At 49.7% G+C, this 137,192-nt stretch overlaps 6 protein-coding genes across 15 annotated transcripts in view; 2 read left to right on the top strand and 4 right to left on the bottom strand.

The window, feature by feature from the left end:
• St6galnac1 (ST6 N-acetylgalactosaminide alpha-2,6-sialyltransferase 1) overlaps positions 1 to 18,636 on the bottom strand; it is a 47,610-nt gene extending 28,974 nt beyond the window's left edge. Inside the window, exons 1-9 of the mRNA XM_055592466.1 lie at positions 18,435 to 18,636; positions 2,655 to 3,219; positions 1,725 to 1,893; positions 1,458 to 1,629; positions 1,177 to 1,315; positions 825 to 928; positions 540 to 629; positions 354 to 453; positions 4 to 183 (exon numbers count right to left, since the gene is read on the bottom strand). Coding sequence (XP_055448441.1) covers positions 4 to 183; positions 354 to 453; positions 540 to 629; positions 825 to 928; positions 1,177 to 1,315; positions 1,458 to 1,629; positions 1,725 to 1,893; positions 2,655 to 3,219; positions 18,435 to 18,553 — 1,638 coding nt within the window. The 5' untranslated portion in view covers positions 18,554 to 18,636. The remainder of the gene's footprint in view (positions 1 to 3; positions 184 to 353; positions 454 to 539; positions 630 to 824; positions 929 to 1,176; positions 1,316 to 1,457; positions 1,630 to 1,724; positions 1,894 to 2,654; positions 3,220 to 18,434) is intronic.
• Positions 18,637 to 39,955: 21,319 nt separating this feature from the next.
• On the bottom strand, positions 39,956 to 63,568 carry Mxra7 (matrix remodeling associated 7). 3 transcript variants are annotated; one of them, XM_055592497.1, is made up of 5 exons: positions 63,265 to 63,568; positions 53,228 to 53,291; positions 49,385 to 49,478; positions 48,244 to 48,323; positions 44,043 to 45,310 (listed from the first exon to the last, which is right to left on the bottom strand). In XM_055592497.1, exons 1-4 carry the CDS (start codon positions 63,526 to 63,528, stop codon positions 48,290 to 48,292), a joined length of 456 nt encoding a protein of 151 aa, XP_055448472.1. In that variant the 5' UTR covers positions 63,529 to 63,568; the 3' UTR covers positions 44,043 to 45,310; positions 48,244 to 48,289. The 3 variants fall into 3 exon arrangements, with proteins under 3 accessions (XP_055448471.1, XP_055448472.1, XP_055448474.1); XM_055592496.1 differs by lacking the exons at positions 44,043 to 45,310; positions 48,244 to 48,323 and adding an exon at positions 39,956 to 41,925; XM_055592499.1 differs by lacking the exon at positions 48,244 to 48,323.
• A 7,492-nt stretch (positions 63,569 to 71,060) lies between these two features.
• Positions 71,061 to 76,908, bottom strand: Jmjd6 (jumonji domain containing 6, arginine demethylase and lysine hydroxylase). Of its 4 annotated transcripts, XM_055592329.1 has the most exons (7): positions 76,511 to 76,906; positions 75,737 to 76,125; positions 74,415 to 74,701; positions 73,778 to 73,875; positions 73,185 to 73,273; positions 72,314 to 72,452; positions 71,061 to 71,400 (listed from the first exon to the last, which is right to left on the bottom strand). In XM_055592329.1, the coding sequence occupies exons 1-7, from the start codon at positions 76,826 to 76,828 to the stop codon at positions 71,269 to 71,271; spliced, it is 1,452 nt and encodes a 483-aa protein (XP_055448304.1). In that variant the 5' UTR covers positions 76,829 to 76,906; the 3' UTR covers positions 71,061 to 71,268. The 4 variants fall into 4 exon arrangements, with proteins under 4 accessions (XP_055448304.1, XP_055448305.1, XP_055448306.1 ...); XM_055592330.1 differs by lacking the exon at positions 73,185 to 73,273 and having other exon boundaries at positions 73,740 to 73,875; positions 76,511 to 76,902; XM_055592331.1 differs by lacking the exon at positions 71,061 to 71,400 and having other exon boundaries at positions 72,349 to 72,452; positions 73,185 to 73,278; positions 73,740 to 73,875; positions 76,511 to 76,908.
• Positions 76,909 to 76,994: 86 nt separating this feature from the next.
• On the top strand, positions 76,995 to 83,818 carry Mettl23 (methyltransferase 23, arginine). The gene is made up of 5 exons (XM_055592334.1): positions 76,995 to 77,226; positions 82,363 to 82,467; positions 83,013 to 83,250; positions 83,328 to 83,412; positions 83,493 to 83,818. The coding sequence occupies exons 1-5, from the start codon at positions 77,143 to 77,145 to the stop codon at positions 83,656 to 83,658; spliced, it is 678 nt and encodes a 225-aa protein (XP_055448309.1). The 5' UTR covers positions 76,995 to 77,142; the 3' UTR covers positions 83,659 to 83,818.
• Positions 83,819 to 84,018: 200 nt separating this feature from the next.
• Positions 84,019 to 87,219, bottom strand: Srsf2 (serine and arginine rich splicing factor 2). Of its 3 annotated transcripts, none has more exons than XR_008718391.1 (4): positions 86,612 to 87,217; positions 86,063 to 86,373; positions 85,686 to 85,789; positions 84,019 to 85,060 (listed from the first exon to the last, which is right to left on the bottom strand). XR_008718391.1 is itself a non-coding variant. In XM_055592337.1 (2 exons), the coding sequence occupies exons 1-2, from the start codon at positions 86,971 to 86,973 to the stop codon at positions 86,070 to 86,072; spliced, it is 666 nt and encodes a 221-aa protein (XP_055448312.1). In that variant the 5' UTR covers positions 86,974 to 87,219; the 3' UTR covers positions 84,019 to 86,069. The 3 variants fall into 3 exon arrangements, 1 of the variants encoding a protein (XP_055448312.1); XR_008718390.1 differs by lacking the exon at positions 85,686 to 85,789 and having other exon boundaries at positions 84,019 to 84,451; positions 84,957 to 85,060; positions 86,612 to 87,204; XM_055592337.1 differs by having other exon boundaries at positions 84,019 to 86,373; positions 86,612 to 87,219.
• Positions 87,220 to 87,364: 145 nt separating this feature from the next.
• On the top strand, positions 87,365 to 110,886 carry Mfsd11 (major facilitator superfamily domain containing 11). 3 transcript variants are annotated; one of them, XM_055592336.1, is made up of 14 exons: positions 87,365 to 87,864; positions 88,100 to 88,276; positions 88,766 to 88,821; positions 92,608 to 92,715; positions 93,409 to 93,488; positions 93,597 to 93,693; positions 95,208 to 95,266; positions 95,762 to 95,906; positions 98,798 to 98,838; positions 100,497 to 100,562; positions 104,129 to 104,254; positions 107,340 to 107,514; positions 109,137 to 109,272; positions 109,643 to 110,886. In XM_055592336.1, the coding sequence occupies exons 2-14, from the start codon at positions 88,181 to 88,183 to the stop codon at positions 109,805 to 109,807; spliced, it is 1,350 nt and encodes a 449-aa protein (XP_055448311.1). In that variant the 5' UTR covers positions 87,365 to 87,864; positions 88,100 to 88,180; the 3' UTR covers positions 109,808 to 110,886. The 3 variants fall into 3 exon arrangements, 2 of the variants coding, with proteins under 2 accessions (XP_055448311.1, XP_055448310.1); XR_008718389.1 differs by lacking the exon at positions 87,365 to 87,864 and having other exon boundaries at positions 87,880 to 88,276; positions 109,643 to 109,934; positions 110,637 to 110,886; XM_055592335.1 differs by lacking the exon at positions 87,365 to 87,864 and having other exon boundaries at positions 87,880 to 88,276.
• Positions 110,887 to 137,192: the final 26,306 nt, after the last annotated feature.

A 137,192-nucleotide genomic window follows, 5' to 3' on the forward strand; every position in this document is an offset into this window, starting at 1 on the left:
TGCTTTGGGACTTTGTGGGCGCTGGTACAGCCAGATGATACCTTCGTCATGCAGCTGCTTCCAGACCGTTCTCTCTAACTTGAAGTCATGGTTTATGTAAAAGATGAGCTTTTTCCACGTTTTGTCATAGTAGTGATCAGAGAAGCGCTCGTGGCCCTGGGTGATGAAGCCATAGGCACTCACCTGCATAAAGATTGGAGCAGGAACTGGGCTGTAGTGGCTGTCTCCTGGGGCTTCCTCTCCTGGGCAGTCTGTCCCTCCCTTTATCCTGGTCCTGTCCCTTGGAGTCTGGATGCAGGTCCCTTGGGAGCACACGCCCAGTTCCTGTCCCCAGCGGAGGTTTGCAGCCTTACCTTGTCACAGAGATGAAGGGCCGTAAGCAGCAGGAGGGCGCCAGTGGTGGGGCGGTATATTCTCCAGTGCACAGTGTCCAGCGTCTTTGACCTCAGAAACCTGCCCAGAATACCCAGATCCCCCAACTGTCAGGAGCCAGGGAGGAGAAGAGGGCCCCGGCCCCTCTGTGGACTCTCTACCCTCACCTGTTCTTCATGTAGCGGAGAAAGTCTGGGTGGAGCAGCAAGTATCTATTCAAGTCCAGGGCGTCCCGAAAGGCTTCCTGGGGCCTGTGCCTGTGGCCAGAGATGGATCCCTCAGGCCCCGTTTTCTTACGGGGCCTTCTGGGGGCCACGTCAGGGTCATGGCATGACCGCTGTCCCTACTCCAGGCGGCACAGAGGCAGTCCCACCTTTCTAACCCTCTTGAAATCAGCCACTCACTGCTCAGTCTGGCCTGGGCTTCGGGGGCAGGAGGAGGGAAGTGGGTACCTGAACCAGGAGAGTTTGGTTTTTGCCATGGTCTGATTCAGAAACATCGCTTCCAGCCACTCATAGTCCCGCGTGCCTTCCAGGAAGTGCAGGTATCGGACGTCCTGAAGACAAGAACAGCAAGTGGTCCAGGAGTTTTGCCTCGAGGAGGCCGGGCTGGACGGGCCGGCTCTGACTCCTGACTGCCCACTGGCGCTCCCTCAGCCTGAGGGGCTGTCCCTGCTGCTCTTGCCTCCAAATGGACAGAGCTGGTGATGACCCAGGTTCCATCCCCACAGACGGCGCTCACATCTCTCCCCTGTGACTCCTGCGTCCAGAGGCTATGTGGCCAGGCCTGGTCCTCTGGTCTCACCTTCCCCAGAGGCACGTGCTGGAAACCTTGATGACCCAATGTGAGGATAGACTGGACCAGGGAGAAGGCCGTGAAGCCGTAGAAGGATGTCCGGGTCCCCACATCCCGTTCGTATCCTTTAGTAACCGCTCCGCTCAGTCTGTGTAGAAAGATCAAACTAGCTGTGGATGGAGGAAAATGTGTGGAAGCGGGTAGGAGAGGACAAAGCGGGAGACGCAGGAGCTGTCTACACACCCCTTTATCCACGCTTACGGGCGAGGGGCTGGAGAGGAAGAGCATACCGAAAAACGTAGTCGTGGCTGTCGATGTCCTGGCCCACGTGTGAGTCGTTCAGGATGCCCCCGTTGCCCACCACGGCACAGGTTATGCACCTGGGCTTCCCGGGGTTAAGGCTGGCCAGGAGCAGCTGCTGATGGGGTACCCTCGGGAATCGGCTCACGACCTTCTGGACCACTGGAACAAAGCAGGGCTCCAGTCAGAGCGCCGGGAGGAGGCAGACTCAAGGCAGGCAGCCGGCTTGCCACCCTCTGCCCCAAGGGAGGACTCACAGGACTGGTTGAGCTCCATGAAGCCGAAGGGCGGCCCGAAGTGCTCTAGGCGGTCCCACTCACTCTGGCTGAAGTGTTCCGAGTCCAGGAAGAGAGTGATGTTGGGCAGAAAGATATTCTGTAGCCATGGTGACTTGGAGGCCCTGACCTTCAAAGAGTCAGGGCAGGTCTGTGTGCAGGACATGGGAAGTCAGGCAAGGGAATGGCCCAGCAGAGCCACCAGCCAGGGGCTGGGCTGGGCATTGCATTTTGAAAGCTCCTGCCCCTAATCTGTCTTTCACCCTGGGCCCAGGGTCTAACTCTCCACTGCCCACCTCTGTCCCAGGAAACGGGCCCCCTCAGCATCCTAGGCACAGGTGGTGTGTCCGCTGGACTGTTGGGACTAGGATCCTGTTTGTGTATACACACAAACAGGTTTTTAATACTGCCCTCCCGGCAGGGGTGAGAAAGATTAGGAGGCAGCATGGGGTTGAGTACTTGCAGATTTGCCTGAGCCTGGAAGAGAGTGAAGGTTCTAGTGTGGGCTTCCCAAGGACGGCAGTGTCCCTGGGAGTCGGGTAGCTGAGCACAAGGTTGCGTCTTCTTGCCCGTTAGTCCCACAACCACAGAATAAAGATTCATGTCCCACACCCCAGAGCCAGCCACTCTTCTCTCTCTCCACTGATTGCCGATCCTCTCACCCCCAGGATGTCTTCAGGGTTCCCAGGCAAACCCCTTCCCACCCACACCCTTCTGACTTGTCCAGACCTTGATTCTGGACCTGTTTTCTCCTCCCCGACTCTGCTGTCATAGGAAGGAAGAATGGGCCAATAGCAGCGTCAGGCTGAGCACAGAGTGGAGCAAGGTAGAGACTGAAAGCCGAGCCTGGCGGGAGGGGCTGCTTGGGGCTCGGGTGGGGTGCGGAATCATGAGGAAGTGAGGTCCACTCACCGTCTGCAGGTCTCCCCCATCCAAGCTATATTCTTCCTCAAAATCCCACCGAGGCTCAGACTTGAAGTCAGAGGCCTTCAGCCTTTGGCTTCTTTTTGTGGTGGGGTGTGGGAAAGAAGCAGGGGAACGGGGGGCCTGGGCCGCCTTCTCCCTGGCTGGGACAGCTCCTGTGGCCGGTAAAGAAGCTCGGGAAGGGGGGGCCTGGGCCGCCTTCTCCTTGGCTGGGACAGCTCCTGTGGCCGGTGGTCTCTTTCTCAGCCCTGTTGGCAGCGCTCCTGTAACTGTCGCTCTTTTGCTGCTCCCTTCTGGAGCAAGCATCTTTGCTGTAGGCTCCGACTTGCTCTGATGCTCCCTTGATGCTGTCCTCACGGTCTTCAACTCCCTCTTTGCCTCTCCCGCTCTGGCTGCCTCTCTGTCCTGACTCTGCAGGCCCAGCCCCTCTCTCCTGACCGAGGTAGTCCCCTTCTCTTGAATGCCGGGTGGCAGTGCCACGATGGGTTGGTGGTGTGCGGCCTCTGGTACCATCTCCTGGGAACGTTCTTCGTTGATCTTTATAGACTGATACCTGAAGACAGAGAACTCTTGATGGTTTACAAACCGGCCAGATTTGTCACCAGTGGGCTGGGGAGACGGCTCCGTGGATGATAGTGCTTACTCTGCAAACGTGAGCACCTCGGTTTGACTCCTAAGCATGCATGTTAGAGAAACAAAAACACGGCAACACATACAGACAGACGCGCACCTGCGGCCCCACCGCTGCCGACTTTTAGCTTCTTTTTCGTTCTCTGCCTCACTTTTTGAGACAGAGTTTCTTACTGAAGCTGAGGCTCACTGACTCGGCGAGACTATGTGGCCAACCGAGCCCCAGGGATCCTCTGCCTCTCAGCTTTGGGTTACAGGCTGGTGCCTGTGGGTGCTGGGACCCGAACTCACGTCCTCACGTTTGCGCAGCAGTCACTTTACCACCTGAGCCGTCTCCCCAGCCTGTTTTTCTACTTTTATGTGAGTCTGTTGAAGGCATCTATGATGGTTTGAATGAGAATGGCCCTTCTAGGCTCGGTCCCTATTTGGTGGAACTGTTTGGGAAGGATTAGGAGGTGTGGCCTTGTAGGAGGTTTGTCCCTGGAGGTGGGTCTTGAGATTTCAAAAGCCCAAGGCTGTCTCTCTGCTTGTAGATGAGGTTCTCCCCGCCACATCTGCCTGCCTGCCACCACGCTCCCCGCCATGATGGTAAGTGACTAGCCCTCTGAAGCTGTAAGCAAGCCCCAATTCAATGTTTGCTTCTATAACTGACCTGGGTCATGGTGTCTCTTCACAGCAATAGAAGAAAAATCAAAATTGCACCCTTCCATTATGTAGCTGCTATCGGGCATCTTGTGAGACCTGTTCCCTGACTAGGCTTCTTTAGCCCTGTCTGTTCCTTCCGTTGTTTCCCTCAGCTATGTTCAAGAGACTTGCCGAGGCTGCGTGAAGGAAAAAAGGAAGGACATGAAGTGGACAGACAGAGCTGGACGTCTGAGCACTTCCCCTCATCTGCTCATGGGATCGGAGGATCCTTAACCTGTCTGACTCCTGGTTTATCTTATTTATGAGGTGGACTGCTGCTTTCAATGTCTCAGCAAAGGCCCCCTGGAATTATTCCCCAACGCTGTGCAGAGCATGGGTGCAGGCCACAAGCTTGGGCTGGCAAGAGAGGGGTTCAGGAGGTGAAGGCACTGACTGTCAAGCCGACGATCTGAGTTGACTCTCCAGGACCCCCGGGTGGGAGAAGAGAACCAACCAAGCTGCACTCTGACCTCCACACACGCCATTACATTTGTGCCCTTTCTCCCAAAAGAAATCAGTAAACTGGCCAAGAGTGGGGATGCACAACGTTAACCCCAGTACTCAGGAGGCACAGTTGGATCTCCATGACTTCTAGCCTATCCTGGTCCACAGAGTGAGTTCCAGGACATAACAAGGCTACGCAGAGAAGCCCTGCCTCAGAGTCAATACATAAAAGCTAGATTGCTCTCCCAGCAGTTGAAAGCATGTTGCTGCTCTTGCAGAGAACCGGGCTCCGTTCCAGCTCTCATATAACCAGCCACAAACAGCAACTGTTCCAGGGCATCCAACACCCTTTTCTGGCTTCAACAGGCAGTAGGCACACACGTGGTACACTTATCTACCGGCAGGCAATACAGTCATACTCATAAAAATCAAATATATGTAAGTAAGAAATAAATAAGTAAAATAAATGTAATAAAATTTTGGAATTAATTTTTAACAAGTCTTAGTTCTCTTCCCTCTCGCACTCACGCTGTTTTGTTTTGTTTGAGACAGGGAGCCAGGCAACCCAGGCTGGCCTCTAACTCCCTCTGTGGCAGAGGGGTCTCCTTCAGGTCCTCATTTTCCTGCCTCCACCTCTCGAGTTCTGGGATTACAGGCCATGCCACTAGATCCAGCCAGGAAGCGGACTTGACCAAAAGTGATTGAGCTATGTACAGAAGACGCAGTCAGCTGGAAGGCATCAATGGGTACACTCCCGGGGTCACCTGCAATGCTGGGTCCCACCTGGGGAAGAACTCAGAGCACATTGTCTTCCTGGTGGAACTTAACCAAGCTTTGCATTCTCTGCTCCACTCTCCCTGTGTCTTCTGTCCTCTGTCTCCTGGACTGTCCTGTGAGTGACTGCGTGTGCCCGTCCCTAACAAAGGGTTTCGTCTGTCTGTATTGAACAGCACAGAAAGTGTCACACAGGGAAGGAACGGGATACCTTACAGAAACCTTTAACAGAGTCTTACAAGGGACATCTATAACTCTAGTTCCAGGAGATGCAATTCCCACCTCCAGCCTCCAATCAAGTAAAGAACTGTCTTTTGTTCCTGTAAAAGATGACTCAATACAATAAATCTGTCTGTCTCCCCCCCACACACACACTAATTTACATGCAGAGTATAAGTCTAGTAAAAACAGTGAAATAGGTTTTTTTTTCCTAAATTGCAAATTGTCACTAAATTGACCATAGGTGAATAAACAGGCAATAACAGCCAGGAATCTGAAAAAAGAAAACTATCAGATAAATCCAAATCTGCCAACTACTAAGACATACCGTAAAGGATTTCTAATTTAAACAGTACGGTCCTGAGCCATGAAGTGACAGAAAGACAGGAAACAGAAAGTCCAGAGAGAGGTAGCCAGGTAATCCCAGGTAGCCAGGGAAATCACCGTGCTTACTTGGTGCTGAGGCAGAGGCAGGCATCTGTAAGTTTGAGGCTAGCCTGGTCTACATAACAAGTTACAGGCCAGCAGAGCTACATAGTGAGACCTTGTCTCAAACAACCAAGTTAAACGGAGAAAGTGTGAACATAAGGAATAATGTGGCATGTCTGTAATCCCAACAGTTGGGAGGCTGAGACAGGAGTTTGTGAGTTTGAGGCCAGCCTGAGCTACAGAGCAAAACTGTAAATAGATAGATGGATAGACCGACGACAGACAGACAGATTCATGTAGTGAAGCACTGGACAGCTGGACTATTTAGGACCTAAAATGCTACACACGGGGTTGGAGAGCTGGCTCTTCCGTTAAGAGCTCTTGCAGCTTTTGCAGAGGCCCTAGCACCATGCTGGGTGTTCACACCTGCCTGTAGCTGCAGCTCCTGGGGCTCCAACGGCCTCTTTTGCCCTTTGAGAGTGCAGAACACACATGCTGCATATACAAGCAGGCACACAAATATACACACAAATAAAAGTAAATAATTTTTAAATTTAAAAGCTATCCATTTAAAAATAAACTAAAATACCATATAAAAGGGAAGAAAGTGGGGAGAGCAGGACTTAAACCCTAATAAGTAAAATGTACCTCCACTTTCCTTCTGAATCCAGTTTTTAATCCTTTGTTTGCTGCCTTGAGACAGAGTCTTTCTGCATATCTCTGGATCTCCTGAAACTCACTCTGTAGCCCAGGCTGGCCTCAAAGTCACAGATGCACCTGCCTCTGCCTCTGGAGTGCTGGGTTAAGGGTGTGTGCCACCACAGATGGCTGTTTTTAAGTTCTTTTACCTCTGAGACTAAGAACCTGCAAAAGAGACCCTATCTGCATCAGACCCAACCTCCAGTATTACAAGTGTCATTCTTTTTTTTTTTTTCAGATTTATTTATTATGTATATAGTGTTCTGCCTGCATGTACACCTGCACGCCAGAAGAGGGCACTAGACCTCACTATAGATGGTTGTGAGCCACCGTGTGGTTGCTGGGAATTGAACTCAGGACCTCTGGAAAGAGCAGTCAGTGCTCTTAACCGCTGAGCCATCTCTCCAGCCCACAAGTGTCATTCTTTATCAAGCAATATACAAGTGTTGTGTTCAACATTTATGACACACATTCATTTTGTAAGATTGCTTCCAACCTCTGCTTTTATTGCTTTCAGCCAATGATGCATATGTGTTGTTCCCTGGGCCGGGAGGCTCCAATGAAGCACATCATTTAGGATTAGAGTTACACAGTAACTCAGGTTGTAAAAATTGGTTGTATGGGAAATTCGAGGCAATTGAGGGCAACTGTCACAGTGCTCTAGTAACGGCAGGCTAAACAGGCTGGGTGTGCAGCAGGATAACAGTTTGAAGTCTCACCTGATCTCAAGGCGTATGGTTAACTCCGGCTCTGAGTTCTGGGGGAAGTTCCAGTCTTAGATGTAAGAGACATTTCCGTAATATTGCCACAAGAGAAAGGTGTCGCTCGTTCAGCGTTCACTAAATGGTTCCATGTGGCGTGTGTGTTCTAAGCACTGCCATTTTGTTTTCACTTAATCATGGGGGAAAATAATCCTGGGGTCCTAGGCCCCAGGGTTGCCAGGGTCTCCCCAACAGCTGAACAGTTTCTGTTGTAATGAGAGGGTTGTCTGGGTCCAGACACCTCAGGGACAATTTCTCCACCTTGCTGGCGGGATTAAACTAAGTTCACATTCCCAGGCCCAGGAACCAGCTCCTATCCTGATTGGTGGAAAGTAACTTGGCACAGATGTTTACGGTTTCATCCTTTAAATGGACTGTACAACGTCCCTTTAGGATCGCAGGTCAGCTCCCAAGTCTGCTCTTTCGACCTGATGGATCATCTGCATTGATCTGGGGTTTGAGTTATGCCAGATCCAAGCGGAGCCCTAACATGCGCTGTGGGTGTCAAGAATCCAGATTTGAATAAGGTCAGAAACTGGACCTGCACAGTTGGGGGTCTTCGCTGTTAGAGGCAGAAGAAATGCAGGCTGTGAAGCGGGCAGAGAATCTCTGTTAACCTTTCCTCCGGGTCCCGCCTTCCCCAGAGCGGGAGGGAGGCCAGCTTTTTGGTTACATTGTATGTCCTGCTTCCTAAACTAGGGTTTGGGGAGGCGATTTGTTCTGGTTTTCCAGGGAGGGCATTGTTTGTTCTGACCTTGAAACTGAATAAAGACCTAACTTGTCTTAAGGTTTCTAAGCAGATGGCCTGATAGGAGTGGGGACCCTCGCTGCTTTTCCTGGGTCCTTCTTAATGCATTTGTGTGTGTGTGTATGTATGACTGTTTGTTTTAGATTTATTTTTAAATTATGTAATGTCAGTGTGTGTATATATGCACATGAATTCAGGTTCTCACAGAGGTTAAAGCCCCACGTGAGCACCAGAAATCAAACCCAGATCCTCTGCGAGACCAATATTCGCTCTTAACTGATGAGTCATCTCCCTAGTACGCATATTCATAAGGAGACATACATATGTATATATTTGTAGATATACATATGCACGCAGATATTTTTTAAAAAATGAGGACAGGCTGGCCTCAGACTCACTGTGTAGCCCAGGATGACTCTGAACTCTGATCATCCCGCCTGCACCTCCCAAATGCTGGGGTGACGCGCCTGAACCACTAGGCACAATTTGTAGGGTGCTGGGAATCAGACCCGGGGCTTCACAAATGCTAGGCAAGCACCCTGCCAACTGAGTGACATTGCCCAGACAGAGGGAGTGGAGTGTGGACATAAGGAGCCCCTCTCTGGAACCTGCCTGCAGACAAGGGCGGCTCAGTGACGCTGGGGGACTTTCTGTCTGCAGGCGCTCAGGTACTCGGTGACTCCTTTAAACGTTGTAGGAAGCAGTGACCCAGGCTCTGATAAAGTTATTCCCTCTAAGTAAATATACCTATAATTACTAGCTGTGTGTATGTGGGTGTATATATGGGTGTTTCCTTATTCTCACGCACAGAATTCAAAGAAGGTTTATTTTAGCAAGTCTTCAGATGCTGGCTGCTCTGTGTTTAGAGTCCAAGGGGCACTGGCCTTGCAGGGCTGGCCTTGAGCAGAGGGTTTTTCTATAAAGCGAGGGTTTTTCTATAAAGCTTCTAGTTCAGAGTGACAGAGCAATGTCCGTACAGAGAATCCCCTGGCAAAAGCCACAATTTAATTACATGATTTTGGTCCATATGGGGGATGAAGATCCAAGATATTGCGCTCTAAAATAAATGTTAGGAGTGGGAAGATGGCTCAGTTGGTAATGCTTGCTGCTTAAGCATGAGGACGTGGGTTCAAGCCTCAGCAACCGCAAGAAAGCTTGTTATCCTGAGAGGCAGAGGCTGCAGGATCCTGGCATCCCTGGTGCCTCCTGGTTCCTTCCTTGGGACACACACCCACTGACTGGCCTTATATAGAAAATGCTCACACGGGTAGGGGTGGGGAATCCTCATTAACATGGACTCCATGTTCTTTTTAATAAAAGTAATGATTAGAGTTGGAGAGATGGCTCAGCAGGTAAGAACACTGGCTGCTCCTCTCGAAGTCCAGAGTTCAAGTCCCAGCACTCACATGGCTGTTCACAACTGTCTGTAACAGCAATTCCAGGGAACCTGGTACCCTCACACAGACATACATGCAGGCAAAACACCAATGCACATAAAATAAGTAAACCTTTGAAAAAATAAAAGTAGAGTCAGGCATGGTGGAGCACACCTGTAGTCCCAGCCCTCAGGAGGCAGAGGCAGGGGGATCTCTAGGAGTTCTAGGCCAGCCTGGTCTACAAAGTGAGTCCAGGACAGCCAGGGCTACACAGAGAAACCCTGTCTCATATAACAACAAATAAATAAATAAATAAATAAATAAATAAATAAATAAATAAATAAAAGTAATAATTATGTCACAACTACCCCCTCTTTATTCCTAACCACACATCACCAAGTAGAACCTGGAGGCAAAGAAAGGATTAAAAAATAAAAAGAGTAAATAGAAAGGATAAAAAATAGATCCAATGCCACTCACCAACAAAGCCACTGGGAGAGATGGTTGTTCTGTTAAAGGTAAGAACTCAGGGCTCCCTTGGTTCCTGCACAGAGTATAAAGGCCCATGGGAACGTCACCTTCTGTGTGCGCAGTGAGCGGCCAGCGGCACAGCCGAGCCTCTCCTGGAGCCCTGACTGTCCTCACCATCACCCCGGCCTCTCCACCCGCCCAAGGTCTGTGTGTCGTGACCCAGCTGGACATCCCAGTTGTCTTGTGCACTGTTGCGACCCCTCCTCGCCTTCAGCGCTCCTCATCCTTGGCCCCTCTTGTGTCTTTCCTCATCTTCCTGACTTATCCTTGACCTTGAGTATCTCTTGCCTCCAGCACCTACGTCATCAGCCTGTAGCATCCAAATCCCTTGTGACCTGCTTGTCCAGAGTCCCTGGCTGTTCAGTGGGTTCCCTCAGACTTCCTCAGGATCGGATGTTCAGGCTCCAGCGCTGTTTTCCTTGGGAGATCCTGGCAGTGTTTGGGTGACTTTATCTGTGTTCAATGACTTAACTAACTCTGTCTGTTTGTCTATCTATCTATCTGGGTTTTTTCTTTCTTTTCTTTTTTTAAGATTTATTTATTATGTATACAGTGTTCTGCCTGCATGTACACCTGCACACCAGCAGAGGCTACCAGATCCCAGTATAGATGGTTGTGAGCCACCATGTGGTTGCTGGGAATTGAACTCAGGACCAGTGCTCTTAACCCCTTGAGCCATCTCTCCAGCCCTCATCTGTTTATTTCTTTATTCACTTATCTATTTCACAAGCTGTTCAACAAATGGTGCTAAAGGCAGGGGAAGGGTGCTAAACCCAGCCCTCCACAGGCTAAGGTAAGAGGACTGGGAGTCTGAGGCTAGTCTGGGCGACAGAGTGGAACTCTATCTCAAACAAGTCACTAGTGCTGAGAGAACTGGACATCCGTACGCAGAAGAATAAAACTTGGTCCCCTATCTCTCCCCATCTACAAAAGTCAACCCCAAATGGAACAAAGATCCAACAGCAAAACTTGAAACCATGAGCAACTGGAGAAAACCCAGGAAAACATCCCGGGACCCCGGGGTGAGAGGCGATTTTTTGCATTAGATGCCAAGACCGAGCAGCCCAAAGCAAAATAAAAACCAGGTCCAGCAGCGGAGCTGCTGTGATCTGAGAGTGAAGGGACATTGTTGGGACCCTGCAACACATCACTCAACTCTCCATCCAACGAGGAGTTGTTACCCTGGGCATACAAGGAGCTCAGACAGCTTCACAGCAGTAAACCAAACAATCATGTTTTAAAGTGGCCTGTGTGATCTTGCCACACAAGCTTGACAATCTGAATCCTTTCCTCAGACGCCAGACGGTGAAAGACAGAGAGCCTGTCCCTGCAAGATGTCCCCTGATGTCCACAGATTTCCCCGCTCTTTCATGCCAAATAAATAAAAAATTATATATATATTTATATATATATATATATATTTAAATTTTATGTGTATGAGTGTTTACACTGCATGTGTGTGCACCGTTGTGAGCCTGATGCTCACGGAGGTCAGAAGAGGGCACCAGATCTGTTCACACTGGAGTGAGAGATGGTTGTGAGCCAGCATGTGGGTGCTGGGACCCCCACAAGGGTCCTCTAGAAGAACAAGTGCTCTTAACCACTGACCCAGCCCTCTGGCCCCAGGAAAAAACACAGGCACAGGCAGAGAGGATGGTTTAAAGTAAAATCGAGAGTCAGGACTGGCCACATTGATTGAATCTTTTTCTGCTTTTCACTGTCACTTTTTTGTTTTATTTCCTTTTGGTTTGATTTGGTTTTTGTTTGTTTGTTTTGAGACATGGTCTCACTCTGTTGCTCTGGCTCTCCTGGCGCTCACTCTGTGGACCAGGCTGGCCTAAACTCAGAGACCCATGGGCTGGAATTTCAAGCGTGCACCACCTCACCGGGCTCACTATTGTTTTTTAATTGGTCTGTTGAGAACAGGTGGGTGGTGGCTTGTTAGGGCAGCCAGGCCCGGCTCTGTCCCTACCTCTGGTCCCATTGTCTCCTACTCATGGCTATTTTCAACTTGTTTGACTGGTTGATCTCGAATCTGAGAAAACTCTGGGTAAGTAGACCTTGGAGCTCCCTGGGATAGAAAGCTCTATGGAGCCTGGCTCAACCCCCGACCGGGTCTCATGTCAGTGTCAGTCCCAGCCGTTGGAAGCTCCAGCTCGTAAGTGTGTTAATGCCGGCCTCACCCATTCCAGACCTCAGCACTGAGGAAGCTAAGTCAGGAAAATCAGGAGTTCCAGGCCATCCTGGGCTATGCTCAGATCTGATTTCAAACAAACAGCACATTGAAGCCATTCCACCTTAATGTACTAATTTGGGCTGGCTCAGCAGGTAAAGGCGCTGCCCACCCAAACTGACAAGCTGAGTTTGCTCCCTGGAACCCACAGCATAGGAGAGAACCAAGCCCTTCAAGATGTCCCCTGACCTCTGACCTCTGACCTCCCCATGTGCACCACGTGTGCACACAGCACACTTGAACCCTACACAAATAGATACTAAAAAGGATGCCTCACAACACTATCAACCAGGGCTTTACATGGCAGTAAATAAAAGGCATTCCGTTAACTTGTCTTTGTAGTGCCTGCCTGTGTGTGCGCGCAGATATGTACACGTGTGTTGTGTGTGAGGGCCACAGGTTGACACAAGGGTCTTCCCCAGCTGTTTCCACCTCATATGTTGGCAGTCTCTGGATTCAACCCACACAACTGGTCTCACTCTGGGGTTCCTGGCCTCCCTTAATCTGGGACTACGAGTGGGCTCCATGGGCCTGAGAAGACCCATGGGGGAAACAGCTACTTGCTGCTCGGAGGAAGGCGGGACTACAGACAGCGGCAGGGGATCCACCATCCAAGCGAGGTGGGTCTGAAAAGGCCATGGCACAGGCACAACGGTAGTCTCTATAGAACCTTCAAAATCAGTGGCTTAACACCAGCTGCCCCTCCCTTGATGCGGCACGCCTCAGCCATGGAGCCCTTGATGACATCCCAGGGCGGAGCAGAGGTAGGAGGCTCTCCGGGATTAAATTCTGCAGCCTGCTGGATCAGCAGCCCAAGCTCTGAAATCAGGGTTAGAGAAAATCTGCTGGAGTCTTGGCTGGAGAAAAGGCTCAACAGTGAAGAGCACATGCTGGGAAAGCAGAAGATTGGCACCAGCTACCCGGGAAGCCGATTGAATCAGAGGTGGTTGTCAGCCACCGTGTGGGCACTGGGAATTGAACCTGGGTCCTCTGGAAGAGCGGCCAGTGCTCTTAAACGCAGACCCATCCCTCCAGCCCCAAAGATCTTGGTCCAGGTTCACTCAGTCTCCCAAGGGTCTCTGAGAGGACACTGGCTTGTTGCTTCCTTAGACTGCAATGTCCCCAGACAACACGCAAACCCTGTTGTCCCCGTGATGTCCCAGCACTTCTCCTACTCACTGGAACTACCCCACTTTCTTCTGCGACGACCAACCAGCTTGACCTTATCACTAATAACAGCAAATTACTAATAAATACACGAATATTTCCCATTTTTTTTAGCTCTCTTCTGTTAGACTCTATAGCTCTTGAGCGCTCACCGAAGGAGGGAGACTAAGAACGGCACCCGAGGCCCAAATCCCGTTTGTCTAGCTGCGTCCAGGTTGGGCAGGACCAGCTTTGACCTTTACAGATATCACATTCATCTTCATTGGAAAAGGTGTGCAAACATCAGTCTTGCACTGTTGTAAAGGTCAAAGTCGCACACAGTTCTGAGTGATGTGTCATCAAAGAGGGCATCGCCACCTTCCCGGTGACCTCCTAAAGCAACGTAAACCCTTCGCAGCTCTCTTTCATCGTTTTACGATTTGTTAAACTATTTGTGTGTGTGTCAGGTAGGTGCATGCGTGGAGACCAGAGGTCAGCCTCTGGCATCTTGCTTAGAAACCTTCTTCTTTGCTTTTTGAGACAGGGTCTCTCATTGGCTTACAGCTTCCTAAGTGGGCTTGGCTGGCCGTTGGCCTGCAGGCATCCCCCTGCCTCCGCCTCCCCAGCACTGGGATGGTGAGCTCTTACCACCGCACCTGGGTCTCACAGCCTGGGAATCACACTCAGCTCCTCACGCATGCAAGGCATGACCGAGCCTTCTCCCCGGGCCCTTACTCGGTTTTTTGAGACAGGCTACAATGTGGTGGCAGCTGGCCTTGAACCTCCCCGGTGCTTACAGTTTGTTTACTTTGTATCCCAGCTGTAGTCCCCTCCCTCATTCCCTCCCAATTCCACCCTCCCTCCCTCATCTCCTCCCTGACCCTCTCTAAGTCCACTGATAGGGAGGTCCTCCTCCCCTTCCATCTGGCCTTAGCTTATCAGGTCTCTTCAGGACTGGTTGCCATGTCCTCCTCTGTGGCCTAGCCAGGCTGCACCTCCCTTGGCAGGGGTTGGGGGGAGGAGGTCAAAGAGCCAGCCACTGAGTTCATGTCAGAGACAGTCCCTATTTTACTGATTTTTGCTGCTGCCCTTCTTCTGCCCCTCAGCCTCTTCGGTGAGGAAACCCTCAGGGAATCCTCCTCAAGTTCCTGCCTCCCACTGCTTCTGGCAACATCAGTGTCCACAGTCACTTTCCTGGGACTGTGTGTTCCTCTGCTTGACCCTGATGAGGGAGGTGGGAAATTCCTGTTCCACAGCTGCCTGGGCCATGAAGACCTGGGACAGGACAGAGTGGCCCTGTCTTCCCAGTGTGCTACACAATGAGCGGCCGTTGGCATGAGTCTCTAGACCAGCAATGGGCACCAGGCTAGTCACCACTCTCAGGAGCATGTGGCTTGGGCTGGGTATGGTGGCCTGGAGCCATTCTCCAGCAGGCCCCGCCTACAGAGCTCCTCCAGCAGCCCTGGAGCCCTCCCTCCTCCTCATGTTCTGGGGATGACTCTCACACTGTGACAGCCATTGTGTCTACAGGATGCATACTTGAGAACTGATCAATCAAATGACATAATAAATAAATCAATTAATTAATCAATCACAAAGGGCTAAAAAATAGCTGTATGAGACTCTAAGCTCTACTCCTGGTTCTTTGGAAGCAGAGGCAGGCAGTTCTCTGTGAGTCTGAGGCTAGCCTGATCTACATAGCAAGTTCCAGGACAGCCAGGGTTACACAGACAGACTTTGTCTCAAACAAAGAGTCCCAACAGCCACAGACACATCTTCATACTTTAAGAAGGAACCCCATTTAGAGTAGGAGTTAAATAAGGGTTAAGTTCCCAAGACTTCCCTAGGTAACATCCTGCTTGGCAAGGTGAGACATGAAGCCCAGGCCAGTCACCCCACCACAGTTACATAACCAGGATAAGTGTACCAGACTTATCCTTAAGACTGGTCTCTGTCATATTTGTTTTCATTGACACATAGGCCATTTAGATTATAATTTATCCTTCTCAGGTCTCTGATCACATTGACAGCTAAGCTAACTATAGCTCTATCAGTTAGGCAACGGCAGGCCTTATTATCTCATTAATTAGTTTATTAATTAATTAATGCTACTGGGTCTCTTGTTAAGAAAAGGCAAACAGGTTTACCTTTCTCACAGGCTTCATGTTAAAGGATAAGCTGGTTTCAGATGTAACTTTACTAAAAGAACATACTTTATGAGGACCATTCTCATTAATAACCACTTATGCCTCTGATAACCAATTTTAAAAAATGGTTCAAAGTCCATGCAAGGTCTAAGGATATAAAAACCTAACTAAGTTCTAAGAATCTAAAAAATAAGTTAAAATCTATAGGAATAGGAATATTTCAGAGTTCTTTCCCCTTCTGTGCTGTTATTTCCCTGAGATTTTGGGAGTTCAAGATCTGATGAAAAACTGACAGCTAATTATTAGTCACAAGCCCAGGATGTTGGGTTTTCTTTGGTTGTCTTCTAAATGTGACTTGAAGATGCATTTCATCAGGCTTTTCATCTCTGTCCAATCTATATACCTTGCTCTCTGAAAAAAAAAATTATGCCTTTTTATAGCTTTTGTTTGGGACTGGAAGGCATGAATTTATTCCTGTTGCTTTACAGACACCTGTTAACTCCTTTTCTACAATATGAATTTCAATACAATGGTAATGCTTAATTATATAGCTCCTGTGTAAACTAAAAGTTTATTTAAGCTTTAGGGCATCAAAGAGGTCATAAGACTTGGATCCACCTGTCACAGATCAAATATTATAGATCAGATAAGCACAACTGAAAATAGACTTTCCCCCTGTTTTTGGGATTCATCCCTTTTCTCCAGTTACCAAGAAATTTAAACTTCTGTCCCTAGTCTACATTTGTCTCAGTAGCACTTGGCTGGCAAACATCACTCAGGGAACACTGTGGACTGCAACCTGCTGAAAGCTGACAGAGACCAGTTCAGCAGATGTGATTGATCTCTATCCCTTCAGCTGGTTCAGCCGATCAGATGCTTCTGGAAAAAAAAAAAAAAGCCCCATCGCCCAGCCTGTGGCTAATGTTTTCAGCTTCCTGGGACCCCTGACAGCCAATGTCCCAGTTTTATTTAGAAGTAGTTAGAGGAATACGTCATCCCTGCCCCCTTGACAGGCTGAAATGCTAAGTCAAAAGTAAATTCCCTTTGGATAAAACTTGTTTTTATGCTTCTGAGACAGTCTGAGACATCTTAGCAAAAATAAAAACAAACCCTATTAGATAGAAAGGAAGGAAGGAGGCAGGCCAGAATCTCTTCGCTTGGTCCGCTGCGAACCATCTTGCTCACGGCTTTAGCGGCGCCACTGGCCCTCCTTTGCCTCCTGCTCCTTGTAGGGCCTTGCATTCCCAATGCTTTAGTTAAATGTCTTCAATCAAGAGTTAACCCCGTTGAGCTCATGGTCCTAAGAACCCAGTACAATACCCTTTCCTCGGAAACAGATAATCAAGGATTTGAAAAATGTACAAAGACAAGTGGGGAACATAAGAAGGAACCAAACTGAAGCCATTTTGAACCAAACACAATTTTGAATAGGAGTCAAATGAAGTTTAAGTAGCTGACATCCTGGTTGGCAGAAAGAGACATGCAAGTCTCACCCCACCCCACCACCACACACAGCTGAATAACCCAACCAATGGAAACAGGATAAGTGTACCACAAAGACGTGCTTCTAAGGAAGCCTCCTATCCCTAAATCATGATTGGTGGGATAACTTGGTACAGATGTTTATGAAATTGGAGCTTAAAAACTCTAAAATTCTAGCTTACGGGTCACAGTTCAGCTCTAGAGCCTGTTCTGCAGCCCTGAACATCAGTAGCGGCCTGAGCACAATGGATTTTTATCATCTGCTTAAATACTTACAAGATGAGTGTCTGAAGATGCAGTCAGCTCGTGAGTCTGTGTTGTCCCTGACTGCTCAGATTTCACTGCCTAATTCTAATAAAGATCTTGCTTTGCTGGACTCCTGTGGCTACTTGGGCTGTTTTGGATTTTCAGATCCTACCAACACCACAAGCAAAAATAAATACCTTCTAAATGAACTCTTGAAGCTTAGTGAACAAGAAGATGGCGACATGCAGAAGATGTTTTGCATATTTGGGGGGAATGTTGAACCAACTTTTCTTTCCCCCAAGACACAATCTAATGACCACAAAGGAAAGGCAGACAGCTAAAATGTGTTCCTAAGCCAACATGTGGACCATACTTGTAACCCCAGCACTTGGGAGGTAGAGGCAGGAGGATCAGAAATTCAAAGTCCTCCTCATCTACATAACCTACAGGCACCCAGCTCTGGTTTCGGGATGGAAATGCCTGGGTTTGAACCCCAGTCCTGTGACAGTGCATTGAGTCACTCAGTTTAGCCATCTGTCTTCCTCATGCTGAGCAGTGAGAAACTGACCTGAAGCATCAGAATGGAGCCTGACGCATAGAGACACTGCAGAAGGGCCAGCTGCTGTGCCAGTGTGAATGCTGTGCATGCCCAAGTAGTCACTTCTCTGTCCTTTTCCCCATCTCTCTGAGAGAATGAGTGTGTGTATTGTTTTCAAATACTAAGAGTAGTGTGAAACAAACAAAAACAAAAAGCTTTTTCATCAGTCTGGAGAGAGGGTCTCACTGCTGGAAATGTGCTAAGTATTCTGGGAGGACTCACTTGGGGTGCAGATTTCCCAGTTCTCCCCGTTCAGGTCGAGAATGTCTCTGAGGTGCAGGAAACACACAGGCTAAGTCTTTGCTTTGGGTCAGTGAGAATACATGTCAGAGCAAGCCACTGCAGCTGCCCTGTCAGCACCAGCCCGTGGGGCTAACTGTGCTGTGTCCGCCCTCTGCAGACTCAGGCCACGAATTCCCAGCTCCTGCCTGCCTTTCCTCACAAGACTCCTAGTAACCCAGGCACCTTGAATCACATCTGCAGAGTTCTGCCACTGGCCTTCCTTCTGGGGGTGGGGATACTCTGTAGGACTCCTGGCCTGAGCATCCCATGGGAACTCAGAGGTGGCTCGGAGCTCCCGGGGCCTCCACTCTTCGAGTGACAGACTTGGCATCTTCTTACCTGGAGGGTTTTGTGCTTGGCTCCTTAATAAAAGAGGACAGAAGGAAGAGCATGGTCAACACAGTCAGAAACAGCACAATTTGATACCGGGGATGCAACGGGCCACAGCAGATCTTCATGGTGGCTGGCTGGTCTCTAAAAGCATGTATGATAAGAGCAAGTCTCTTCGTGCAGCAGACACATAGCTTCCTCAGCCAGGTATGAGACCAGGGAGCGCTGCCCTGTAGCACTGCACTTAAGGAAGGGTGGAGCTGGCATGAATTGAAGGAAGAGAAACTCCTGTTCAAACAAGGTTTTTTTTTTTTTTTTTTTTTTTCCTTCAAGTCTGTGAAGCTGTATTCTAAAGAAGTGTATGAGAACATTGTTCGTCATAAACAGCCTAGGTTTTATCTGGCCACTCCTCCCAGCCTCATCCATGGGAGAAGCGGAGGCATCCACCACACTTGGTGCTCACAGGAGGGACCACACACACAGAAACCATCGCTCATCAACTTCCTCAGCTCCCCTGAAGTTGTGATGGGAACCTCACCAGCAAACAGCACACCCGAGACTTGCTGTCATCCAGGGACCATCGAAGGAGTCACAAAAAAGTGCCCTATAGAGGGTCGGGGAGAAGGCTCAGGGGTTGAGAGCACACGCTAGCAGAGGACCCAGGTTCAGCTTCCAGCAGCCATATAGTGGCTCACAACCGTCCGTAACTCCAGCTCCAGGGGATCTGCTGCCCTCTTATGACCTCCATGCCATCCTGCACGCTCTCAAGCAGACATACTCTCAGGCAGACATACTCTCAGGCGCACACGCATAACATAAGCATATTACATATAATGTGTGTAGACACATATGTGTATACACATATTTAAAGGTGCTTATGGAACCTGCCCCCACAGGATCTGTAAACAATGGAGGAAACAGCCTCTGTGTCCCTGACTGCTGATGAGGGGTCCAAATCAGTCTGGCCCAGAGGTTGTATTCTCAGCCTCTGCACAGAACACTCCCAAAAACCATTCATTCTGTTTGATTTTAACGAAAGAGAGAAAAGAGGCAGGAGGGCTAGGGAGATGGCTCAGTGAGCAAAACACTTTCCACACAACTGTGAGGACCTGTTTTTGGGATTCCCAGTACCTGTGCAAAGCCAGTCATGGTAGACCTGTCTGCAAACCCAGGGACTCTGTGGCAAGATGGGAGGTGGAGACAGAAGCCCAGAACCTCACAGGCCAGTCAGCCTGGAATGCACAGCGGAGAACCAGTGGCCTGTCACAGACAAGGTGGGAGGTGCTAACCAATATAGGAGTGTCTTCAATCTCTCTCTCTCTTTCTTTCTCTCTCACACAAACAAACATACACACAGCACATACATACACAGCATAGCACACACACACATACACACACACACACACACACAGACACACACGAAATGTAACTTTTGGGTAAAACAGATATGACACAGAGTGATAAAATCAGATTTTCAGAAAACAGGAGTATTGTGGGTTGTTGATTAAACAATCTTGCCAACCAGTACAAGCACTTGAGATGCCAAAGCTGTCACTTGGAGGGCAGGTTCTGAGGTTTGAAGGGCTCATCGCTCACATCTCACAGCGTCTGTTTCTGCCCTAAAGCCCTTGGTCACGGCACGCACCAATGTGTGCCTCAGTGGCCCTCCGCCCTCCCCAGGATGAGAGAGTGCGAGCAGGCGCCTGAGAGGCTGGGCCTTGTAAGACAGCTGCTAGGTTCAAATCCTCAGCTCCTGGCAGCAGAACGGGGAAACCCATCCCTTCCCGGAACTCTCATGTTGTCTTTCTGCCTGTCTCGGTGTGAGCACTTTTGGAAGTGCTCTCTCGCCTCCGGTGACTGCACTTGGAGCTGGGGTAATGCAAGGTTGTAAAGTGTTTGTTCTGCAAGGGCGAAGACCGAGTTAGCTCAATCCTCAAAAGTCACAAGAGGAAAAAAAAAGAAGGGGGGGAGTGCCGGGTGCTGGCAAGATGGCTCAGTACTTGCTGTTCAGCCCTGGTGGCCTGAATTTGATCCCCAGGATCCATGTAAAGCTGTCCTCTGCCATGAGCGTCACAGCCCCAATCATAATAGAGTAAATTTAAAGCCAACAAGCAGGGCATGGGGGCACGTGCTTATAATTCTAGCAAAAGGGAGTCAGAGACAGGCAGCTCTCCCGGTACACTGGCCAGCATAGGCCTACTTGGTGGTGTGAGAGCAAAATAGGAATATACCTTGCAAGTTAATGGGAGATCAAAGCAGGAAAAATATAGCTTTCGGGTTAAGGGTTCTGTTTTCCGTTAAGACGGTTAAAAAGTTCCCGGTTGTCCTTATGTTAAGCCCTTGCAAGTTAAGGCTCCTATTTGTAACTAAGAGGACGTTTCTGCTCTTAGATCTGATTTGTAAAAACTGCCTGTGACCCCATTTACATGGTGTAATCCCTGCCCTGTTCCACTTTACCTTTCTAACAGGTAACAGCTGATTCCCCCATCGAACACCTTATCTCTCCTATAAAAAGAAACTTCAAGAGGCCAGCAGGAGCTGCTCCCACAAATCCTGACTTAGGGTGAGACAGTTGGTGGCCAGTCCTGGGTGTACCCCAAAATACAGCCTGCTTTAATTGGACAATCGTGGATTTGGTCTTTCCTCTGAGAGGACAACATAAACTCCATTTTGTCTCCATTTTAGGACCAGGCCTGACTTAAAAAAATAAAAATAAAAAGGAAAGAAAAGAAACTAGGCCATTAGTCACCAACTCCAGAAACAAGACCATAAAATCCCCTATCCAAGCAACAGCCTGGAGATTACCACAAGAATAGGAAGATTCCTTATCTCCGGATGAGGCATCCGTCCCAAGCAGCCTTATCTTAGCTTGTAAACACTCGTGGCACAGGAATGCAGTCCACTGACCACCTGGACACAGCCAGTCAGAAATTGACCCTTGTAACTTCCCTAGCACCCATCAAGGAGGTTTTAGATTACTTCCCCTAGTTTCCTACAAAAAGGTCTGAGAGCCTTTGTCTGGGTCACCACTTTTTTTTTTTTTTTTTTTTTTTAAATAAGTGGCTGACTCCTGCATGCAGGCTTCTTGCTTTCTTGAAATAAAAAACATTCTTGCCAATTGCATAAATGAGTGGTGGTGTCCGTGCAGAGCTTTCGGACTTAACACAACAAGAAAATGTGCTTGAAGGTGTGTCACTCTTGGGACTGGTTAGCTGGCTCAGCACTTCAGAGCACTTGTTACTTTTGCAGAGGACCAAGGTTTGGGTTTCAGCAGCCATATGCTGGCTCACAACAGTCTGTAACTCCAATTCCAGGGGACCCGGCACCATTTTCTGGCCGGTGAGGGCACCGGGTACATAGTGGCACACACACATACAGGCAAAACACTCATACGCATAAAATAATTTAAATGGTGTGTCACACTTATGTTGTGAGACATGAAAGTAAGAGTTCATTCTGCTCCAGACCACGAACAGAAAGCAGCCAGTTCAAGAGAGGTGAGCAGAAACTCAAAATAATTCAGAATGGAGAGGCAAAACTTTCTCTTTTTTTCCAAAGAAGAAGGGAAATCAGAGAAGGGAGAATTTTTGTTTTGTCTGTATACACTACCTACTATTTTGATTATAAAATTCCACTCAGGGTAAGGTAAAACCAGCCAACCAGGAGGGCTGTCCTCTACCAGCCTGCCTTTCCACATAGCTATCTAGAGTAAGCAAGCTCAAACTCACCCTGAGATTGGAATTTGTGTGTGTGTGGATGCACTTGAGCATAGGCCGGAGGTCAGCTAATATCAGGTGTCTCCCTTGATTGTTCTCTACCTTTTAAAATGTTGTTGGTAAACCAGGAGCGAGGACACATACCTTTAATCCCAGCCCTCAGGAGGCAGAGGCAGGCGGATCTCTGAGTTCAAGGCCAGTCTGGTCTACAGAGTGAGTTTCAAGACAGGGAAGGCTACACAGAGAAACCCTGTTTCCAAAAACAAACAAACAAATAAAAAACATACTGGTGTGTGATATGTGAATGCGTGTGTTGGTGTGTCCACGTGGGTGTTGGTATGGGCATGCATGTGAATGTCACAGGACATTCCTTGGGCGTCAGTCTTTGCCTTCTCCTGCTCTGGGTCAGGGTCTCTTCGCCACTGGGTGAGCCAGACTTGCTGGCCCACTGGATCTGGAGACTCCCCTGCCTCTCTCTCCTGTGTCCTGGAATACCCTGTCCAATGTTTACATGGGTCCTACGGTCCAAAGTCAGGTTGGCGGGTTTGCATGACAAGCACGTTACCCTCTAAGCCATCTCCCCAGCTCACCTCCTTCCTTTTTGAGACAGGCTCTCCCGCTGCACCTGGAGCTCACAGGTCAGGCTAGGCTGGCTGGCCAGAGAGCCGCAGGCATCCCCACACACGCACTGGATTTACAAGCTTGCACTATTAGGCCCACCAGACGAGAATAAGTCCACTATCACAATTTTTGAGCCAAATTTGAAGCAAGCCTTATTAAATACTGACCAGTACGACGGACATTGGTGCCAGGTCTGTACCCGGGATTCCCAGAGTATGGCACCAAATCACATTACCCGGAGGCAAACCCCACAAGGCTGTGTACTTTCTGCCTTCACCCAGTCTAAGCAGGCATATATTCCGACCTACTTCCTGCCTGCGTATCCCACCTGTGTGAGATCAAGCTCATCCTGAGCAGTGGGGCAATCAGCCTTCTGTACAGAAGGGAAAACACATGGCTTGTTTATCGTGCATGAACAGTCCTAGCATTCCAGGAGATGATCTGTCCTCGGGCAAGAGAACTTACACGTTAGTGTTGTGGATGTAAGTATGTTTCTGTTCTGGTCCCAGGTGTGGGATGTGGGGCTGACTCGGATGGTCCACAGCAGCAGGCTGTTTGCCTCGTGCGGGCTCTGAGAGGGGCTCTTTGCCAGCTGCAGATAGTTTAAAGCTGAGGGCTCTGGAGAGAAGACAAATGACAGGGCCCACAGAAGATCACTTCCATTCTGTTTCCCAAAATAAACAGTTCAAATTTATCTTTATGTCAAGATCTTGGGCAGTGGGGTCTTCCGGTCCGCTAGATAGGGAGGCTGTGTTCTGTGGCAGGGCCGGCCTCAAACTCACAGAGACCCACCAGCCTCTGCCTCCTAAGCGTTGGAACTAAAGGTGTGCGCCATGTGCTCAGGGTTGTACACCACAGTTAGCTCGGATTGGTTAATAAAGAAGCTGAAGAGGCAATGACTGAGCAGAAGAGACCAGTAGGTGGGACTTCCGTTCCTAGTCTTGGGACCCTCAGGTAAAGAGGGGGAGGAGAGAGAGAGGAAGAGGGAAGGTACCGTGAGTTCGCCGTGAGGACAGAGATAGTGCAGAAGGCTGAGGCAAGATTCAAATGGCAAATAAAAGGGCACGTGGCTGGGAGGTAGCCAGACCAGCATAATGGGTTAGACTAGAATATCTGTCCAGTCATAGTGCTTTAAAGCTTATTGACTAAACCTGATATTTCTCTGTGCCAATTATTTGGGGGATAGGGCGGGTACTAGAAAGGCCCCTATTAACACCATATTTCAACGCTGGATATCAAGGCCAGGACCTCGAGCACGCCAGGCAAGTGCTGTGCCCCAGAACTGCCGCCCGCACTCCCCTCCCCCGTCCTCTGTGATTCTGTTCTGCGGACAGCCATTCCTGACGTTACTGTAACACGCTGTTTGAGATGCCATCTTTTGAACTCTACAGTTTGCTCAATTGAAGATTTCAACCCAGTGAATTTTTAGCGAGCTTACACAGTTGTATAATCTTCATCACGTCTACATTTAAAACCCTTTCCAGAAAGACCGTTGCGCAGGTGCCGCCTGACTTCCAATGGGGTTATAGCCCAATAAACTGACGGCAAGTTGAAAATACCAGTTCAGAATGCATTTGAAGGGTTGGCGGTGTGGCTCGGTAAAGCGGTTAATGAGCACACAGAGCTCTTCAGCCTCAGCACTGAATAAACTGTGTGTGAGGGTCCACACCTGTAGTCCCGGTGCTGGGAAAGTTTGAGGTGGCCAGCCTGGGCTACATGAGGCTCATGAGACCCTGTCTCACACAACAACAATTTAACAAACCACTCCTGTGTGATATATATAGCATCCATTACAATAAAGCAGAATATTCTAAGCCCAGTCATTTTAAGTCGGAGATGGTCTGGGCCTGTTTGTAGATACCGCCTCACAACTGCTTGTAGCTCCAGCTCTGGGGGATCTGGTGGCTTCTTAGGTAAGGTATCCCAGGAAAGGGCTCTTCTCCTTCAAGTGTCAAGGAGACACTGTCCGCTGTACTTTTGAGCCTGACTTAGTCTCTTTTCCTATTGCTCTGAGAGAACACCAAAGCAATTTAAGTGAGAAAGGTTTCATTACGGCAGGGTCAAGATGGCAGGGCCTTGAAGCAACTGGTAGGGTTCCCTCCAGAGTCAAGAGCCGAGAGCCATGAGCGAATTGATGCAGACAGTGCTCAGCTTGCTCTCTTTTTCCTTTGATCCAGAGTCCAACCCACGAAACACATTCAGCACGGGTCTTCTCAGCTCGGTTGCTGCGATGGTGTAGGTTTATTATAATCTCGAAAAGAAAAAAGAGAAAGAAACAATGTCAAGAAAAAAGGAAAAAAGATTCACTTATTTTATGTGTGTAAATGTTTTGTTGTGTATCTGTCTGGGCTCCAAGCGAGGCAGACAGGAGAGGGGAGGGCATTGTAACTCAGAGTCTCATCCTGACCCAGAAAGCCTCACCACAGAGAAAGAAGGGAAAGAACAACAATTTGCTTAGTGAACCAGCATGTGCCTCTCGGGAGATGGCAGAGATGGAAGAAAATCTCGCCCTTCCAGACAGCCAGGGAGGCACGGCTCATCACAGAGTCCTCACAGAGTGAGCGGCCAGGCCTTTGCCCTAGCAGGATGGACGTCTCTGGAACGGAGGAGATGAGATCTGGCATGGTGGCTTCTGCCTGTAATCCTGGCACTCAGGTGACAGAGGGATGGACCAGCCAGGCTCCATTCTAGGATTTAAAGCTACCTTGTTGCAAGGTCAAAGGAAGTTCATTCCTGTTTTCTGTAAAATTTTCATTTCACCAGGTCTTGACCCATTTTCTGGGATCTGATATGTTCTACACCCCATACCCTGATCTCCACCCTGATAATATGGTCTGACAAATAATTTTGAAATATTCTACCAAAAACATAACCAAAAACCCTTGGGAACCCCTTAGCCTTGCAATTTTGGGGGCTGTATAAGCCCCACTTTTTTATTTTCTAAGTTCAAGGCTACTTTCTCAAACCCTGCTTTTGGGAGAGAGCCCTGTCTGGCAGAAAATAAAGCCTTCTTAATTTGACCAGAGAATCTGGGTAATGGTCTGGTTTGGTGGGATTGACAAGACATGGGAGGATTATCAAGAGTTCAAGACCAAGGGTCTTAAGAGATGGCTCTGCCTGTGATGATGCTTGTTGCTCTCAGAGAGGACCTGAGATCAGTTTCCTGAGCTCACAGCCATCTGCAACTCAAGTGCCAGGAGATCTGATGCCCTCTTCTTTGTGGCACCAGACATGCACAGCACACATGTGTCAAGTGGAGGGAAAAAAAAAACCCTCATACACCAAATAAATAAGTCTAAATAGTAAGGATGCTAATAAGACAAGCCAAGGGATATGGATGTCTCCTGTGTTCTCGCCATCCATAGGCATGGCAAGCAGAGGTCTAAGAGGGCATTCCCTATGGCTCAGTGGCAGTTCGTGGTGCCCCATTATCTTCTCTGTGTGAGCACAAAGTTCTACTCTGAAGTCTTTGCTGTGAGACTCATGAATACACACACACACACACACACACACACTCATACAGAGACGCACATTCACACAAAGAGACACATACACAGAGACATACATGCACAGTCATACACACACATTCCCACACTTTCCCACTCACAGGCATACACACACACACACTCTCACGGAAGAGACTACATGCACGCAGCGCCACGGCCGGCTCACTCTATGAACTTCTGCAGTGCCTTGCCTGTGATGGGTCTTCTCACCCAGAGTGTCTGGGGGGACTGCTTAGTGAGATACAGAAAACCAAATTCTGTGGCTTTGTGGGAGGTGCTGCCTTTTTGGTATTCTCTCCCTAGTCCTGGGAAGTAACTTTACTGATTTTATTCATTTTAAGGAAAACATTACTTTAAATTCAATTTTTTTTTCATTGTTTTGGTTTTTCAAGACAGGGTTTGTCTGTGTAGCCTTGACGTCCTGGGCTTACTTTGTAGACCAGGCTGGCCTTGAACTCAGAGATCTGCCTGCCTCTGCCTCCTGAGTGCTGAAATTAAAGGCTTGTGCCATCACACTTGGCTTTTTATTGTTTTTGTTTGTTTGTTTTTGAGACAAGGTTTCCCTGTGTAGCTATGGCAGTTCTGGAACTCACTTTGTAGACCAGGCTGGCCTGGAACACACAAAGGTGTGCCTGCCTCAGCCTCCCAAGTGCTGGGATAAAGCATGTGGCCATCACCGCCCAGGTCAATTTACCTTTTTCAACATTATTTTTTAGAACCCAGACTAGAGGCATAGGCTTATAATCCCAGCACAGGTGACCCAGGAAGATCCGAAGTTCAAGCCAGCCTGGGCTACCTAGTGAGATCCTGTCTCTACACTATTAGGGGTATGGGGCGGGGGACAGAGGGAGCTAGTGGAAAGAGGAGGAGAAGGGAGGAGGAGGAGAAACAATAATCTGGCCTCTAATATGGCCTGTGTTCTATATTCGACAGAGGCACACAGTCCTCTGCTGGACAGTTCTCACATCAACCTGCGGAGGGCTGGGGAACGGGCTCAGCTGGTGGGATGCTTGCATGTGAGTGTGAGAGCCAGTACTCATGTGAAGAGTGGGGGACATGGCGGGTGAAGACAGAAGGATCTCTGCGGTTTGCCAGCCAGCCCAGCCTTATCAAGAAACTCTGGGTCCCAGTGAGGGACTTTGCCTCAAAAAACAAGCTTGAGGTTGACCATTGACCTCTATACAGGGGAGTGTGTACTGGTATACACACATGTACACACACACTCAAAGGATCTCACTAGGATCCAAGGAGACTCAGAAAAGGGGTAGCCATCTCCCAGTGAGACCTCCTTTCTTCTCTGGCTGCTGCAGACAGGAGGATGCTCTGTATGCCTTTGTGACTGAACAGGAGAGCAAGGCGGGACAGCAAAGTGAAAGCAGGGAAGCTGCCTGTCCCACGGTGGTTAGTTTGGTGAGTTGGTTAGCATGATAGATTTGGAAACTTGTTGATGCTCACCTCTGCCTCCCCAGTGTTGAGACTTAAGGCCACAGTCATCCAGTGCAAAGGAATTGTTTATACCCAAATCAGAATGACAGGCAGGGCGCAGTGGCTCATGCCTTAATCCCAGCCCTCGGGAGGCAGAGGCAGATGTATCTCTGTGAGTTCCAGGCCAACCTGGTCTACAAAAAGGGAGTCCAGGACAGCCAGGACTGTTACACAGAGAAACCCTGTCTTGAAAAAAAAAATCAGAACAACAAAAAGTTTTGTTCTGCTTTGTGTTGGCTTCTGTTTCAGGTTTTTCAGCTGGACACTGTGTGCCATGTATCCTACTTTCATTTCTGCTGCTCTTGTAAAACTCCCTGAGGAAAAGCTCCTTAGAGGAGGCTAGAGAGGCAGCTCAGAGGTTAAGAGCACCATTGCTCTTGCAGAGGACCTAGACTTGGTTCCCAGAACCCACATGGTGGTTCACAACCACGCATAACTCACATTCCAGAGGACCTGACGCCCTCTTTGACTGCCAAGAGTATCAGCTATGCATGTGGTGTACATATTCTCAGGCAAACACTCCTACACATAAAATAAGACAAACGGATCTAAAACAAAACCAAAAAAAAATGTTTATTTTAGTTCAAACTTCTAGGTTTCAGTACATCGTGGCAGAAAATTCAAGGCAGGATCCTGAGGTCGTGTCTACAATCAAGAGCAGGGAGAGGATGAATGCATGCTTACTTGCGTTAAGCCTTCTCTCATACTTACACAGCCCAGGACCCCTGGCTAGGGAATGGTGCCGCCCACAGTGGGTGGCATTCAGCGGTCATAGACCGTCCTTCATTGAGACTCTCTAGGTGATTTGAGGCTGGGTCACATCGACAGTTAACATTACTTTCTCTCTTTTGCCACTATAGAAAACCCCATTTGAGTAAACAGGTCTAGGAAAGAAGCAAAGAGACCACACAGTTCCTTTTAGGCTTATTATTTGGAACCATAAACAGTGTGACAGTCAGCCGCTCAGACTAACAGGGTTTGAAAACAGTGGGAATCAGCACTGCCCTCTGCCGTCTTCCATGATCCGTGGGGTGTGGTGGCAGAGTTGGGGAAGCCTGGAAATGCCCTGAGATTGCATAGGGAGAAACACAAAGGGCAGGTCCTGCAGGCTAACTCAGTGGCTCTGGGCCCTAGTGACAAGGTCTCCTCTCCAGTGATTGGGAGGTGGACTGTCAGTGGGATCAGGGAAGACAAGGCTGTCCTCTCTGAGTGGGGTTCACAGCCAAGAGGACACCATATATCTTGGACAGCAGCCACCCTACGATCGGGAAACTTAAACAATCGACAGCCCTTCCTGATGTTACAGAAGCAGCAAGCAATTGCTGAGATGAGACTATGGTAGAGAAGCCTGAGTCACCAGTGTTCCTGTGAGTACAACCCCAACCCATGACCTATGACCAACCATCATCTATGCCCCTGTAAGTCACTCAATCAATTCACTGGGATGCTTCCCAGGTCTGTCATCAGTGAATGCACCCTCACTTGCATCTCTCGTCTCTTTGGGCAAAGATGCACAACAGAGACCAACAGACAGAACTTAACCCAGGCCTTGCAAGAGAAAGGAAAGTGCCTTAGATCTAGACCATGCCACCCTACTGTCACCCCTTTACTTAGCAGCCAGAGTGCGTGCCAGCGTGAGCTCTGGGAAGGAGGTAAAGGTGACCAATTCAGATACGGTAGTGGGTTTAAAGCCAAGGTGGACCTGACGCTTCCCAGCCTGAAGGAAGGAGTTTGCCTAAGATACTGTCAAGGGAATGAGGGAATGAGGGGATTGCTTTGGAAAGATATGAAGCAGCAGCTTGAGAACAGGAGGTGCTCCACAATCTCCCAGCTGTAAGGGGGAAGGGGCCCAGGAGCACAGACACACCCAGACACCAAGTTGTTGGGGGTTAGTTGCTATGTATCCTGAATACTAATCATTGGCCCCAAGATCTGGTTGCTGCTCAAACAAGAAGACACCTACCCCAAAATGATATTTGCAACTTTGCCTTAAAACATATTTTTTTTTGACCAATAAAAAGCCAACACACCTGGACAAAGCAAATGGGGTAGGCATGGCTAAGGTTCAAGGGATTTGGGGTTCAAGGAGGTTCTTGGAAAGAGAGAGAGAGGAAGAGAAGGAGGAAAGAGGAAGACATGATGGGTTAGTCAGAAAGAAACAGTGTGGGCTGGGAGAAAGAGTTCCAAGTGAAAGGGTTAGACTAACTTTGTAACCTGTATTTCTTCTAAAGCCTATAGTTTTGAGTTTTAGGTTCAGGTTAAGCTAAAGCCTCTTAGTACCTTTCCAGAAAATGGAGAAATGTGACCCTATCTGTGAGGACAGATTAAAAAAAAAAGCGAGCAAGCAATGACCTTCACTCAGCAAAAAGAAGGACCAGACCCTTGTCTTTGAGATAGTGTTTCTTAGCAACCAACCCAGATGGCCTCAATCCTTCTTCTGAGTAGCTCCTGACCTCCAGCCAAAAGTCCACAGCCCCAATCTTCAAGGATGAACTAACCACCCCCACCTTCAATTGCAGCTGCATCCACACTTGGCAGGACTGGCCAAGCTTAAGCACCTAAGATTAACCAGTTATCTTACTTTATAGCTTCCTCATCCAATCCTAAATTGCCAAAACTGCAACTTCAAATCTCCCGCAATTTTTCTTTTAAAAACCTAAAGCCTTTGTCTCCCAGTGCCACTCTTTGCTGACCAGCAGGGGTGACCCCATTGCGCAATGGTTAATAAACCTCTTGCAACGAGTCCGTGGTCTGTGGGAATTTCTGGGAAGGGCGCAATCTTCAACTCCTGAGCTGTGAAACCCCAGGTCTTGTACAAGAATGTCATGGAAAGGGTTGACCCGGATGAAGAACATTAGCAAGTTCTGGGGTTTATGAATGGGAGGCAGCCCAATTAGGAATGATTAAGGCAGGTGGAATGAGATGGGGGCTGGGAGATAAAAGATGGCATAGGTGGAATTATGTGCCCAGCCCAAGGTGATATAAGGCAGTTATAAAATCTAACAGGTGCCTGTGTCTTTATTGAATATGAAAGCAGGTTAGATAATACTGCCCAGATAGGTATAGGCTCATAATAAACATTATTATACCTTACCATTAACAGCTACACCAAGTTCTCAGCACGAAGGAGATCTATTACCCCAGACGGACACAATGCCAGATGGGTCTGCCTCTGGATAGGATAAAGGCAGGTGTTTCTGCAGGAGTGCGTTTTTAAGGAGAAAAAAGGCGAATCTGTATTAGAATGGGCTGGTAAGTCCTGATTGGACTTGGTAGCCACTGTAGTCAAAATAGGAGTTTTGATTGCTGGACCTTGGAAGTTCAGTCAGGCCTAACCAAGTGGCCAAATAAGGGAATAGACCTTGGGGATAGCTTTAGAAATGTAATCTAACTGTTTAGCAAAGGAGAGGTCAAAGGGAAGGGCAAAAACTGCCCATGCCTTATTAGCCATGTTTGGGCTCCTTCCCCAGTGAGCTGAGCCATCTCAAAGAAAACACTTCAGGCCTGGAGAGATGGCTCACCAGTAAAGACACCTTTTGCCAAGCTTGAACACTCGAATTTGATCCCCAGGACCTTCATGGTAGAGAACTGACTCCTGAAAGGTTGTTTTGTTTTGTTTTTCTGACTTTCACACACACAAATGATAAAATTAATTAAAACAACTGGAGTGACAGAAAAAAACCCAAACCCCCACAGTAACACAAAGCCAACAGAAACAACAAAATAACTACAGTTAGATTCTTGTTGACTCGATTCTATTGCTCTCCTTCCTTGTTCCTTGTCCCCAGTCATCTTCCTCTCTCACTGGCTTTATTCTGTAACCTTTGCCTCAGGCAGCCCCGCAGCTTACCCCACTACCCACCTGCTGGGAAACAGAAGCCGAGGTGAGGATTGCAGTCAGTCAGTCAGTAGGGTACTTGCCCAGCACACATTTGAGGGTTGTTTCCTTTCACCATGTAAATCAAGCATGGCCGTAGCAGCCGGTATGCAGTGCTTCAGAGCTGGAAGCACGAAGATCAGAAGTTCAAGGCCACCAGCAGCTATATAGTGAGTTCGAGGTCATTGTAGACTTAATGAAACTCTATCTTTTTTAATTTTAACTAAAAAAAGCTGGGCAGTGATGGCACACTCCTTTAATCCCAGCACTTGGGAAAGAGAGGCAGGAGGATCTCTGAGTTAGAGGCCAGCCTGGTCTACAGAGTGAGTTCCAGGACAGCCAGGGTTGCACAGAGAAACCCTGTCTCAACAACCAAAAGAAAAGAAAACTCAGAAGGCAAGTGTCCCTGAACACCACATAGGGGGAACACTTCTTTATCTCTGTCCCAGGCCCTCGGGAGCTGTGGACCTCAGAGATGGTACAATGGCAGGGATACAACTCCCGAGTGCTCATCTCTAAGGACCTTGGTTCTATTAAAAATTCACAGAAATAAGAGGAAGGGTCACAAATAGAGAAAGCCACCATTCCTGCGGGCCACTGACCCTCTGATCATCCTTCATCCATGCAGAAAGCATGTGTCAGAGAACCGTGACTTCCAGAGCTGAGCAGGCTGGCTGGGCTGCCTGCACAGAAGGAGGCTTTGTGGTTATGTATTTATTGCATAATTATAAATCAGGTGTTTGCCCAGTCACCTCCTGCTTATAGACACACTTAATACTTCCTGGACATCTTCCTGATGCCATAACTCTATGCCAGAATTGCCAGTGTTGACAGTAAGTCAAGATGTTAATAAGAAAAAACAAATAGATTTAACACCTAAAGTAAAAGAGAAGTTGTGATTTTAAAGCATGGGTTTGGGCTGGGGAGATGGCTCCGTCAGTAAAGTGCTCCTGGAACGAACAAGAGGTCATGAGTTTGATTTCCGGCACTGAGGCAAAAAACAAAAACAAAAACAAAAACAAAACAGAAAAGAACAGTGTATGCTGTGTGCTGTATGTCTGTGATTACATACTGGGGCGCTGAGATGGGGGTATGCCCAAGCTTGCTGCCCAGCTAGCCTAGCCATACAGACAAGCTCCAGGGTTAGCAAGAGGCCCTGCCTCAAATGATGATGGTGATGATGATGATGACGATGTGAATGTTAATGGGGGCCAAAGAGAGGGCTCAGTGATTAAGGATGTTTTCTGTTCTTCCACAGGACATGAGTGTCATTCTTAGCACCCACATTGGGGAGCTCACAACCATCTCTAACTCTGGCTCCAGGGGCTGATGTCTTCGTCTTCTTCTGGCCTCTGAGGGCATGTGTTTGTGTTCGCGCATGGGCACACACACAAACACACCACACATATACATAAAAACATGGGTAAAAAAGAAAATTATGTTATATTATTGAGTGAGCCACGTCCAGACACATTCAAGTGTATTGGACCCACAGGCTCCCTGGGTTTGCCTTTGTGTTAACATTATAAAGACTGACCCACAAGGAGCAACCTGTACTGGGCCCAGGGCATCAGTGGCCAGCAGCATGGTTTCGAGGAGTCAGCTTTCACCTCTGAGCATCTTGTCCAGCATTTTCAATGTTAGGAGTCAGGAAAGCCGAGCCCTTTGGAGAACTGGCTCCTGGGAATCTAAAATGGAACACACAGCTTACCACAGGACACTGTTACACCAGTAACAAAAAGAAAACTTTTAAAGATGACACAATTCCACAGTCTCACCTCAGCCAGTCTGCTACTCCTTAGGAATGTCATGGTTTCAAAGACAGAGATACTCAATCACTCTAGATTGATATTTTTGTACAAGATTTCTCTGTGCAGCCCTGGCTGTCCTGGAACTAGCTCTGTAGACCAGGCTGGCCTCAAACTGAAAGATCCACCTTCCTGAGTGCTGGGATTAAACAGATAATTCAGTGTTTAATACTGAATTCAGACCCTAAAACAGATTTTGTTTTGTTTTTGTTTTTTCAAGACAGGGTTTCTCTGTTTAACCTTGGCTGTCCTGGACTTGCTTTGTAGAGTAGGCTGGCCTCGAGTTCACAGAGATCCACCTGCCTTTGCCTCCCTGAGTGCTGGATGACAGGTGTGTACCACTATGCCAAGTTTAAACATTGTTTTTAAATAAAGGATAGAACTGTGTTGTGGAATGACTATTAGTCTCTAGAGAGCTTCTGTACCTCACTACTAATAATAATCAAGGCAGAGACCTCTTGGATTTACAAAAGCTTTAAAGCACAGTAACTGGGTAGGTATCAGCCCTCTAAGCTGCTTTGCTATTTCCCAGCTATATACCACATGTCACTTGCCTTAACTGTTCTTGTCTGGGCTGCTTTTGTTCTGTCAGAGCAGCCCTCATGACCACGTGCTCATGGTCCCTATTGCCCCATGGCAACTTCCGTCTCTCCTCCTGCTAAATCTTCTCCTCCCACCCCCCATGGTCCCCCTGAAACCCCAAGCCCAGGAACCTAAGCTCCACCTACCTCTCTTCTGTCCAGTCACAGGCTTCAGCAACTTTATTAACCAATCAACTTTAAATCAGGTAAAGCAAGGTCTGCACAACAAAGACTGGTGTACATGAGGATGTAGTGGCGGTAACCAGATCTTGGGGTCCAGTAATTAGCAGTGTACATAGCACCATACCAAACCCCAGTAGAACTGTGTGATATCGGGGGCCCAGTGTCTGTTTCCGTGTATTTCGCCATACGTTGGAGCTCCAAGCATAATATTTATCCTTTTAAGTTATTCAATATTAGCTGGGTGTGGTGGTGCATGCCTTTAATCTCAGCGGAGGCAGAGGCAGACAGATCTTCATAAATTCGAGGCCAGCCTCATCTACAAAGCCAGGGCTATTACACAGAGAAATCCTGTCTTGAAAAGCTAAGATAATAATAATAATAATAATAATAACAATAGTATTTATAGCAATAAAGACATAAGAGGCATAGACTAAGGTTTAAAAAATCTGCTAGCAAACTTTATTTTCTGTTTCATGTGAGAGGGTGTCCTTTATTGTTATCATTGGGTTTTCCCCCCCTGAGACAGGCTTTCTCTGTGTAGTCCTGGCTGTCCTGGACTCACTCTGTAGACCAGGCTGGCCTCAAACTCACAGAGATCCACCTGCCTCTGCCTCCTGAGTGCTGGGATTACAGTTCTTCACTGACAATTATTTCAGAGTATTTGTTCTGTCCTGGTGACCCACACAACAAACTACTCACTGGTAAAGTTCTATGTTTGTACCTTCAATCTCTTTGGTGTTGCTATAACAAAGCACCCAGACTGGAGAGTTTATACAATAGAAGTTTGTTTGGAAGTTCAAGTGTGAGTGCAGATCACTTTGCTGTGTCGTTAATATGGCCAAACACTTAGATGCATGGACAGGAGAGAGAACGGGACCCGCCTTGTCAGGAGTCAGCTCTGGTGATGGCTAACCTATGACCATCGTGTTAACCCGTTATGGAAGCCAAGCCCTATGACATGAACACCTCTCACTGGTTCCACCTCTCAGCCTGTGGCATTGACATTAAGTGGGGTTTTTTTCCTTTCTTCTTCTTCTTTCCCTTCCTTTTTTCTCCTTCTATTTCCCACCTTCTTCATCCTCTTCTTCTGCCTCCCTTCCTCTCTCTTTCTGAGACAGGTCTCATGTAGTCCATGAGGGACTGTATTCCAGGCTGCACTCAGGATGTGGTGAAGGGTGCCCTACTTCCTGATCCTCCTCCTACCCCTCAGGAGTGCTGGGCTTGGTGCATGCTGGGAAGCATTCTACCAACTGAGCTACAGCCCAGCACTGTCAAATATTCATAAAGTGTGTGTGTGTGTGTGTGTGTGTGTGTGTGTGTGTGTGAAAAAGAGAGAAAGGGGAGAGAGAAAATAAATATGATACAATGCCGAGTACTGAGGTTCTTGGGAATCCTGGGTACTGTTTTTGTAACTTTAGTCTAACATTATTTCCAATTTTTGAAACGCTATCAAAGCTATGAGAAATCTACAGGAGCCAGTATAGAAGTAAAAGATCTTTCTTATACAAACCATGGCTTTTGCAAAACCACATAGATAATAAGAGAAAATTATTTACAGAACTTTGGTTAAGATCCCAGCATGGCAACACAGGAAGTTGGAGAGGCAGACAGACCTCTGTGAGTTTGAGGATAGCCTGGTCTACGTAGTGAGTTCCAGGTCAGTCAGAGATACACAGTGAGTTTGTCTCAAAACAAACAAAAAGAATTCTGGCTAAGAGCACACTTGGGTAAATCTACTCTTTAGTCCTAAGTGTGCAAAAAATATAGAGAATAGAAGAAGAGGAAGAAAAAGGCAAGTCATCAGCCAGATCTCGTTTCTTGGGAGTGGAAAGATGGCTGAGCAGTTAAGAGCACTGGCGGCTCTTAAGAGGACCAGGGTCTATTCCCAGCATCCAGCTGCCTGTAACTTCAGCCTCAGGAAATCTGACACCTTCTTCTGGCCTCTGAGGACACTTGCTTGGGCTCTGCCTTTAGCACAGACTCCAAACTTAGGGGACCCTTGATTCACCTTGCCGAGAGGGTCCAAACCTAGTCTAGAGGTTCTGCGTTACATCGCCAGTGTGCATGCAGACAGTATCAATTTACGTCTGAAAGCGTGATTTGTACTCCCGAGTATTCAAAGTTGAGTCCTCTGTGCCCAGCCCGCTTCAATTTCTCTCATCACAGCTCTTCTTCCTAGAACAATTTTCTTAATGCTGCCCCTCCTTGTCAGCGGCTTCCTCTCCTGAAACAGAACTGAGAGAGCCGGCAGCCGTCTTGCAGGTGACTAGGATCAGTTATTAAAGGGGCCTGAAAGCCTGACACACCCGAGGCACCGTTTCGGAGAGCTCAGCACAAAGCCATGAAAGAACTTAAACGGATCGAGAAAAACTACTTTTCAAAATCCTTGATTGCCGACCCTGGATGTACTCAGCGCTGCTTTGATAAACCAGGGCGGAAGGGCCAGGGCATAGTGCCAGAGGGCAGGCACAGATGCCGATGAAAAGGTGGGGCATCTGGCCTGGCACCTTGTGAGGACATGGCTATGCACAGCACTAGCTGGATTTTACAGGCTGGGGGTAATGGGAATGTATGTTGCATTTGGCTGCAGGATCAAGGTCCATGCCCCGAGCTCTAGTGTTTACTTTGAGGGATAGTGACGGATAGGCTGTGTAGAAAATGGCTCCAATATCCTGGCATTGGTGTGCTTTAAGGCAGTGTGGTTTTAAGGGTTTAGAAACTGGTCTTGTGGACACTCCATGGGGTGTGGGGGTGTCGGACTCTGTCCACCCCAGAGCCACTGGGCGCCACCCCAACCTTCAATGCTTCCCCAGTCTCAGTGAATGGATGGGGAAAGCTCCGGCCTCCTGTAGGCAGGAGGGGCAGGCTAGAGAGGATGCTGTCAATCAGTGAGGACACTTGACCTTGGGCATGGCAGATTCGGGACTCTCCACTAAGCACACAGAACTGGGACGGTGATGGAGGGCTCAAAGATTGGTGGAAAGCAAGTGGCAGGGTGCGTTTCTCCTGATGTACAAAATGGAGATCAAAGCATAACTGAGATGCATAAATGTCTTTCTTTCTTCTTTTTTTTCCTTTGGTGGAGGTGCTCACTATATTGCTCTGGCTAGCCTAGAACTAGTTATGTAGATCAGGCTGGCCTCGAACACACAGAGATCCTCCTCCTTCTGCCTCTTGGATGTTGGGATTACAGGTGTGAACTACTAAACGAGTTAAAAATAATATTTAAGGGGCTGGAGAGATGGCTCAGTAGTTAAGAGCACTGTCTGCTCTTCCAAGGGACCCGGGTTCAATTCCCAGCACCCACAAGGCAGCTCACAATTGGCATCTGTAACACCAATTCCAAGAGATCTGACACCTTCACAATAATGTACATAAAATAAAATTTAAAAAATAATGTTTTATGTGTATTTATTTCATACCTGTGTTTGTGAGGACAAAGTGCAGGAGTCAGTTCTCTCTCTTCACTGTGTGGCTGGCGGGGGTCGAACGCTAGCCATGAGGCTTGGTAGCAGGTGCCTCTCTTTACCACAGAGCCTTGTCGGTAGCCTGGGTTAAGATCGTTTTAAACCCGTGCTCCTTGATAAGCGAATGCTAGCTACATCAAATGCACAGTAACTTCCCACAGTAGTTAGTGGGAAGCAGGAGTTGAGCAGGTTGGGTAGGGACTAGAAAAGCCTCTAAGTTTTGAGAGCATTCAGCCGTTTTCACAGCAGAAACAATGCTAGTGAAAACGTCACTGGAGCTGAGTGAGTTCAGGGCACCTGTTGAAGAGTTCGGGTTCTGGCAAGGAATTGGATTGGGTGGGTGCTTAAAACTAGACACAGTTTATTAAGGAAGGACTCAGAGAAAGGGATGGCCAGTGAGCCTAGGAAAAGCATCTGCTTACAAGCAATGTGCTAGGGCTGGAGAGATGGCTCAGCAGATAGGAGAAGGGGGCCTGGGTTTGGTTTCCAGCCCTCACATGGGGGCTCACAGTTCCAGGGAATCTGAGGCCCATGCCCAGTCTCTGTGTACCAGGCAAACACAGGACACACACACACAGGCAAAGCACTCACACACATGAAAGTAAGAGTGAAAAAAGTTCTTTTTGAAAGATCACATGGAGGGCCACGCGGTGGTGACACACACCTTTAATCTCAGCACTCAGGACACAAAGGCAGGTGTATCTCTGAGTTTGAGGACCCTAGTGCTCGTCTCCACACCTGCACTGGCTGTCACACAGTTGCCCATAACTTTAAGGGATCTGAAGCCTTCAGGCCTCCATAGCCTCCTGCACTCATGTAAACATACATAATTTAAAACAATAATAGTATTTTTATTTATAATTACATTGGGGGGAAAAGCCCAAAGTAATTCATCCTTAATGAAAGTTCGGAGGCTAGGTCTGGTGTGACACATCTTTCCTCCCAGCACAGGGGCCTGTACTCTCAGTACAGGAAGCCTGGAGCCAGCTAATTCTGTCCAGATGTGAAGGTACACAGCGACTTTAAGGAAAGAAGAGCCTGAAACCGTCCTTACAAACGAGGGCTTGACAACCAGACGTCGGTGCCTTGGACGTGGAATTGAACCAATACAAACGTGTCAGTCGTGACAAGCCACTGCTGTTTGTGTGTGGGGGCGCCCAGCCAGGAGCAGGGTTCCAGAGCAAAGAGGCAGACCAGTTCAGTGTGAGTGGCCAAAGGCGTTGAGGCTGCTTCCCATGGTTGGACGGAAGCCCAGAGTCCCAGGAGGTTCTCTCCATCGGAAGGACATTCCACGGGGGTTGTTTCCTTCAACCTCTGTGGCTCTGGCCCAGGAACTAGAATTCCTGATGAGAGTTCCGTGTGGCCCGCCACGCAAGCGTCCTCTTTGTTTGCCATCTCCTTCCTGTCCTGGGTTTCTTCATCTTTTTCTGTGTGCGCCACGTGTGCAGGTGCCCACAGAGAACAGACAAAGGCTCCAGACTCCATGCAGGAGGGGTGATAGGCGGTTTTGAGCCACCCAACACGCGTGCTGGCAAGCCAGTTTGGGTCCACCGGGCCGGCAGTGTATGCTCTCAACTACTGAGTCAGCTCTCCTGCCTCATTTTATAAAAAAATTGCATTTACTTTGTGTGTGTGTGTGTGTGTGTGTGTGTGTGTGTGTGTGTGTGTGTGCATTTGGGGAAGGCACACTCAGCAGCCACGCAAGGGTCAGAGGACAATAGAAAACCATCAGTTCTCTCCTTCCAACGTGTAGGCCCCAGAGGCTGAGCTCAGGTCACCAAGTTTGGAGGCTCATCATCATCATCATCATCATCATCATCATCATCATCATCATTACTATTTTGGTTTTTTGAGACAAGGTTTCTTTGTGTAGCTCTGGCTGTCCTGGAACTCACTATGTAGACCAGGCTGGCCTTCATCTCTGCCTCCCACATGCTGGAATTAAAGGTGTATGCCACCATGAATGGCCTCCTTTCTCTTTTTTTCTTTTTAAAAAAATATTGTTTTCTTTTTCTGTGTGTGCATGCGTAAGAGTGTGTGTGCATGCCTTCCTGCTCAAATGGAGTCCCAAAGGGAGCATCCAGTGTCACCTTGTCATTTTCCCTTATTCCTTTGAGGCAAGGTCTCTCTCTCTGAACCAAGACCCTGCACCTTCTCAGGCAAGCGGAAAGACAGCAAGCCCCAGCAAGCCTGCTGCCTCCACCCCCGTCAGAACTGAGGTTACAGTCACAGGCATTTGTAGGACACCCAGCTTGTGACACAGACACCGGGATCCAGAGTTCTAGCCTCACAATTGTGAAGCAAGTTGCTCTGTCTGTTACCCTTGTTCCTCTGATGTGTCAGTTATATTCCTCACCCATGTGACCAAACAGATGACAAGATGGAAGTCAAGGGAGGAAGGTTTATTCCACCCACAGTTCAGGGGATCTGTTGGTTACGGTGAGGTCACAGCCCATGGACAGTTTCTCTCTGGAAACAGCCCCCCAGAGGCACCAGGGGTGTGTCTCCTGGGTGACTCCGGGTCTTCCTAAGTTGACACTCAGTGTGAACCATCACACCTGCCTTATTGCTTGTCAGGGGCCCGATGGTAATGGTTTATCTTCCTCTCAACATTGGTGAGAAGACAGGCCTTTCCTCGTGGTTTGAGCTCCCGGGGTGGAGTGAAGGTTCAGTGTTAAAGCTTGCCAGTGACGCCAGGAATGGCTTCATTTCCTACCTCACCCAAGAATGGCTTCCGAGGCTGCAGATACACTTCTATGAAAGTGGTGCTCACGGAGGCACGTGAGGCACGTGGAGAAGGGCCCTGTGCAGCAGCTGGAGTGCCAGGGGGCTGTGAGCGGCCTGACACGGGTGCTGGGAACTGAATGAAGCCCCCGTGGAAGAGCAGCAAGCGCTCCTAACTGCTGAGCCATCTCTCCAGGCGCCTGCACTCACACACACAATCCAAACACACACAACTAAAAATGACTAAGAAGTTAACTCTGCTCCCCAGTTTGAGGTGTGTCTCTATGTCAATGTAGTCTTTATTTTAACAAATAAAAAATAGGTCTTAGGAACTTTCCTACTAGCCAGGTGGTGGCAGCGGCACGTGCCTGGGGTCCCTGGAGGTAGAGGCAGGCAGATCTCTGTCAGTTGGAGGCCAGCCTGGTCTACAGAGTGAGCTCTAGGACAGCCGGGGCTGCACAGAGAAACCCTGTCTGGAAAACCAAACCAAACAAAAACAACAGCAAAAAGCACTTCCTGGCAAGTGGGGTGACACTAAGTAGGACTGGGGGCACGAAGGAGCTGCTGTGGTCCCCACCCCCGTCATCGCTGACCTGCCCACCCTGGAACCCCAGGCATTATGCCAGAGGACCTGGGCATTTTCTCGAATGCTTTCTGGTAGTTCTCCTTCTCTAAGGGGGGCTAGCCTCACCAAAGGTATAGATCACATTTTTTTTTTGGGTGGGGCCGGGGAGGGGAGGGTGTCTGATGCTGGGGATGGACCTCAGGGACCTTGAACTTAGGACACACATGGCTCCACCCCAGGATCCTGCTGTGCGTTTTATTTCTTCTGTCTACAGTGCCCAGCATTGTTCTCCGTGTGCAAACATGCTCACGGCACGGCTGCAGTGAGGGTAGGTGTCAGCAATGGCAGCAACTCTACTAACTGAGCCCACTGCTCCGCCCTCGGGTGAGCCCTTCAGTCGGGCTTTGGCTAAACTATTGCTCCCCTACTGCTTGCTTCAGCTGCCGCCCTGTGCTTGCAGAAATACCCCTTGGGCATAATGAAGATCTCAGTGTTACTCAGTAATGTCTTATCTCCCCATGTCCTGTTTACACGGTGTGCTTAGGGTGCAAGCACCACACGCCCTCATAGGCTATCCTGGACAGCCCGCCCTGGCTCTATAGCTGGACCATCGCCAGCAAGCTGAAGCCAGAGGGGTCAGGGCTTTCTTCCTCTGAAGAAAACAAGGCAGCTCCTCTGACCTGATATATACATTGCAGGGACCAAGCCAATCCTTACACAGCACACATTTTGTTTGTTTGTTTGTTTTGTTTCTTTTCAGAGCCCCTCAGAAGTCCGGGAATCACAACCGCCTGCAGCAGGCCTCTCAGGGTTGTCTGGGCGTCCTGGGTCACATCTTGCTGGGCAGCAGGCCTACATGTCATAGAGCCGGAGCTGCTCCTGCATGTCGCCGTCGGAGATCTCACCAAACGTCTCCTTGTTGTCCTTCATGAGCTTGAAGATGGCGGCCAGCTGTTCTTTCTGGACTCTGTCGAGAGAGAGGGTGAGAGGAAGAGGGTGCTTCCGGCCCAGGTGGGGGGAAATGGGACCTGTGCAGCCCCCCAGGTGGAGACTCTCCTCTTTGCTAACTGCTTTTGCCTTTCAGCACAAGACTCAGTTACAATTCGGATGGTGGTTTGCACTAACCCAGGTCTCGGGGTTACTGTGCCTCGCTTTCCTCATGGGCCTACAGCTTCCTCATGGGCCTGTAGTTGATCTGCAACTCACTGTGAGGTGAGGAGGAAGAGAGCCCTGTTTCATTAAGTGGTTTGAGGTACTGAGAGGAAAAAACAAAACAAAACAACAACAACAACAAAAAAAACGGTTAGGAGCAACCTTGGTTTAAAAGGATGAGCCAGAAGCGAAGGAAATGGGGGCACACAGATGTGCAGGCGAGAGTGATGGAACAGGCAGGCTGAAATCAAGCCCCTTGGGTTCTGCCGCCTAGAGGATGGGGCCTCTCTTCCTCATGTGCACAGGGCGGGTGCGGCCGCAGACGGGCCTCAGTGTTGACACGGTTTCTGCGGCAGCCCTGTGGTTTATGAGGCTCCGGCACACCATCTGACCAAACACAGGGTGACTCCCATAGCAAACATCAAGGGCGGGCTGAACAGCTGAGGCCAGAACAGTGTGTGTGGTCCTGTTTGTTCCGCTGCAGCGGCCGTGTCAGCATGGCTGGCCGCTGGATCCGCCCTTGTCAGCGTGGCTGGCCGCTGGGTCCTGGCTCCGTTCTTGACTCTGAGTTGCTGTCCTTCCATGACACACTACTGCTTTGGGCCTGGAGAGAACTAGAGCCACAGTGCAGACTCAGATCTCAGCCAGCCCCGCCCCACCTCACCCCAGGTCATGTCTGCTACAGCTATGCTGTAGGTCCATCGTAACTGCACAGCCTTCAGCAAAGCTGCTGGCCACTAGATTGCCTGGAGGATGGTACTGGTGTGCCAGGATCTTAGCCACAGTTTTCATTTTGTAGCCCTGCACTGCCTGGAACTCACTCTGTAGAGCAGGCTGGCTTCGAATTCAGATACACCTACCGCTGCTTCCCAAGTGCTGGGGTTAACAGGCGTGCGCCACCACCCCAGGTTAGGTCTTCTGCCTTTAAAGGTTTGTTTATGTCTGACTTATACAGCATTCTGCCTGCATTTATGCCAGATCTCATTAGAGATGGTTATGAGCCACCATGCGGTTGCTGGGACTGAACTCAGGACCTCAGGAAGAGCAGCCAGTGTTCTTAACCTCTGAGCCATCTCTCCAGCCCAGGTCTTGTGCCTTTGACATTCCTTCTAACAGTCTGTAAGTTCTATGCTTCCAACCAGCCCCACATCCTCCATTCAACAAATGGTTTTCTGTCTCCAGTGGCATCCAGAAGTTGGAGTACTGATGTCCTAATTCCTACCCTCCTTGGTCTGGACAAACTAGATCTACAGTCAGCTCTGTAAGGGGACTAGGGGGCATATAGGGGTGCACTCCATACCCTGCTGTGTAGAAGGGGTGCGGCAAACAGAGAGGGTGCAGAGAGCTGTGGATGAAATCGCTGTACGATGCATGTTAAACACTGTTCCTTAGTGAACTGTCCATTAAGGTGGCCGTGATGGCTGTGTATTTATTATTATTATTCTGGGGTTTTTCTTTTAGGGGAGGTGCTGAGACAGGGTCTCACTTTGTAGACTCTGCCAGGCTGAAGTTCAGTATGTAAAACCTGCTTCTATGTACTGGGCTCACGGCTGTGTGCTGCCACCACCACCCCTACCCACGGGGCCGTGGCATTTGTTTGTTTATTTCATTATTTATTTATATTTACATAAATATAAATAAATTCTATGGGAGTTTCACCCGCATGTATGTATGTGTACCATATGTTTGCCTGGTGTCCTCAGAGGTCAGAAGAGGGAACTGGACCCCCGGAACTAGAGTTATGGGTGGTTGGGAACCACCATTTGGGTGTCAAGACTTGTCCTCCATAAGAGTAAATATTCTTAGCTAAAGAGCCTTCTCTCCAGCCCCAGGCTGTGTATTTTTTAATCAGGTGTACACAGGTACTCTGCTGGCACATTAAAGGCGTCAAAATGGGAGTAGGCTTAACAAAGCAAACGGAAGACACACACAGTAACCAAGGTCCTCGACCCAACGTTTATTGGCTTGAACACAGAAAGCCAAGCCGCCAGCAGTGTGAGGGGCTTGCTGCCCACAAGCCATGCTCAAGCCTCCACACGAGCCTAGCTAGTGATAGCCAGGGGAAGTCACAACTCTCCTCGGAGGAAATCCCAGCTAGACAGGGACTTCAATATTGCTACTTAGGAACAAGTGAGTGTGACTGTTGGTCACGTGGCTCTGCACCAAAGGCATTGAGTGCTTGCAGGCTGCTGCTTTGCCGCCTGGTCAGCCCTGAACCTGGACCCAAATCATTAGGCAGGAGAGAAGGCTGCCAGGAACACACGGTTGAGGAGTCGATGCTGGACATTGTCCAGTTTTCTATTAAATGGAAAGTCTTCTAAAAACTTAGTGCTTTACAAAAAGAAAAAAAAAATTGTTTTTGCCAACAAGTCTAGGACTTCAGAGTTGTTTGGTAGAAATACTGTCAAATATAAAATTCTGAAAAACTAGCCAGGGACTGGTAGGTGATTATCTGGTGAGGTCCTAAGTCATCTAGAAAAAAACCCTACAAAATGCTCAATCCAGTAGTCTACCGGAAGCTATTATTGTTATTGCTTCTGCAAGCAGAAGTGGGGACTAGGCAGAGCTGGTAAGAACACTAGTGAAAAGGCCTCTTAGTACCAAGACAGCTGGACCCGAGACTCCTGGGGTGTGGGTATAGGCAAAAAGGGAGGCCATATTAAAGCTAGTACCTGGCATGGGTGATTCCTGCCAGAGAGAAAGTGCCCCGCCCCCGTGTGTTGATGGGGGGGGGGGGGTGGCCCTCTGGAGGGATCATCCCTGACCGCACCAATGGGCTTCACTTCATTTGTCTGTTACTTCTCAAATCTGGAGGTCTGGCTTCAGTGAGAACAAGAGCACAGAGGGATTGTGGGAACGGGCTGGGCATGAAGGAGGGGTGGGGAGCAATCATGACTGGTAAGAAAACCTCAGGGCCTGAGCGGTGCTCTTGGCAGGCTCCCATCCTAGCATAAACACCTCCAAGCGAGACAGAGACAAAGCCAGCCTAGGGGGGCCCCGGGGGGGGGGTCAACAGGTCAGCAGATTTGCAGCCAACTCTCCCCAGTCCCAAACTTGCATGGGCTCCTCTGGGGAGGGGGGTCCTTTTTTCTTTTTTTCTTTCTTTCTTTTTTTTTTTTAAATCTCTCAAGCTTTTAGGATGTCAAAAGGAAAGAAAGCCTTCATGAGGAGGCTAAGGACACCTTCATTAGTCTTCAGTTCTGTAAAGAGAAATAGGGAGAAAACGGTCATGTATCTCGCTCAGTTTACTTTAGAAGCAGCACAAGACAGGAGGGCGGGCACGGGGACGCGAAGGGGGATGTTTGGAGTTGCAGAGCCCGCGCTAGACCCTGCTGCTTTCTCAGACCAGCAGTTTGCTCCTCCTGCTTTGTTGTGACAGCCCTCCTGAGTCCCCCAACACACACACAGCCAGGTGGCTGCCTGCCCCGTCCAGCTCCTGAGAAACAGAGCCAACGGCAGTGAGTGTGTCGATTCTTGGCTGTGTGGATACACTGAGGACATTCCTACTGCCTAAATAATTTTTGCTCCCTTCTGCCTGGGTCTTTGCCTTCCATGAGGGCTCTGCACCTCACCCTGCAAGGTTCCCCAGAAGGGCCGAAAGCCTGGACACCCTCAGGCAAACGATCTGATTTTGTGACTTTGGCGCCCTCTCCTGGAAGCTGGAGTCAATGCCTACTTTCAGCCATTATTCATTCAGGAAGATCCTAACTGCCCTAACACGCCCTAAGAAACCCTCCTCTTGGGTCCTGTTCATTTCCGTGAGTTAAAGGTTGACAGTCCTTCAGCCGGCCAGCCACAGCACTGAGGGGCCTGGCCTGACTGTCAGCAGAAGCTGGGTTCCACCTTTCCTCTTAGACCAGCAGGTGGAATGTCCTGCCAAGCTGCCAAGCCAGCCAGGTCTTGCCCAGGGGGAACTGTCAAAAGTCTGCTAGCCAGTGATCCCAGCCACACTGAGAGATGGCACCCCCAAGAGCTTCAGAGAGGCAGGGACAGAGCCAATGTGGGGAGCAGGGGGGAGGCGTGCCTCCTAGAGGGAACTCAAGAAGGTTAGCGTGGCAGCTGGAACTTAAGCTTCCTTCCCACTTCCCAGGCCCAGGACAGGAGTTTTGTGTGAGCCGATCCAGGAGCAGGAATTCTCAATCGAGATCAGACAACCCACTGGGACATCCAGCTTCCTAACCCCCACTCCCTACGGACCTGTGATCAAGGCTGGGAGAACAGAATGGGGAGCCCCTGCAGAACTGGGTCCTGGGTGCAGCTCTGGTATCCCAGCTAATCATTCAAGGTGAGGAGGCCACAGCACAACATTTGCTGGTGAGCAAGGTACAGCAAGAGGCAGTCTGGTAGAGACAGAGCCGACAGGCACCCTGAGAGCAGTTTCGTTAGTTTGATGGTAACGTGAATGGGTTTATTATTATTATTATTACTATTATTACATTTTTATTTGTTTTGCATAGACGTGGGGATGTGTGCATGAGGAAGTCAGTGGACCGTTCACATTGGTTGGTTCTCCCCTTTCCTCACGTTGGTCTCAGGGCTCAAACTTTAGGCCGTCAGGCTTGGCACCAGACACCTGCACTCACCGGCCCTCCATTGGTGTTACTTTTTTAGAGGACAGTTCTAGGGCCATTCCCCAAATTCTGTTGGGTCCAGATCTGTCCTGCAGCTATCTTCTCTCCAAAACCCAGAGACAGACGGGTGAAGCCAAACTGAGCAGCCTCTGCAACCCCAAGCACTGCAGGAGGCGTGGTCGGGGGCGCCCCACAGGCAGCTCTGGCTGGGGCCACATGCAGGGACCGGGAGGGAGCAAGCAGGCATCAGGCGGGGCAGGCACGTGAGAGCCACGGGGAGCATGCTGGGTAGGGAGATGGAATGAACGTGAACTCAGGCCCTGCTGGGACCTCCACGGGCCCTCCCTGCACACAGCGAGGACCTCCCTGAACAGGAGAGAAGTCAGGGACTCCCCCTGCCTCACCCCGGGAGCAGTTCCTCAGCACAATCTCCAGCAAGCCAAGGGTCAACAAATGATCGGCCTGGAGACCCCCAGAGACTTGGAAGAGAAGGCCCTCAGGCAGTGAGGAGTCTTTGAAAATGACACAGAAGCAACTTTGCCTTTCCCTTTGCTGGCCTCAGCTCTGAACACATGGGACAGTGACAGACCCCAAACTTGATGCCTAACTGCTCAAGTATGGCAGCTCTTCAAGGCCACAATGCATCGACCTAAGTGGATGGAATGAGGTCCCATCGCCAGAGATGTGCCGCCTTCTCCCTCTCCAGCTAGTGCTGTGGCAGGAGCTGTGGTAACATCTTAGCTCTGGAGATGAAGTTCTAAGACAGCCTTGGTCTGCAGGGCCAGCTCTGAAGACCAGCATCCCGCCTGCCTGGAGGGCATACAGACGCCCTCAGGGTTTCTGTCCTGCGCTGTACAAGCAGCTGCCTCTCCTTGGGGTGAGACAAAGCCACATCAGCCACCTCAGAAGATGTATGTACATTCCAGTAGCACTCCAGGGCTCAGAGATAATGGTCCCTGCTTAAGTACACTAGCACCTGGGATGGAGAGATGTTTCAGAGGTTAAGAGCACTGGCTGCTCTTCCAGAGGTCCTGAGTTCAATTTCCAGCAACCACCTATAATGGCTCATAACCATCTACAATGAGATCTGGTGCCCCCTTCTGGCGCACAAGCATACATGCAGGCAGAACACTGTCCATAATAAGTAAATAAAACTTAAAAAAAAAAAAAAAGCCTGGCGTGGTGGCGCACGCCTGTGATCCCAGCACTCAGGGAAGCAGAGGCAGGCATAGCTCTGTGAGTTCGAGGCCAGCCTGGTCTACAAAGCGAGCCTAAGTTAGCCAGGGTTACACAGAGAAACCCTGGGGGCCGGGAAGGTTTAACAGCACCCAAACCAGTTGGCCCCTTAGGTCCTCCAGGGACTCAACTGGCCTCTGGGAACCTTTCCCCTGGGGAAATTCTTTTTGTGGCTGGAAGTCCTCGTGCACGGGAAGGACAAGGCAGGTTCAGATGGGACGAAATGCATTAATTGGTTATGGAGGCGGTGGGGTGGGGGGTTGAGACCACTTCACTGGCGCTGGGGACACATTAGCACTGCTAGTCTACGAAACCAACCTCCTTACCACAAGGGTTTGCGAGAACATTTGTGGCCCAGGACTAGGGGGCTTGCTACAGGGAGGTGAGGTCAGAGGTCAGCTCAATCCTGAAATATAAAGGCGGCGAATGTGGTCACCTCGAGGGGCAGTGTCCTCATCCAGGGAGTCGGGGACTTCCTCCTGCCTGTGCCAACATCGGCATCCCCCTGCCCCCAGGGTGAGGAGGCGGCAGCAGCAGCAGCGTCCCAGCAGGAAGACAGGATGTTGCAAGCAGGGCGGCTGTGATACTAGAGGAATTCGGGTGTCCCTCGAGCAGCCTGGTGAGGTTGGGTGAGCTGTACCTCCCACATCAGCCATCCACTCCTTGCTTACACTGGCGAATTGGGGCTACCCCCCTGCCCCGCCAACAGCACCTCTGGATGCCAGGACTGGGAAAATGGTGCCGTTCTCCATGAGACTTCACTATAATAATGCAAAGGCTCCGCTTATACACTGCTGGGGGCTGGGGTCTCAGGGGCCCACAGTGGGGGCACAGCTGGGCTGGTGCAAACCTCCCCCACCCCTGCCTCGCTGTGACCACCTTGGCCATTCCACTGCTTCCAAGCACCCCCCACCCACCGGATAAAATGTTGAGGAGAGCCTGGTGACCCGCTGGGGGCTCCGGTGGGTGAGGGAAGAGCGGCCTGATTCCAGGAACCAGAAGCCATCCACCTGCCTCAAGCTGTGCGGGGCAGAGCAGACAGAGAATGACACGCACGGAGGGTGGGGGCCTGGCGAGGGAGGCTAAGCCAGATGGATGAGCACCAAGAATCCTGCTCTGTCCTCAAGTGACAAATTGGTTCTGTCGGGGGCACGCTACGCATAAGTGAACAGTGAGGCTGCTCCAGGCCATTTTCTAGCGCCTCATTCTTTTTTTTTTTTTTTTCCTCCCTCCCTTTTCTCCCCACGTTGGGGAGGCTCCAGGCAGAATACAAGAAATACACTCCCTCGGATGCCCTCTCCTCTGTGCCGCCTGTCCCAGGGGATCTTCTTCCTTTGATTGATGCTGACTGGATACTACCCAGAAAAAGAAAGAAACCCCCCCCCAACAATAAACCAAGGGAAGAGGGTGCGGCCCGCCTGCAGGAGGCTCGCTCCGCTTGGTCCTTATGCTGGGGTTCCAGCGTACCTCTGTTCTTCCTCCAGCTCTTCTTTGGTCATCATCTTCTTGTACTGGCTTCCCCTCAGCTGCCCAGGGCTGTACTTAAAGGAAAAGGCAGCTCCTGTGGGGACAGTGGATAAGTTGACTGATGACACAGGAGCCTCAGCAGTATCCCTTTTCCTTGCTTAGTTTTCGTTTGTATGCGAGTGCGCAGCGTGTGTGTGTGTGTGTGTGGCAGATCTCTGAGTTTGAGGCCAGCCTGGTCTACAAAGAGAGTTCCAGGACAGCCAGGACTACACAAAAAGAAAGGAATAGAAAGAGAGGCCAACAAGCCACATGCATAGTCCTTGTAACAGCCTGGGTGCAGCCCCAGCTTCAGAGGGGCCACATACACAGTGACACCATCTTGTCACCCCAGACCCACCCTATACTTTCTGTGACCTCCGATGGCTTCTTACACCTTGGTCTTTTATGGGAGACACAGATGGAACAGACATCCAGAGAGAAACCAGGGCCTGTGCTGCTCCATCTTCCAAATGGCATTCTCTCCTCAGGCCAGGCTCAGCCAGCCAAGAGCTGCCTGTGGGTCTAGGCGTCAACAGCACCAGCTGTTTGCCTGCAAGGCTTCCTCCAGCCACCAAGGCCTCCTCCAACCCCACCTACGCTGATCAGACCTATAGCAAATACCATTCACATCTCAGGAAGCACATGCCTGCCCACACTGGGCCCCAGGGACTCAGACCCTCCTTTTCTCTGCTTGGGACAGACGGGCCCAGTCTATGCATTCCCCTCCCCCAGTTTATCAGCAGTTGAAGGCATACAGCAGGCCCATGGCGGGATGCACAAATGAACAGGCTTGGCGGATTGCCAGTACCCAAGAGCAGCCTTCCAGTGCCCGCTGACTAGGGGGAGGGCAGATCTGCAGGTCTGACGGGGGAGGGGGAACAGAGGAGGGCCAGGACATGTGACCCACTGCCCTGGCAGAGGGAGGCAAGAGCTGCAGAGCAACATGGAAAAGCCAAGTATCCCTTAATCCAGCCAGCCTCCTGGGAGACCAAGGATGTCGGGCTGGCTTCTTTCTAGCGCCTGTTAAGATACAAAGGCTGCAGTGGCGACAGCCAACCCTGGGATCTCCTCTTCCAGCTGCTGTTCTGGAACTTCCTACTGCCTCTCCGAGAGTCTGAGATACCACCACATCCTCCCACAGCTGGGCAGGCTCCCCACTCACGTGTCATCAGATACACGGATGCTACCAAGAAGAAAGAAAAGGCTGCTGGGATTAGGATCCTCTCCTGGCTGGAGGAGGAAGGCTCCAGAGATGAACTCAGAACCCAAATATTCTGCACAGGCCATGCAGCCCCCTCCTCAGTTCTCACTAAGGACTGGGATCCTCACCTAGCCAGCTGTCCAAGGCCCCAGGCCTTCCTCGGGAAGCAATCTCTACTCTCTACAAGGACTGCCTTGCTCCCCAATCGTCCCACAAGCTTTTAGAGAGCGCAGTTGTAGGTGCTATAGTGACCAGAGGACAAACGCACAGTAGTGAGAACCCAAGTCAGCAGCTGGTCCTACACAAGGCTGGCTGAGGTGGGAGGGGACTGCCTAGAGGGCCGAGAAGTGCTGATGGAGGCAGGTGTGATGTCGTACATCCACAGTCCGGCACCTGGGAGTTGGGAGGAGGCAGGTCTCTGTGAGTTCCAGGCCAGCCTGGTCCACATCAAATTCCAGGCCAACTGTACTGAGGGGACAGGATGGCAAGGTGACTCTGAGTGAAGGTACAGGGGCTTTTGGGTCAGCTGGGGTTCACTCTTGAGGTAGTGGTCCTGGGGGGTCTGAAGTAGAGCTGGGCTGTCCTCTGCCTTCTCAGAAACTCTCCGCTCTCCTCTGCAGCCTTCTCCCTACCCCATGACCCCAACCAGGCTAAGCTCTGCCCAGCTCAGCTCAAGCACAGGAAACTCCACTCTGTCTGGTTTGGGTCATAGGAACTGAGAGTTTTACATGTCCAGGGTGTGGACCGATGAGGCCAGAGATGGAGGAGCTTCCCTGAGCGGCTCCAGTGTGATGCCCAGAGCTGCAGCACTCATGCTGAGGAGGCTTTTGTTCATCCCAAATCCCTGACTATCCTGCATGCCAGGGACCACAGCTGCAGCTCGAGCTTGCAAGATACCCTCAGGACGGAGCCAAAGAAGAAATGACAAAACCAATGAACCTCAACATCTGGGTCGCTGTGCTACTGGTTTAGAAAAATAAACGTAAAAAGCTCTGCCAGCCTGGTGCACGTCTGGGTTCTGATTAGCCTGATGCTTTTCCAACCCTCCAGGACAGCTGACTGATGCAGGCTTTAACTTAATCACACACGGTGGGCCCAATCCAATTTTGTCAGAGCACGAGGGCTGGGTGTGAGAGCCCCCGGGGAGTGTGTACAGGGTGGGGGTTCCTGTTCCAGGCATCACGAACCTTGGGGCAGTCATTTTAGCGACACTAATCAATTAGCCTGGGAGGCTGGACTGCTTATGCAGAAAGGCTGGCGGGGGTGGGGAGGGTGGGGGGATGGGGGTAGTCTTGCTTCCAGCTGAGACCATTGGCCTTTCTCCCTCTGCCTGGTTATGGGTGGCAGGCCATCAGAGTTGCAGGCTGTCCAGGGACAGTGGCTCAGAAAAGAAGGGGGAACTCAGGAACAGGCATGGGGTTGGGTGCAAGGCTTGGAATGATGGCCGATGGGTGCTCTCACTTTGTTTGCACCCAGTTTCGACCTCCCTTCTGCACGCTCAAGTCACCAATAGGACCTTGGTATCCATGGCCCAGACTGACTCCCGGGCCACAGTTACTGTTAACCCCTTTCTTGGCGATCTAGGAGTGGACAGCATGGGCCTGAGCAGCCAGGGGTTGACATCCCCACCTGCCACCCCCTGCGCCTGGGCAGCTTCAGACGCTGCACTTTACAGAAACCATAGCTCTGCTCACTCTCTGGAGGGCCTAGGGACTTCTATGGGCTCCATCACTGCAGGTATCCACAGGAGCCTCAGTTACCCCATTCCTGAACCCCTTGCTTCCCATCACTCCTGCAGTTGGTTTAAAGCTCCAGCTGGTCTTGCTTTAAAAAGAAAGAAAGAGGGCTGGAGAGATGGCTCAGAGGTTAAGAGCACTGGCTGCTCTTCCAAAGGTCCTGAGTTCAATTCCTAGCAACCACATGGTGGCTCACAGCCATCTAGAATGAGATCTGTATACATAGTAAATAAATAAATCTTTAAAAAAAAAAAAAAGGAAGGAAGGAAGGAAGGAGGAAGGAAGGAAGAAGGAAAGGAAAAAAAGGAAATATCTTTGTGCACTCACTGTACTGATCTAACAAACATTAACATTTTCCTGCTTTTTCTTTGTTTTTGTTTTTTGCTCCAGTTTCTTTTTTGAAGGACATAAAATGTAACAGATCAGCCATCCAGCCAGCCAGCCAGCCAGTCTGTCTGTCTGTCTAGAACACACGGGGCCTCTTGGTTTCATGGGCTCCTGTGGCTCCTTCTCTCCTATCTGAGCCACCCAGGGCTAAGGAGAGGCAGCCTCCCTCTCCTGCAAGGGCCCCCAACAAAATGTAGCAGAGAGAGCCAACAGAAAGACAGGCATGGCCGGGAGAGGGGAGAAGAGAGAGACCCAGCAGCCAGGGAAAGCCAGGGAGCTTTTACCCCTAAGGGGGGGGCCCTTTCCATCCAAAGATACTGATTTTGCAGACAGAAAATGGAGGACAAAGGTGTGCAGGAAGGTGAGGGTGAGCACAGCCTTAGTGTGCTTGATCATCCCATGGCCCCTCTCACCTGCTTGGTCCCCCCAATTCTCAGATTCCGTCTCCCCTACAGTAGCTGGGGTGGGGGTTCCGCTTACCATCTTCTTCCTCAGGTTCTTCGGTGGGAGGGCCCGTCTCACTGTCTGAGTCTTGCTCTTCATCCTGCGAGACAATGGCAGGGGGCAGGGGTCAGTGTGGCTTAGCTAGCCGAAACATCTCTGAGGTCCAATGTGAGCATGCCTGGCAACCATGGTGGAACCTGGACTCAGGGGTGAGGAGGAGGTGATGGAGGACTCTGCGTACCACAAACCCTCAAGTTTGGCCATTTCCAGGTAATGCCTGTCCAGGCATTTGGGTACCATTTAAAAAAATGATTTATTTATTTTTATTTTCTATGCCTTGGTGTTTTGCCTGCATATGTGTCTGTGGGGGAGGGGGGTGTCAGATTCCCCTGGAACAGGGGTTACGGACAGTTGGGGGCCACCATGTGGGTGCTGGGAATTGAACCTGGGTCCTCTGGAAGAGCAGCCAGTGCTCTTAACCGCTGCGCCATCTCTCCAGCCCCTGGCTACCCTTTTGATAAGTGGTGGAATTCCCACCCTCACCTTAGTAGGCAAAGCCAGGTCCTGAGAAAGCTGGCTGCACTGTGCAGGGCCATGGCCAGCTCAACGCCTAGCTATTCCGAGTTAGCGGCCTTCCTCGCTCCTTCCAGTGTCATTTTCTGTCTCCAGTCAGCTCAGTGACCATTTACCCAAAACTGGAACTCCATCCCCTTATCCTGGTCTCTCCCACACATGGATTCAATAAACAGATGGCTGGGGAGAGACATCCCGTCCTGGGATGGCCTTGGTGGAAGGAAGGAGTGACTTCAACCTCAGGAATGTTTGAGGATGAGCGAGACATGTGACCAGCCAGCTATGCTGGACTGGAGGGTGTGGGCAGGGGCCGAGAGGCCCAAGGAAGCCTAGGAGGCCAGTGTGGAAACTTCAGGTTGGAGGGGGAGGGTGTGGTCAGAAATTCACAGCAGGGGGTGGAGGCAAAGGCTGACGCAGGTGTGGGGAGCCCCAAATACCCCAAGAAGCATCCGGCCTCTGCAAGATGAGGCCCCACAACAGAGCAGCACCCACCACTGAGCAGCTTGTAAACTTGGTGCAGGCTGTGTAGAGGCCACATTTCCGAGCCCTGGCAAGGCTGTGTGCTAGGGACCAGACACCTCCCCAGTTTTGCACAGCAAAGTATCTGTGCAGTGAAGGGAGGTGAGTGGGTCAAAAAAGGAGACGTCCCTTTTGACAGGGGACTCACTCCAAAGGTTCTGTTGTTTAGACTTGGGGACATCCATCTATCTGGAACTTTTATACAACAGCACTGGAAACTGGGAGAGAGTATGTCTTTGCTAAATTCAGTTGGCTAACACAACCTCCAGAATGTCCACCAGTCCCAAGTCGCCATGCATGGATACCACACCGGGAATGCAGAGCTGCCTGCACACTCCGACTGTGAAAAGCGTCAGGAGAAATTAAAAGGGAGCTGGGGAGATGGGCAAAGCACACAGACCCGAAGAAAGAACTGCATTTGGATCCCCAGCAGCCATGAAGAAGAAGGGCTTGCTGGTAGTGCTGGTGTTGGGGTGGGGAAGGACAGAGCCTTCGACCAGCTAGCCAGCCTGGCAACTCGTGAACTCTGGATTCAGTGAGAGGGCCCCGTCTCAAGAGAGACAGCGGGAGGGAGCTGGGCATGGTGTCACGGCCTTGAGTGCCAGCATTCGACAATCAGAAGCAGGAGGATCTCTGTGAGTTCTTGGCCAGCCTGATCTATATAGTGAGTTCCAGGTCAGCCAGAGCTACACAGCAAAACTCCGTGTTAAAATAAAATAATATAGAATAAAATAGAATAAAATAGCCTTCAGGATAGAGCCCTGTGTGTGCGTGTGTGCACATGTGTGTTTCTCTGCTCATGTCGGATGTTGTGCTGTCTCACTCTCTGCCTTGTTCCCTTCAGGTAGGGATCTCACCAAACCTGGGTCTAGGTTGGCAGACAAAACGCACCACTGATCCTCCTGTCTCTGACCCCGTCAGGTTGGAGTTATAGGTGCATGCACGCATGTTGCTTTTAAATGGGTGCTGGGGATTCAAACTCACGTCCTCACGCATGCACAGCAAGGGTTCTTATCCACCGAGCCACCTCCCCAGTTCCTAGAATGGGTCACAGTCCAAGGTCTGGTATCCTTATCAGAGAAAACCCAGACTCACACAAGAGGTCACACGCATGCCAAGGAGAGACGCTCCAGGAAAAATGCGCCCTGCCAACACTTTGGTCTTGGACTTCTGACCTCAGAGCTACAAGAAAATAAACTGCTGTCATTTCGGCCCCGGCGCATAGCATTTTACTACAGTGGCCCTGGCAAGCCCATACGTCAGGCTTCTGGCAACAGAAAACCAACCTGGTGAAAACAAAACACTATAACACAGGCTGATGTCATCCTGGCTGGTCCCCCAGCAGGCCTGGCTGCATCTCCAAGCCAATCACCTCACAGGCAGTTCCTCTGTTGCTGCCCTCTGCAGTGTACTAAATAAATCTGCTTGCTTTCTAAACAAAACAAAGCTACAGCTAATCACCCCCATTGAGTCTCGGCTCGGGATAACTGAACAGACACTGTGTTTTAACTGCCTGTATTCGGAGATAATCTTCCATGGGTAGTTTCTCCCAGGGACAGTCTCCAACTAGCAACTGCACGGGCCCAGGCAGACAGCACTGCAGAGGCAGGGTCAGGCAGGCTTCTGGATGATTAGAGCAACGCACAGTGTGTGTGTGTGTGTGTGTGTGTGTGTGTGTGTGTGTGTGTGTGTGATCCATCTGCCACCCCAGGAGATGGATCCTACCCATCTACGGACAAGATCACAAGATCAGCAGGAACCCCGTGGCTAGCCACCAGAGCTAACCCAGGGTGTTCCGGCTTTACATGGTGACAGCCCCACCAGGCAGGTGGAGCTTAGTCTGGTTCCAACTCCTTTTGTTTTGGTTTGGTTTTTTGAGACAGGGTCTCTCTGTGTAGCCTTGGCTGTCCTGGAACTCTCTCTGTAGACCAGGCTGGCCTGGAACTCAAAGAGATCCTTCTGCCTCTGCCTCTCAAGTGCTGGCATTAAAGGTGTGTATCATCATGCCTGGCTGTCTGGTCCGACCTCTTCAGAGGGTATCCCCTGGAGAAAAAGGCAGATCAGGTAGGGATGGAGGAGGCTGCCCGCAGGTCTCTCCCCGCTACCAGAATGCTTAGTTTTCATCTTTGCATGATAGGGGGATTGACAGTATGGTTGGAAAGCAGAGCTTGCTTGTGCCAGCCAGTTCAAACCTGGAGCCCTTCTCCCCAGAAGGTCCTGTAGCCCAGGCTAGCCTCCAACTTGGTATGCAGCTGAGGGTGACATTAAACTTCCAATCCTGCTTTCACCTCCCAAGTGTTTGGATTACAGGCGTGTGGCACCAGTTAGGTATAGCAGTCTTTACAGCCACTCATGGGTCCCTTGACTTCCTCTGTCTGGCCAGAGGACCCCCAGATTACAGGGTCTGACAGCTCTGAGCCATTTTGGACCCTGTATCTGTAGGACAGTAAGAGAGCCAAGGCTTCCCTATAAGGAGCAGCTCTCTTTGGCTTCATGCACTGAGCTCCCTGTCAGGCCAAAAGAACTTAGCACTTTGGCAGACACCAGAGCCCACAGTTTAGATGGACAGAACCCAGTGTAAAACATCTGCCAGTTTTGCCAGGTGTGGTGGTGCACACCTTTAATCTTAGCGCTCAGGAGGCAGAGGCAGGTGGATCACTGTGAGGCCAGCCTGGTCTACAAAGTGAGATCCAGGACAGCCAGGGCTCTTGTTACACAGAGAAACCCTGTCTGGAAAAACCAAAAAGGTGCCAGTTTCTGCTTGAACACTTGTCACACTAGGAAGCTCACTCCCTTACAGAGCAGTCTTGCTCCAGGGGTGGGGCTGGGGCTGGGGCTGGGGCTGGGGCTGGGGCTGGGGCTGCCGGCTAGACCAGGAGCAGGGAGAGAAGATTGCTACCTCCCACTGAGGTTAGAGACAAGGAGATTGAACCTGCCTTTGGGGAAGAACTAGCAGCAAGTTTTTATTCTGATTTTTGGGGGTTTTGCACGTTCTTTATTGAAAAAGGCCTCGCAGGTGCCTGCTGTATGATGGACCCATCATAGGAATGGGGAAGGGGTGGTGAGCCTTGTGGGCAAAGGCCTTTTTTCATTCTTGTGTGCAGACATTCCTCTGCACAGACAATGTGCTCAAAAATAAAAGGTGACCTCATGCTGGTTAAGTGCTCTGAGGGGAGCCAAATAGGATGATGCCTGGGAAGGGAGGGAGGGAGGGAGGGAGGGAGGGAGGGAGGGAGGGAGGGAGGGAGGGATTGACATCTGCTAACGTGGTCAAGGGCACGGAGGCAGGGCCTGTATAGATGCAGGGGCTGGGCACTCCATGCCACTCAGTCAACACCTAGTCTAGATAAGAGCTTGAGCACCGGGAGGACGCCAGTGGCTTCAGTGGGGCAGGAAGAACTGTGATCAAGGCCCATTAGCCTTAAGAGGCTGGAGTCTACCCTGCTGCAGCAGGCTTCAAGCAGGAAAGCTGGGATGTGGCTTCCGGATTGTAAAAGTGAAAGGCAGCCTGGGAGGAGCTGGGCAGCCTAGGGCAGCAGGAGCCTGGGAAAAGGTTTATCAGGCAGCCTGCAAGAGCACAGCATGGAAGAGCAGCCAGCAAGACTACAGAGAGCTGCTCCCTCGGGAGTAGGCCCTGGGAGACAGGCAAGAAAACTTGGGGGACAGAGAGAAGAGGGGAGCAAGACAGGCCCGGATTTCAGTAGGGAGCAGTGAGGAGAGGAAAAGTATGGGGAACAGGGAAAACAATGACAGATGACAGACACCTGAGGAAAATGGGTGCCCACAGGAGAGAGCAGAGGGCTTCATGAATGCATTTGGGTGCCCTTCACTCTCATCAGGGCAATGGAGGCTGCAGTGCTCTGGAAGACAGCAGTGGTGGAGAAGGCCCTAAAGCCTTTCCAAAAGGGAGAGGGACGGGGGAAGGAGAGACCCCAAGCCTGAGAGCATGCTTATCCACATGGCTTGTATGCATTGGGTAAAGGGTTAGCTTATAGTGCAGGGAAGGTGGGGTATGGAGATGAAGAGAGATGTGTGTATGTGGGGAGCAGACTGAGACAGAGAGATGGATCAACTCATTGTTCTTCTGGCTTGCACCCACAGCTCTGACCTTTACCCCATTCAGACATCTAGTCCAAAAAAACACCATCCCAGGCCCTAAGCACACAGCCCAGTCAAGGGCACATGTACCAGCTTTGAGCAAACTCACTCACATGAGAACAGGCAGGACAGGCTCAATCTCACAGTTTTGGGCAAAATAAAAATTAAATAATAACAGTTTTGGGCAATGCTCCCACAAGAGGGTTTAAAGGCTATCAAGAGCTTCATAAAGCCAGAATGAAACAAACATACAAAAGGCTGTAAATGTTAGGCTGAAGTCCAGCCGTCTTACTTCAGAATGAACAGAGTTGAGACAGACAAAAATCAAGAAGGGATTGATGAAGTCAGACGTGAGAGAGTTGGAGAATGCAGTCATTCATTCGGGAAGACCAGGCGGATGGCTTTGATAAACTGAATGTGACAGAAGGTTGGGCTGTCACTCAGTGGCACAGCGCACTTGCCAACCATGTTCTAAGCCCCATCCCTAACACACACCAACAACAGGTGGGCTGCTTCTAAAACCTCTTGAAGGCTTTGACCAGAGGATAGGCCAGTTTTGGAATTCCTCAGAGTGGGAGGTGTGAGTGGTTTAGCCCAGAGAGGAGGCCTGCTGGAGGGGAGGTACTCTCATATTTTGAGATTTAGCTCCAGACTCTGAGTACTCAAAAAATAAGAATCTTCCCAGGAAGAAAAACTATTCCAGGAATTCCCCCCTTATCCATGGTTTGGACTGTTCTGCAGTCTCTGGCTTTTTTTTTTTTTTTTTTTTTTTTTAATCAATTAAGAAATCTTTAGAGGCTGGAGAGATGACTCAGAGGTTAAGAGCACTGGCTGCTCTTAGGGACCAGGGTTCAGTTTTCAGCACCTACATGGTGTCTCATAACCTATCCTTAACTCTAGTTCTCGGGATCCAATGCCCTCTTCTGACCTCCGAGGGCACTCGGTACACAGATGTGCCCAGACATACTTGCAGGCAAAAACATACATTTAAAATAAAAATTTCAAATGTAAAAAGTGCCTTTAATTATTATTGTTTGTCAGGGCTGGGCACCAGGGTCAGAGGATAACTTGTGAGAATTGGTTTTCTCTTCCCACCTTATAAACCCTAGGTTGTCAGGCCTGATGGCACACACCTTATAAACCCTAGGTTATCAGGCCTGGTGGCACACACCTTTGCCCACTGAGCGATGCTGCTGGCTCACTTCTGCAGTCTCTGTTACCCAGTGCCAACCAAAGGGTGAGTGTTTAGACGAGGGCATGCTGACACATGCCTGTAATTTCTATGGGAGCTGGAGAGATGGTTTAGCGGTTAAGAGCATTGACTTCCAGAGGACCCAGGTTCAATTCTCAGTACGCATGTGGCAGCTCAAAACCCTCTGTAACTCCAGCTCCCCTCTTTTGACCTCTGTAGGCCCCTTTCATGCATATGGCCCACAGACATACATTCAGGCGCATACACACACACACACACACACACACACACACACACACACACACACAAAATCACCTTTAGGAAATGAATCTCTAGGGCTGAAGAGACAGGTCAGTGGTGAAAAGCACTGGCTACTTTGTAGAGAATCCAGGTTTTTCCTGTGCCCACATGGTGGCTCACAACCCTCAGAAACTCCCATTCTAGGGGTGAGGGGTATCTTCTTCTGGCTTCTGTGCTGTGCATACATACAGCCAAAACACTCACACATATAAAATATTTTCTAAAAATACACTATTTGGTATAGCCTGTAATCTCAACACGTGGGAGGGAGAAGCAGAAGGATGAAGAGTTCAAGGCCACATGCCAGGCTGTGGCCGCACATGCCTTTAATCCCAGGACTCAGAAGGCAGAGGCAGGTGGATCTTTGTGAGACCAGCCTGGTTTATAGATTGCCAAGGGCTACATGGAGAAGCCCTGTTTAAAAATAAAATAAAATAAAATAAATAAAATAAATTCTGCTCCCTGGCTTTAAGGAACAGCTTTTGTCTGGATATTGTTGCCTCACAGCAATCTGTGGGAGCGAGGTGTGTGCGCCGTGCTTCCTACTGCCGGCCCTGAGTACTCTCCACGGGAGAATGTTATTATTCTAAAATATTGCTTTGCCCTCTCAGAGTCCCTGGCCAGGCTGGAAACTTCTGGGGAGTGGGGAGGAAGATTGGCCTTGTTTGATCTCAGGTTGCTCCATTTCACCCCCATTCCCCCGGCCTGCACCCTCATTCCCCCAGTCTGCACCCAGGGCCTCAGTCTATAACTGCCTCTTCCCACCACCTGGTCTCCAGCCTTGAGGGCACCCAGCCTGCAAGAGGGAATGCTGTCCAAATGATCTACAGCAGCAGCTGAAGGCCGCCTCCCTCCCTGGGCTCCAGAGACTTTTCAATAATCAGCTTTGTGAGTCAGAGGCTGCAGCTGCCCCAAGCTGCCCAGGCCTTGCTGGGAAAGAAGCAGACTGGATTAGGAAGGAAGTAGTTAATGGAAAATGAAGAGGGGATTGGGATGGGGGGGGGGAGCTGAGTTAAGCCTCCCAAGGGCAGTGACTTCCATGCTAACAGCAGGTAGGGGGGTGGTCCCTGAGCCCTGGCTGCAGCCTTTCACTTAGAGACCATGAAAGAGGCCTCCACGGAGGGACCATCCAGCTGTAGCTTCCCATCCCAACCTGAGCTATCTTCCCTGGGGGCATTCTTCCAGCCCCTCCCCAGGCAGCACGCAGTACAGGTCACCAGAGGAAAGCGCTGGGAACACTTGGAAAAGCCCGAGTCTGTTTCTAGACAGTTTCTAAGAAGCTATTTCTAGCACTAAAGCTCACACACTACTGGGAGGGGGGGAAGGGACACAAAGATACCTGTATCTCCCAGAGGGCTCTGCCCACTTGGCTTTCAGGGCAGGAGTAGGGGGAACTGGTTAGTGCCACCCATACTCACGGGAGATGCGCCTGACCTCCGAATGATGAAACTGCCTTCCTGTGGGGTGGATTCTCTCAGGAAAGCTCAGCTGCCATCTTGAACTCCCTGCATGGTACCTTGTCCTGCAAAGCCTCCTGTAATCCTAGGAACCCCCCCCCACCCTCTTTTGGGGATGGTGTCTCATTCTGTAGACCAGCTTGAACTCACAGAAATCTGCCTCCCCTCACTCCCCCTCCCGTCTCCCAAGTGCTTAGAACAAAGACTCAGTTACCAGGCTACTCAGCTTAAACCACTGGTTTGGGGAAGCTGAGGGGGGAGGATTGTGAGTTTGACTTGACTACACAGACTTGGGCTCCAGGTCAGCCCAAGCTACATGTCAAGAATCTGTCTCAATTAATCAAACCAGCCAACCCAGAACCGGAAAAAAAAAAATCCAGAGTGCCTACCTGGCTAAATTATGTGAAGGGCCCAGTTTCAATACTACCTCTGACCCCATGACAGGATGAGTGCCAAGAAAAGCCTTCTTAAGAAATTGCCCAGCCGGGTGTAATCCCAGCTCTAGGGAGGCAGAGGCAGGAGGATTGTTGTCAGTTCAAGGCCAGCCTGGTCTACAAAGAAAGTCCAGGACAGCCAAGGGTCAAGGCTACACAGAGAAACCCTGTCTTGAAAAACCAAAAAGAAATTGCCCTACTCCAAAGGATCAAGATATCACCCCCCCCACACACACACACACACACGCAAAAGAAATCTTGGAGTTTTGCATAGAATCTGCCACTGGGCAATAGAAGAACAACCTGAAACAGGGCCGATAGAGACAGCCAGTGGCGGCCTGAGAGGAATCCCAAACCCACTTGCCACTCACCCGAGGTCTGAGAGCCTCCCGAAGACCTCCACTCTCCCTGGCTCGAACACAATAGTTCTCCTACAGCCTTGTTGAGGGCTAGTTAGAAGCCATTCTAATGACACAATTAGTCACCCACTTGTCAAGCAAAGAGCCTGCTAGTAGGGGGTCTGGCAGAGTCAGCACAGAGAAAGGCTGAACCCAGGCTCACTGCGGCCTCTCCTGTCCCAGGAGCTGCACTCCTGTGTAAACCACTGTACCCAGCAAGGGACAGAGGAGGCACCCGGAGAAAAGCTGACCAGGCAGCAGAGCAGCGAGCCCACGGCCTCCACCGTGCTGTCCATCCTGCCCTCCCAGCAACGCTAAGGAGAAGAACAAAGTGTGAAAAGCTGACCAGAGCGGGTGGCCTGGCCTGGCGCTGTGAAATCCCAGTCTGCAGAGACGCATCTGAGAGAGAGAGAGAGAGAGAGAGAGAGAGAGAGAGAGAGAGCGAGCAAGAGCGGTGCCCGGAAGACTGGTCAGTTAATGGCTGGCTCCCAGGGGGTACGGAAGGTGGTTTTGGGGTATCAGCTGCGATGCAAGAGGGCCACTTCTTGCACCTTTTGTTCCATACAGGCCAGGCTCCTCGGCAACCCAGGGGGTGAGGATTGGGGGTGTCAACGCCTAGGAGCAGTTTGGAAACGACAATAACAAGGTCTCAGTAAGTGCCTTTCCTTTCAGTCCGGTCCTCCCAGCCTCACACAACGCCCACACTGACTCTGGAATCTGGACTTCAAGTTGACCTAAAACAGGCAACTTCTCTTCTTCTTCTTGTACACCCCACCCCAAAGTACTGTGTTGTCAAGAGTAAGCTAACTCCAGTCCAGACCCTGGAGTAGGCGTGTGTCCGTGGATAATAAGCTCGGGTGGGCAAAAGCGGAGCAAGACGAGGGTGAAGAGCAGAGTGTTAAGGACCGTGGGAGGCCCGGGAGGGCCAGGACGGGGAAAGAGGGAGCCAGCTCCAGAGCACAGTGCTCGGAGGCACTGTGGGGGAGGATGGAGCGTCCCAGCCGCAGGAACCTTCCTTTCCTGCCGGCCGCTGGCTCGGCCCTTCCTGGGGAGGTCCGGCCAGCAAGATTCTCGGGGACCCCACGGCGACCTTGGTGCATACCTGCCTCCCCTCGGCCGCTGGCTCCTCGGCCTCGGGCTCCCCTGGCTCCGCCACGCGCTCGGGCTGGCACGGCTCTGCGGGTGCGGGCTCCGGGGCGCAGGGCTCGGGAGGCTCAGGCGGCGCGGGAGCCCCGGGGGCCTCAGCCGGGGACGCTCTCTCCTGGGCCGGGGCCGCCCCACGCCGCAGCAGCAGCCAGGCGAGCAGCAGTGCCAGCGCCGTGGCCAGCGCGGGCAGCGCGGCCAGCAGTTCGGCCGGCGCCTCCATCGCGCCGCGGCCGCCGAGTGCCCGCCCGCCGGGACCCAGAGGGAGCCCGCCGCGCCCCGCCACCACACCACGCCCAGGGGCGGAGTCCCGTTCAAGCCACGCCCCCCACCCTTAGGGTGACTTGGAGTCAGGATCTTGGGAGGCGCTGAAAAGCCCACCCCTCGCTGGCTGACGCTACGGGGCACCATCTCCGCTCAGGCTTGCGGGGTGCGGTAAAGGCTCATTGTTCAGTGTCTTCAGGTTGGCTCTATTTCAGCAGAAGTTCATCTTGGAGAGGGTGGTGCAAACCTGTCAATCCAGCACTTGAAAGGCGGATGGGTGCAGGACAACACCACATACAAAATTGATCATCTTGGAGTATTGACGATCCGGGCACTACGGGGTCGTGTGGCAAGTTTTAGGAGGTTCATGGAAATTGAATACTAATTCCCTCAAAAGAAAATTGAGGAGCCTGGCGTGGTGGCGCACGCCTGTAATCCCAGCACTCAGGGAGGCAGAGGCAGGCCGATCTCCGTGAGTTTGAGGCCAGTCTGGTCTACAAAGTGAGTTCAAGACAGCGAAAGCTACACAGAGAAAGCCTGTCTCAAGAAAAAAAACCAAAAAAGAAAAAAAAAAAGAAAGAGAGAAAGAAAAAATGAAAAAAGAAAGAGAAAGAAAGAAAGAAAGAAAGAAAGAAAGAAAGAAAGAAAGAAAGGAAAAAGAAAGAAAGAAAGAAAGGAAAATTAAAGTGGGACATAATGGTCTCGCCTTTGACCCCAGATCCCGGCACTCCAGAGGCAGACAGGTCTCTGTGAGTGCATATACAGCCTGGTTTACATAGCAGATTCCAGGCAGTGAAGGCTGCATAGGAGATCATCTCCAAAAGAGACAAGAAAAATCTCTGGTTAAGTGGACTATTGGCAGCTGTGGCCCATAGCTGTGGCTTCACCAGTTTTTGCCAGGTTTTTCATCCTGGCTTCAGCAAGAGGATGGAATGAGGTGAAAAGAAGGGTGTTTTTGTTTTTCCGTATCTTTTCCAGGGCTCTGTTGACTAAAGTGTAAAGCACACTGTGATTAACTGTGTATTTTCCCTAACACTCCCTACCCACCTTTCAGTTACTTTGAATAAACACAGGGCAAAGGGTCAGAAACAAAGGACAAAAAAGAAAAAAGAAAAAAAAGTCAGCTGGACTCATTATAACCCCAGCATTCAGAAGATGGAGGCAGAATTAGTTCAAAGCCAGCCTGGGTCACACAATGAGTTTGGGTCCAGCCTGAGCCTCATGATAGCCTGTCTCAAACAGAAGGAGTTGAGCTTTCCAGCCTGGTGCACACCTGTACCGCCATCTCTTTGGAGAGCTCAAGGCCAACCTGAGCAATGTCAGCTCACGCAACAATAAGGTGCGGTTCCTACTTTGGCTAGACGCTAGAGCAGAGTTCTTTTGTTGCTCCTCTGTGGTGCCGGGGAAGGGATACAAGCACCCTAGCATATCTACATATGCTACTGGACAGAGCTGTTATTTCGCTTGGAAGACACAGCACCATCACAGCTTGTGGGCTCCAGCTGCGACAGGAGGCTCCCTGGCGACAGGAAGGGCTCAGCCCCACAAACACAGTCTCTGGGTTTTAAGAGGGATGTAGATCCTCTTAATGGTAGTCGATGAAAAAAGCTTAACTACAAACAAAGGATTTGTCTGTAGGCTCCTGGCTTTCCTACAGGATGTGTGCAGCCAAATATATATGAGCCTTAATTTAGCCTAACCACTCCTCATACACACACACACACACACACACACACACACACACACACACACTCCCATCACACCACTACAGCCCTGTTTTTACTAACAAGGTTTCATTCAATAGCCCAGGCTGGCTTTGAACTTGTATTGATCCTGTCCAGCGCTGGGACTACAGGTGTGAGCTACAAAACCCTCCGAACCCCAATTTCTGTTTCTTAAATTTATTTGAGTGTTTTGCTTTCATGTATGTCTATGCACCACATGCAATCCTGGTGCCTGTGGAGGCCAGAAGAGGGTGCTAGATTCCCTAGAACTGGAGTTGAGGTTCTAGTTGTGAGCCACCATATGGGCACTGGGACCCAAACCCCAGTCCTCTGCAAGAGCAGCAAGTGCTCTTAACCAATGAGCCATGTCTCCAGTTCCCTAGCCCCATTTATTTTTAGCCCAGCAAAATTCTAGCATCCAGGAGGCAGAGGTCCAAAGTTGAAGGCCATCCTGTCTCAAACAAATAAAAAGTATAAAATGTATTTTAAAGTTTTTTTGAGATAGGGTCTCTGTAGTCCTGGCTGTCAACAGGGGTTGGCCATAAATTGTATTTTGAAGAGGTCTGTTCTGGAGTCCTGCATGGCGCCACAGGTTTTTAATCCCAGCACTTGGGCGGCAGAAAAACAGGTAGATCTCTGTGGGTTCAAAGTCAGCCATGGTCTACCTAGCAGGTTTTAGGACTGTCCACAGCTACACAAAAAGACCTTGTGTCAAACAAAACAAAATGTCCATCCTGCTAACTGAGCACATCCTAATGACCTTGATCTTTAAATAAGAAAGGATGAGAAGACACAAGCAGAAAACACTGCAAATCTCAAATCCACTTGCTTTATTCAAAACGATGAACAAGGTTCTTGCAAGAGTTAAAATATCAGGGGCAGAGCCACAAACACTTCATGGCAGGACACAGACCCCCAGGTTTCTTGGTATTCTGATAACAAGAGACTATGGTGCTCAGGGCAGCCTGGTTGCTCTGAGACATCCAGTTACCATGGTGACAGCAGGTTTGGGCAGGTTCTCCCTGGGGAGATTCCTGGGGGATAAGTGGTTCAAGTTCTTAAACTAAACAATGAGACACAGTTGAGAGTCCCCAAAGAGAGACCCCACATTTGTGATGGAGACAGTGTGAAATTAAATTGGCATAAGGTCTTTCCAAGGGCACCGGGGTATTAAGAGAAGCCAGGCCCTACCTTGAATTCATCAGAATGCACACGCCCCAGCCCAAACATTTCTGTGGCAATGTCATGCACACAAGCTAAGGGATCCCCAGCTGCCCCTCACGCCTGCCTCCTTCACAGCACCCGTCTACGCTGCTACATTCCCTTTCCACCCCGTCTCCTGCCTAAGGCTCAAGGCCTCTACGTATGTGATGCATGGGCTCAGGCAACTGCTTCAGCGATTCTCCACACACCCCTGGGCCACTCGCTGCTCATGCTGTCTTTAGGTGTAATGCATCTGGTGGGAGCCAAACTTGATCTCGTCCAAGCTTCCTACCCCACTAGCTTCTTGTGAACAGCAGCAGCCACTGCCCACTGAGCCCCACAGGCAGGCCCCAGGGCTGTCCCTGAGGTGCCTGCAGGCACTAGACATTCTGCTCAGGGCCTGAGTGACTAGAAACCGGGGATCTGCAATCACAGCCAGATAGACGGGTGCTCCCGCTTGCTGGCTTTCTCTGCCAGGGTGAGACCCTAAGCCCACAGGACTGAGACTGCAGAGGCACCTGTGCAGGAGACTGACGGGAAACTGTGAGCGAAAGAGTTGGGGTTTTCCACTATGCTCTTTCTCAACGCCTTTGCCCAGAACCCAGCTCTGGCTTAGGAAGACCAACTTGGCTCAGCAAACGGTTCAGTGTTGCTGAACTCTCCGCTGTTACCATTTAGCTCATGTCCAGAGAGAGGGGACATAGTGGGGTGGGAGGAGAGGGCACTTGGCCACTCCTCTGCTCCTCAGCCCCTCTGCCTTACCTTTTTTGTGTTTGATGTGCCCATAGGACAGTAGCAGGGACAGGGGTGCAGAGGCTCTGGCCGGCTAGTCTAAACCATGCACTTATTTGTAGGGTGGCCAGCTTCCCCTCTGGCAGCTAGGGGAGAACTAGGGGAGCTGATTTTTCCATCTGAGATTTCTGTACCTCCCAGGCCACTGTCATTTTACTTCATCCCGACCCCTGGTGGCAAAGAGATCTTCTTTGGTTGCTTGTTTTATTTTATTTCAATTTTTTGAAATTGATCTCATTCAGCCCAGGCTGGGCCTGAACTCCTAATCCCCTTGCCGAACATCCCTTGCTCTGTGGTCCAGGCCACTCTTGAACTGAGCCTCCCATTTCAGTTTGGCAATGGCTGCTGTACAGCTGGAACCTTACTCAGTTTTCTGTGTAGCCTTGGCTGTTCTGGACTCGCTTTGTAGACCAGGCCAACCTCAAACCCACAGACATCCACCTGCCTCTGTCCCCCGAATGCTAGGATTACAGGCCTGAGCCACCACACTGGGCTTCAGCTACTCTAAGATTTATTTTTGCTGGGCAGTGGAGACAAAGGTCTTTAATCCCGCACTTGGGAGACAGAGGAAGAGGTAGGCAGTTCTCTGCAAGTTTGAGGCTAGCCTAGTCTATGAGTGAGTTCCAGGACAGCAAGGGCTGGAGAAACTCCAGTCTTGTGTGTGACTGCTTTACCTGCATGTGCATGTGCACAATGTGTAAGCTTGGTGCTTGCAGAGGTCAGAGGCGGGTACTGGATCTTTTAGAGGGTTATGAGCCACCACCTGGATGCTAGGAACCAGACTCCAGTCCTCTGTAAGAGCAAGAGCTCCTAACTGCCAAGTGACCCCTCCAGCGCCCGTGTGTGTGTCAGAAGACAACTTAAGGAAATGGGCTCTCTCATTCTACCAGGTTATTCGTCTTGGCGACACCTGTTCTCTCCTGCAGAGACGTCTCACTGGCCACTTCTTGCTTTAAACAGGCTGGGAGAGGAGCAGCTGTAAAGGCTGAATGAGGCGTTCCAGTAACAACACAAGGAGAGGCTTCCTGAGGATGCTGAGAGTGCTTTGCAACACGCAACACAACTGCACATCATGAGAGATTTAGATTCAGGGTCTCCTCAACCCTCTGGACCAGGAGGCAAGGCTGTTCTAGGACAGTACTCAGCCAAGCCAGACGCCACCTCTGCAGCCTTGTAGCTGCATCAAGGTCAATATACAGAAGCCTGAGCTAGAAAACCAAGGCTGGCCTCCTGGAGGAAGGCCACACCCTAACTGAACCCTTGGCAAAGACCTGGAGTCCCTTTGTGACCCACGTCTTGCAGTCTTCTGACAGGCCCTGCCACAGTTCCACAAGTGCATCATCCACAAGTGCTCCCTAGGCCACAGACCCTGAACACTGCCAGTTCCATTGCAGAGTTTCTTTCCTGCATATATGAGCTATCCTTGATACATACTGGCCAGATGCATGGAGGACACCGGTCATCAAGTTCCCTACTGATTTATCATATGTAGGAACTGACCTATTAGAACCCGGTCTATTTGCAACTCAAGTTCTGAGATGAAAACACCAGGAACACCTTCCCTGAGGCCCAATCCTATCTTCTACTGTTCCCCCAAAATTCACCCACAGAATTCACAGCCTTCCCTGTGCAGAATGATCCTACCGTGGCACCAAGTCATCAGCAACCGGACAGGGCATGCAGCTCAGACAGGAAAACAGAGCCAGCTTACCCATCATTAGTGCCCGTCTGGGCCAGAGAAGGAAAACCCACCATAGTCAAAGCCAGAGGGTAAGGTAGGAGCAGAAGACTGAGCTGAGGTGGGTGGCAAGCATCAGGTTACACAGGAACCACCCTGGGAGTCTATTTGCTCAGGGATGAGCACAGCCTCCACAGGGTTCCTAATCTGGCCAAGGAAAGCACTAGAATAGTGAGAATTCTAGAATTTTGGTTTCTTAAAAGAACATTAGAAATATTCTGTGAGCTCATGGCCAGCCTGCTCCACAAAGCAAGTCCAGGACAGCCAAGGCTACACAGAGAAACCCTATCTCAAAAAACCTAAAAAATAACAGAAATATTATGAATGTGTTTTCATTTTAATCCCAGGTGTGGGGATATGGGGCTGCTTCACAGCACCTGACTGTGATTTGCCTCGTGCTCTGGTGGAGTAAACTGTCTGGTGCAGAAAGTTTCTGCAGTTGTGTGACATCTAGAATTCTGGGGACTTTTCAGAAGGTATATAAATGCTAGGGACCCAAGAGGTGGGGTGGGTTGTTGATTATTTGTTGTTGGTCACAGTTTGTTAAGTAGCTGTGCAGAGGAAAAAAAACAAGAAAAAATTAGATGTCCTGACATCAAAGGTCAAACTTGCCCCAAGAAACTTGATGTCCCTAATCAGCAGGAAGTAGTCTAAGGATAATTTCATCCCTGTTCTGACCTGACTTTACTCAGGGATCTCTTTCCTTTCCTCTCTTAGCATGGTGGCAGAGGCCTTTAGTCCAGCACTTGGGAGGCAGGCAGATCTATGTGAGCTCAGGTCAGCCTGGTCTACAAAGGAGTTCTAGGACATCCAGTGCTTTTTACATAGAGAGACCCTGTGTGAAAACAAAACAGCAAACAATACCCTGTCTCGAAAAAAACAAACAAAACAGGACAGGGTGCTCAGTGGTGCATGATCTAGTACTTAGGAGGTTGAAGTAGGAAGATCCTGAGTTCAAAGCCAGCATGACTACTTAGTCAGATACTGTCCCAACTGTCCCTACCCCAAACAGGCAACTTCAGACCTTACATTACAGCTTACTGTCACTTCCCAAGGATGAATGGGAGGGCACGAAATGACTCACAGAGAGCACATCAAAATGCAGCTGTGAAAAAGGACAACCAGGGTAGAGAAATGCATACTAGGCCCACAGATCCAACTGAGGAAGACAATGTGATTCTCCCCACTGAATTCCAGTCACACCAAAGAGGATGTAGAAAAGGAAAAGCTAGAATCCTGGGCTTTTATTATGCAGTCAATGCATAACTATCATCGTGGTGAGATCAGTGATAAGGGACAAAGGAAGGCAATAGAACTGTCATCTGCACCAGTCAAGCACACCAGAATGTCACTCACCATCTCCTACATCCTAAGTTAGCGCACTTCCCAGGTACATACAAGAAAGGTAAACACTGGGCCTGTCACTCCACACAGGGCAGGTAGGTGCCAGCAGATTTCTTTTTATTTTGGGGTTTAACTTACTGAGATCCAATTATCTGTCTTTTTGTCTTTGTCCCTCTCTCTTTGAGACAGAGTGTCTCTATATAGCCCTGGCTGTCCCAGAACTCTGTGTGCCAGACTGGCCTTGAACTCCCAAGTATTGGGATTAAAGGTGTGCACCACCTTATTTGACTTACTTAGATTCAATCTAGTTTAAGAAGAGAAACAAGGCCAGAATGGTGGCACATGCCTTTAATCCCAGCACTCAGGAGACAGAGGCAGCTGGTTCTCTTGTGAGTTCAAGGTCTACAGAGAGAATTCCAGGACAGCCAGAGCTGTTACAGAGAAACCCCTGCTCAAAAAACAAAAATGAAATAAAAATGAGAAACAGAAAAACAAGTGTGGACAGATGAGTAAGATATTATACAGGAAGTCTGTTCAGCCTTCAGAGTAATTCAGTAATTCCCCTACTGCTCTCTTCACCTCCCAACAGGAGACGCACTAGTGAGGCAGCCCCCCCCCCCCCCCCCCGCATACCACACGAAAGGAACACAGGGCAACTCTAGTGTGCCCGAAGGAAAACTGTCCAGGATATAAAATGGAGTCATTTTATTAAATAGGTAAAGGGCTTCATTGGCACCATCCACACAACTTTGCCCTTACAATAAAAGACATGACCATGGAGAAAAAGCCACTGTACCAAATGCTACCAATTCCCGTCCTGAATGTCCTTGTTCTGCAGGTTCCGTCGGACTGGCCCCAGGGCTGCGAGCACATCCTGACACGCAGCTGCCACCCGCGGTCACCTGGAGGAGCTGCGCTCTTTGCTCACGCAGTCGTCCTGTGAGGTAGTGTCCCCGTTCCCCACCACGCTGCACGTTCTCCTCTTCTTCCTGCGGTGTGTTGTCCCATCACCTTCAGACCCGGATTCACACTGGACAGAGAGGAGAGACACTTCAGGCTGGTGAGACGGCACACTGGCTGGTAAGGGCATCAGGGCTCTTGACACTAAGCTTCATGACCTGGCCTCAATCCCTGGGGCTCACATGGAAAAAGAGAAACGACTCCCTCAAGTCTTTCTCAGCCGTCCACATGTGCTACGGTTAATGCTGTGTTAACCGTAGTGAACACATAGTAAGCCAAGGCAAGAGCAGACACTGTGGGCGCTGGAGAGACAGCACAACTGGCCAAGGGGATTTTTCTGCTCTTCTAAAGGACAAAATTTACTGTGAAGTTTGTCTACAGAACAATGTTCTTTATAGAGAGATATTTCAGGCCAGAATATTAAAATAGAAAAGACTAAGAACGGTGTGATGGTGCATGCCTCGATTCGGGAGCTAAGGCAGGTGGATTTCTGTGGATGCAAGGCTGAACAGGCTTCCTGTATAACTACAGACCGAGTTCCAGGGAAGCCACAGTCAGAGTGAGACACTCAAAAATACAAAACAACAAGAAACTTTTAATCCCAGCTCTAGGGAGGCAGAGGCAGGCAGATCTCTGTGAGTCTGAGGCCAGCTTGTCACCTTTGAACTAGTGTGAATTAAAGCAGGCCACTGGGTCCATGTTGCCATTCAGGGGGAAATTTTCTAACAAGGGTTGTGGTCAGAACAAAGACTCTAAACCCTGACACCGCTGTGTGCTGGCTATGATCACAAGGCCATTGTGATCACCCCACTCCAGACACCCCAGGCGCGTCTGCAACAGGCCAGCTTATACAGATGTGTGCAGCTGTGAAATGGGTGCAGTTATGGAAACAAGCAAACCTGTGGCCCTTGGAGAACGTGAGCGAGGCACCTGCGCTGCACTCCCCGTGGACTGACGGGGCCCCGGGCAGGCGCACGCCTCACCTCTGAGTCTGTGTCTGAGGAGCTTGAGCTGGAGGAGCTGGAAGAGTCACTGGAGCTGTCAGAAGCGATGCCGGTAGACTCCTGGAGGTCAACAGCATCAGCCAGGACAGCCAGCTCAGGGTGCTCCTGCTTCAGGATCCTGAAGGGCAAGAGGAACTGTTCTCAGGGAGGTAACAGCTGGTGGCAACACCCAGTCAGAACGACAGACTCAACGTGGAAGCCTCCATTGCTTACGGCACCTGGATGTGCCCAAAGTCTTGGCTGGAGGGGCTCCAGGAGACACAACTGGGCAAGGACAGACCACACAGGCCGCCCACGTTCGCTGAAGAAAAACAACATCCTAGTGCCACAGGCCTGCATGAGCACCAGCCACACATCTCTGCAGGGGGTGGTCCTTGAATTTTTCCCTTGGGAGAAACAGCTTCTTTTCCTACTTTTCTCCCTAAACCTTTTCTGACTGACTTTTTTTTCCTTTTCCTTTTATTTTTTTTTAAAGCCTTTCCTTCCCTCAGCACAGAGCTAGTGAAGGGGGTGGGAGCTGGTTAGATTATACTAGAAAGAGCAGAAATAATTAGGTTTATAAGAAATAAGATGTCACACGAGAGACCACCCCCTCACCTGGAGAGAGAAACCAAGCTGACTAAAAGCAGCAGCCCTCCCCTGCAGCAACCTAACCTGATGTCCACTGTGACCAGCGACAAAGGACCTGCTGTATGCAAAGGCCTCAGAGTGGCCTCTCTGCAGCACACAGCAGCCTATAGGGCAGAGTGAGTAGGCCTCTTGCCCTTGAGTCCAGGGGAACAGAAGCCACCACCCTTGTTGGCCTCTCAGCAGAGGCAGAGCACTGAGCAAGCCAGAATCCCTCTCTTACCCCGAGAGCTGGTCCCTCCAGGTCAGGGTTGGGACACAGTGGCACGGGGTGGCTGGGGGTGGCTTGCACTGCCGCTGCCCGTGCTGTATCTGTTCTGTGGATAAACAGAGGAGCTAAGTCTCCAGGGCAGTTGCCTCACAAGAACTGAAGGTAGTAAGTGCAAATGAATGTTTCCGGGTAAAATAAAAACCTCAATGATGGTTTTTGTTGTTGTTGTTTTTTGCTAGTACTATTTTTTATTCTTAAAAAATAACAAACCAAAAAAAAAAAAAAAATTAAAAAAGTAAGGAAAAGGGAGAAAACAGCGTGAAAACAAAATGAGAAACGATCCGAACTGTGACCATGTATTGACTGCTTTTGACCAACATGCAGAGCTGAACCCTGCCACCTGGAGGCTAGCAGACACCCTGACAACTAGCCCTGACCTTGAGCCCTCTCTATCCAGGTTTACAGGCCCCAGCCGGCGCCAAGCACATTACTGCAGCAGAGAGCTCTCCCCTGTTCATCTCTGGGGAAGGAACTGGAACAGAGCAGAAGAGAAAAAAAGCTTCTCACCTATACCACTTCCTTGATAACTTTGGTCTCCCTCTTACCGTCTTGTGCCACACAACAGGGAAGTTGGTACTACTGGCAAAGTTCTGGGTGATGGCAATGGTGGTGTCAAGATTGAGGACAACATGCCACCATCCCCCTGAAAGCCAACAAATAAAGAATTCAGTAATGATCAGCCCTGCAGACACCTGGTGTCTAACTCAACAGAGGCAAGCCCTTACTTTTTCCAGTTTATGGCCCCTAAATGGCAGAGCTAAGTGTGTTGACTCCTGGTGACCCAAAGTTGTGACTAATATTGTAAAGCAAAAGTTCTAGGAGGACCCCCAGCCCTCAAACACTCAGTTCTGCAAACTTCATCTGTCCAAGTGTAGCTCTGTCTGGCTGAGATTTTCCAAGTCAACCCAGCCAGTTCTGCACTCTAGCAAAAAGCCACAGAAAGCAGGCAGACCCTGGACTACCACTCAGACACAGGCACGTGGGACATGGAGATGCACTCCCTTTGGGCTTAAGACCTTAACCCCACCATCACAGGGTGTGTGTGCGTGTGTATGGGCGCAGCATGCCCGGGAGAGTGAGAGGGACTTTTTGTCTCATCCTATGATTCTACTCCAAAATGACAATTCAGTGCAATTACGGAATACAGCGAGATCTGGGAAGTTTCTTCCAGCTCATCTATACCTGGTACAAAGACAGTTTCTCCTGGTTTCTGTAATATCTCCAGGGGTTTGAATTCAGGTGGCCAGGTGGGAAGCTGTGTCCGGGGATAAATAACATTAAACCAGGTAATTGCTTCATCTTGTTGGTTCCCTCCTTCCTCTCGGGTCACCTTGATGAGTTCTCGGGGCGTGCTCGTTGGGAACAGGCACCAGCGCTTGTGGCCCTGAACTAAGGCATTCCAGGCACTGGTTCCCAGGGGGTCAATGTGAATCCCAGTGCCAGAACGTGGCGGCCCCATCACAAACCACCTATAGGATGTAAACATGAAAACATGAAGTGTAATCTGAAATGTACATGACATAAAAGTCCCCATAATACACTATCATACATTATACTGTCTTCAGAGACTGTGTACAAATGCTGGAATACAACATTAATTGAATTATATGTGGACTGATTTCTACCAGGAAAAAAAAAAAAAACCCAGATTTTTAAATTGTTGCTGGACGTGGTGGCCCAAGCTTTTAATTCCAGCACCCTGGAGGCAGAAGCTGGTGGATCTGTCCGTACAGGCCAGCCAGAGCTACACAGAAAGACCCCTTCTCAAAAAACCAAAACAAAGCTGGGCATAATATCAGACATCTTTAATCCCGGCACTTGGAGGCAGGGGTAGGCTGATCTCTGTGAGTTTGAGGCCAGCCTGGCCTACATAGTGAGTTACAGGCCAGCCAGGGATATATACTGAGACTGTCTTAAAAAAGAAAAAAGATAACACACTTGTAAAAATATAAATAAGACTTCCTTATAAAGCAGTGGTTCCACATTCATGAACATTTGAATGCCCTGGGCTGGGCTGAAGAAATGGCTCCTTTTCAGAGCACTGAATCCTCCAGAGAACCAAGGTTCCATTCTCAGCACCCACATGGGGATGATGGCTCACAACTATCCATCATTCCAGTTCCCGAGGACCTGATGCCCTCTTCTGACCTCCTCGAACACCAGGCTGGAACTGGCACACACGTAAGCAATTAAAGTGCAGGGAGGATCCCCTCTCTGCTTTCACAAGGTTAGACCGAGCTCTGCTAAAAGGTTTTGGGGACTTTTATTGTTGTTGTTGTTGTTTTGGGGGGGGGGGGGAGAATTGTGTTTGTGTGTGGTTTTTCCCAGGCAGGGTTTCTTTGTGTAGCCTTGGCTGTCCTGGAACTCCCTCTGTAGACCAGGACAGCCTGGAACTCACAGAGCTCCACCTGCCTCTGCCTCCGGAGGGCTGGGATTAGAGGCGTGCGCCACCACGACCCCTGCACTGTTGAAGAATTCTGAACACTTCCTGTTGTGTACGTTACCTGTAAGGGGGTCTGCGCTTCTCCCCGGCGTATTGGAAAAGATCATCCGTGAAAAACTTGGGCACCTTGTAGTCTTCCAAAAGTTTCCTTCTTTTGGGGTGTTCACCATAGCTACTATCAAAGATGTAAAGGGGACTGTCATCACGGGTGCTCTCCATGTACTCGATGTAGTATTTCATCTTCATCTTCACTGAGTAGCCGTCATTATCCTCGCCACACTTGAACTTCTGGTTCCGGTATTTCCTTTTGAGGCGCTCCAGAGTCCATTTCTCCTGTGCGGACCAGCCCTCTTGAGCATTCAACAGAACCACGGGCTTGTAAGGCCTTTCGTACCGCTCTACAAATTCTTCCACCGACAGCTGTAACGCATCCGCTCTCTCCACGTTATCCTGGGGAGAGGAACAACAAAAAGACCCGTCCCGTTAAAACACAGGAAGAAGTCCGGTGGCGGCTAAAGGTGTCCCACGGGGCCAATTAGCAACGACACACATCAGCAGTGAACCAGCCTCTGGCTCCGCCAAGGGGGAGGGATGGAGAGAGGGAGGCCCACGTGCGTGAGAGTGAGCACGTCGCACCCACAGACACCCCTTCGAGGGAGGGAGGGGCTCGAAGCTCCCATTAACGAGCGAGCTTTGACAGCCCGGCGGCGGGGGCCGTCGACCCAAGGGGTCCAGGGACAAGCGGCCCTCAGGTAGCGGGCACCGGAGGTGGACAGCCGCTGCGTGGGAGGCCCCGCCCGGGGGCCGCGCACTGGGTGTCCCGCGCCCCGCTCACCGGCACGGCCGCCGGGCTCAACGGGTAGCTCTCGTAGTAGTTGTGCCGCGTCCAGTCAAGCGAGTCCTTGAGCTCGGGCCGCGCACTCCGCTTGGCCTCGCGGATGCGTTTCTTGCTCTTGTGGTTCATCCTGAGGGGGTCACCGTCTGGTTCCGCCACGACCTCGACGCGGCTCGCTTCCTGCCACCAAATGCGTCCTCTCCGGCTGGCGCGGCACCGAAACGCCCTTCGCTCCGGCCCGGCGCCTTTAAAGTCGCCTTCCAGAAAATTCACTCCCCAGCGGCCAGCGGAGCTTCGGGTTGGGCGAGCAGCGGCCATCCTCCCCGCCCCACCGCCTCTTGCGGTCCGCCATTGGCCTCAGCGACGTGCGAGATCCGCCTTCACGCGCGCCGATTGGGCGCCATGTTGAGAAGGTCGCGTCGCTGCCGCCTTGCCCCTCCCTGCGGCGTCCTGCGCAGCACTTCCGGCTGTGCGCCGCTTCCTTGCCGTCCGCTTCCGGCCAGGCCCGCCGCTGCTGCCGCCTGCTTCGGTGTTTCCTTCGGCGAGCGTCCCGGCCGGCTGCCCTTCCCGTGTAGCTCCCACCGCCGCCTGACCCGGGGTCCCCCGACACCCTTCCGGGCGAGCGCGGCCTTATGTCCGGGGCCCAGCGCTTTCGGTTCCGGGATGAGTCTGGCCCCGGAGCTGACAGGGACGTGCTGGAGGTCCGCGTCCCGCAGGTGCGTGCGGCGGCACACCCACGTGGAAGCACCTTCTGGTTGGAGCATAGGGAATGGGGAACCCTCAGTTTTCGGCCTCGTTCGGGAGCATCAGGTTTAGTATGAAGCCCGGTGATGGCTTAAACGTGCTCCAGTGAGACATTTAGGGGACCGTGCCAGGAAAGTGGCTGTCTTGTCTTATGATGCTAACTTTGAACTTCTTTGAAACATTTATCAATATATTAAACCCCCGCTCACTCACACACACATCTCTGGCTGTCTGAAGCAGTGCTGGGGTTCGAACCCAAGATCTCATACATATTAGGCAAAAGTTGCGCCATTGAGTCATACTCAACCCCGTAATTCTCACTTGGTGTAAGTTCTGTGACCAGGGATTCCCGTCTCCCAACACCCCAATAAAGTTTTCTGCATTTTCCCTGGCTTGCTCCTCTGAGTCCGTAGCTACCTTAAGCCTTCAATAGTAACTGTTCCGGTAAGGTTTTACAAAGGATTTTCATGTTGTCGTGTTAGCAGCTGGCCCAGTAGGTAGGGGTTCCTGGCAGTAGCAGTGGGAGCAGAAGGTACAGCCCTGTGCTGCCACTTGTAGCAGCCCGCGTTTCTTTCCAGAGACTTCTACCCAAGCGAAGTAGAGATTTTGTTTTGTTTGTTTGAGATAGGGTTTCTCTGTTAACCTGGCCTGTTCTGGAACTCGCTGTAGACCAGTCTGGCCTCGAACCAGGGATCAGCATGCCTCTGCCTCCCTAGTGCTGGGACTAAAGACATCACCCTTTCTCCACCCCCAGCCACCTCTAACACCCATCGGAGCAGAGATTCTTGACCACATACTAGAGAAAAACTTTTCAGGGCAAATCAGTATGAAGCAGACTTGGAGGGTATTAACATTATAACCTGGATTTAAGTTTGGGAGTTAACAGAGACTTAGGGAAAGGACACAAAAGGCATGGGAACAGTCCTTGCATTTAGAAAACTTTAAAAATGTTTTAATTGCCATATGCATGAATTTGGTAGCTTCTGCAATTAAACCATGTAAGGGATTTCTTAAAATATTTTTAGTTACTAAGACAATAGAGGTGCGTTGCACAGGAGGGATTACAGTGATGGATGCCAAAACCTTATTTCTACAAGAAACTTTAACGATACTAGGTCCTAAGGGTGTTGACATGTTTATAATCTTGTGAGATTCTCAGAAAGTTCCATGTTACAGCTGGAAAAGATGTGAGGTTACATTTAAAGGTCAGACACACTTTGGCCATATGAAGCTTCCGTTTTTGTTTTTGTTGTTTGTTTTTGAGACTGTGGCTGTCCAGGAACTTGATCTGTAGACCAGGCTGGTCTTGAACCCACAGAGATGCATCTGCGCTCCTTCCTATGTGCTGGGATTAAGGGTGTGCCACCATGCCTGACTGATTCTTCAATATTTTAACATTCTGGTTTGAAATATCTCTCTATAAGGAATATTGCTCCTCTGTAGACAAACTTCACGTTGAATTTTCTTAGTTGTACTGAAATTTGACCCTTTACCTGATGAGACTTCAGCCAGATTCCAGGATGAGAGCTTTCCCATGTGGTCCTTATTTTTCCTGTCTGTCTGTCCTGCCTCAGCAGCTCAGTAAAAGCTTTTGGCTTCAGTTAAAGAGAAAGACAGCATAAGAGGCAGGCCAAAACCCAACTTGTTTTCTGTAGCCTCCAAATGTCTTCATGTCAAAAACTCTAGAAGGCTAGGCCTTTACTCAGGCTGTCCTCAACACTCAGGACATTGTATGGTTGTATGTTATCAGCATGTGTATATATAATATTATGAGTCAGAGTATCATGTTTAGGCACCGATACTTATTTTTTGATATGGGATTTCATTATTTAGTGAGTTTCCTGGAACTACCAGAGACCTGCCTACTTCTGTCTTTCAAATGGATTAAAGCTTGGCACCACCATACCCTGTTTTTTTGTTTTGTTTTGTTTTGTTATGTTTTTTTCTTTTTTTCCAGGTAGCCCATGCCCTTAATCCCTCCTTTAATCATTATCGTTCATGAGGCAGAGGCAGGAAGATCACTGGGAATTTGAGGCCAGCATAGCCAGTTCCAGGACACCCTGGGCTGCATACCTACTTTGTCTCAAAAATGAAAAGCTGAAAGCACTTTGAACTGTTGATTCGTCTTTCTAGTCCCCTGTAACTTCATTTAAACTATATATGTGTACATGCTTTTTTCCCTCTTTGTAGCCTTGGTTATCCTGGACTTACTTTATAGATCAGGCTGGCCTCAAACTACAGGATCTGCCTCCCTGAGTGCTGGGATCACAGATGTGCCACTGTCCCCAGCTACATATTTGTATGTTAAGTAAAAATAAAACAGTGTTTCTCAGTGGCTTTTCCAGTCCGTTCATTTTCCAGTGTTCTTCATACTTCTTCCCTTCTCCACTCTCAGGATTAACTTCCCTTCATGCTCTCCAAATAAAGTTTGTTTTTTTATGTTGATTATTCTCTTTTGAGACAAAGTCTACGCAGCTTTGGCTGGCTTTGAACTCAGAGATAGGCCTGCCTCAGCCTCCCAAATTTTAAGACTAAATGGTTGTGTCACTACATCAGGCTATATTTATATTTTATGATTAAGGGTGTTTTGCCTGCATGTATGTCTGTGTCTTCATATGCATGTATGTATGTATCTAGTGTCTTCAGAGCCAAAAGGGGGTGTTAGGCCACTTGGAACTGAAGATACGGCAAACAGTTTACTAGTTGCCATATAGGTCCTGGGAATTGAACCCTGGTCCTCTGGAAAAGCAGAGAGCTAGAGCTATCTTTCCAAACCCCCTCCCCTTTTTGTTTTTGTTTTTTCGAGACAGGGTTTCTCTATGTAGCCTTGGCTGTCTGGGACTCACTCTGTAGACTTGTCTCGAGCTCACAGAGATCTGCCTGCCTCTACCTCCCAGAATGCTGGGATAACAGGTGTGTACCACTGCGCCTGGCTCTTTATTATTCTTTTTAAATAGGGCTTTGATATTATGTCTGACTGGCCCTGAGGTTGGGCCCTCTTGTCTCAGTCCCCCTCCTCTGCAGTGCTGGAGTGGCCAGTTTACCACCATACCCACCCGTGTCCTGTTTGTCAGCGGACTGGATGAGGAAGTTAGATTCAGCTGATTCCTCTACAGCTTTGATACCTTTTTTTGCTCTTTTTTTGCCACTCTGTCAGGGGCACATTTCCCTCCAGAAAACAAGCTGGCAGTTTAGATTTCTGTTGCTAATATGCAGTGCTCTGTGCCTGGCATTTACCCTGTGGATAAGTATCTGCAGCTGAGAGACTGAATCCCTGACAAGTATGTCCTGTGAAATCACACAGCTGGGATCTGGAGTTTGAGCCAGGGGAGGCTCACTCCAAAAACACCTTTCTCCCCTTCTAAATGTTCCCCAGATTCCGATTGTTTACTTTTGGATTTTTTTTTTCCACACAGGATCTAGAAGTCTAGCCCTGGCTGGCCTTTGATTTGCTATATAGTTGAACCTTCCTCCTGTGTGATAGAATCACAAGTGGGAGCCACACTCTGAATGACTAGTTCTTGATTTTATACTTTATTTTGATTTTATACTTTAGGATTCAGCTCCACGCATGCCTCCTCCTGTGGGATGTCTTTCTAGGACAGGCAGGGCATGCCACATCTAAATTGTGCTTGAGTTGAAAATCTTCCAGTACAGGGCTGAGAGGTGTGGCTTGGTTGTTACAGTGAAAATCTAGCATGCAAGAAAGTCTGGGTTTGGTTCCCAGCAGCTTATGAAATTGGGTGTGCTGGCACATGGCTGCAGTCCTAGTACTTAGCAGGTAGAGTCAGGAAGATGAGAAGCTCACAGTCATCCTAGGCTACATAGTGAGTTGGAAACCAGCTTGAGCTACAAGAGACACTGCCTAAAAGGGGGTTTGGGGTGGAGGGAGCTGGGCAGTGGTGGCACATGCCTTTGGTCCCAATAAAGGCAGGATATCTGAGAGTTCGGGGCCAGCCTGGTTTTCAGAGTGAGTTCCAGGTCAGCACAGAGAAACCCTGTCTTGAAAAAACAAACCCCCCAAAATAAGTAAAGCCAAAGAGGTGGCTTAGATAAAGGTTCGGTTGAACCTGAATTCTATCCCTATATCCCACATGGTTTTGGAAGGAGACAGCTTTTACAAGTTGTCCTCAGAGCTCAACATGCCTCTTCCTCCAACAAAGTAAACATAAACTTTGAAAGATAGCTTTGTTTGTGGTTTTGGTTTTTGTTTTTTTTTTTTTTTTAAAGAAAATTTCCAGTATCTTCTTGTATTTAGAAGTAATTCTAAGCTTCTGTGGCCAGTAAGATGCACAGGTCAGTAAACCTTCAGTCTTTTAGTTATGCTCGTGGGCTGTGGTCAGACTGAGGCACTTGCTTGGGCAGTCCTTCCTGTGGTCTGCTACGTATCATCCTGCTTTACTGCTGTAGCATTTATTATTATTTTTAAAATTATTTATGTACAAGCACTCTACATGTACACCTGCATGCCAGAAGAGGTCATCAGGTTCTGTTAGAGATGCTTGAGCCACCATGTGATTGTGGGGAATTGAACTCAGGACCTCTGGAAGAGCAGACAGTGCTCCTAACCGCTGACCCATCTCTCTAGCCCTGTTATAGCATTTATTACCAACCCAAAGTGCTGATCATTGTCGAGTATATAATATGTACAGTGTACAGTCTAGTCCACAAAGTTGCAACTGTCCCTGATTCTCAATTTAAATGCTTATGGAGGAGCTGTCTCCATGGCTTAGTGGTTAAGGACACGTTCTGTTTTTGCAAAGGACCTGGGCTAGTTGTAGGGAAACAACACCTAGTTTCAGAGCCACCAGTCATGCAAGTAGTGCATATACATACACATACAGACAAAACACCCATAAACATCAAAGTAAAATGCTTTTGGAGAGGTTAGGGCTGTCATCCATGAAGTCCTGGGTTCAATCCAGGTGTGCTGTGGTACATTCCTGTAATCCAAGCACCACTCAGGAGGCTGAGGCAGGATTGAGAGCAGCTTAGGCTACATAGGAATAAAATTGTGGTTTCAGACCTGTAGGTTGCAGACTGGAGAGCAGTATTGTCACGGTAATAACTGATGCCAGCACTCTATCTCACAAAAACCTTCTTTGCAGGTTCTACACGTGCAGTATGGAATGTATGTTTGGCCCTGTGCAGTAGTCTTGGCCCAATACCTGTGGTTCCACAGAAGATCTCTGCCAGGCAAAGCTGTGTTAGAGGTAACTGGAGTTTTTAGAATGTTGGATCATGTTCTCAAGTCTTCATGCTAACTAGCCTCTGAAGTATTTTTAAACTGGGTGGTTTGGCCAGCCTTGGAATTCTGAACTGGAAGTTTTCACATTTTTAAATTACTAATGATATATGTGACTTGAGAATCTGGAGCTGTTAGCCTGTAAAAAGCAATACCAGCTAGTGGGAAATCTGGCTATGCAATTCACATTTTCTGGTACTATATGTAGTTTAAGGCTTCTACTCCAGATCATACTAACACCGGAAACCATAGTAGGTAGTGGCACACAAATACCTGCATTGTAGACTAAACTGCCTCAATAGGGAAGCAAAACCTAATATTGAAGCAGGCCTGTACTGCTACTCTTCAGCAAATCAGCCAAAATGAACTAAGCTCAGATTTCAGACCACTTGCTGCTAGCAGTGTTATATGCCTTAGTCCTCAAGTGGATCAGAGTTCAAAGCCAGCCCAGAATATGGAGACTATCTCATTTGGGGTAGGACAGCACAGTTCTTAAATGCCATCTTCATTTAGATTGGAGCTGGAGTGAGCCTTCCAGGGATTTTGGCTGCAAAATGTGGTGCTGAAGTGATATTGTCTGACAGCCCTGAGTTTCCTCACTGTCTGGATATGTGTTGGCAAAGTTGCCAGATGAATAACCTGCCACAGGTGCAAGTTGTAGGCCTTACCTGGGGCCACATATCAAAGGACCTGCTGTCTCTGCCACCACAAGACATCATTCTTGCATCTGATGTCTTCTTCGAACCAGAAGGTAAGCTTAATCTATGGCAAACTTAGCTAGAGAGCCATCTTACAAAACTCACTAAAAGGACCCCATTCCTCCCCCAGATTTTGAAAACATTTTAGCCACAGTATATTTTCTGATGCAGAAGAACCCCAAAGTTCAATTTTGGTCTTCCTACCAAGTCAGAAGGTATGTTTGTTTACTTAGTTTACAATGATAAAGAAAAAAAGGTATAAAGTCATTAAAACAATCTATTTCTTCTATCTAAGTGCTGACTGGTCACTTGAAGGCTTGCTCTACAAGTGGGATATGAAATGTGTCCATATTCCCCTGGAGTCTTTTGATGCAGACAAGGAAGACATAGCAGAATCTACTCTTCCAGGAAGACATACTGTTGAAATGCTGGTGATCTCCTTTGCAAAGGACTGTTTCTGAATTAATTGTACCTCAAGCTGTTCTGGGGCAGTGTCAAGACTGAGTAACCTGCCATTAAGATGAGTTGTCTTCTTGAGCAAATAAATGCAGGCCCAAGACTGTGATATGCCTAGCACTAACACGGACAGCATGTTTTAACAAAATTAAAACTTGAAAACCACTTGGAGTACTCCCAATCATTAAAGTAGGACATATTCTTAGGTTGAGAACTTAGACACTGGAGATAAAAGCTTTGCATTTAGGTTCAACTGACATTCTCCTAGTGAGGAAAATCTTGCTCTGTATTTACCTTTAACATTCAAGGTAATTAATTACACAGATCTTTAGAGGAAAAAGACCAAGACATATTCTCAAAAAAGCTTACATCAAGAAAACACTTTAATCAAACTACAGAAACAATGGTTATAGTACAGAATATTCATAAGCAAAAGATACACCATGTTTTAAGTACTTACAAAGTTACAAACCATTTGCTTCCTTAACATTTTCTGATTTAAAGTTCATACATGAGGATGATCAGATTTACCATATTTTTTTTTGAGGGAAAGGGGGGGTGTATTTATCATCAGCTAGATGTGCTCACTGTATGCTCCATTATTTATATGCAAGGCCCGGGTGACTGGAAGTGCAGTTGTCAGGCATTTTAATAAACTGGACAGCCATTTGTTTCTGCACGACAAGGCATCTTTACACAGGAGCAATCAGAAGAAAACAGGAAACAGCCAAGCACTCTGCACTGCAACACGCCACCTTAACAGCTAACCAGCATTACTCAACTGCTACACAACTGCGCCTAGTGCACAAAAATACATAAGAGAAGAGATTAGAATTGTGTTGGGTAAACAATCCTTTAAAAAAAAAAAAAAAGTCTTTTCACCTGAAAAGTCTTTATACAAATTTGGGTTCAGATTATCATTTTAGACCTGAAGGTAAATAACATATATAAACAAATTACACCAACTTTCGTAAGTTTTTAATTTTAAGGAGTGAAGGCATTGTCGAGTCAATCTGCTGACAGCTTTAGGCTGTGTGTAAATGGCTGTACAGGTTTTCTTATTAAGTCAGGAGGCCACAAATTAGGTTACCAATCTGTTTAATTTCAAACAAAAAAAGTCAGCACTATAAACAAAAATAAAATTTTACCTCAAATATCCAATCCAATAATGAAATCTGAAGTCGCTCACCTCACTAAATTACAAGAAATTTGAATAACAGCAACAAAATGGCACATAAAATGAAGTTTGCCACCTGAGGCAGATTAAAACAAGTAAAAAGTTAGACAAATGTTACAAAATAACCTTTTTAATAGCCAGTTGCTTGTTCCAAGGACTCTTCCACGGACCGATGGACTGAGTTTGTGGTCCTTTCTCCTAAAGTCCTGTTAAGCTGCTTGCCGATCCATCTAGGTTTGAAAAGAAAAAGGTTCAGCTTACCTTCCACTACTACAAAGGTACCAAAGTGCACATGGCTTCAGTATCAGGCACGTACTTACTAAGGCTCTGGTGAAACAAGTAGGTTACAGAAGGTTCCACCCGGCCATTTTCAGTTTTTTTAAAGGCCCAAACGGGAATTTCCCCCAAAGGCTACCACCAGCACATGTTCCAATGATTCTTGGCCAACTAACCAAGGCAGAAAAAAAAATGGCAAGGGGAGAAAAAGAAAAAACGGGAGGGCAGGGTGGGGCTGTATCCAAACAAAAACTTGCTATCAGAAATTAGTCTACACTTTAATGTTTGAAAATGAAACTATTTGGCAGTTGAGGATGTTCTTAAATCAGCTACTTAGAGGGCCCTTTCCTTTAAAAAAAAACAGGACCAAACAATTTTAGAGTTAAAGACACACTATCCTTTCCCCACCCAGTGCAATACCTGTAACTTTCTTTTGGGGTTCCAAAAAAGTTCACTGCTTCTCAATTGCAATTCCTTTGCCACATCCATTAGAGTAAGAAGTCCCAGTCAGTACAACAACAGTTGAACTGATTGTTTGTCTCTATGAGGATAGTGCATCTTTAACATTTAAAGACAAACCTGCTCCAATACACGCCCACAGAAACTGGTCCCTGGAGGATCAGCCAAATCAGTTAAAATCTGCAATACTGGCCAATATTCTTTTATCAAACAGGAGACCGCAGCTTTAAAGGGGGAAAATGCAGACGTTGGATAAAAACAGCAAGAAATAGTCATTTTCATTAATAGGTCTCAAACAGTATGAAACAGCCATTACTACTAAAGCTTTACACAATCCTCTCTGCAGACCCCTCTTCAGCATTACTCCCAAAGCCGAGTAACTTCAGAGTAGTAGACTACTCTTTAAACAGGAGTCACTTTTATGCTAACACGGCTCAAAAAACCTACTCCATACCCCAAGGGATTCAGGGTGTGTCTCGGATCCCCGCAGACATTACCATTTTCTTAAGAGGAAACAGCTCCTTCTTCTTCTGGAGACTTGGGGGGGCTCTTGGACCGCGACCTAGACTTGGATTCTCTCTTGGACACGGGGGGAGGACTTCTGGATCTCGACCTGGACCTGGACCTGGAGCGGGACCTGGATACCGACGAGGACTTCGACTTGGATCTCCGCGCAGATCTAGACTTGGAGGTGGACCGCGACCGCGACCGAGTGCGGGACCGAGATTTGGAGCGGCTGTAGCGAGAGCGGCTTCGGGACCTGGAACGGCTCCGGCTTCGGGACCGGCTGCGGCGGCGGCGCCGAGGGCTGCGGGCGGGACGCGAGCGCCGCGGCGGAGTGAGCGGCAGGTCGCCGGCCCCGCCCGCCCTCCCCGCCCCGCCGCCATTATCTGGCTGCCAGGCGCCATTTCCCTCGCCGCGAGGCGGGGTCTCGCTCGCCGCGGCCGGGCCCCGCCACCGCCCAGGCCGCGAGGGAGGAGCCGCTCCACGTGCTCCGCGCACCTTTGTGCCCGCCGGCCTCCCGCTCCGCCCTCGGGCCCGCTCACCTGCGGCTCCGCCGTCCGTAGCCGCCGCCGCCGTACCGACGGGGTGGCGGGCCCCGGCGGCTGTGGTGCGAGTCGGGCGGGCGGCCGTAGCGCGCCATCTGCACCCGCAACTCGCGGCCATCCAGCACGGCCCCGTCCATGGCGTCCATGGCGTCCTCGGCGTCACGCTTGTCGTGGAAGCGGACGAAGGCGAAGCCGCGGGACTCCTTGGTGTAGCGGTCTCGCGGGATGTACACGTCGCCGACGCGCCCGTACTTCTCGAAGACGCGCCTCAGCGTGTCGGGCGAGGTGCGGTAGGTCAGGTTGTCCACCTTGAGGGAGGTCATGCCCTCCACATCGGGAGGCGGGCGGCCGTAGCTCATGGCTGCGAGGCGGCGCTGGGCCCTGCAAACTGGCGCCGGGACACTAACGCCCTAGGCAGGGCCTCGCTCTCGCTAGCAAGCGCGGCTTCCCGAGGCTGCGGCGGCGACGGGCCGCGCCTCCCTCGGCAGTCGCAGTCCGCGTGGATGAGCCGGGAGCCGCAAGGCCGGCGCACGACAGCCGCGCAGTCCGCACTCCTAGGCAGCAACTGAACGGGCGGGCGGGCCCCAGCGCCTATTTATATCCACCCTCACAAAATGGCGCCCGCGCCACCCGGAAATGAATCTTCTGATTGGTTCGTCGCGCCGCGTTCCGTAACGTCGCTACCGCGCGCCTCGCCCCGCCCGGTGCGCCTGCGCAGAGCGCGGCGGGCGGGCGGAAAGCGCGCAGTCACTGCCGTGGGGAGGGGCAGCGGCCCGGGAAGGCAGTTAGAAAGCCCGCCAAATGCTCTTTCCGCCGCCGAGGCCCGCGAAGGCGGGGGGAGGGGGGAGCACCTAGGCTCTGTGGAGGGAGAAAGAGGAAGCGCTCCGCACCAGCGCCCCGCCTGCCTCCCCACGCCAATACCCGGGCTCCACACACCGTCCTGCTCAGCCTTCAGCCCCGCCCGCTAGAGGGATCCTCCTGCTCCCATTTGCGTCCGTGTGTCCCTGGCCACCTCAGATTCCTCCCTCCCGCCGCTCCTGACTCCAGCTCGCCGCGCTCGGGCTACCTGGTTCCACTTTTCTGGGCCTTTCCACTCCCGGAAGGGACGGGTAGTGGGGGCACTGAGGGCACGCGCTAGCCGCAGTGTGTAGGATTACTTGGCCCCGGCCCGGGCCATGGCGCCCAGGACTACATTTCCCGGCGTGCGCTGCGCCCGCGCTGCGGTCAGCTGACCGGTCTCGTGAAGTGCTGTGAGTCAGGCCGGGAGGGCGGGGCCCAGCGGCTGCCGCTGCCTGTCCTTGCCTCTAATCCCCTCGCCCGCACCTGGCGTTGCTGCGAGGGGCGCCCCCGGGTTTCCTCCGCTTTCGGCTAAGTCCCTGCAGAGTCCTAACTGCCGGCCGGAAGAAGTTTCCGCTAAGCTCGCCGCTCCCTTCCGAGGACTGGAAATCGGCATTCTGGTTGCTCTCATCTGGTTTCCTCTCTCAGGACTGTCAAGGGGTTCGACCGACTGGCGGAGGAGAGGTGACTGCCCTGGGCCGCCGCTGACCTCCGACAAGCGGAGCCAAAATGTCCCCGGAATCTAAAAAGCTTTTCAACATCGTTATTCTAGGAGTTGCCTTTATGTTTATGTTCACCGCCTTTCAGACTTGTGGAAATGTGGCGGTGAGTCGGAATTTGTGCTCCCTCCTTCGAAATGCCTAGAATGCTCTCCAGCTGTGACAATAAACGTTGCCGGCCACCGCACTCCAGGACTGTAACTCCTGTTTTCAACCTCCCCTCCCCAGTTTTCTATGATTTAGTTTGATTTCGTGTGCCAGACATTTCTCGTATAAGGGTGTTAAACACTTGCTTTTACTGCTCAGCTTCGGCTTCGAATTTGAGTATTGACCATAGTTCCTTTAATTCTTGTCCGTGTTAAACTATGTTTAGTGCTTGGGTGGTTGAAGTACTAAAACCCATCGTAGGCACAGCGGATTGCCCGTTGCCCGTCTCGGGCATGTCTTCCATAATTGAGTTCTTTTTCTCCTCTCCTAGTGGGGTTGGGTGATAGCCCTGCGGAACCATAACATTTTTCTGATTATTTAGGCTTTCCAGGGGTGTGGGGGGGGAATGTCAAGATGTTTTCGTTGATTAGTTTTATTTTCCACACAGCAAACTGTCATCAGGAGCTTAAATAGCACAGATTTTCATGGCAGTGGATATACCAGGTATTGTACTGTGTGCATGATTTTACTTTGCATGTTACAGCTCCATAAGTCTCTTCAGGAAAACCAGCAAGAAAGTGCTGCAACTAAAAATTGTAATTCCTTTCATACTTACATTTGATTTTACCCAATCACTGTGTCCTGTCTGTCTGTCTGTTTTCTGATTTTAGGGCCAGCCAGGTAGCTCAGTAGGTAAAGACCCCTGCCCCCAAGGCTATTTGAGTTAATCCTCAGAACCTACAGGGTGGAAAGAGAGAACCAACTCCTGCAGGTTGTCATGGCTTCCACACAGGAATACCATACGCACATAAATTTAAAATTTGTAATTATAGGTCAGGCATGGTGGTGCATGCCTCAATCCCAAAATAAATGCGATGGTAAAATGTTAAGATGATGACTTAAGGTTTTCTGAAGAATTCAACTTGGGGATAGAACGCCTGGCTTCAGAACCTGAGTGCTAGACTACTGTGGGCAAGTTATTTCAGTGAGCGCAGGTTCTTCACTAAGATCATGGCTATAAAGACAGCCTAGTGCCTTCCTGTTCAGTATTCGTGCAAGTCATGTCAAAATCACATTCTAATCCTAAACAATGCTGTAATTCTTTATGGCTCTATAATTTATAATCATTGTAATTTCATTCTCTGCTTATAATTTCATCAGAAGCTTTAAGATTTTGTGCTGTTGAGGCCCAGTTTTATGGGCAGAGAAATACTTTGGGTTTGAAGCTGAAAATGTGTTAAATACATGCATATATACATCCTTGTCCTCCCTCTGCCTCTTCTCAAACACCCTGACCCCCGTCTGGCCTTGAGCTCACAGGATAACCTTGAATTTCTGATCTCTCACCTCTACTTCCCTAGAGATTAGAAACCTGTAGCACCAGGCCTGGCTTCAGAGTTCCCTTTTTTCTCTTTCTGCCCTCCTTTTCAATACTATATCAAAGAATCCAGCATCTTCCAGCCCAAGGCTACTGAGCTCCTTTCCAGCCCTCACCCCATGTTGTCAGAAGGTGACAATGAGGCCTCTGTCAACTTGGCTTTACTCACTGCTGAGATACCAGACAAATTGGTCACAGGCAGTTGCCTTGTGGTTAGCTGGGTGCAGAGGCCTCGCCGGGCAGCCTCCGCTTTGTGTATTTATCTCTAAGAATGTTCCAAGTTTGTCTTGCTGGTTCTTTCAAAATAAGTAGGACAAGCTTTTTCGGTTTTTTGTTTGTTTGTTTTCTGTTTATTTAGGGTTTTTTGTTGTTTTGTTTTTTTGAGGTAAGGTTTTTTCATGTAGCCCTGACTATTCTGGAACTCACACTATAGACCAGGCTGGTCTCAAATTGGCTGTTTTTTTTTTGTTTTGTTTTTTTTTTTGTTTGTTTGTTTGTTATTTTTAAGGCAGGGTTTCTCTGTGTAGCCTTGGCTGTCCTGAATACACTTTGCAGATCAGGCTAGCCTTGAACTCACAGAGATATGCCTCCCTGACTGAAAAATGACTGGTCTTAAATTAACAGAGATCCTCTTGCTTCAGCTTCCAGAGTGCTCGGATTAACTGAATGCACCACCTCATCCAGCTCTGGGTTCTCTTTAAAACAAACAAACAAGAAAAAAAAGTGAAACTGTTAATTGACAAGAATTATACATGTTTATTTTTAGTATACACACACTCTTTGAATTTATTTGATTGATTTAAAAAAATCTCAAATGAGATTTTACCCTGTAACTCATACTGGCCTGGCAATGGTTCATGCCCTGCATGCCTGTGTATTACTATGCCTGGCTGCTTTTTCCTAATTTCTCTATTCTTACAGGTTTGTTGTATCCCCCAATCCAATTACAAGACTTACAGCTTGGTAGCTCTGTGTCTTCTGTGGATTTGTTTCTTTGGGTTGGTTTTTTTTTTTTTTCAAGACAGGGTTTCTCTGTGTAGCCCTGGTTGTCCTAGAACTCTCTTTGTAGACCAGGCTGGCCACAAAATTTAAAATTTACAGAGATCAGCCTGCCTCTGCCTCCATTAAATGTTGCCACCATGCCCGGCAACATTTAATATTTGAGTGGCTTAAAGAAGCCAAAGAAGTATAAATTTCCATATTTTTAACACTGCTAATAATTGAAATCAGGATCCTCAAATGGCTGTGGTTCCACTTTGTTCAAGATGTATGTAATAAGATGGGTGATGTGTTATAGCCTTTAATCCCAGCACTTGGGAGGCAGAGGCATGGGGAGCTCTGTGAGTTCAAGGCCAGCTGCTCTGCAGAGAGAGTTGTAGTATAGCCAGAACTATGTAGAGAGACCCTATCTGAAAAGGGGGGAGTGAGAAAGAAGAAAAAGATAAATGTAGTAAGAAAAAGAAGATAGATATATGTAGTAGGGCCAGGCATGCTGTGTATGCCTGTAATCCCAGAACATGGGAGGCTTACGCAGGAGAATTGTGGGCTCAAGGCTAGCCCTGGCTATCTAGTGATATCCTGTCTTAAAAACAACTGTTCATATACATAACATATGTTTATATGACCTATACGTATACCTGAAGTGAGTACATGTAACAGTGCTAAAAAGTAAGTGAAAAATGTTCAGGTGAGGTAAATAAGTCCCAGTGTAAGCAAGCTCTAAGTCTGCTTGTTATTTATAGCAAAGAAATAGCATCTAGCTACCAGAAGCTGTAGTGGAATGGCCTGCTTCACCTGGGCCCCTGGAGCAAGTCTCCTGGCTAGATCCTGACTCACCATTCCCTAATGACTGCCTGAACTCGAGGCGGCTTATTCACAGCAATTCTGTTTTCCATAAAGTGAGGCTGGGTAGTGATGCTATAGCATCTAGGCTTAAAAGAGGAAATACTTGTTTTTTCGAAACAGGATTTCTCTGTGTAGCCTTGGCTGTCCTGGACTCACTTTGTATACCAGGCTGTCCTCAAACTCAGATCCCCAGCCTCTGCCTCCTGAGCGCTGGGATCAAAGATGTGTGTCATCATGCCTGGCCCAGCACTCACTTTTATTTAGAGCAGTACCAAATATACAAATAAATAAATAAATAAATAAATAAATAAATAAATTTAAATGAATAAATAAATAAATTTAACACTCACTTTTATTAAGAGCAGTACCTTTAAATCATGTCACAAGCAAGCTGGCTGAAAGAAGCAGGATTCAAATACTTAATATACACCAGATGCAGTGGTGCATGCCTGTAATCCCAACGCTCTCCGGGGGCAGGCAGACAGGAACATTGCTGCGGGTTTGAGACCAGCCTGGGCTAGGTGTAGAGGCCCTGCCAGAACAAACAAAAACAGCAAATATTAAATTGCACGCCTGTAATCTAGCACTTGGGAGGCTGAGGCAGGGTTACCAAGAGTTCAAACTCAGCCTGAGCTACACAGTGATTCACTATTTCAAACCAGCCAGGGCTACATAGTAGGACCCTGTCTCAACAAAACCTCTATCCACCTGTTAGCCACTAATATGTTTATAAAGTAAGTACATATTTTTGTCTGTTACATAAACTTTATTTTTTTCTAAGGATATAAATTCTGACTAAAGTCTGTGAAAGATTTTTGGTAAAATTATGAAATTTCCATATTATGAATAGAAGTTTACCTTATCTTTTTTTTGCACATATGTATTAATGCCCACATATCATGTGTGAGGCCAAAGGACAACTTCTTCCACATTGTGGGTTTGTGGGAGGAGCGCGCTCGTCAGGTTTGCCCAGGTGCCATCGCCCTCTACCTAGGCAGAATCTTAGAAGTGACTTTTTGAGATGTTACCTAAGCTCTTGTTCTTTCCCCTGTGCATTGTGTGAGCAGCTTGGCAATTATTTACGGTGTGTTCTCTGCCTCCAATCTGATCACTCCATCCGTGGTTGCCATCGTTGGACCTCAGCTCTCCATGTTTGTCAGTGGCTTGTTTTACAGGTGAGCGGTGCTTCTTCCTCTCACTTGCTTGATTTAAGATACTTTCGATCCTCATGCAAGAACAGCAGAAAGGAATTATTTCAGGGCTTAGTTCTCTGCTTGTTGCTCAAGAACATGGTAGTTCTAACCAGTGAGTGTGTCAAGTTGATTTTTGTGTGTGAGACAGGGTCTCACTATAGCCCAGACCCAGGCTGGCCCCAAACTGGAGATCCTTCTGGCTCAGCCTTCAGAGTTTGAGATTATCATCAGGTTCCACCGTGTCTGGCAGATCCAGCTTTTGTTGTACTTTTAAGAAGTACAAGCTAGGGCTGAACAGAACCTTCTATGAAGTAAGTTTCCTTTCAGTTAGGTTGGTGAGCAGATTTATGTGAAATTGGGAAATGTTTCTGAGCTCAAGTGCCATCCTGCACTGAGCTCATGGCAGTAGTTGTTGCAAACCTGTGAAGTCTCTGTCAGTGGCTTGAGATGCTCAACAGCAACAGGGGTCTGGCCTTGATCTCTTTCTGGGGCAAAAAAAAAAAAAAAAAAGCCAAAACCAGCTCACCTCTATCCCTTTTCAAAAGGCAGAGCTAAGAAAGTGCTTTCCAGGTTGAAGTTAGGCATGAGAACTTCTGTGCTGGCCCCAGGGCAGTATGCTTAGTGTTCCGTTTCACGTGCTGTTTGACTGTAATGCACTGACCTGTTGTATTTTAGCATGTACATTGCCGTTTTTATCCAGCCTTTCCCATGGTCCTTCTACACGGCTTCTGTCTTCATTGGAATTGCAGCTGCTGGTGAGCATCTCTTAAACCTGCCTTCCTGGGGTGCGGGTGCTGTTTACATGGTAGGTTGGGAAGCTGCCTGATGTCCCTCTTCTGATGAACCGTTGGTTTGAATTTTAGTACTTTGGACAGCACAAGGAAATTGCCTGACGATAAATTCCGATGAGCACACAATCGGGAGAAACAGCGGCATTTTCTGGGCACTCTTGCAGTCTAGGTAATCTCTTTGGGGCTCAGTCTATCCCTGGGTTTCTTCTTGACTAGATCTTGATTGTGTGGTCCAGATCCATACTTTATGAATTATGTAAAGTGCATGGAACTGTCTTACTACAATCTAAAATTGCAAACAAAATATTAACCTCCACGTATTCAGCATCCTCTGTGTTTTAGGCCTTTTGGGTTATTTAATTTCATATTACCTTCACACAAACCCAGAAGATGGAAGGCATTATCTGTATCCTACACATGAGAAGACAGAGGCTAAGTGTTAACTTGGGTAAACACGGTTATCTGGAGTCAGGAGCCACATCCTTCCCACCAAGCTGCACTGCCTGATAGCTGTGGGTGAATACACCAAATTCAGAAGGGTACCAAGTCGCTGGTGCCATATCCATTGGTACCAAGTCTGAACCATACACAGTAGGTATTTCTGAGAGGAGGAGCAACAGCAGGCATTGTAGTTAGGACCGTTGGGTCTCCGTAGTGTGTCCTAGGAGTGTGGTGTGATGGCGTGCACCTGCAAGGCCAGCACTCAGGAGGTAGGAGCCGGAAGACTGTAGTGAGTTCAAGGCCAGCCTGGAGCCAGTAAGATAGCTCAGTGGATAAAAGCACTTGCCACCAGATCTAATGATGACCCACGCGGTAGAAGGAGAGAACAGCTCACCAAGTTGTCCTCTGACTTCCGGTTGTATACTGTAAAAATGCATACCTCCCATACGCAAGCAACTGAATGTAATTTAAAAAAAATTTTTAAAGAACTTCAGTTTTTCACAAGACTTAATTTTGAATGTTTAGTTGATGGTAGTGGTAGGGATTTTTGTTTTGTTTGGTTGAGACGGTTGGGAGTCACACAAGGCTGGCCTTAAACTCTTGGACTCAGTGTGATTATTTTCCTACAAGCCTCCCAAGTAGCTGAGACTATAAGTGTACCCCACCGTGCCTGGTGCCAAAGTTTAGTTTTAAGGACTTAGAGATTTAAGAAACAGGAGAGCCATCGAGTGGCCATTCTTAGGAAAGTATGCCAAACGGTTGGAGGTGTGGATGCTTAAATTACATGGCTTTTTCACAGACTCCTTAAATTTTAGGATTTAGAAGTAGCATAAGTTTGTTTCCAACTTACTCCGAGAGTCCCAGTAAGTCACGTGTGTCAAAGTGAGTCAGTCCCGAGGGGCGGTGCCGAGTCAGGTTGCTGTCACATGCATCTGGTCAGTTGACTTTCTCAGAAAGCCAGGTAGAGTTGATACTGGAACCTAGGGCAGGTAGGTCCTTTACAAAGTCACCTCCCCCTTTTCTCCTCTGCCTCTTTTCCTTCTTCAAATAATGGGAGCGGATTTTTAAAGCCCTACGTACGTGCTTGGCACAGCGGCCCAGCACACAGGAGGCAGAGGGAGGTGGATCTTGAGTTCCAGGCCAGCCAGGGGTACATAGTGATACCCTGTTTAAGGAAATAAGTAAACATAACCCCAAGAATTCCAGTGATTCCCCAGCATCTTCTCCCTTTCTCCCCCACAGCTTGTTCTTTGGAAATCTCTACATATATTTTGCCTGGCAAGGGAAAACTCAAATTTCAGGTTGGTCTTATTCACATTGCTTTATTCAGATGTTTTGAAAGCAGAACCACAGTTCCACAGAAATGCCCATCACTGCCCTGTCCTTTCAGTGAACTTTGGCACCCTGAGGGTTCTTGTGATACTTGCTTTTTTAGAAGCTTTTGCCTTAGAGTCATTAAGTGAAGGTTAGAGTTCATGACTGTGCTTTGCAGGGCACCTCCAAGTAAGCCAGGTCATGCCAAGTGTGTACGTGCTAGCCAGGCTCCCGAGTGCTAGGAGTGTTCAGGTGTTGGATCTGTGCCCTCCTTCAGTTAGAAGGAAAGAGAAGTTGTGTTCTTGACTGCTGTTTCTTTAGCTTGTTAGCTAAAAGAACGGTGGAAGTGGCTGTCTCTAGGTTTTTCCTCATGCTTTATAATGTGATGAGGAAATGTTTCCCACCCATCGACAGCCAGTGGGCATGACACTTAACTGGCATGGGTTCACTAGTGTCGTACACTCTTGTCTTTTTGTCTCTAGAGAATGACCGAAGGACAGTGTTCATTGCCCTCACAGTGATAAGCCTCGTGGGGACAGTTCTATTCTTTCTCATTCGGAAACCAGATCCTGAGAATGTCCCTGGAGAAGAAGAGTCTTGCGATGACCAGGACATGGAAGCCACTGAGTAAGACGCCCAGAACATTCTTCTTGTTAGGGTAGATTTTGAGGAATTGTGGTCTGGGGATTAATGGACTGTTTTACCACAGTTACTCTCTGACAGTCAGGCATGGGGAGACCTTTCAAGAAAAGATGAAGGAGAGCCATGGAGGACAGAGAAGTGAAGGACTAACTGTGGAAGGGAGGCCTTGAACGGTTCCTCAGGGACTTCCACAGCTGTTGGGTGGCCCTCAGAGTAGCAAAAACCCTACCATGTCCCTAGGCCTCAATTTCCTGCTCTGCCCAGCAGGCCCCTGCTTTCCCATGGGAGGCTGGGCTGATAGGTGAGCGAGATAGGCGCTCTGCCTTCAGTCCTGTGCCTGTGGGCCAGCTCTCAAGCTTCCCAGCGTACCAGTGCTGTGGTGTGGGTGAGTGGCAGAGCGCTGCAGTTCTTGAGGAGCTGCCTCTTGGCTGATGGTTTCCAGCTCCTGTGGTGACCTGAGCACATTTCTTTCTGGTTTTGAGATGGGATCTCACTGTGTGTCTTAGGCTAGCCTGTTGAGATCCTCTAGAATTGCCAGTGAGTCCCAGCACACCGAGTTACCTGAGCATGTGTCAAGAGTGACATTATTTCAGATGTTATAGATCCACTGAACAAAGTGGCACATGTCTGTAGTCCAAGTACATGGGAGATGGAGGATACTGCATAAAAAGGTCAAGGCCAGCCTAGACTACATAAGACTTGTTTCAAAACCATACAAACAAAAAATTATAGGTGGTTTGTCTGCAGTATCATTTAGATCAGGGGCAGAGTTTTATTTTGGTTTTGTCAAATTAAGATTTTTTTCTTACAAATTTTCTTCCATTGTTAAAACTTTTGTATTGAGCATTCTATTGCCATTTATTTGTTTTTGTTTTTTTTTTTTTTTTTTTTTTTTTTTTTTTTTTTTTTTTTTTTTTTTAGACGGGGGTCTCACTGTGTAGACTAGACTGGCATCAAACTCACAGAGATTTGCCTGTCTCTGCCTCCTGAGTTCTGGAATTAAGGGCATGTGCCACTATGCCTAGGCTTCTGTGTTGCCTTTTTAATTAACAAAGAACTCAAAAAGTCCAGTTGAAAATTTTCACTTAGTATTTAAAATGAAGGGGACCTGGTCTTTGGTTGAGCATGTGTTACATACAAGTCATGTATCACATGAAGGCTTTCTGTTAGTGGCAGACTGTTGTGTGATAGTTAACCCATAAGACTGTGTCACCTAGCAAGGCTCAGCATACTCTGTGTGAGTGTACTCTGGGATTTGTTCAGCAGAACCGTTAAGGATTTGTTTCTCGGTGCTGTGATAACAGCATTAGTCAGCAGGAATTGGAAAAGGGTATAGTATATCTAAGTATAGTTCCAGCCAGGCTCAGTGGCGCACGCCTGTAATCCCAGTACTCTGGGGGGCAGAGGCAGGCAAATCTCTGTAAGTTCAAAGCCAGCCTGGATTACAAATTTTGTCCAGGACAGCCACAGCTACACAGAGAAACCTTGCCTTGCAACGCCCCCTCTCTGCAAAAGAAAAAGTATAGTTCTTGGGAATGTTGCTCAGCTTGTTTAACATTCTCTTATTCTGAACTGTCTCCTGCACATGAAACTTCCAAGTCTTCGTTTTGCAAATAATCCCAATGTGTGCCAGCCCTGGCCCAGCCCCTGTTCTTAATGGACCTAAAGGAGTGTTAGAGGCAGCAGAAGCGATACACCTGTAAGGGAATCCCAGAGTGCCCTTAGCATAGCCCAAATGCTCTTGTCTTCATGTCAGAAGATTTATTCTTTTACAGTTTTAAAAGAAATTGTTGTATTTCATGTGTATGGTTGTGTTTGCCTGCGTGTGTATCTGCACCACATGTGTGCCTGGTGCCGTTAGAGAACAGAGGAGGGCATCGATCTCCTGGCATTAGAGTTCCAGTTGTGGGTCACCATGTGGATGGGAGGAACAGAGCCAGGGTCTCAGGAAGAGCAGACTGCTTTTAGCCTTGAAGCCATCTCTCTAGCCTCTTTCAGTTTTTATCACGTGTATCTGCTTGTGTGTATGTGTATCTGCGCAGGCAGTCCTGTGCTGTGGTGAACACATGGAGGTCAGAGGATACTTCCGGGGGTCAGCTCTTTTCACCATTGTGGGTCCCACAGATTAAATTGAGGTCACCAGACTTGCTATCGGGTGCTGACACCATCTTGCCAGCCCCAGATAGTTAGGGTTTTAAAGAATTTGGATGCTGGGAGGTTTCCTGTTTATTTAAGAAGAATAGTCGGACATAGGGCCCTCAGATTCTGACAGATTGAAAACGGCAAGGTTAGGAATGTGTGTCTGAGCTGGGTAGAGGTTGGCATATATGTGCAAAGCCTGGATTTGATTCTGGGGCTGAGTGTAAACAATACTCTGTTGTTTCTGGGGTAAACAACACTTTTGTAAACAGCAATACCAAAGTATTTGTGCCTTCCTCTAAGTGTCATTTTCAGAAAGGAGTCAGATGAGTTAGCGTGTGCAGAAGGCCGCCGTAAGGAGAGGGTCCTCCACTGCTCAGAATGGGGAGCTTCTGGGAAGCACATTAAGCCCTCTGAAGACCAGGACCAAGGCGGTCCCTCAGAACAAAGAGCACCGAGACTCATTGGATGGACTTGGAAGGCATCATGGAGCCAGAGCTTTGGTTTGGTTTGAGAGAGGGTCTCACTTTGTAACTCTGGCTGGCCCAGAACTCCCTGAGATCCCCCTGCCTGTACCTCTGATGTAGTGAAATTAAAGGAGTGTGCTATCACGCCTGGCCAGGTCCAGAGATTTTGCAAACCTCAGTGAAAGGGGGGGGGGGTGATCTTGGCCATGTGCTACTTTTGATCTCTTTGTAGTTTCCAAGGGTCAAAACAGTCTTATTTTATTTTCCCAGGTCTGCCCAGAACAATGTGACAAAGGCAGTAGATGCGTTTAGTAAGTATTTTCTGTGCCTGAAATGCAGGAAGTATTCAAACACACTTAAGCATTTGCCTTCCCCCTTTCCCTGGTAACTGTGGATTGATGATCCCCAGTGTTTTCAGACTTCCAGGTATACGCCTCTAAAATACAGTAATCTTCCCACTTCCCACCAGTGTCTCTCTAACGTGGGGGCATGAGGGATGAATGATAATGCTGCCCACCTGAGGAGGGGTCTGAGCGGTGGGGTGGGGACTCTGTGTTGATGTGGGGAGGTAAGAGCAGTCCTTGGAGCAGAGCCATGGCCACAGTGAGCCAAGACGTAGGAAGAGCAGCCGCACTCGTTCCGTGGGTGTTGTTTTTTGTTTTTGTTTTCCTGGCCACAGATGCCGGTAAAGTTTCTGTATCATATGCACAGTGCTTCTAAGGATTCTGTACACACAGGCAGTTACTCTATGGAGCCGAGTGCTGCAGGCCTTCAGCGCTCAGGACTTGAAGTGCCTGTGGCCCTTGGGGAGATGAACAGTTGTCAGGTCCCTTTTGCCTGAGTAGAACTTCTTGACCTCATCAGCTGATGCCTGGCTTGGATGGCTTGAGGCCTGTTTTTAGAAAGGACCTAGGATGTGAGGCGTGGATACTCTGTCATTAGAGCTGTTTAATCCGGCTGTTATGCACTTCCTGTGTTTGAGGGATGCGTTCATAATTATAAATTGGGGCTTCGTGTATAAGCAGATAAGGTATACCAAAATGAGACCAAAATGAGAGGTCACCAGAGGTTTGGCTTTCCGTTTTGTATTCTAGGAACTTGTCTACCAGAAGATCTGCCCACGGTCAGGGAGTCAGAGGACCCAAGTTAAACTCACAGAAACTCCAATGTAGCAACTTTTTTAGACTGATTTGCACAGTGTAGCCCAGGCTTGTCTGAAACCTATTGATCCTTCCGTTTCAGCTGTGTGTTTCTATTACTTGATGGGCAAGAAAATCAGTCATCATCCTTAGCTATTGAGGAGTTCAAGGCTAGCCCAGGACACAAGAGATTCTGTCTCAAAAAAAAAAAAACAGATAAAATTTTGCATGCATGATAGTCAGTGTCTGTAATCCTTACACTTGGAACACTGTCAGGAAGATTGGCTTGTTCCAGACCATCTTGGACTACGTAGTAAGTTTCAGTATAGCCTGAGCCAGAGGGAGGCCCTGTCTTCAGTGTATGTGGGCACCACTTTTAGAAATGTGTTCTCCTGTAGATCCACACTGCTCAGTGCAGAGGCGGAGGTTGAGGTGGCTGCGAAACACCAGGCCTGGAAGCCACAGCCCGGCTCTGCAGTCAGTCTCAGCCAAGGACTCTGCCGACCCACTCCCTGCGTAGCCTCTCAGTGTCTGCTCAGCTTATCATTGTCTTGTAATTCTGGTTTCTTTCCCTTCCCTTCAGGTTGTTATTAAGAGCTGAAAACACATTGAGGACAGTGTGTCTCCAAAATGTATTTGAACGCTTGAAACAAGCGTTCTATTGACAGGGCAGACTTCGTTCATGTCTCAAAGCCTTTTAGTCTGAAAATTTAGGTTCTTTGTCTACTGGCCGCCGTGCTGAGAGGAGTGCTCTGGCTGAAGTAAATGATTTTAGAACTTTGGTTGCCAGCTAAAACTTAGCTAAGTCTATCCCACTTTTCTCTTTATAGAGAACTCTCTGAAGTTGTGCGTCACCAAGGAGATGCTGCTCCTGAGTGTTACGACTGCCTACACAGGTACAGCTGCTGTCATGATGATGCCAAGGCTAACACCAGGAGCTTGCAGTGCTTTTCATGCTCTACTCTGACTGCCCAACGCCATTCTGTGTCTCCTCCCAACGCTGCTTTCAGAGGGCAGCTACAGCCAGAGCCACCAAGACTGATGGAAGCCTGAATCATAGTTTGCCAGTCAGTCTTTCTTGTCATGTTGTGTTGGGGCTCTGCCCCTCTATCTGTGTAAACTCCTCCCTCCCTCCCTCCATGAAGTCTTCATGTGATTGACAGGAGAGCCAGACATCACAGCGGCTAAAGGCACCAAAAAGACACCAGGAAAAGCTGACCAGCTTTTCCTAAAGGTCTCTCCTGGACCTAGCCTTGTGTCATTTCTATTGCTGTTGGTGACAGCCAGTCACAGAGCCAGCCCCAAATTCAGTGTGGGAGGATCCTAACCAGAGCAGGAACAAGACCTGGGTAGCCTGGACCAGTGAGGTGAGAGCATCAGGGAGCAGTGCAGGACATAACCAGGAAGGGGCCCCTGTAACTCTAGCATCACCTTGGGGAGGTAGTGGCAGCGTGAGAAGGGGATGTGAAGATGGCTGCAGCACTTAGTCTTAAGAATGAGGTAGTGCCAGCCCATAAACCCAGCACTGGGAGGCCGAGACAGGAGGATTGCTACAAATTCAAGGCTAGCCTGAGCTACCGTGGAGATCTGTCTCAAAAACAAGATGAGTAAGGTGACCTGAGTTGGTTACTGGAACTCGCATGGCAGAAAGAGGGAACTGACTCCCTGTGTTGGCCTCTCACCTCACACACAAACACACTTAAAGTGTTGTGACAGCCCAGGCACTTGGCTTTTACTTGCCTCCTTTTAGGAAAGCAGCTAAATATATATATTTTAAAAGTTTTGTAGGCATAAGGAGCAGAGGATTTACTGACTTATCCTAATTTGTTACTTAATTTTATCTTATTTTTTATGTGTGAGTGTTTTTGTCTGCATGTATGTCTGTGTGCCACGTGTGTGTTGCTGCTGGTGGAGGCCAGAACAGGGTGTCAGATCCCCTGAGACTTCAGTTACAGACGATTGTGAACTGCCATGTGGTTACTGGGAACTGAACCCAGGTTCTATGGAAAGGCAGGCAGTTCCTTTACCCACTGAGCCCTGGCTGCAGCCCACCCATGTTTACTCTGACTTCAGAAACTTCCTTTGCCTGTTGGACAGATTCTGTGAAGTATTGCTGTCTGTAAGGAGCAGCTGATGGTGTCCCTGGCTCTCCAGGGCGGCTTGCTTACCAAGGCGATGAGCCCTTTGGTATGTGCTGTTTCTGTCTGCTGATTGCATCCTTGCCGTCTCCTGCATTGCGAGCAAGCTGTACAGAAGGATGCCTGTTGTGTTTTTATCAAAGACATGGGAACTGCTCTTTTGTGGTTTCTTTCTTTGAGCCTCTGGAAAACTTACCACAGAGTAGGTGGTTTAAATCAGGGGCTTTTAGAACTTTTTATACTCTGGATCTTCACCCTAGAAATTTCTGTGTAATTTAACGTAGGTACACAGAGCTGGGGAGGTGGTGGTGCACACGTTTAATCTCAGCACTCAAGAGGCAGAGGCAGACCAGTTTCTGAATTTGAGGTCAGCCTAGTCTACACAGAGGAACCCTGTCTTGAAAAACCAACAGAAAGGAAGGAAGGTGTACAAATCATTTATTGATAATCATAAAGAAATATATTTTAAAACAATGATTTAACATATTTATAATTTTACTGTTTATTAAAGATGAAAGCAGATTAGCATACTCATGAGATAGGGTGTGCTTGTGTGTTCTAGAGAGGGTGGTACAGTGGTCAGCACAGCTGATCTTCCAAGAGTTAATCTTGCCTGAGAGTTTAATAGTGCAGGGCAGGTAGGATCTTTTAAAAAGAGTTAATGTTTGACTTTTAATGACATGCATGTGTGTATACACACACATGTGGCTGTTGGACCCCTGGAGCTGGAGTTGAGGGAAGTTCTGAGCCAGCCGACATGAGTGCTGGGAGCTCTGATCCTATGTCAGAGCAGCACAGTTTTCATTGCTGAGGCATGTGCAGACCGCATCCTTGAAGTTTTTAAGTTGGTGAATGTTTTGATTTTGTAGTTCTCAGTGTGGAGACTCTGCTTTTCGTAAATACCTAGAACAAAATGATAGAAGTATATTTAGGATCATTTCAGAAATTGTTGGATATTCTGTCCTAACCCCGAAACAAATATATATATATATATACATACATATATATGTATATATATATTGCCGTTCTTGTTTGCTTGCTTGCTTTTATTTTTGAGACAGGATCTCCTACAGAGCCCAGGGTTGCCTAGAACTTAGTGTGAAACTGAAGTGACCTTGAACTCTTGATCCTTCCTACTTTCTCCACCTCAAAAGTTCTAGGATTACCATTTAATGGTAAATTTTTAATACAACTCAAACTGCAGTGTTTAAAATCACGCCTGTGATCCCAGTGTGAGTTTCAGATGTGAGCATGACATGAGACCTTGTATCAGAAAAAAAAAAAAAAAAAAAAAAAAAAACAAAAAAACAAAAAACCTGTGGCTGGACAGGTAATGCAATTGCATAACTGAGTGGCACAGCATTTGCCCAGCAAGTGAGGGCTGTGGGTTCAGTCTCTAGCCATTGGGGTGGGAGTAGGGAGCAACTCAGAAAACAGATTGGAGAGATGGCTGAGATGACTCAGCAGTTAAGAGCACTTGTTACTCTTCTAGAGGGCTCAGCTTTGGCTCAGCCACATGGTGGCTCATAGGTAACTCTACTTCTAGGATCCAATACCCTCTTCTGGTCTCGGTGGGCACTGCACCCATATTGTGTATGACATACCTGCAGGCAAAACACCAAACACACTAAAATAAATCAGCCCGCTCAAGTGGTAGCATGCCTTTAACCCCAGCACTTGGGAGGCATAGGCAGGTAGATCTCTTGAGAGTCTCAAGCCAACAAAGTCTGCAGAACAAGTTCCAGTACAGCCAAGGCAACACAGAGAAAGCTTGTCATAAACAAACAAACAAAAGCTTTTTTTAAAAAAGCAAAAATCAAAACTAGTCTGAGCCTGATGTAGTGGCACATACCAGCAGAAAGATGCAAGTTCAAGGCCAACCTTAGCTTCATAGTGAGACCTTGTCTCAAAGAAACACTAGCAGCTGCAAACCATGCTGATTTCTCACAGTTCTGGAGGTGAGGATATCAGCCTGTGTCAGCATGGTCAGGCTGTCTCCTAGCTGTCATCTTGCTGTGGTCACAGGGCTGGCAGAAAGAGCAGGAAGCAAGCCGCCTGGGTGTCTGTAAGAATGCTGGTCCCATCATGAGGCAGCCATCATGTGATCTGTTCCTGCAGAGGCGCCATGTCAGGGAGTTCAGTTTCGTGTTGCCTTTGGGAGACTTACACAGCATAAAGCTGCCCGCTTGGGAAGCATTTCAGTCTCTGCATTTTGGTTTATGTGTTCTTGCCAAGTGTGTCCAGCTCAGCTGCTACTAGAAACAAAGCAGTAGTGGAAAAAGGAGACTGCTGTACAGTTAAGTCAACCCTGATTTCCCCCTTAGGTCTGGAGCTGACATTTTTCTCTGGGGTGTATGGAACCTGTATTGGAGCTGTAAACAAATTTGGGACAGAGGAGAAAAGCCTCATTGGACTCTCTGGAATTTTCATCGGCATTGGAGAAATTTTAGGTAGGTTGGTTGGATCTGTTTGTTTGTTTTGTTGTTTTTTCGAGACAACGTTTCTCTGTGTAGCCCAGGCTGTCCTGGACTCGCTTTTTAGACCAGGCTGGCTGCAAACTCACAGCAGTCTGCCTGCTTCCCTCCCCGAGAGCTGGAATTAAAGGTGTGGACCAACATGCTCAGCGAGATTTTGTTTTTTTAGCTTAAAAACCTTTTATTCAGAATCAAGCTGGAAAGCTGGTGCTGTAGGAGTGCAGGGCTAGCCTGGGCAATAAAAGGAGACCCAGTTTCAATTTTAAAAAGGAAGAAAAGCCAGGCATGATGGCTAGGAAATTCATTCTTGAGTCTTGAAAGGTAGAAGCAGGATGATGGAGGAATTCAAGGTCATCCTTGTCTGTATAGTGAGTTTGGGGTCAGCCTGGACTACTTAAGACCTTATCTCAAAAAAAAAAAAAAAATTGTTAGAATAAAGATAGAAACCTTAAGTCTTCTTCACCTCTCTGTTGTTGAGTTTTTAATTTTCCATACTTAATTTTATTCAAATGGGTATTATTTTATTTTTCTGTCATAACTTTTTTTATGATTTTTTTAAATTTTATTTTATTAATTACACTTTATTCACTTTGTATCCCCCCATAAGCCCCTCCCTCCTCCCCTCCCGATCCCACCCTCCCACCCTCTTCTTCACGCATGCCCCTTCTCAAGTCCACTGATAGGGAGGTCCTCCTTTCCTTCCTTCTGATCTTAGTCTATCAGATCTCATCAGGAGTGGCTGCATTGTCATCTTCTGTGGCCTGGTAAGGCTGCTCCCCCCTCAGGGGGAGGTGATCAAAGAGCCAATCAGATTATGTCAGAGGCAGTCCCTCTTCCCCTTACTATGTAACCATGGGACACTGAACTGCCATGGGCTACATCTGTGCAGGGGTTCTAGGTTATCTCCATTCATGGTACTTGGTTGGAACATGAGTCTCTGGGAAGACCCCTGTGTTCAAATTTCTGGTTCTGTTGCTCTCCTGTGGAATAACTTTTTTTTTTTTTTAACTTTTGCTTCTTTGTGTGTGTATTTGGGTGTGAACACACAGGCCAGTAGGGACCTCTAGAGTCCTTGATCACTCTCCATCTGTTTCTTTGAGACAGGATCTCTCCCTAACCTTAGATAGAGTTCATAGTTTCTTGAGTAGGCTGGAAGCCTTTGAGGCCCAGCAGTCTTCCCTGCCATCTTTGGAGCAGAGCTTGTTACCTGGGTGCTGGAATCAGAACCCTGGTCACGGTGATGGGTCCTGGGCAGGTGTGCAGTTAGGCAGGCTCGGCTACACTGTGGGCAGGAGGCGTGTGATTAGCAGGATTGGTTACACTGGTCAGCTGTCAATGCTGGTTTTGCAAGGTGGTTCAAATAACTCCTTGTTGCTTGAGGGAACAGTCTGGTTCTCATGGATGAATGCTCCTGCTTACGGTGCTGTCATCACAGGGTGAACTGTCTGTCAGGCTTTGCTGTTTCTACAGTTCACATGGATGGCTAGAGACCTGCTGCACCTTTGTGGGGGACTGGAATAGGAGACTGTAAAAACTGACAGTAAGGTACCCCAAGACTCTTAGCTGTGCTTTCAGCCTCAAAACAGGATGAGATGGGTTGGATACCATCAGTTATCACAGACTCATAGTGACTAATGTGTGTGCAGAACTAAAGAGAGTGGCTGGGCGAGCAGACAGCAGATAAAAAGGGAAGGCGAGGCCAGGCTTCCTCCTGTCCTCAGTTTCCTTATGGGCACAGGTGAGTCAGCGCTGTTGGCGAAGGCAGTTCCTAAGTGCCTGTGACAGTCCTGCAGATCACCCTCACTTCACACTAATCACAGCTCGGGAGTCCCCAAGCCAACCCTGTCTCACTTGACCCCAAAGTCAGGATTTCTCACAAATTCCCCTTCAGGGTTAGACAGAGCTGACAGAATTCAGGAAAATTCTGTATGTGCTCTGTTGTTCATTAAGAAGAATGCAGGTTAACAGGGTGCTAGGCACTCCAAGAGTTGTTTTCCAGAGGGAATGGACTTGGCACAGGTGGCCAGGGTACAGTGTGGATCTCATTGTATACCGACCAGATTCCAAGTCACCTCAAGTGTTTATCACTTCCTCATGTTATGGACACAAACTTTCCACATCATCTCTACTAGCTACTTTGCAACCTACAGCTTATTGTCATTAGCCATAAGTACCCCGCTGTGCTATAGAGCATTGCTTTTTTTTTTTTTTTTTTTCCTGCCGTCTTGCTATGTAGCTCTTGGATGACCTGGAATTCACTATATAGAATAGGCTAGCCTCAAACTTGTTTCATGTGTGTACCACAAGCCCTGTTCACATTAGAAGTTTTTTAACTACTAACTTTTTTTTTTTTTGTGCCAGGAATTGCCTGGAGCTTATACATACTAGACTAAACACTCTACCACTGAGCCAGCTGCTTAGTCCCCCCCCCCCCCCTCCGCTTTTGAAACTCTGAGACAGAATCTCACAAAGTGACCCAGCCTGGCTTTGAACTCACTGCTCTTCGGGCAGGCTTTGACTTTTTGCTCCTCCCCCTGAGCCTTCTCAGTCACTAGATCTATAGGACATGCCACCGGCCTTGGTGCTAAGCTGTTATGATGGGTTATGATGGGTGAACCTTCCTGAAAGCCTTTGTCACCACCTGTATTTTCACAGTGGTTGCTTCCAGTCATGGTGTCTGTTAGGATTGTAACAGAGGTATGGGGTGGGTGACACGTGTCTAATCCCACCACTGGGGAGGTGGAGGCAGGATCAGCCTCAGAATAACAGTAGTAGTTTATGTGTTACATCCTTCCATTTCACTAATTAGCTAGAGCAAAGATGCTCATTTTGGGTGTAATAACTCACAGAAAGAATAGCGAGAACATTGCTGGCTAGAAGTGCAGCTGGTATTGATGCTATAGTTGTGAGTTCTGTGGTCATCCTTGCCATTTCACTGTGATGGCCTGCTTTGGGGCAGGTAGCTGACATCTCACAGTTCATTCTGTGACTCTGCATTATAACCTGTGGCTGGTTCTGTGGAAATGGAAACCTCTGAAGTGTCCTGTGTCTTAATCCACAGGTGGAAGCCTCTTTGGCCTGCTGAGCAAGAACAATCGCTTCGGCAGGAACCCAGTCGTGCTGCTGGGCACCGTAGTGCACTTTTTAGCCTTTTACTTGGTCTTTCTCAATATGCCCGGAGATGCACCCATTGCCCCCGTGGAGGGAACTAACAGCAGTGCATACATCAGGCCCAGGTATGGTGACTGCCCTTTTCTGAGTGGTTTGAGGGTGGGCAGGAGGAGCCAATGGCTGGAAGTTTGAAGTGGAGCACTTAGTTCCCCTTAGAGTCTGTCAGCTTTGCAGGTCATTTGTCAAGTGTTGAGAGAGCTAGGAGGAGTGGAAGTAGAAACTCAGAGCGCCCAAAGGTCGTTTTGCAGTGGTTGCTTTTAACCTGTCCCCTCCTGGGTCCTCCATTGACCTAAGCAAGAGTACAGAAGGGTCTGATGGGAATTTTATCCTCTTGCCTTTTGAGCAGCGAGCTATCCCAGGGTTAGAGGAGGGAACGAGGTGAGGCAGAGTCTGTCAGCTGTGTGGGCTGCTCAGTCCTTCATGGTCTAGGCATGTTGGTTGGTTGCATTCGACTCATAATTCATTATATAGATGGTGTCTTTGGATAAACCCACAAATCCAAGGGAGCCTAGCCCAAAAGACAGTCGACCAAAGACCAGAGTTGGCTAGAATGTTAGGTCTGTGCTTTAAGCATAGTTTCTTACTGTCCCGATAGACTCTAGTAGGCAGGCTGGAGTTGTAACACTGAGTGTAAAATGTTTGTTTGCTTGGAGCAGGGCATGTTGGCACATGCCTGTAGTCCCAGCTCTCGGCAGGCAGAGGCAGGCAGATCTACCTAAGTTTGAGGCCAACCTGGTTATACAAAGAGAATCCCGGGACAGACAACCAGAGCTACACGGAGAAACCCTGTCTCAAAAAAAAAAAAAAAAAAGTTTGCCTCAAGTTTGGCAGGCCCTGGGCTTAATCCCCAATACCACAGAAAAGGCCTCACGGTGTTAATATTCATTCTTTTGCACACTTGTGACCTTAGCTCTGAGGAGGCTGAGGTTAGAGATTCACAAGTTCCAGGCTAGCCTGGGTTCTGCTTTGGGGCTGAGACCTACAGCAGTGGGGAGTTGCTAGGCTCCATCCCCAGCAGCCCTCTTCCAAAAAAACACAAAACAAGGGCTGGAGAGATGACTCAGAGGTTAAGGGCACTGGCTGCTTTTCCAGAGGTCCTGAGTTCAATTCCTAGCAACCACATGGTGGCTCATAGTTATCTATAGTGAGGTCTGGTGCCTTCTGGCCTGCAGGCGTGTGTGCATGCAGGCAGAACATTGTATGTATAGTAAATAAACAAATCTTTAAAAAAAAGTATGAACCACTTTCCTTAGCAGCATTGTTTTTATATTTGGTGATAGAAAATATTGGTGCTCTGCATTAATTTTTTTAAACATTCATTTTTATCTTAGTTTTGAGACAGAGTTTTTCTACAAAGCCCTGCAATTCACTGTGTAGACCAGGGTGGCCTCAGACTCACAGAGGTCCATTTGACTCTGCATTCCAAGTGCTGGGGTAAAAAGCGGGTACTGCCACCATCGGCATATATTTTTTTTTAATTACGTGTATATGTGTGTATGGGGAGGGTACATATTTGAGTTCAGGTGCCTGTGGAATCCAGAAGAGGGTATTCCCTGATTCTAGAGTCACTAGTGCCTGTGAACCATAGGAAGTAGGTTCTGGGAATCAAACTCAGGCCCTCTGCAGCAGGAGCAGGTGCCTCTAACCACGGAGCCATCTTTCCAATCCTGTGTGTATTTTTCTTCAGCAAAGAAGTTGCCATTCTCTGCAGTTTTCTGCTGGGGCTGGGAGACAGCTGCTTCAACACCCAGCTGCTTAGCATTCTGGGTTTTCTCTACGCAGAGGACAGCGCGCCAGCCTTCGCAGTCTTTAAGTTTGTTCAGGTACAGTCCGTGTCCTTCTGTTCTCCTTGGTCACTCCTTCCGTTGGGCATGCTGCAGAGAGAGTTGTGAGTAGGACCTGGGCGCAGTGGGCATGGTTGGGTGAGAGATTTTCGTTCCCGTCTCTGCACTCAGATAAACCCTCCATTCTGTTTTCTCAACACGTGCCCACACTTCTCGCTCTGCATTTCTCCTGTTACTGTAGTGCCCACAGCTTACTTGATTGTTGCTGCCGAGCAAGCTTGGGGTACAGTCATGAGCTGGTGACCATTGAGGTCTGTCTGCTGGGCGCCGTCAGCCACAGGTGTCCTTTGCTGACTGCAGAGCAGCCTAGGCCTGGGGTTCACTTGGTGATTTCTCTTGTTCTTTCTAGTCCATCTGCGCAGCCGTGGCCTTTTTCTACAGCAACTACCTCCTCCTTCACTGGCAACTCCTGGTCATGGTGATATTTGCGTTCTTTGGAACCATTTCTTTCTTCGCTGTGGAGTGGGACGCTGCTGCCATTGTGGCCCGAGGCTCTGACTACCGAAGTATTTGATGAGGCATTCGTCTCAGGACACACAGCTGGCCACATCACACTGCTGGTTAAAGTGGCCACCTGTCAGTCTCAGACAGCTTGGCGGTGTGGAGTGTGGGAAGAGAGAGAACCCAGACTGTTAAGTCAGGTGGAGTTGCTATTAAAGTTTACAGATCCTGGCAGTTTAAAGCTAGTGGGAAATCCTGCCCATCAGTGACAGCTGGTCCGAGATGTTCGTCCTCCCCCTTCCTCAGCTCCTTACAATCATGTCTCCCTAATCCTCATGGAGAAGTCCTTTCTGGATCGCCATGTGTCATGGGGATTCTTGCTGGCTCTGGAGTATGTTTCAATATTTAGGAATAGGAAGCAGATGCCACTCCATGTGTGGATCTGGAAGTGACTTTCAAATAGATAGCAAGGATGCTGAGATACAGTTGTTTTTGAGACAGGGTCTCACTGTGTAGCCCAGGCTGGCCTTGGGCTTGCAGCCCTCCCCCTGCCTCAGGTGTTGGGGTTATAGTGTGTGCCCAACACAGGATTTAAAATGCTCCAGTCTTTTTGAGTTAGGATCTTGGCTGGCCTGGACTTTGTATACCAGGCAGTACTCCTGCCGTTGTCTCCAGAATGTTGGGGTGGTACGAGTATGCTACCACAGCGCTAGGCATGAGACCTTAACCTCTTTAAATGCCTTGTCGTTCCTAGCAAGAGGTGGCCAGTCACGTGTCATGAGGTAAAGACTGGGTCATGTGACAATAAAAGCATATTTAGAGAAGTAAAGAGTATTTCCTGGTGGAGGACTTCCGCTGTGATTTCCCTGACAGTTACAATAAAGAAAACTCCATCCTCCTAGCGGGCCCTGTGCAGCCATCCTGTCTGAGAGAATGCTTAAGGACCATCGACCGTCTTCTGCAAGAGCTGACGCTTCTGCGACGGAGTTATTAAATAACCTAAGCAATATCAGGTCTTCTCTGTACTCCAGGTTGGCTTCCAACTCTTGCTCCTGCAGCCTCAACCTCTGCCTCAAATTCAACATAATATGTGGGTGTACAGAAGGTTATATAACCATCATTTTATCTAATAATATTTTATTTTTAAATTCTTTTGTCCGCCTGTCTGTATGTGCACCGTGTGCTTGTCTGCCTGCAGAATATGTGGTGTACTTTTTTAAAAAAAAACCTTTTATTTACATTTCTTATATCTCTTCTCCCTACTCCACCCCAATCCCTTCCAACACCAATTAGGAGAGAGAGAGGCTTAGTGGGAGATGGGGTACAGTTCTCTTAGCTGCTTCCTGCTGGTTAGGGTTGTTGGGTTCCTTGGAGCCAGTCCAGTCCTTGTTTCAGATCTCCAACTTCTTGTCTCACAGCATCAACCAGGAGTGGCCTGTTCCTTTTCTGAGCTCCACACTCTCTGGGCTCTGGCCTTTATTTCCTCTCCAGAGCCCTTAGCTTTAAACTATCTGCAGCTGGCAAAGAGCCCCTCTCAGAGCCGCCATGAGGCAAACAGCCTGCTGCTGTGGACCATCCGAGTCAGTCCCACATCTGGGACCAGAACAACATGTGCATATCTACAACAGGATTCTTTGGGAAGATATAAATCTCAGTCATCAGGATATCCAGCAGAACCAGCAGCCTTCTTTCTCCATCCGTCTCCTGAAAGCATCCTTTCTTTCTCTGGGCTCTTGGTCTTTCTACCCTCTCAGAGTCCTCAGAGTTAAACCAACTGCAGCTGGCAAAAACCACACCTCTCTTCAAGCCCCATGAGGCTGTTAATCTGCTGTGGACATATCCCACACTTGGGATTTAAAAAAAAAAAAAACCAAAAAACTGTTCACCTAACAACTGAGTTTTTTAAAAAAAAAAAAAAAACTTCCCCTACACCCTCCCTTTAAATGTGTCTGTCTACAGTACAGTAAATCGAGCCCAGGGAAAAATTACATCTTGGTTTTCAGGACTTCTGGTTTTTCTGTTTTTGGAGGCATTTGGTATGTGTTTTCTGTCTCTCCCTCCTTTCTCTCCAGAGTGGTCTGGAACTCACAGAGAACTGCCTGCCCTCTTGAATGCTGGGGTTAAAGGTTTGGCCATCACACCCAGCCCTGTGACTTTGTTTGAAACAGGCCATAAACTTACAAGTTTTACAGTTGGTTGGGTAATTGGGAGGGTGGGATTTATTCTTACTGATTGTATATGTTTTATGCCTGTGTCAGAGGCAGAGGCGTTGGATCCCTGGAGTTAGAGTAGCTGTGAGCCACGAAATACAGGTTGCTGAGAAATGACCAAAATCAAGTCCTCTGCAAGAGCAGTACACACTCTTTACCCATAAGCCATATCTAGCTCCATGTTTCAGTGTTTGAGACAGGGACTTGTGTAGCCCAGGGTGTCCTTAGTCTTGCTATGTAGCATAGGCTGGCCTCACATTCCTGCTCCTTTTCCCACCTCCTGAATGTTGGGATTACAGGTAATCCCAGGTGTGCACTGTTTCTGAGTATTTGGTGGTAGGGCAGGAACCCACAGAGCCCTGCAGTCAGCTACCATCCTTACAGAAGACCCCTGTGTGGAACGTTGGGATCCGCCCTGGTTGTCAGCTTCTGGTTTTTGTTTTTTGTAAAACGGTTTCATGTAGGCAAGACTAGCCTCAAATTTGTTTTGTAGTTGAGTTTGGCCTTGAGCCCTGGTCCCCAGCTTCTGTGTCCCAAATGCTAGATTTCAGGAATGTACCACCAAGCCAAGGTAAGGTCTGGCTTGCTTTCTTGAAGTTGAGATAACCCCACAGCTCAGTTGACCTTGCTGTCTGTCTTAACACAGGGTCTGTTAGCTCTGATCATGTTGTTAAGTACACAGGTCTCTCTCTAAAAAGGCTCTCAGGCAGCAGTTCTCAACCTGTGGATCGTGACCCCATGTAGTCTGAGGTGCCCAGGGTAAAAAGTCTTGGCACAGCCAGCTAGATTCTTGGCTCATCCTTCAGGGCGGCAGAACCGGTCTGGGGCTGGCTCGCTATACTCCTGTCACAGGGGCTGTGTTCACCAAAGCAAGCAAGAAAGCCACAGGCAGAGCAAACGCCAAGACGGAAGCCCTGCGTCTTCCTAACTCTTGAAAATGCCATCCTGCCACTCACTTCTGCCTTCTGCTGGGGTGCCCCTCACTGCTTCCAGCATGATGAGGGGACAGGATCACACAGACCACCAGCACCACGGCTAATGGTTGACTGACTGTCACACCAACGTTTCCACTGAGGAGAAACCAGTTGTGCATACCTGAGCTTGTGTTCTCCCAGGCCCTTGCCAGAGATGGGCTGCTGAGCTGTGCAGGCAGAAGGCGGCCGAGCAGCCTCTTCCTAAACTTGGTGTTTCCAGATGAGGAAGCCATATCTTCTCTTTTTAGAGGATGCCTGGTGATTACTGTCAATAGGGAAAGGACATGTGTTGAAGTTTGGGAACCCAACTTCTAGTCTGGTACCCAACTGCTATGCCATGTTTCTCATTTTAAGCTCTGTGTGAATTCAAAGCCCACATAGGGAGTTCTGGACCATTCAAAGCAATACCATGGGACTATGTCTCAAAAACAAAACCAGCAACCAAAAAACCCAAAACCACAGCAAACAAACATGAAATGTGTGATTTGTGGTTTATGCAAAAGTGGACAAGTATTCATCTTTTAAAAGGGAGTCGTGGCACAGGATGCAACGTGGGTAAACCTAGAGGATACTGTGTTAAGTGAAATAAGCCAGCCAGCAAAAAAGTAGGTACTGCATGGCTCTCCGTCTATGAGGTGCCAACAGAGCTCATAGACAGTAGAGCGGTGGGCAGCAGGAGACAGCACAATGGCGTCTTTTAATGAGCAGAGTTTCAGCGTACAGACGGGGTCACACAGCATGGTGGGTACCATTAATACTCCTGGACATGTACCTCAGAAGACATTGAGGTAAAGTTTAGGAGGTCTCATAAAACATGTTTTGACAAACTGGAGACCTGCAGCAGGGTAGGCTCCTGGGAGGATTTGGGGGTGACTCTAGCTGAGACTCCTAACTGAGGGGCACATGGAGACTGAAGTGGCCACCTTCTAGCCAGGCAGGACTTCCAGGAGAGGAAGTCAGCCCACCCACAAAACATTCCACCCCAGATTTACCATTTACCCTGCCTACAAGAAGTGCAGGGATAAAGATGGAGCAGAGATAGAGGGAATGTCCAACCAATGACTGGCCCAACCTGAGACCCACCTCATGGGAGAGAGTCAACCCCTGACACTATTAATGTTACTCTGCTATGCTTGCAGACAGGAGCCTAGCATAACTGTCCTCTGAGGGCTTCACCCATCAGAAGGTCAAAACATGCTGAGACTCAAACCCAAACATTAGCTCTGGTAGTACTATGGAAGATTCGGAGGAAGGATAGAAGGACCCGGGGGCAGCAAGAACTCCACAAGAAAAGATCAGCAGAGTTGGGGCTGGAACAAGAGCTCAGTGCTTAAGAGTGCTGGCTGCCTCTCCAGAGAACCTGGGTTCAATTCCCAGCACCCCATTGCAGTTCACAACTCTCTGTAGCTCCAGTTCTAGGGGGTTTAACACCGTCAGGCATACATGTAGGCCAATGCACATAAAATAAAAATAAATCATCTTATAAGAAGACCAACAGAGTCAACTAACCTAGGCCCATGGGGGCTTACAGAGACTGAAGCACCAAACAGCATGCATGGTCTGGGGCTAGTAATGGGCAGCTTGGCTTTCATGAGGGTCCCCTAACAATTAGAGGTGGGGGCCGTCTCTGACATGGACTCTCTTGCCTGCTTTGCTTTTTCTTTTTTCTTTCTGGTATGAAAGATATTTATTGGATGGAGAGAGAGAGAGAAAAGGAGAGAGAGACAGGTGGCAGAGAAAGGGGAGAGAGCGGAGAGGGAGAGAGAAGAGGCAAGCCCTTTTTATCCTGAGCCCTCAGCAGCTATTGCCTGCCTTTTGATCACTTCCCTCTGGCAGGGCTGCCTTGCCTGGCCTCGGTGCAAGAGGATGTACTCAGTCCTGATGCTACTTGATGTGCTGGTGTGGGCTGATATGGGTCAGGGACCTCCCCTTTTCTGAGAAGAAGGGTTAGGGTTAAGGGTGAACAGGTGGGGCTGGGAGGAGGGGGGAGGGCTGCGTTTGGGTGTAAAGTGAGTAAATGAATAAACTTATAAAAAAAGACAAGGCGTGCAGACTAGAATCACCTTCAGTGTTCTGCGGCTTTAAAACCTGGCTAAGAAGATGAAGAAGAAGGAAAGTCTTGAGCTGAACGTGACGGTGCACACCTTTGATTCCAGCACTTGGGAGGCCTGCTTCCTGATCACTTCCCACTAATGGGGCTGCCTTGTCTGGCCTCAGTGGATGTGGATGAGCTCAGTCCTGTTGTGACCTAATGTGTTGGCTTGGGTTGGTAGGGAGGGGCTCCCCTTTTCTGAGGAGAAGCGGGGAGGGATAGAGGAGAGATAGGAGGGGGCTACAATCGTGATGTAAAGTGAATATGTAAATTTTAAAAAAATTTCAAAAGAGGGCTGGAGAGATGGCTCAGGCATATGGCTGCTCTTCCGAAGGTCCTGAGTTCAATTTCCAGCAAACACATGGTGGCTCACCAACTATCCATAGTGAGATCTGGTGCCCTCTTCTGGCCTGCAGGCTCACATGCTGGCAGAATGCTGTATAAATAATCAATCAATAATTTTTAAAAATAAATTAAAAAAGAAGAAATAAAAACAAAAACCAAACAAAAAGGTCTGAGCAGCAGCAGCAGCAGCTCTGGCCACTGGCCCACTTGGCAGTCTCTTCAGCTACCCTGAAGGTGCTGTGAAGAGGCCGGAACCTCGCTGTGCATCTGGTGGTGCCTGGTTTCCCTGAGCTGGTTTTAAGTCTGAAAGGTGTGATGCTCCTGGCAGAAGGAGTTCTGCCCTAGTTCTGTGTGAACCGAGCCAGGGCATTTAAGAGCTGATGGCAATCTAGAAGACCCACGCTGACAGGGCGCCTCTGTGCCTCTCCGGGTTAGCTTTTACTTACGTTTCCCCTCAGAGGTCCTTCTTCCTCCTGAGAGTGACATCAGCTCCCCCTCCCCTTCAGTCCTTTTTTGTTTACATTCTGAGCCTGATTGCCTTTTCCTTTTTTACTGGATTACTTCTCAGGCTTTTGCGTTTGAAAGAGCTCGTCTGGAACAGTCGTTGCAGCGGCTGAAAGCCAAGTCCCCGTGACTCACCGACTCACCGTAGCCGTAGCCGGGGTGGGAGTGTATAGAGTTGAAACAGGACACCCCCACATGTGTGTATGAAATACACACAGCAAATGTTTTCACTTGGTTTCTCCTTTCTGGGACCAAATAACTCAAAAGCAAGTCAAGGCAGCAAGGATTCATTTTTTGGCTCATGGTTTTAGGTTTTAGGGGACAGCCCTTCCTCATGTCTTTGGGAGGCACTCCTGCTGTGGTGACCAGAGCATGAACCCGCCTCTGCGTCCCCAGTGCTGGATCAAAGGTGTGTGCCACCACACACCTTTGGGAAGGCTTCTTAAAGCCGGTGGCTCAGAGGATGAAGGTGCCTGTGGCACAAGCTCATGACCTGGGTTTGATCCCCCAAACTCACAGACCGAGAGCCAGCTCCGCACACATGGACCCGAACCCTTATGCCATGGCACAGACACCCAATAATACTTTTTTCTGTTTTTATCTTACGTGTGCTTTATCTCCATGCTCCACATGTGTGTCTGGTTCCTGAAAAGGATGGAAGAGGTCCTCGGATACCCCAGAACTGGAGCCACAGAGGGTCGTCAAAGACCATGCGGGTACAGGGAATCAAAGCCTGGTTTGAGAGATTGAGAGCAGCCACGCTCTCAATCACTGAGCCAGCTCTCCACCATAAATAAAAACGTAAAAGAGAAGACCTGTTCACAGCAGGCCGGAACTATGGTGGCAAGACAAGACGCCCCATGTCTCGTATCCTGAAATGTAGTGGGCCTGCCCTACAGGCAAGATCACACACTTTGAGAGGGGGGAAGTGCCCTCTTTTCTGGACAGACCCTTGCAAGCCAATGGGCCTATATACCCAAGATAATCTTGAACCTGGGTACCCGAGATAGTCTTGAACTATAGAGTGCTTGCCTGGTCTGCTCCAAGCCCTGGTTTCCATCCCCAGTGCTGTAGAAACAGGGCATGGTGGGACGTGATTACAGTCCAGCACTCAGGAGTCAGAGGCAGGATGATCAGGAGTCCGAGCTCAGCTTTGGCTGTTTGAGGCCTGCCTGGGCTACAGAGTCTAAATCAAATCGGATTTATTCCAGATGTCTGGGGAAAAGTGTCAGTCAAGGCCCTCCAGCTCTGGAATGAGGCTCTTTCCACGCACCCTCGGCGCGCAGAAACCAGTTCTGGGTACAGAGGCCGGGTGCATATCCTTCCATGCCCAGCAGAGGGCAGCCGACTCTTGTGATCTGGTTTTGCAGGGTTGGTCCGGGACTGAGGCTAAACTCAATGCCTGGGAAGGAAGAGGTATTGAGCCTGCACAGGAAATCGGAATATAAACCCGAGCTCGAGGGAAGCCTCTGCTGTTTCGTCCTCCCACTCTTGGGTCTCCGTGGCGTCGCCTGCCCTGATGTGAATCCCTGAGTTGATAGGTCGTTTTTAGGAAGGAAGGGCCAGTTGAATGGCTCGAGGAGGCTTGTCCTGAAGCTCTGCGGGAGAGGAAAATGTAGTGTGTGTTGTGCTGGGGCGGGGGACCGAGGGTGCAGGGGCGCAGGGGCGCAGGGGGCATCCTTGGCATCATCTGGCTCTGGTCAGACCCAGTCTGAAGGGACTCAGGCGCCTTCACCCTGAGCTCTGTGGGTGGACGGCGATCGCGAAGCCTCTCTAGTGTGGGGGAGGGCAGGTGACTGGATCCTCTGGAAAGGGGATACGGAAGACTTCGGCTGGCCTCAGCTGGTGTTGCTGTTGCTAGGGAACAGGAGGCCTCAGGGGTGCCCTGCAGGTGAGTGGGATCCCTTGCCAGCTGTCTGGCTTTGCAGTTTCTGTTCCCCTTGGAGCACACACTGCGAGGTGCAGGTGAGGGGTGGCTACCCAGATCTACCCAGTTCTCTAACAAACTGAGCACCTGCCCCAGGCTGGCAAGAGCCCAGGTGGGCGGGGGAGCTGACTGCAGCTCCAGTTCTTGCAAAGTCCGAGAATCATTATTATTATTACTATGATTATTATTTATTGCTGGGTGTAGAGGCACACAACTTTAATTCCAGTATTTGGGAGGCAGAGAGTGACAGAGTTCAAGGTCAGCCTGGTCTGCATAGCAAATTTCAAGCCAGCCAGCAGGAATGCACAGTAAGACCCTTCCTCAAAAAAAAAAAAAAAAAAAAAAAAAAAAACCTATTCTTTGACAGTTTCCTGTGTGTATATGATGTATTTTGGTCACCCTCCCACATTACCCTCTCATCCCTCTCCCACTTACTGAACTACATCTTCCCCCAAAATCCCATTAGCTTCCTCTGTGTGCATGAGTCAGGAGCCATTTAGTGGAGCCTGGGCAACTTTCCAGTGGCTACACCATTGAAGAAACGAACTTCTCCTCCTCCTCCAGCAGCTACAAAGTGCCAACAGAACAGCTCCTTCGGAAGGATGGAGCGATCGCATGAGGCTCTCCACCCATAGTGGGATAGTGACACCCAACTCGTGCAGGTGACCAGAGCTGCTCTGTGTTCACGTGCCCATCACCCCGACATCCTGTCCAGAAGGCAGAACCTCACAGCACTCCCTAGCCGTGAACTCTTAGATCCTCTTCTGTGGTGTTCCTGGGGGCAGGGTCTCGACATAAACAGCCATTAGGAGCCAAAAAGGAGGGAGACAGCCCTCTGGGTCAGTGCTCTCTCTCTCCCTCTGAAGCAGTTTGAAACCATTCTCTCTTAACCCTCAGGTGCCCTGACCAGGCGCTCACCACTCCTGGGCGGCTGCTGCTGTTGGGAGCCAGGGTTCTGAGCCCTTGTCAGAAGCAAAGTCCGGCACGCACTCAGAATGGCAGACACAATGACTATGCTCTTCCGGTCACTGTGGTGGGAGACAGGACTTGGGGAACAGACAAACTCAGGTTCAAGTTACAACCTGTCACTCGTCAGATGTCCTTCTGGATGAGAGTTCTGTCCTGGGATTCACTTTTCATCAAGCTAGAACCAGGGAGAAGTGGCTGGGTGACAGCGTCCTCAGAGCATCACGGGGTACCAAAGAGACGAGCACAGAGGAAACTGTCCATGTGCACAGTGAGTGGACACTTCGTCTCACCTCCCGGGAGGAGGATGGTATGGAGCAGTGCCCACCCGATGGGAGTGCTGTGCATCTCTTCACAGTGGGTCTCAGGAGCCTGCTGGGGAGAGCTGGGTCAGGGCAGGGACAGCAAGAGGGCATGTCAGCTGGTCTGACCTCTGCTCCAAACCTCCGTCCCACACACCCCGATCAGCGGAACACTTCTGCCGTGTCCAACCAAGCGACGTGATGGACTCATCTGGTTCATGTCCTGCTCCCACAGGTCCAGGCTCCTGCCAGGGCTTTAGACGGAGCTCTGAGGCGGGGGGGGGGGGGGGGGGGGGGGGGGGCCACCGCCGTGTGGGGGGGGGGGGGGGGCTAGGTGTCAGAATGAGGCAAAAGGTGGAGGAAGTGGGGGGTCAGGAAGCTCACGTGAAGGCCTTCCTGGGACACGTGCACCTCTGGTTTCATGACCTTAAGCCCCACTTTCCCCCAGGGGTGTCCAGGGCAAAGAAGAGTGAAGCGGGAAGGAGCGAGGGACCAGGCTTGTCTGAGGGGAACCTGGTCTTCTGTCAGGTTCAGATCCAAACCTTCATGTCGTTCATGCTACTTGGACAGAGTGGATTCTTACTGTTCGTGGATAACAGACGTGAAGAAAATTCTCAATCTTCAGAACCTCTCTGCAACGAAATGTTATGAGTGGGCCAAATGCCACCGAACTTCGGGAATCGTCATGGGGACATTTGGGAGTGTGTGGATCAGCTCACTGTCTCGTTCTTGCCTAACTCAGGCTCGCCTATGCCTCCATCTGCGTTTTCCTCCCCTCCCCATGCTCCCTGCACCCTTGAGCGGCCTGCGGCCTGGGTAGCCCAGCTGCTCTGTCCTAGGTCCACCAGGCTCTGGCTTCACACAGCCTCAAGATCTGTGTGTGTACCTCTCTCTGAAGGGTGAGCCAGAGACCCCTCTTCCTGCCACCTGTCCTCAGCCATGGTTAGAAGAGTCAGTCTAGTTTTTCTTTCCTTTTTTTTTTTTTTTTGTTTGTTTGTTTGTTTGTTTTTCGAGACAGGGTTTCCCTGTGTAGCCTTGGCTGTCCTGGACTCACTTTGGAGACCAGGCTGGTCTCGAACTCCCAGAGATCCGCCTGCCTCTGCCTCTGCCTCCTAGAGTGTTGGCATTAGAGGGGTGAGCCACCGCACTCAGCTCAGGCTGGTTTGATAAGGTTTTCTTTTTTTGTCGGGGGGTGGGAGCAGGAAGAGAGCAGGCATGTACTGGGGTGCAGCCTGTCTTTCTTAGCTGTGTCCACTTGTGGGCCTCTTTGTCCTTCCTGTGTCTGTCTGCCTGTGTATAGGAGTCTCTCTTTAGGGGTGTGCTGAGCGTGTGTGTGCGTTACTGGAGATGGAACACAAGGCTTCACACATGTCAGGCAAGTAATCTGTTGGGTGTGAGATGGGGTGGTTCCCCAGCACATGTGTGAGAGGGGAGAGGACAACTTTGCAGAGCTGGTTTTCTCCTCTCAGTTGTAGGTAGGTTTGGAGCCATCTGGAGCCATCTGCTGGACCCTTGCCTGGCTTTAAGTTTTGAGACAAGTTTTCCCTAAGTTGCCTAGGTGGGCATTGGATTCTCCATCCTCCTGTCTCAGCCCTCCAGTGTGGATGGTCACGTGGGCCTGTGCCACGGCGGACATCTCTAAACCATGTCCTGCGTGTCCTCCCCTGGCCTCAGCCCTCCGCACAGCTGTACTGTCCCCCTCCAGCAGACGGAAGGCCCTTCCTAGAACTCCCCCTGCCCATCCTCCTTAGCTCCCGTACTGCCCAGGAGAGCCGGAGCATCCCATGATTCACCACCCCGAGGTTCGCCTGGTGAACTCTATTGCCTGAGCACGTCTTGGTAAGGATGGCTCAGTCATTTGGATGCTACGTTATCCCTCACCGAATCCCATGTGATAGGCAGTCTTTCTCATCTGGAGCACACATGGGATCTCAGCTCTGCCCAGGCTGGGTGGTGATGGAGCCAGAGTCCCCTTTTCTGGGTCCTGCTGCACTTTGACGGCCTCATAGGACCGAGGGGGAAGGTTGTGGGGACAGACATCCACTGGAGCTTAGTTGCAGGGTGGGGCTGGCTATTTCTTCCTCCCTAGTCAGGCTTCAAGTACATGCTTGTGTGGCTGGGTTTTTTGTTTGACTTTTTTTTTTTAATTTTGTTATAAATTAGGGCCTGCATGTCTGTCTGTGCACATGTATGCACTGGCTGCCCACAGAAGCCAGAAAAGAGCATCACATCCCCTGAATCTGGTGGTACAGACAGTTGTGAGCCTCCGTGTGGGTGCTGGGAATTGAACCTGGGTCCTCTGGAAGAGCAGCCAGTGCTCTTAACCGCTGAGCAGTTGTGTGGCTCTCTCTGGTACGTGGTGAACTGCACCATCTTTCACCAAGCAAGGCATTCCTTCTCTCCGTGCTCTGCTCCAAGAGGGCAGAGGTGGAGCAGGGCCTGAGGTCTGAGCCTTTGTCAGCTGTGGTCTGTGTACTCAGTGCAGGCCTCCTCATTTTTAGGATTCTGGCCTCTTCCTCTGAAATCTCTATTAGCAGGCAGTTCGTGCCAGGCTGTGAGACACTGGCTAACGAGGTGCTCGAGGTGCTCGTACCTGCTGAGGCCTGGCTGGAGAGAACGCACATCTCTGCCTCCGGAATTCTATGTGGATTAATTAAAACAGCAGAGAGCATTTCTCCTGAATTATTTACAGCTTCAAGGAGCCCAAACAACCGCCGTGGAGCCTAGTTACAAATGCATGCACCTCTCCTTGGTGGGGGTGTGAGGCAGGCGCTAAGGCTAAGGCTGGGGAAGGGAGGGGAGCCTTCGTTCCAGGGCTTTGAATGGCTTCATTTCAGGAAGCCACAGGAACCAGTGAGGCCCATCATGCGGGAAGCCAGCTGTAGAACACTTCAGAAAGTCTACCCACAGAGAAGCCTGACTACATCATCTTTAATTTTTCTTTCCCTTTCATCCCAGAAATAGGGCCCCATGTCTTCAGGGAGGTCCCATGAGACTCATTTTCCACCCCAGCCTTGCTCCAGGCCTTGGCATGCCTGGGCCCTGCTGTGGCAGATCTGGGACATGCATTGTTGCCTGTGTGTCTCTGGGGGTACTTGTGGTGCTTTTTGGCTGCAAATTAGGGAGCTGCCATTAGGACAGGGTTGGAGTGCCTCTGGAGTATGGTGCCCGTCACGAACGCAGCGGGCGAGGATGCTGATCTAAATTCTCAGGATAGCCTGCAGTCTCCTTGCTGGTTCCCTGGACAAGTGCCCCCCCCCCACACACACACATAGGTAGTCCTGGGTTCTACTCTCTCGTACGACCTTGATTTGGACAAAGACCCCACGTTTCCCTTTCAGAGCTCACCGTCTCCTGTCCCCGAGCATAAAGTCCAAAGCTGCGTGTGTGTACATCACACCCTCTTCATTCTTCTTTTCTATGATAACATCATTGCAGCCCAGGCTGCCCTTGAACTTGCTATGAAGCCAAGGATGACCTTGGACTTCTGACCCTGCTGCCTCCACAGGCATGCACCACCATCCTCTGTTTATGCAGGGCTGAGCTTTGTAGTTGCTGGATAAGCACTCCACCGTCTCAGCTATGTTCCTGGTGGGTGTCCTTTTTACTCTCTCTCTCTTTAATGATTTATTTATTTTCTGGGTATTTTGCCTGCATGCATATACCTATGCACCATGTGCGTGCCTGGTGCCACGGATCCCCTGGCACTGGAGTTACAGACAGTTGTGAGCTGCCGTGTGGGTGCTCAGAGTCAAACCCGGGTCCTCTAGAGGAGCACGCAGTGCTCCTAACCACAGAGCCATTTCTCCAGCCTTGCTCTTTTTAGTCTTCTCTATCACAGATCAAGTCAACTCCCAAGCTGTCCCTGAGCCTCAAGCCAAAGTGATGGTGTCACCGGCAGGCTCTCCCTAGGGTGCTGGTGCTCTTCCTAAGGTAGACTCTGGCCTTCCCATTCTTTGTTTTGTTTTGTTTTTCAAGACAGGGTTTCTCCTTAGCTGACTTGGACTCACTTTGTAGAGCAGGCTGGCCTCGAACTCACAGCTGATCCACCTGCCTCTGCCTCCCTGAGTGCTGGGGTTACAGGCATGCATCAAGCTGCTCTGCTTGGCCTCCCCATTCTTAAAACAAAAATTAATCCCTTCTTTGTAGGCTAGGGCCTGTCAAATGGCAGGGTCATTCGGTGGGTGTGTTGGCCGTGACTTTCATCTCAGCACCCAGGAGGCAGAGGTGGGAGGATCTCAGCCAGACCAAGATCTCTGGTCTACAGAGTTGGCTCCTTCAGGTGTCTTGTCGTCTGTGACAAGAAGGCAGTGTTGCAGGACCAGGCTCCGTCAGCCACTGTTTTTATGCAGGAACCAAAATGCCAACAGCCCATATCTTCATCCCAGTTTTGCTAAAGAGAGAGTAAGTGCCCTTGGTTTGCTGGCTGACTTCAGTTTTCTTCATTGTCTGGAGAGCGGCACCATAGCTGGGGCAGGGGGTGAGGGGTAGACCACATTCACTGACACTGCAACCTTCTTGGTGCATTTGGTCATGTTGCCAGCTTAGACTGGGTCAGAGGTCATCCTTCCTTTTTCCAAAGCACTTTCAGGGTAATAAATATTCATTCGTATCCTGTAGAGAGAGGAGCAGTCAGCAGTCCTGACCCCAGGGAGGGGTTGGTTCTCAGGGCCAGCAGTAATCACTTCCCACCTGGGGAAGAGCAAATGTGGCCAGGTTCCCCTGTTGACTCTTGTGCCCTGAGACCAAGAGAAAGCAGGCTGCCTGCTGGGTAAGGTGGCTGGGAGCTGAGCTTAATGAAACACACTGTGTTGTGGGTTGATTCTTTGCATGCATTTGAGACATTCAAATTAAATGATTAATGGTATATTTTGTTTTATCTTTTGACAGGGTCTCACTGTATCTCTGGCTGGCCTGGAACTCACAGAGATATGCTTGCCTCTGCTTCCCAAGTGCTAGGATTAAAGGTGTGCACCCCAATGCCCTGCTAAAATGATTCTTCAGGGGACTTGGATGTAGCTCAGTCAGTATACGCTTGCCTAACGTGCACAAAGCCTCACTCTGATCCCCTGTCCTGAATAAACAAGGTGTGCCAATGCATCCAGAATCCCAGCACCCTAAGGTGAAGGTAGAAGAAGGATTAGACATTTTTCAAACCCCTCTGGAAAAAAAAAAGTAAATAAAAGAAAACAAACCAACACATTTTTTTTCCAACTTACATGAGCACTCTATCTGCATGTACACCTGCATGCCAGAAGAGGGCACCAGAGCACAGTATAAATGGTTATGAGCCACCATGTGGTTGCTAGGAATTGAACTCAGGACCTCTGGAAGAGCAGACAGCTCTCTCAACCACTGAGCCATCTCTCCAGGCCCCAAACCAAGTTTCTTATAAGCTTGACTTAGAAACAATAGATTCAGGCATGGTGGCACATACCTGCTAGGATTACACTTGGGAGGTAGAGGTAGGAAAGTCATCCTCGGCTACATAGTTCAACACGACTCTTTGTGAATGAGCTGGATGCCCAGCAGGATGGGTTAGTGGGTAAGGAAAACCCAAGTGTGATTCCCGGGGATACCCATAACAGAAGAAATGAACTGACTCCCACAAGTTGTCCCTTGATCAACATTTGTGCTTACACACTAAATAAATGTAAATCAATCAATCAACCCAACTGGGGCTGTGCACCTTCAGCTCAACCAAACCAACACCGCAGATAGAAAAATAGCCTCCTCCATAAGGAGGCTGGTACTCTGTCTAGTTGTCACCTAACGTTTTTCCAGACATGCCATTTTCATAGAAGAGGGAGTGTTTCATAGGCAAAGATTCCATCTTACCGCTAGTGCTCAGAGGCTGTGTCCAGTCTCCTTTCTGTGGGCACCAGGCTGGCTAACCCTGGCCTCCCAGCCACTGGGATTGTGGGTGTGAGCCACCAGGCCCAGCTTCCCCACGGTTTTTAAGAAGCTTAGTTCTGTCGGCCAGCACTCTCCACTCCTGTGGTCTACTGCTCGAAGCAATACTCTAAGTGCAACCACACCGGGGGAGGGAGGCCATCCTACAGGGGGGTGGACACCAGAAGGGACTCACTTTGGATCCTCTCGGAGGCTGCCTGCTGCCCCTGTCCATGCACGTATGTGTGTGTACTTTGGGATTGTGGGAGATTTATGAGTCAGGCGCATTCTCCTTTTGGCTATCTGGAAGGGAGAGCCCCCTTTAATGGTCCATTAATTTTCTTGACTTGAACATTTTGCAAACACTTGCTTTTGCCTCTGATGGAGCATCCTGTTGAAATCCACAAATTACAGGTTCCTGTAACAGCAGGCGGCGGCCTACATATGAAAATGCCAGCTATAAAATGCCAGCATGTGAAGATGTTTTGCCAACGGCTGTGAGATTGCAGATGGGGACTCTGCCTTAAAGGTGGGTGAGCCTCTGTCATCCCGGCAGCTGGGCAAGAGTCGCACCAAGGAATGTATGAATCCCTGCTTAGGTGGAGGCAGGGTGGGCGCTCCTCTGTGTGGAAATGACGCGGCAGGCTGGAACTCTGGCTGCAGTGACAACCCATGGGGCGGAGCACACGCACACGTAGAGGGTAAGCAGGGGCCAGGTCACTGTCCTCTCCTGAACAAGATCATGTCAGGTAGGATGACTCACCTCTGTAATGTTCACACTGGGGGGGGGGGGGGGTGAGGGGGGAAGAGTGGGCGTGATGCGGGAAGGTTGAGGTCAAGGCCAGACTGGACCACAGAGTGAGAGCCTGTTTAAAAGAAAGCAAAATTGGGGGTAGGACTGAGGAGGTAGCCCAGCTTAATTAACATACATGAGGGTCTGTGTTCTTTCACTGCAGGAACCATGTGATTGGTGTACACACACACACACACACACACACACACACACACACACACACACACACACCTGTGACCCAGCCCAGCACTTGGGAGCTTGGAGGGAAGAGATCAGAAGGTCAAAGTTATTTTCAGCTACATAGTGAGTCTGAGGCTAGCCTGGGCTGCAGGAGACCCTTTCTCAAATAAGCAAACAAGGACAGTGATGAGTTCAAATGACGCTTTGAGCCTGGGGTACCGCGCCCCAGCATCCCCACAGTGTGCTTTGGCGTGCCATCCCACCTGTCTGTGGGCATCTTCTGAGTAGTCGCTCCGGGATCTATCATCAGTCTGCTACTTTTACTTCTCTCCATAAGTTTCTGCTCCTTGGGGGAAGCCCCATTCAACCCAGAAGACCCCAGCACCTCTGAGAGTGTAACGTGGTCAAAAGCACACGGCTGTGGGACGGGCTGGCAGGTTAGGCTACTCCTCCCAGCCCTGAGCCCTCAGTTTCCCCTTCTGTCAACTGGGGATTGTGCTGCCTGCTCAGCGGGATTGTGGGAGGTTGGACGGCCCACACAGAGCCTCGAATTATTACAGACAGGGCCCAGTGACCCTCCTCCCTCCTCAGACCCAAACCCGACTTTCCTTTTTCATGAAGCCAGTCTTCCATATGGGTGCTGCTTCCTAAGTGTGCGAAAGGGGAAGAGCATGTGGGTCAATGAGTTGAGGCTCAGGGGACAGCAGAGTGGCCTGAGGACCTGGCTCTGCTTGACTCCTCATGCTGGGAACAGCAACAATGGTCTTATCGACTGGCAGGGCGTTCTGCTGCAGAAGCTGCTCCATTGATCCAGCCCTGCCCTGGCGACAGCCCCAATCCATTCCTCTGCGGGAGCTTCTTGGCCCAGCGGCTTCCTTTGTTCCTGTGTGTGTGTGTGTGTGTGTGTGTGTGTGTGTGTGTGTGCTCGAGCACGCATGTGCATGGTGTGTCTGTGTTACAGAGCAGAGCCTTGACTGTGTCTCTTTCAAATGCATCTACAGAAACCCAACTGCAGAGACTAGGGAGAGAGGCTGGCTGCTGGGCAAACATGAAGACGCGAGTCTGCAGCCCAGACCTGTGTACAAGGTGAGGTCTGGTGGTGTACACCTGTAATCCCAGCACTGGGAGGCAGCGACACTGGCTCACCGGCCAGTTGGTGAGCTCCAAGTTCAGTGAGAGATCGTGTCTCAAAACAGTAAGGCAGAGGGACCGATGAGATGGCTCGGTGTGTAAAGGCTGCCAGGCCCGATGACATGGCTTCATTCCTGGGACCCCCATGGTAGCAAGAGAGAAGCAACACCCAAGCTTTGTCCTTTGACCTCCACACATCACTGTACGCACGCGCCCGCACACACTCACACACACTACAGTATGATAGTATTAAGAGACAGGCCTTCCGGAGGCAGTTAGGATTAAAGGTTGTGAGGCTGAACCTCGTTCTGGGATTGGCGGCTTTGCTGCTACTCGGCCTGCCACGTGAGCACACAGCAGCCACGTGGCCATCTGCAAACCGTGAAGCCTCACCAAGAAGCCTTGATCCTGGACTCCCCCGCACAGCTTCCTGAACTGTCAGTGCGGACAGCCCCCTGTTGAGCCCCAGGCTGTGGCATTTTGTGACAGCGGCTGGAGCCAGCTCGTTGGGACAGCCTGCCCATTTTCTGCTCTGTCTTCCCCGCAGCACCTGCTGCCCACTGTCTGCTGGGAGTTCAGCCGCCTCTCATGGGAGGGGGGATGCCACTGTCCTTGTCCATGGTCCCTGCAGCTCTGGCAAGGCCCCTGGAGAGCTGGGCTTCCCCCTGCAGTGCAGGTTAGGGTCTGTGACACCCCTCTCCTGCCACCCAGGAGCACTGTGGCTCACAGTGGCTCACAGCGGCCCACAGCGGCCCACAGCGGCCCACACAGGGGTTAAGCATGCCCGCAGGCTGTGCTCTTGGGTGCATTGCCACAGATGTTCTCTTTGTCAAAGTCATTTTTCTCTTGTGTGTGTACTGAATTAGGCTTATTTACCTCTATTGCCTGCTCAGGGAAGGAGGAGAGAGCCGGAGTGGAGGGATGATTTTCTCTCATTGTATCTACAAAGCGCACGTTTTCTTTGTGTGGCAGAAACCCACCTGAGCTTTGAAGGTGCGCCTAACTGTCTGGTCTCAGTCCTGCCTTGGCGCCCCACATCTGGCTCTTCAGGATTTGAATGGGGGGGGGACTTTGAGGAGAGTCTTCCCCAACTTAGGGATATTTTTGGCAAGCCATAGTTTGCTTTTTTGGGTCAAGTCTGTTTTCTGTAGCTACTGTTATCTGCTGCCTCAGATCTCGAAGCCTTTGTCTCTGGCTTTTGCAGGAGACCTGGGCTCGGCTGCAGAGACACCTCGAGGAAGGGCCACCATGGCCGCGCTGTCATGCCCAGGCCAGGGCACCCACCAGCCCTGCTCACAGGCAGAGGGAAGGGCTTCCGCTGGGGCCTCACATCCACAGAGCCCTAAGGTGATGGGGGCTGGGGTGGGTGGTATTCACCCCACTGATTTCATGAACTCCCCATCACTCTGGCTAATCTTCCTAGGATTACAGGTGAGCTGTTCCATGTCGGTCTCTGCAGGAGCCACTTAGGCTCACTGAGGGGCCGGGGTGTGGCTCAGGTAGTTGAGCACGTGCCTAGCAGCCAGGAAGCCCTGGGTTTGCTCCCCAGCACCACCCAAACCAGACATGGTGATGCATGCTTATAGGCTCAGGATTTGGGAGGAGGCAGGGGCCTCCCAGATGCTCATTTCAAGCTTGCTAGGTAGACTAGGCTAGCCCTGAACTCACCGAGCTCACTGGCCTCTGCCCCCTGAGTACTGGCATCACCACACCTGGCTCCTCAAGCTGCTTCTCGACAGCTGGATGTCCAAGCAGAGGTCCAAGCCTCTCACTCCCTGACACTCTGCCTGCAGCTGGAGCAAATCTCAGGCCCGTGCAGCTGCAATGGATTTTGGCCAAGGGAGATTTACCAACCCTTTTTGTTAATGATTTATTTTGGTCAGGTGTGGGCTGCACTCTTTCAATCCCAGCTCTCAGGAGGCAGAGGCAAGCGGATCTCTGCGAGTTCAAGGCCAGCCTGGTCTACTCTACGTAGTGAGTTCCCAGTAGCCCAAGGTTACACAGTAAGACCTTATCTCAGACAAATAAAACAACCTTGAGACTTATTTTATTTTTTAACTCGTGTGTGTGTGTGTGTGTGTGTGTGTGTGTGTTTGTGTGTGTAGGTGCCCCCAGGGGCCAGAGGCCGCCTGGCGCTGGAGCCACACATGGTTCTGAGGTGCTGGATGTGGGTCCTGGGAAGCACAGTTCCCCTGTAGGAGTAGTACTAGCTCCAGCCCACTGAGCCATCCCTCCAGCCCATGCTCACGCTTCTTGTTCAGTGAGGTCCTGGCTGCTCTGGGCCTCTAGCCCAGACTTCTGTTACCCTGGCTGCTCCTGGGGGAGGTCCCTTTCCATGTTTATATGGAGTCTCCTCCTCCCTCCTGGATGGTGATTTTCTCCCACCAACCCTGGCACAGCCCAGTTGTGTTCCCTGACCCCGATACTCACGGAGCCCAGACTAGCCTCCAACTCTGTGTAACTGACTAATCTGCATCTCCTGAGTCTCTGCCTCTATTCCTAAGTACTAGGATTAAGTGCAGCACTGAACCTGGCTTGACATCTTCTTTGGGGACACACATGCAATCCCTGGCCTTAACATCTTCTTTGGGGGGGACATGCAATCCCGAGACGTGGAGCTCCCTCCCCATGTGGAGGGCAAGCCCTCCAATCCAAGGCCCTGCCTTTGCCTTTTTAATTGATTTTTTTTTTTTTTTTTTTTTTTTTTTGAGGCAGGGTCTTGCTCTAGAGCCCAGAATGACCTAGACTTCATTCACCATGTAGCCCAGGTTGGCCCCAAACTCACGGCAAATCCTACCTCAGCCTTCAGAGTGTTGAGATCGCAGGTGTGAGCCCCCACACCTCGATCTGCCCTCCTTTGCACATCACTTCGTTCCCAGGAGATACCTGTTGGTGGCCCTGAGGCAAGCCAGCCCCTGCTCCCTTCCTCTCTCCATCTTTTTCCACCCTCTCTCTTCCTCCAGTCCCACCTCACCTTCCCTGCTGCTCCTCTGTCTTTGTCTCTGCTTTCACAGCTTCCTTTTTTCTCTTTGGATTTTTATTTTATTAAGGGCAGAGGAAGGTGAAAGGTAGAATTTCTGAACACGGGGACGGGAAGTGAGCATCACGTGGCACAGGCCCCAGCTGGCAGCACAGCTGGGCACCCCTGCCCAGCAGCCTTACCTGCCTGACCCTCCCCCACCAGGAGTGCCCACCGGCCCCAACTTGGGTCTTTTCTCAGCCCCACTTCCGCCAACCGGACCCCTGATCCTCGATCCAGATCCGGGCATGCAGAGTGAACCCAGACCTCCCTGAGCAGAGACTCGGCGGGGTCCCGCCGTGATTCAGAGGCAGGGGGCTGGGGCTCTTCTCAGCCCGGCTGTAATTCCACTAATTACAGCCCACCTCTGCAGCAGCCCTTCCCCAGTCTAGCCCAGCCCGCCTGGGCTACTGGCTTTAACCCTTCTGCTGCCGGGGGAGCGGGTTCCTGCTTTGGATTGGCTATGCGCCTGCCACAGCGTAAAGTGAAGCCTAAACTCCCAGGACCCGAGTGTGACCACCATATTTGGAGGCAAAGTCTTTAAAGGGGTGACTAAGGTAACCCGGGCTCTTTAGGGTAGGCGAGTGGTTCCGGGTAGTTGCCCTCAAGCCGGATGACCTGAGCCCTGTCCCTGGAACCCACGGTAGCGCTCTGACCTCCACATGTGTACCATGGCATGTGCACCCTTTCACCAAAAATTACAAAATAGAAGGAAGGGGCAGTGAGGCAGGGTGGCTCGCCCCTTTCGCCCTGGCACATCTGCAGGGTGAGAAAGGAGGGTGCTAAGTTTGGGCCTGGAGGGGGTGTGGGGACATTCCCGTGTGCCCCAGCTGGTGCTCTGTGCAGCACATGTGTGAGGCAGAGCGTGTTCGCTCAGTGTCTCTCTGCACCTGTGCGTTTGAACAGGGCCCAGCGATTCCCTGGTTAGCGCAGATTCCCACCCTCATCCTGTAAGTGTGCTGCAGGGAGAATCGACTGGTGTCAGGGTGCGTTTGTGAGTGTGACTCACCCACGCTGTCCGGCCTGTGGCCAGAGAAGGAGCGCTTCTGTAGACTTCTGTAGACTCAGCCCCAGCAGGCTGCCGGGTCTGAAGGAGGAGGTTGCCAGCCTCCTGTGCCACTCTGCGGGAGACCTTATGAAGGGCGCTGCTGTAGACTGTGACCCAGGCAAAAGAGAGGTCATCCCCCTCAGATGAGCTGTGGGGAGACCTGGCTGGAGTGGGCCTGTTGACTGTTGCCTCAGGGAAGGAGAGGGGAGGGAGGGCCCTTAGAGCCTCACCACAGATTCCAGCCCTTCCCTGGAGCCACTTCTAGCCCAATCTCCTCTAATTGCAGGAGGCCTTGGTCTTAGGGCAAGGTATAGGCTGGGGCTAGTTAAACTGAGGGATGATTACCTTGTGGGTATGGGGAAGCCATCATCCATGCAGAGAGACTTTCCCACTGCAACAGCTACTCTGGGGTCACCAATGTCCTGTAAGCAGCCCCTTCCCGGGCCCAATAAACTCATCCGTTCCCAGGTTGAACTTTGGTGGAATGCTGCTTTCGCTTGTTCTTGGTGTTAGTATTTATATAAAAATGCCATGCACACACAGATATTATATGAAAGGGGTTTATTGGATGGAGATTGAGAGAAAGAGGGAGGGGGAGAGAGAGAGACATGGTGGGGGTGGGGGGCCTTGACAAAGAGAGGAGAGGGCAAGAGAGGAGGAGAGATCAAGAGCAAGAGGTGAAGAGAGAAACAGGGGGAGTGGCAAACTGGTCACTATGTACCTGTCATAAGATGCTGTGCTGACACAGGACATTGTCAGGACCCTAACAGTCCCTAAGGGAAGGCCAGTTGAATTGCTTGCACGTGGGGCCTTAGGAGGGGTGGGTAGGTGTCATTTACTTCTTCCCGGGGAAGGGATTTTCCCAGCAGTGACTATCAAATTGTGTTGTCCTGAATGCTCCTGGGTCAAGACAGGAGGCAAAGGACCGGCCCCTCAGAAGAGAGCACGTTACATGTATTGTGAGAGCAGATGAGGTCGAGATGCAGACGTCCTGCCAGAAAAGCCTGCTGGACAGGATGGACTCTACAGTGGTCATGTTGCCAAGCCACAGAGGCCTGGAGAGGGGACTGGGTAGCCCCACCCTCAGTCTGATGGCTGGGCGCCCTGACCAGCAGGTGGCACGGCCTCAGCCTGGCTCTCTCTCCCTGGAGCATTGAACAGATTGATGAGGAAGGATGTGACCCCAGCAGGGCCATCTAGGCCACCTCTGCACTGTCCCTTTGGGTCAGCACCTTCCAGTATTTCACGCTGTTCTTCTGGGTCCAGAGGTACTGGACTGTCTGTTGTCAAAGCAACTCATCTGTAAATATAGCACCCAGGGTCACTCACTGGAGACTCAGCATCCCATGATGGCACCAAAGAAGGTCATGTTAGCCATTTTCACCCAGCAGCAGCAGCAGTCCAAAAGAACTCCCCCAAAGAAAAGTATTTTGGACCAGGGATGCCCTAAGTCGGTAGAGTTCTTAGTTTATTTTTATTTTTATTTTTTTTAAAGATTTATTTATTTTATGTATATGAACACACTCTGTTTTCATGCACACCAGAAGAGGGCATCAGATCTCATTATAGAGCCACGATGTGGTTGCTGGGAATTGAACTCAGGACCTCTAGAAGAACAAACAGCCAGTGCTCTTAACCGCTGAGCCATCTCTGGGCTCCTGCAGAGGGTAGAGGGTACCGGCTGTCCCAGCCACCCATGCAGCTGCCTGTCTCCATCCTGCTGGGTCAGCACCTAACTTTCCTAGATTCCAGAGGCCATGGTGGGGGGACGGGGGCTGTCAACACTGTACACTGCCACCGTGCAAATTAAACGTGGCGGCCACACACCTAACCGGCAATCACACCTAACCGGCAATCAACCAAAACAGCACTCCAGACAATGCCTGACAAATAACTGTGTTTTCCGAATGTGCAGCCAACGGCAAGGTCTGCTATTAACCTCTGGGGTTCTCAAGGGTGGGAGGCTTCAAGTGGACTGTGCTGGAAGCCTTGGCTCCCCGGGGAGCCAACTGCTAGCTCAGCCTTGTTTGTTTAGCTCCTGGCAGGTGCATCTATTGCCACTGACTCCTCCCACAGCTGAGGGAGGAGGTCCTTCAACGACACCGTTTGTTCGAACAGTATGGCACTGGCCGAGACTCACCCAGGCCAGAGCTGTGCTCTGATCCATGTACCTGTGTTTGCCAAGACTGAGTCGTGAGCCTGGGCCTCACTCAAAGTCTGTGCTGTGCTTTCTATTGGGTTCTGTGCCGGGCTGTGTTGGGCAGACCCAGGGCGATGGCCTGAATGCTCACATCCTTTGCCCCCGTGTATCAGCGCACGCTGTAATTCCTTGCATGGGGTGGTATTTAGAGGCGGCAGGTGAGCTGCCGTCCTGATCTTTGGTTTTGACCTCCTCGGCAGTGACATTTCTGCTGCTGAAGCCTCCAGGTTTCTGGCGCTGTGTCAGGGCAACCGCAGCTGGCCTACATCCTAGGCCTCTAGACTCTCAGCATTCCCGGTCTCATGTGGAGTTGTCAGCAAGGCCCAGAAGGGCCTGTCTGAAGAGAGCACGTCTGAGCCATCTGGAGCCCCTGGACAGGACTGGCCTTCAGACAGACAGACAGAAGCTTGGACAGCGTCTGAGCGGAGCTTAGGGGACAGCCCCCAGGTGTCTGGGTGGCACCTCACTGAGCACATTTGACTACTCCTTCAGGTCATCCAGAGCCGGTGAGGACACCCAGTGGTGAAGCAGCCACACCTGTGAGTCATGGTAGTGGTGAGGGGCTTCCCAATGGGTTATTGGCAAGTTATGCACGTCCCCTCCTACTCTGTGGATGGACACTGGGCTCTGTGGGATGGCCTAAAGGTTCTGCCAGGAGGCAAGCTAGGCCAGCTGTCCAGAGCCAGGAAGAAGCAATGGGCTGCTTGGAGGTGGGGGCTGGGCTTTAGTGGGGGCTGGAAAGAAGGAAGACAGTGGGGACCTGGAGTTCTGTAAGGGAGGTCCAGAAATATGTCTCTTTGATGCCTTTATTTGTTTATTTTTTAGGTCCCCAAAAGCCCTGTCTCAGTGTCATCTCACAAGGCTGTCGATTTCCCTGCTATTCATGAATAAGACCCAATTCATTATCAGCCTAAAAATTGATTTAGAAAAAAAAAAAAAAAAAAAAGCAGCATCTCAGCTGAAAGAACCATTGAGATTCCAGATGATGGATGGCTGTATTAGCGTGCTTCGGTTTTATACTTATCAAATTAAACCTGCAGCCGAGGAGCACTTAATTAAGAGTCTTTTTCATCAGCCAGAGCCGAGAAGATAGGGAGAGAAAGGACTTCTGCCCCACCTCTGGGGAGAAAGTGCCGGGCACCCTGAGGGGCTCAGGCAGGCATGATGTCACTGCAGGAGTGAGGGGCCTAGGGCAGGGCAGGTCTCCTTCCCTAGCTGCTGCTCTCTCGTAAACTGTCAGTGTCAGTCAGAGGTGCAGATTTTATTTGGCTTTAGTGCCCCAAGGATCCCTCTTCACACATCCTCAGATACGAAGCAGAGAAGCAGAGTGTGGGGAGAGTGTGTGTGTTTGGTGGGGGGACTGGGAGCCTGGGCTTGGGGAGGTAAAACGACCTCCTTTCTCATTGTGGAGGTGAGTGAGCTGAGGCTGAGGCCCTGGGTTCTATCCCCAACACCACAGGGCTTGGATGATGGAGGCAGGAAGATCCAGGGTTGAAGGTCATCCTCAGCTACTCAGAAACCCAGTCTCTTCAAACCAAAGAGAACAAAACAGCTCCCTCCCTTTGAGCCCGCCATTTTCAGTATATTCGCGTTTGCAGCTTACTTCTGATTATGCACAGGCCCCAGCCCTGTCTATTCTTGGATGTTCCCAGCACACCAAGAGAAACCCCATGCTCTTTAGTTGTCATGCTCAGACCCCTCCCTCAGCCCCTGGCAGCCATCAACCTGGCTTTTTTGGCTCTGGGTGTGTGCCTGGTCTGGACAGATCCTCCCCCCACCGCGCACGCGCGCGCGCGCGCGCGCGCGCGCACACACACACACACACACACACACACACTCACTACCACTGCACACATCATCACCCTTGCACACACACTCATCACCTTCACACACACTCACTATTCAGCACCTTTGCGTGCCCGTGCACACACACACACACACACGCACACACACACACGCACGCACACACACGCACACACACCACCCACATATCACCGCCGCCACTACCACCCTTGCTGTGCTGGGGGCAGAACTCAGGCCCTTGCCGGAGCGCTGGGGTATAATTGTGTGGACTGGCCCGGCAGAAACCCCTCTTTCTAAGGCACATTCCCTGGCAGAGCCTGGTCACATCTGCACATCCATTCATTCACTGTCTCTGTCCTGGTGGCCTGAGACATTAACTTTTCCGGCAGCCGTGGAGAGGAAAAGCCTTTATTCTGGGGTGTGAGCTCCCTGGGTGCGCAGGCCGGAAGGTCCATGCCTGCCTGTGTCTGGCCTGAGGACCCCGATCAGAGCTGGAGCTCAGCCATTGAGCAGATGGGCTGTGAGTTTGGGAGCCTGAGTTTGGAATCCTGGTGTGCATGAGTTTTGGGACATCTCAGTTTCTTCATCTGTGAGGTGGGTATATGAACCAACAAAGGGAGCTTGGTGCCCAGCACTGCCTGCTCTCCAAGGACACTGTGTCTGTTTCCTGTGGCTCCTGTGATGAAGACATGGACGCTTAAAGCACGGATAGTCCCCGGGTCTCCAGGTCTGCAGCAAGGACTCTCCCAGGAGCACCTGTCCCCTGTAGTTTCCAGAATTCAGAGGCCACCTGCACTCCCAGGCTTTGGGGACCTCTCTCCATCTGCGAAGCCCAGCGTGGCTGATAGAGGCTCTTTTCTGCTGCCTCTCCTCCTCACATTCCTCTGCTTCCTCCTTCCACCTGAGGACGCCTGAGATCTCATCACGACCCCCATCCAGTGATCCATGATCATCTATGAGAAAGTGTTACTCTGTGTCCCTGGTTTTCATAGGACTGACAGTATACACTCACCTGGGTTTTCAGTGGTCCTCCTGCCTCCGCCTCCCGGATGCTGGGTTATGCTGCATGCCCTAGCTTTATATTATTTTTTAATCATTTATTTTTATTCTTGGAGATAGGGTGAGGTTGGCGTAGAACCCCAACCCTCTCACCCTCACCTCTTTATTTTACAGTTATTTATGTGTGTGCGTGTGAACATCACATACACATACACGTGCACCGAATGGATATGTGTGTGTCACAGTCCATGTACTTTTGGAGTCAGGCTGCTTCCTCCACCTTGGGGAGTCTGGGAATCGGACTGAGGTTCTCAGGCTTGGTAGTAAGTGCCTCTATCTGCTGAGCCATCCTGCCAGCACAAACCCTGTATTGAAAAACAAAACAAACAAAACAAAACAAAAAACCCACAAAAAACATGTGTACAGGTGTTTCGCCTGCTTGTATGTCTGTGTGCCTGGCGCCTAGAGAGGCCAGAGGAGGGTATCAGCTCCCCTGGAACTGGGGTTGCAGATGAATGTGAGCTGCCCTGGAGGGTACTGGGAGTATGAACCGGAGTCCTCTGGAAGAGCGGACAGTGCTTGTAACCACTGAGCCATCCCTCCAGGCTCCACACGGTGTGTTTTTAGGCAAAGCTGATTAGCACCTGCTACCTCACAGCCGGCCTTGCTCTGCTCTTGTCACGTGTGATAACATGTTCACAGGCGCAGGCTTAGTGCCCTCCCACTGCTCACAGCTTCCAAACTGGCCCAGGGGGCAGTCTGGGGATTACCCAGGTCAAAGAATTAGCAACTGTCTTTCTTTTTTTAAGTTGCCACGCTGAATCATGTGTAACTACCACAGCAAAAACACAAGCCTGGAATCACATGTGGAGTCTCTCTGGTCATTTCCTGGCATGAAGTACATAGGACATAAACAAGATCTCTGACCATAGTGAATGAAGTACTCATTTGTGTTTGCAGTGTCCAGTTGGGGCTCACCTGGGAAGGGCTTGTTGCCCCCCGGCGCTCTCCCTCTCTCATACACACACACACACACACACACACACACACACACACACACACACACACACACA

The sequence above is a fragment of the Psammomys obesus genome, unplaced genomic scaffold, assembly GCF_907164565.1.
Source record: "Psammomys obesus unplaced genomic scaffold, mPsaObe1.curated_primary_1811, whole genome shotgun sequence".
NCBI classification, from domain to species: Eukaryota; Metazoa; Chordata; class Mammalia; order Rodentia; family Muridae; genus Psammomys; species Psammomys obesus.

What these genes read in the sequence shown, in the direction of transcription:
- Mxra7 (XM_055592496.1), bottom strand. Translation starts at nt 63,528, where the DNA reads ATGGAGGCGCCGGCCGAACTGCTGGCCGCGCTGCCCGCGCTGGCCACG. An exon ending in CAGCGGCCGAGGGGAGGCAG is followed by an intron (nt 53,292 to 63,264) that starts GTATGCACCAAG and finishes ATTGTCTCGCAG; the next exon opens with GATGAAGAGCAAGACTCAGA. An exon ending in AGAACCTGAGGAAGAAGATG is followed by an intron (nt 49,479 to 53,227) that starts GTAAGCGGAACC and finishes CTGTCCCCACAG; the next exon opens with GAGCTGCCTTTTCCTTTAAG.
- Jmjd6 (XM_055592329.1), bottom strand. Translation starts at nt 76,828, where the DNA reads ATGGCCGCTGCTCGCCCAACCCGAAGCTCCGCTGGCCGCTGGGGAGTG. An exon ending in AAGCGCAGACCCCCTTACAG is followed by an intron (nt 74,702 to 75,736) that starts GTAACGTACACA and finishes TACATCCTATAG; the next exon opens with GTGGTTTGTGATGGGGCCGC. An exon ending in AGAAACTGTCTTTGTACCAG is followed by an intron (nt 73,876 to 74,414) that starts GTATAGATGAGC and finishes GTTGGCTTTCAG; the next exon opens with GGGGATGGTGGCATGTTGTC.
- Mettl23 (XM_055592334.1), top strand. Translation starts at nt 77,143, where the DNA reads ATGTCCGGGGCCCAGCGCTTTCGGTTCCGGGATGAGTCTGGCCCCGGA. An exon ending in TGGAGGTCCGCGTCCCGCAG is followed by an intron (nt 77,227 to 82,362) that starts GTGCGTGCGGCG and finishes CCTTCTTTGCAG; the next exon opens with GTTCTACACGTGCAGTATGG. An exon ending in TCTTCCTACCAAGTCAGAAG is followed by an intron (nt 83,413 to 83,492) that starts GTATGTTTGTTT and finishes CTTCTATCTAAG; the next exon opens with TGCTGACTGGTCACTTGAAG.
- Srsf2 (XM_055592337.1), bottom strand. Translation starts at nt 86,973, where the DNA reads ATGAGCTACGGCCGCCCGCCTCCCGATGTGGAGGGCATGACCTCCCTC. An exon ending in TACGGACGGCGGAGCCGCAG is followed by an intron (nt 86,374 to 86,611) that starts GTGAGCGGGCCC and finishes TCCCGCCCGCAG; the next exon opens with CCCTCGGCGCCGCCGCCGCA.
- Mfsd11 (XM_055592336.1), top strand. Translation starts at nt 88,181, where the DNA reads ATGTCCCCGGAATCTAAAAAGCTTTTCAACATCGTTATTCTAGGAGTT. An exon ending in GTCAGTGGCTTGTTTTACAG is followed by an intron (nt 92,716 to 93,408) that starts GTGAGCGGTGCT and finishes GTTGTATTTTAG; the next exon opens with CATGTACATTGCCGTTTTTA. An exon ending in AGGGAAAACTCAAATTTCAG is followed by an intron (nt 95,267 to 95,761) that starts GTTGGTCTTATT and finishes TTTTGTCTCTAG; the next exon opens with AGAATGACCGAAGGACAGTG.